The sequence below is a fragment of the Condylostylus longicornis genome, unplaced genomic scaffold, assembly GCF_029603195.1.
Source record: "Condylostylus longicornis isolate FDR11 unplaced genomic scaffold, ASM2960319v2 ptg000044l, whole genome shotgun sequence".
NCBI lineage: Eukaryota > Metazoa > Arthropoda > Insecta > Diptera > Dolichopodidae > Condylostylus > Condylostylus longicornis.
Genome location: NW_026578013.1, coordinates 1,593,491 through 1,737,669, shown reverse-complemented (window position 1 = coordinate 1,737,669; position 144,179 = coordinate 1,593,491). Strand labels below are relative to the sequence as shown.

General features: G+C 25.4%; 1 protein-coding gene across 1 annotated transcript; it reads left to right on the top strand.

The window, feature by feature from the left end:
• Positions 1-56,761: 56,761 nt before the first annotated feature.
• On the top strand, positions 56,762-128,327 carry LOC129610380 (uncharacterized). Its single transcript, XM_055522947.1, has 5 exons — positions 56,762-56,807; positions 60,873-61,002; positions 61,162-62,960; positions 126,459-126,665; positions 128,072-128,327. The coding sequence occupies exons 1-5, from the start codon at positions 56,762-56,764 to the stop codon at positions 128,188-128,190; spliced, it is 2,301 nt and encodes a 766-aa protein (XP_055378922.1). The 3' UTR covers positions 128,191-128,327.
• The last annotated feature ends 15,852 nt before the right edge of the window (positions 128,328-144,179 follow it).

The window sequence follows — 144,179 nt, the reverse complement described above, 5'->3', positions numbered from 1 at the left end:
TTTTAATTTTATAATAATAATAATATGTTAAGTAGCGTTGTATATTAAATGTAGGTATATGTTATACAATTCAATTGAGATTTTGTGCATAGCATAATGAACTATGAATACGAGTTGTATTGTGTATAGTACGAGAAAAAAATATAAAGAAGAGTGTGCCATAAGTGAATAATGAATTTTTTTTTTTTAAATGATAAATTTCTATCTCGTATGATGTCAAAATAAGAACAAAAAAAAAATTGATATTTTGTAGTAAAGAAATTGATTTATTTGAAATAATTTTCAGAATATTGAAATTTGAAAAAAAAATTTCTGAAGATATTTTTCAAAAATAATTTACCGTAATTTTTTATGCTTTTTCAATAAATTCTAATGTAATATTTTTCAAATAATTTAAAATTTAAGAGTCATCGGAATTTTATGGGATCTACTAGTATTAGCAAAATATTAGCAATTTAAGAACAAAAACTTAAAATGCAGTTCTTAAGTCAAACCTTCGATAAATAGAATATCTTTCAAAATTTTATTGTATTTTTCGAATTCCAATTTTCTCAATTTCGAACTATTGTGACTAACATTCTCAATTAGTTTCTTCATTTTTGAAAGTTATCATGGTTCTTTAATTTAAAGTTGTTACATATTACTTGCTTTTGTCTACTACTTTATTAACAGTTCGAAATACCCTGTAAGGTACAAAATAGGTTCGGATCAAATTATTGTTTTGTACATTCCTCTTAAATAAGTCAATTTTCTTAAAAAGCAATGTATTTTAATTACATAATTCTCTTAATAAATGACTATACTAATTTTTAAAATTTTTTTTCGTATTACTTCCTCTCAATATGTTAATTTATTGCAGAATATCAGGAGGAAGAACGAAATTTGAAGAACACGCTCATATTAATAATGACATTGAATTTTGTTTAAAATATAATTTAATTAAAATTTTTGTTATGAAAGCAAATACCGTTACTTCTTTCCTCTCAGAGAATGTTCTAATAGAAAAACACCAAATTTTGCATAATTTTAGGCAAACAATTTATTTTCTCGTCCAACAATTTATTATTAGACATCTTGTATTTTTGTTTATATAATAAGCTTTTTAGAATCAAGAATAAAACCTTAATTTATTGATGGTCAAATACAGATAAGAGAAAAGGAGAAAAAAAAACAAAATGATCTACTGACCAATATATTCAATATGATATTGATTTGACACAACACATATACACTCGCATAGCATATTATGCAGATTTAAAATAAACTGAAAAACCATGCTTGCATCATCACAGTTCATTTCTTTCAATTTTTAATATTATAATTGAAATGAGAAAAAAAAGTTCTACTTTCTCCTTAACATTTTTATTATAATAATAACAGCTAATATGGATAAAGGTCTTAATTTAAAATTAAGTGGTTAGAGATTTTTATCAAATCAAAAATTATTTATTTAGATGAATAGAGAATGAAGGAAAAATGTTGATGTTGTGAATTTAGTTCATATGTGGTTTGTATCGTATATAAAATTATTGTACACTAGAAATATTATTAGAAATTGATTCAAGTATTGAGTGATGGAATGATGCTGAAAATAGTATATGTAGTTTTTCAAAACAGATTCTTTTAATGTGTACATACAGGAGAATTATAGACGCTTGATCGGACAATGGTATTGCAATTTATATCTCACTTTTTTTTTTAAATTGTGTTTTCATGTGTTTTATAATTAAATGTGAATGAAGAATAAAAATTTTTATAGGCAAATAAGGAATAGCTATAATATTTTTTTTTTTTGAAATTTATAATATTCTACTGATTTCAATTTAATTTAGGTTAGATTTTTTGTTATATAGGCATTATAATGACAGAATATTGTTTTTTAATTGAAGAATTTTATAATAAACTTATAAATAAAAAATTATCCATATATCACAAACAATAATTTTAAGAAATTTTGAATTTATCATTTAAGAAAAATCGAAGACTTTGTTATGACGAGCACAACACCTTTGCATATAGTTTTCAAGAATAGAAGTCGATTGCAGTGTTTGAAATTATTTTGAATCTATATTGCAATCATATCGAAAAACAAAATTAATATTTGTTCTTGTAATTAGAATTGTACATACTTCTTTTATCATTCGAGAATGTCAGAACTTGTTAAAAGCAACTTAAATTTTTTGTAGACAGTAAATTAAAAAATATTTATACAACACGATTCGATTGGATACTTGGCTGAATTTCACTCTTTGCACAGAATAGCATTGTAGATGAAAAAAAATTTGATATGGTCAGCACATAATCTGCTGCGAGGCAATGAAAACGGCCATTAAATATTTGTTTCAAATTTTAAGGACGCCAATCTAGAAAAACATAAATTTGGCTCTTAGTAGCGATTCATTTTAGGCCATCCTTATTCAATGAAAGTTACGGCAATTAGTATTTAGCAATTAGTATTAGCACTCATATAATAAATAAGAAGAAATTCCGTTCGGTTAAAAAATGTTAAATCGGCCCCCTTATCAAAGTCATCCACCTATAGTTAAAAATTCCAATGACGCAAGAAACTGGTGCATGGTTTATCTACGATGTCAGCCATTAGTCCTATTTTCCTCTCAGGGGTAAAGTAGGAGAAAAAAAATTTCTTTAGAAATGATAAAAAAAGTAAAATCGGCAGATAAAAAAGCATTAGTTCTTGAAACCTTTCATATCTCAAAAGTCATAGACAACCTCTGACATAGTTAAAGTAAAATCATATATAAAGTTTCATTCATCGTAATCGGTTCAGCCGAACTTAAGATTCGCGACGAAATCTCGCTTGAAACTGTTTATTTATGGTCCCTATCATGGAAAAGACCATTTCTACTGAAAATTGATATTGATGAAATTTGGTGCTATCACATAACTCCCTTATTATATGCGTAGTCGAAAAAAAAAAATTAAATATTATAATAAACAACACACATTGTCTTCCTAATTAAATTCAATTTGATATTAAATAAGAAAAGAATAAAATCGTATAACACTAAATGTACATAAAACCTTAACATTTAAACATGTTATGCATAAATGTTGAATATTGCAATATCAGTGCTGACGACAAAAATGTCATGTTATTTTTTTCATTCTTAAAATAAACTGTTAATTAGATTTTTAATTAATTCTAATTACATCTCAAATGTAATCACAAATAATGACAATATTTTTTTTTTTATATTTGAAAAATTCGCGGTGTAATTAAGTTTGTTATTACTTTTTTATTCAAATAAAATGTTCACAATAAAGTTTTCTTTAATATGAGCATATTGCTTTTTAAAAACATGTTTTATAATTAACAGAAAAAAAAAAATGCAGAAAATATTATGAGAATATCTTTAAATTTTAAAATATTAAAAAGCAGGAAAAAAAGCCGAAGATAATAAAAACAATGTCTACTTGTAAAATTTGAAAGTTTATCAAATTTCCATAATAATTGCTAACTACTTGAATACACACAAACGAAATGTATATTGTTATGTACCTATATTATGGAGTCGAGAACAAATGACCCCAGAATGCTATATACTTAGTGTAACATAGCGTAGATAATTTTATTCACAATTATGCAAAACATATTGTACGAATAAAGGATTTCATTTTCATATGTACACATAAAAGTTATTATTTTTTATTATTTGTAGTGCAGTGCAAGTTAAAATTGTGTACTATATTGGTTAAAAATGTATGCAAATTTACTTTAGTTTAGTTTGTTTTTTGTTTGTTTTCAGTACGGACATGTACGTTTCAATGTTCTGTACGTGAAAATATACTACCAAATGTATATAGGAGCACAGCAGCAACAATTGATAATAACAACCTTTATACAATAACCAAAAATGGAAATATTATTACGCAAATAAATGATTCTTCCTTTATGTTATTCTTTGATCGTTGTTTGGGGTTTTTTTTTTCGCTGAAATTCCAGTTTGTAATCAGTAAAGTATATGAAAAAAAAAAATGCAAACCAAATTATACAAATGTATTTAGATAAATATCTTTGATCATTTTGTTTGTTTATTTCTTCTTTTCTTTATTCATCTTCAATTTAAAATATTTTTTTTTTTGTTAAGAAAAAAAAAATATGCGCACTCTTTAAGAAAAAAACGCACATATAAAATGTTAAAATTTGTTTTATCCGCACATTTTTTTGGATAGGGGAAATAGCAAATGTTCGGGTACATGAAATAAATTTGCGTAAATGAAATATCGTAACGAGATTTTGGCCATTGGTTTTAATTAGGACGACTTTTTATTTTCATCGAAGTTTCGCTGAAATAAGTGGGCATATTTAAATTATAAATAAAATCAAAGTTTTTCCAACAACTAAACTCAAAACTTATTCGTCATCTGCGAAACTGCTCAGAAACTAATAATTTCATCTTCTTTTTCAAAACGATTTTTCATGTTTATGAATATATACATTTCGAGAAGTTTTCCAAACAACCTCCATACCAGGATCAATGTTGGTTTTGTATATACTAAATTTTCAATATTTTTCATCACCAAATACATTAACTTATTGTGTCTTTTAAAATTTTTCAAAGATGCCGGTTTAAAATTAATTACTTCCTTTGATATATTGTTATGGGTTGTTTCCAGTCAGATAAAATCATTTGTAATATTTAAACAACAAAATTCTTTAAAATTTTCCAAGTTTTCCTGGAGCTCGGTTTCGATAACTTTTCTTTCACCAGATTTCTATAGCATTCGTATTTCTTGAAAATTACCGATAAATACGTTCAGGGATCCAACTTTTAGGTTCTCTCACAGAGACGTCACTATATCTGAAGCTAAATACATAAGCTTATCTAATAAAATTTGAGTTTCACATAACTTATCTTGCCCAACTTGCAACATATAATTCAGAAGAATTCACACGCGTTCAGAAAAACCCGCTTGAAATTTATATACAAACAGTTTGTTGTAACTTTTCCATCCATAGATATGCCAGTAATTTTCAATAATCTTCAATGAATATTTTTTATAGAAGGAGCGCAACACTTACCCTACAATAATGCGTATATTTTGTTTTGTTTTTAAACAGAGTATCTTGATAATAATGTATTCATGAATAAAATATTAGTTATGTAAGTTGAATATTTTATATACTCAATATAGGTACTCATAGTTTTACGTAAATTGTAAAAGCAGACAATGTCAATGTCATTTCCTGTTTTTTGTTTTCGATATTGTTCCTAATATATTTTTTTTCTTCTGTAAACAGCACAGAACAGAAGCCCCAATACGATTATCTTTAAATTTGATTAAGAAAAAATGAAAAAACAAAAACAAACAAACAGAATATGCCATAATGTTAATTCAAGTGGTTAACCTGTACCGTATACGATATCACAAAAAATAATAGTAATGTTAATAATAATAATAATGGTAATAAACAGTGAATGCACTCGTATTTTTAATGAATAAATTTTGTTTATGTTCATTTTTATATTTTTGAGTATAACCGCTTTGCAAAAAAAAATATTAAATTTGTTATAACGAATGCTTATATAAGGCTTTTGGTAATATGCATATCAAGTTGTAATGATAAGACTGAATTTAATAATAACAAAAAAAAACAAGAAAAAAAACAAATACCAAATTAAGATTCTGTACATTTTTTTTTTTATTGAAAATGTGAACGCATAAAAATGGTTGTCATTTTTTTTTATAATTAAATTTGTAGGCACACATATACCTACACCAATATAATATAATTTGTATTTAAGATTAAAAAATGATGTATGAACGTGATACCAAATAATATCGTATATAATATAAATGCATAACGTAGCATCGTTAACGGTTAATACGGTGCTTTAAAATTTTTGATATTTCTGAAAGATTTTTTATTTTTTTTGAAAAATTTCTTCCTGTATTTTTAACTAAATTTTATTAAATGGATAAAAGTAATAATTGGAATTTACAAAACAGTGATGCTATGATACAAAATAAAAATTATAAAAGACTCAGATTCTTCGTTTAAAGAAATCGTATTCTTTTTCTTGATATTAATTATTTCGTTACTTTGATAATGTAACACGTAAAATGTGTTGTCGTTTCAAGAAAAAAATTTTAATATTAGGCATATCTATTAGATTGGTAGATTGCTAGATTCCAAGAGAACCGAACATATTCATAGAGGACACATTCCACAGATCCCCGCAGTCATTCGCGACTTGCTGCAGCCTCCCTATCCTTCCGCCTACAATATTTCCGTTCCAAGTATAAAATTGAAGATAACCCCAAAAGGAATTGGACAGCAATTCCCGAATGCAAAGGAAACCAAGACAATTGTGAAGCCGGACAGCCAGCACCGCGCCGTTACCAGTCGCAAAGAATGTGCATTCTGTTTTCGTTACCGCTCACGTAAAATCTGTAAAAAGGCAAGCTCGATTTTCCCAGCTTATGAAGGCGGTATTTTACCGAGCAGTATCCAGTATAGTAATTCGCAATAGCACGCACCTGGTTCTTATTCATTTCCAACAACTCTGCGATTAACTTTGCCAACGCAATGGAAGAAAACCTGCATATCGGTACCCGTTCGTGTCTCGCCAGTGAAGGTGTATTCCGCCCAGAGGAAGAAGGCAAAGCTAGTCCCCACGGCAAAAAAAGACCGTCCACAAAAAGGCAGCGTCTGTACAAAATCAGCCCCAGATTCCTTACCTCCTTGCCAGCATGACCACTGAGGACAGGCACCGATGCCAATTTTACGAGTCCAGCAAAATAAATATCTATTAATCTAAAGGGTCTGCCTTGCTAATTTTAGATATTTTTTTTTGCTAATTACTCTTGGCCGGAATATTCCACATATTACTCGTACACAACTATTGACGAAGATCTGTTTGACATTACCCATGTAGTTCTTTTTTATCAGCCTTGTTTCACCGTCATGTAGAAGTACGAATTTGACAATCTTAACATCCATTTGCAGAATAATTGGATCATTGAAGATCTCATAATAAAACATTGTCCGTTCTGTATTTTCAAAAATGCTGTAGTTAATTCCGTTCAGTATTCATCAATATAATCTAATAAAATAAAATAGTGTGAATGAATTCGGTAGTAATAATAATTTGAAGAGTTTTTTTTTAATAAATTTCGATAATTTCATAAACTTTAATTTTATAGTAAATATTTCTGTCGAAAATATTTGAAATGAATGTGTGCTTAAAAAAATTACATTTATACTTTTAATGACACAGAGAAAATATGACAGGTAAAGCAGGTATGTGTCATCAATTTTGTTATTTTTGTATTATTTATTGGCTAATGTTTCATTTAAGTTCATTGCTATAGTGAATAAAAGAAGAAAATTTTTAAGATGAAATAAAATAAAATAAATAAAAGTACCGACAAGTAAAATTTTGAGAACGTTAATGAGAAGGTGAGTAATATTGTTAAATAAAAATGTTACGTGTCTCTCTTTATTGATTTTACTTTGGACGTTCGCTACATGAAGGTAAAAATTTTTATTCAAACACAAAACTGTATACTCAAATAACACGTAAGTGGTATAATGTTAAACTTTATTGGTGTACGTATAGAATAAGATTTTGACATAGATTTTTCTTAAAATGCAATGGGTGATTTTTTAAGCGTTTGATTTTTAAAATTAAGGAAAGAAAATTTGCATGTTTGTTGGTGAATTCCATTTACCATTTTGATGTTGAACAACTATAATTTTCTGTGTTTCTTTTGAAAGTTGTAATTTTTAAGCTACTTTTTCGTAATTTTCTCTCGGATATATATAGTTTTGTTGAAAAGCAATCGAAAAATATGTAGTGTAGGGACATCCATTTGATATACATAGGTAACAAAGTGTAAAATTACTGCTAGTAGGTACTAGTGGAACGCATTAGCAACAACTAATTGCTTATGAATCAGATTTTCAATCAAGTTAGAATAGCAACATAAAACTGGGTGAATTTTATATTGACAGCAGTAAAGAATCAAAAAGCAGTAAAAATTATTAAGGAGTAAATAATAACCCGTTATTATCAAGTAATGTTGTTAAATTTTACTGTCGAAAAATGATGCATAAAATTTCAATCCGAAAATATTTTATTATTATTGGAAGGAAATTAACGTAAATGGATGATTAATAGCTGTTGACGGACACAATTTAGTGATCACCTATATAAGAACAAAATTAATTACAATTTTATTTGTTTTCCTTTTTTTTTGTTTTGCTTTTTCAAAAAAAAACATTTTAAAATTTATGCTAAGTGCATTTTAAATACAAATGACAACGCATAAATCTATCCATTAGATAAACTTACTTTTATGGCATATTCTTCTTCTTTTGTAAAATTTTTTTGTTGTTGCTTTTTTTATTTAACTTAGCCTTAGTGTATACTATACACATAGATATTGCTTATGTCTCTTAAATCATACTTACAATTCCTTAAAATGGGAGATATGGCGCCAATAGCACATTTTGTTTTTTAATAGTTTTTTATATTCTTTTTTAGAATATTTAGAATTTATGCGGTTGTTGTTCTTGTAATTTTTAGTTTTTATTGAAAATTTCAATATAGGAAGTGAAGGTAAAATTTTGTATGGTAAAAATTTGAAATTTGAAAGCGAAATGCAAATGTTTCTGAAAAATTTTTATTTTTTGTGTTTGTTTTTTTTTCTGTTGAATTCTTGATATCCCTTTTTTGGGTAGGTGTATTTGTTTTATGCAAATTTGATTTTATTTATAATATTTATAAAAAAAAATTTTTTTTTTAGAATTTATTTGAATAAAAAAAAAAATTCTATTTGTATTTTACAAAATATTTTAGAATATTTTATTAAATTCTTTTCAAATTGTTAAAATTGAGATATTACTCAATAATAAATTTAAATTTGTTATTTATTAGGCTGGTACTCATATGTAATGAAATGTATACACCGTATAGAACAGCGTTTCTTAAAATCCATGACAACACGACCACAATCATTAATGGTCAATGATTTCGTGAGATTCTATTAACCAGTTTATCTACTCTTCCTTCAATTAAATTAGTCAAACTAAAAATTTATTAAATTTTAGTTTTTTATTATGCTGCCCCCGATAATACTTGTGGTCGCGACCCTTTCTTTGAGAATCGTTGGACAACACAAATACATATATAAATTTGTTTATCAATTGAATTTATTTTACAACACTTACAACGTATACTGAAAATTTACAATTTAATTATTTAATAAAATTTATAGCTTATTTTCCCGAGTAATGAAAACTATTAATACTTTTAATAAGTCTAAATACTATTGTGAATAATTTTAGTGCGTTCAATGAAATTTTTCTTGAAAAAGTGATTTTAATAAGAAAAGTGATTTAGTGATTTAGAAGTGATTTTTTATTTATATAGAAATTTTTATTGCTAGAATACGATTTTTTTGTGATAATTTCATACCGTAATTACAAAAAATAATTATTAAAGAAATTGTACATGATAAAGTGCTTATCAAATTACTTTTTCATTAATAATTTACAGTTATCATTTAGTATTCATTATAATTGATTGAAATCACGTAATTCAAATTACTCTCATTAAAATAAATCATACATTTTTCGCCATTTATATCACATTGAATCTGCACAGTTCTAAGTCCTTTCAACTGTATGTGTGTAAATATTTAAAGAATTGTGTTAGTTGTTCGAAAGATAATGTATTTTATGTTATAAAATTAATAATGCATTTAAAATATTATTGATACTGTTTGTTTATTTCTGTTGAAAATTCAATATTGAATGTAATGTAATAAAATTCACAAATTTCGAATATAGTGGTAATTTTTGTTTTATATATGAATATAGTATTCTTATATTCTAGTGTTAATATTAGGGCAAAATAATGCTGATCAAAATTTGAGCTAGAAGTGATATAGCACCGATTGGCATTATTATGTAAGATTTTTCAAAAATCTCCAAGCTCTATGAAAAACGGCGTTGTTTTCTTTGTAGGAAGAACATTCAATGAACTCAAAATTTCAATATTTATTTCGAATATTTTATGAGCGTAATAGTTAAGTTTTAATTGTTATTTTGAGTTTTTATAGAAAAAAAATTTATAAATTTCTTCAACTCATGGAATAAAAATGGATTTAGATTTATTATTAAATATTAATTTAGAAAAAAGAAATATAAATAAAGTTAAACTAGATTTTTTTAATCAGTTTAATATTCTTTGGAATTTAATTTTATATTTTTTTTAGTACTCTAGGTGCGCAATATGAATATTTGGCGAGAACATTGACTTTTCTATTTTAACAAAGCAATTTTTAATGGAAAATATTTTTATTACACTTTCATAATTTTTTATTTATAGTTGAAATTCATAATAACTAATTCTTTTATTTTGTTTTTTTTTAATAAAATTTATTAAAGTTCTTAAAAAATAACAAAATATAAAAGTAAATTTAATTTCTAGGGAAAACAAAAAAATTTAAAAGAAATTTCTTTTATCCTTTCTGACATCAAAAGAAAATTGATTAAAAAATTTTATGATTTGGAATAAGAACGCGCGCTTTCGGCAATAAACGTGACTTTAGTTAATTTTTTTTTTTCATTTAAATTTTTTTTTTTTTTTTTCGAATAATATTAAATTTTAAAAATTTCTATAATGAATTTTTATGTATTTTGTATTTATACAGGAATTTAAATTTATTTGAATTAGAAAAAATCGATTTTCTAAATTTCAATTTTGTTTAAGAAAACTCTTAGTTCTCGAATTATGTGAATCTATAAATAATATTAATTATTTATTAAAATGAAATTTTATATGCGTGCAATATAGTCAAATATCAGAAAAATTTTCATTTTAAAATTATTTAATTGAAATTTTCTTTTATATTGAAGACAGATAAGAGGAATTAATAAGAAATAAGAGCGAATAGAGTGTAAAGGCGGCAACATATTGATATTTTCAGCCACTTTCTCATAAAAATGTAAACTAAGAAAGGAATTGTCATATTACAGGAAATGACATAGATTACACTGATTATTTCAAATTTTTATTTTGAATCATTTAGCTTACCTAAAAGAGAATTCGATTTAAATTTATGGATCTACTTATGGATAAATTTATTATCTACTGATCGCAATCATATAATTTTTCAATATAATAATAGGTTTTCGCTAATCGTATCTTAAAAAATTCTAATTAATATTTTCTAAACAGCAAAACTTTTTACAAATTTTTGATTTTCCGCTTATAGATTATTTGTACATAAAAATGTTTGCATAATTTCGATGAACTTCAGGCATTTAGGTATAATTTTTGCAATATATTTTTTATTTATAATTGTAAAGCCTCGTTCTTTTTAATTAAGAAGCATTGAGAGCATAATAATAAAGACCATATAATTTATAATAATAATATTGTTCTATGAACCATTACGAACTTTACTAAATTAACATTTATGTTCAAAATTTCAATACACTTGAATTTTATTAAAAAAAAAAAAAATTTACTTTTATTTTCATGTTAAAATTTCAATCAAATTCTTGTGACAGCTAGAATCGTATATCTTAAGATTTTTTCTTAAATTCTCATTGTATTATGAATGTATACCAATAAGAAAATCAATAAAACTGTTATATGAAATGTAAATCATTCCATAGTACACTATAAAAAGTATATTCTAATGAATTATTTTGAACATTATTGTGATTTAATACTTAACTGTCTGCTGAGTAAAAAAATTTCAAATTTTATAAATTCATTTTTTATTCTTTTATACTAGATAATATTGCACCCATGTTAGATATATGATGAATTTATATTATAGTACTAGAGTACAGATTTAAATAGTATATAATTTATTACATAAAAGATAAGATTAGATGAGATCTTTCAATATCTTTTCACTTTGAAAAAAATTCTATTTTGTGCAAAAAAGAAAAGAAAACAATCTCAATTTCAATACTTACATCAATTTATTGCCTTCAGGATCATATAAACATCAACGTCATTATCATCATTATCATCGTGTCTTAATCATCATCAATATCATATTCATATAAGATATAGTTAGAAGATCGCGTCATCTTACAAACAACTACAATTTTACCATTGATTTTAACATTAATTTTTGTATACTCCTGTTCTTTAGATCTTAGGACTACATAGATCTAAAGAACAGGAGTATACATTTTCATATAAAGTTAACAAAATAATAAAAAGGTTATGTCATAAAAAAAGCGAAATATTTTCTTTTTAAATCATGGGGATTTCAATACTATATACAAATATCGCTGTAGTAATGCAATAATCCAATATTGATTTCTTCTTGAGTGTGCCTTTATCCTTAACATATGAACCCTTTGATGATGTGGCATGTAAATTTTATTTTAGTAGCACATTTCCCAAAATATGGAAAAATTTGTTTAATTCTTGTTATTCGTTTCTTCATTTACAAAAATTTTTGCACTATTTAAGATAAAAACCCGAAATTTTATTGACAAGTTGATGGAAATTAACAAATTATTCCTTTGCATTTTAGTTTTTAAAAACCCAAATTTCAATTTAAATAACCAGAAATAAGACGGCTTGGTTGCAGATAAAATACTAGTTTATGTTCTAGATAAAATACTAGGTTATTTAAATTTTAACAAATTGCAAAAATTTTTCTCGTTTACTAGGCTACTCGTTTTAGTTCCGTCACAGTGAAGTTCTCAGTATATAAAACGTCAGTTAGTAAGGGTTCGCAAACATCATGTCCGCAATACGTCAACTTCTTCAATCCTTTTTCTTAGAATTTTTCAAAAAATTACCTTTTTTAAATTACGCCTAAAAATATGCAATGTAATTGATAATAAGATAAGATACTATTTCAAAGGAATAAAGCGCTTACAAAGCACTTCACTTCCTACAAAAACAAATCTCTAACTTTAATTATTAAACGGAAATGTGCTATTTTTTAACCTTTCTTAACGTAAAAGTAAAAATATTTGAGTACATTTATTTAATTTTAGATTCAATAACTCATAAGTTATGTAAAATTGCATACATAGGGTAAGATATTTGATAGTATTTTTAATAGTAAAGTAGTTTTAATAATGCTCTTTTATAATATTGTATAGGTATAGACAATAGAGGGTTCTCTGATATCGTAATAGATAAATATTATAATATGAAATGTTAAAATTAGCCTTAAGGTAATTCAATTTTTATTACTAAAGTAATATGAATGCCTTCAAAACCAATTACAGAAATGTCGATTCTTTTCTATATTCTTTATTTACATACATATAATTTGTGTATGTATACGTAACGTAATTTGTGTTATTTGCATTATAAATACATATACGACATAATCAGCAAATTTTTGAAGGTACGATATAATAAGCAAGAAAAATATTAATTAAAATATTATTATGGTACAAATTTTGTTTAAGATAATCTGCAAAAATGGGAAAGAAATTTCAGCGATGACGTATTGTCAGTTTCAGAATTTAATTAATGTTCTTACTTAAATTCTAAACGAATTAATTTTTGCCTGCATACGTTTCCGTCTTGATTCCTTGTAGTTTTCAGATAATTTTGAAATTTTGTTAGAACTTCACAAGCAACATCAATATATACTTTTAAACTGGTGCTAAAATTGAGCAATCACTTTCAGGCATTCAGAAAACTCATGTAAGAATTTTTAAGCAGCGATTAAATTGTTTTAAATTGAAACATAAATTAAAATTTATTGAAAAATGAAAATGAAATTTCTGATTATCACGACCTTCTTCTAATATGACCGTATTGTGTTTAATAAGAAAAATGCAACTTTAATTGTTCAATGTATATTTGCTCGGTAATATTGACCACTTCAAATTTTTCTAATATTTGGAGGGAAATTTCTAAAAAATAAACTTTAAATTATCTATAAAAATTAAAAAAAAATTACAATAATCACCATTCAATAAGAAAATTTTTATTTTGAAACAGCATGCATATGGAAAGTAAATTTTCACAAATTAAGGTTAATATTTTAAAGCCCACATAGTTAAGACTATCTATGCATGTATTCGCATTATTTGATGACCTAAATTCTTCTCCATATGAGACAATCCTTACATTATTTATTGTAGTTATTTTACATTCCGCATATGAAATCATTTTGATTAGGTCCGTAAAAAAAATTAAAATGTCTTTGGTGAAATTGATGTGGAAAACTCATATGAGTTTTTTTTTATTATTTTGGTTTTTTTTAATCAAATAATATTGAGTGTAAAAGAAATAATAATAGACTGTAAAAATTAAATTGCAAATTAAAAATTATGCACTAGAATAAAAAAGATGAAAATAATTTCATTCATTATTTTTCTAATTAACTAAGTACGTAATAATATTTTTGCTTATTTATTTTACATGATTTTATTACCGTCTTCAATGCATACAATAGGGAGGATTATGGAATGACAAAATATTTCAGATGTCGAGTTTTCAGTGAGTGGGAACGCACTTAGTAGGGAAGCGTAAATAAACTAGTTATAGAAAGATGTCGATCTGTCTGTTATACGTGAGTGTATTCCGACTATGTCTCGGATTGGTCAACTTTTGGAGTTTGTCAGGAATCGGGAACTGAACGTTTTTCCAGGTCGATTTTAAATTTGTGCGCATATAAAGAGTCAACCCATTTTCCTTGAAATTTAATATTTAAATTCGAAGTTTTAAAACAATAAACCTATGACTCAATGAGACTATAGGGCATGACTGTCTATGATATCGTGCACTACTTTTATACTCCTCCAAGGAGTGGAAAAAAAAATAAACCTATAACATTTTAGAAAAGCTCTGATCATTATTAGTGTCTTTAAAATTGGAAAGAAGTATTTAACAGGCATTTTCATAATCTTCTCTAACACTTTTAATAATCTAGACAATAACCATTGCGGTGGGTTATGTGCTTACCACATCAGATTTTTTTAACAAACGTATGTACGTAAAGTTTGACTAATTATAGCATAAAGTGACTGGCGCCCCTTTTAATAATCTTAAAATATTAATATTTAATAAATAGCAAAAAAGAATGCGCTCCATTTTACATTCTCAAATCAAATTTATTGCGCTAATTTTCATATAATTTTAATAGTGTGAATTACGTAAGAGACAGAATGGACAAAATAATTTGAAAATTTTTATTTTTGATTTAAGCCTAATACAGTTAAACAATAATGTTTTTGAAATCTTGACTTTTTCCATTATTAGAAGAGCAAATGCTAATTTTTACCAGACAAAAACGTTCAAATTAATTTTAGAACTTTTGGTTACTTGATAAAATTTAAGTTTGATTAAAAAATTGCTATTAATACAACACAAGGTATTGATTATAATATATAGTGTAATTATCAAAATTCACAATCACATTCACAGTTCATAAAAATTGTTTGGACCAAGTACTAATGTACAATTCTGTAGCGCGTGAGTTCATTTCATTCTTACAGACTAAGTACCAATTCTAATATTAAAAATCTAATCATTGTGAATGAATGTAAAATAAAAAAAATATTTATATGAGCGAGTGGAAGAAAATTCTTTTTCCGTTTTCCAACAACACCATTCATATAGACCTGCACGAATTTTTTCTATAATACTTTGAATCGTTAAAAATCAATTTTCCACCCTCGTCTCATATATACTTTTATACCACATATTTGATTCTTTTAAATCGTCGTACAATATACTTACATAAAATGTTTAGAAAACAAAATTACTATGTGGCATCTATAAGAACTAAAGTCTAAGATTAAAAAATGAAGGGATTTTTTATTTTTTATAAATTTGAATCAAATTGAAATCAAAACTGACAATAATCACCGTGCCAAAAGCGATTTAACTACAGCGAATTTTCTATTTTTTTTTTTATATAAAATTTTTCTTTTTCTTGTTTTTTTTTTTGTTATTACATTTGATGATGATATTTATTATTTAAATTAATTATTACTTGTTGTATATTTATACATATATACAAACAAAAACAAAAGCAGAACGCAAGCATAAACATTGTGTTCTCTTTCTGTGTGTATAGTGATGGTCAGCGTTGCCAAATTCTGATTAAGAATCAAACTTTTATAATTCATTTATTGTTATGTATTTTATTGTATTATAATTTTTCCAAATATTTAAAATTAACTTTTGAAGTTGTATCGTAGCTACACGAACCTGTCAAGTTATTTAACCAAAACATCAGAAATATATCTGACCTGAAATTGTACACACAACTGCCGAGTTTCATGAATCTAGCTTTATAATTTTTCCAAATATTCAAAATTGACTTTCGGAGTTGTATGGTAACTACCCGAACCAGTGTAGTCATTCTATTAAAATTTTCAGAACATATGTGAAGGGTAATTGGACACACCTTTGTAAATGATATTATTTGATATTAATATCTCTATTACTTTTTGAAATATTTAAAAAAACCTCTTTGAGTTGTATGGCAGCTACCCGAACCCGTTGTCCGAATTGGTCCAATTACAATAGCAGCCGTCGTTGGCACAAAAGAAAAACTTATGAAAGTTTGGTGTTGATTGCATTATTCATTTTTGAGTTATCATGCGCTCGGACGGACATGTTTAAATCGACGCAGAATTTTACGCTGAGCCAGAATATATACATACATATGTCCATACCGGAGCCGACTCCTTCAAGTGGTTACAAACTCCATATTACAAATAAATTTTCAAAAAAGACCTTATTTAGTTAACTTTTAGTTATACAATCTTAAATTGAATTTATTAAACAAATTTTAATTAATTATGAAATTATAACAGATATACTGGTTTTTTGTTTTGAATCATTACATAATAAAATTGTATTTAATGTTCCTGCTGACAGTTTATTTCTAGTTTTGGTTTTATTGCTATTTGTGACAGAAAAAATTCGTTCTAGATTTGCTAACCACACTGGCAACTAACACTGGCTATTTTAGTAAAGCATAAGCATAATTTTGATGCCAGGTGAATCGAAAAATCTGGAAAGCTTCAAAAATCTTTTGTTTTGGGTAAGAAATCTAGTCATATGACAGATCTTCTAGAAATTTGAAAAATTAGATAAATCTGGCAATATGGGAACGCTGGTGATGGCAAAATATAAGAGTAAATCGTGAACTTTTTTCTTATTTTCATTCTATATTACATGAACCTGAAAGGTTCGGTTAGATAGACTTAATAATAATGAAAAAATAAGAATAAAATTTTCGGAAAAAAGAATATAGTGATTTTTTGTTTTATTCTCCTGTCAAAAAACACAAAAAAACAATAAAGATAAAAAAAAAATTTTTCTTTTCATGTTGACCAGCGTCAGAGTTCACTGAATTCTTTCCTTTTCTTCTTCTTCATCTTCATATTATAGTTATACTCTCTAATCTTGTGACTTTTGCAAATGTTTGTTAGACATAGCCTTCAGGTATATTGTATAAAATCAAAAAACAAGAAAAAAATTGATTAACTGAGGCAATAAAGTTTATATTTTGTATATCATTTTTCTTATACATAAACACAATAATTTGTAAGAAACGTGCCATATAGTTTAAAGAAAATGCAACCAAAATTAAGGGAAAAAATATGCAAAAAAAATAAAATAATAAAGTAAAAAGGGAGCAAATTTACATACTTAAAAAATAGTTTGTCAATCAAACTTTAGGATACTATCGCAATAATAAGTGGCATATGAGTCGCTTTTAAATTTTCAATTCAAATTGGGAAGTAATGTTTCGGACTTTAAATTTGGAATATGAAATAAATATTCATATTCCAAATATTCATATTAAAAATATTCATATTTGGAATATTTCTTCTCGGACAATCGCAGCCACTCGCAGCTTATTGTAGCCTCCTACGCTCTTCCCTATAGAATCTCTGTTCAAACTATAAAACTGGAAATATTCCCAATAGAATTAGAGAGCTTTTCCCAATTATTTACGAAACCCCGTTCAAAAGTGATTGCGAAGCCGGATAGCTAATACCGAGCAGTCGTAAAGTATGTGTAAGGTATTGTCGTGACCGTCATTCACTTACTAAAGTCCACTTAAATTTCTTCACTATTATTACTTTACTATTCTTCTCTTCACAATAAAATCAATAGGCATGGATAATTTTTAGTCATGTTATCGTAAATTTACGTTTTAGTGCAACAGCAAAATTTTTTTTCATTGACCGAAATTTTTCAGACTTCAACTTCCCATTTCATTTCGAAGAAGATATTAAGCGTTGCTGCACGATCATCTATAATGTGGAACTGTTAAGAAATATTAAATATTTGGACTACAATCGTTTACTGTAAATTAAATAATATTATGTCATTGTGAATTATTAAACTGAATAGAAGTAAAAATCAGAAAAATTTTGACATAATTTCATGTTATCCTCCTACTTCTATGATATTTTCTATATAATTTATGTTTATAGATTAAAAATTCACTATGATTCACCATGGAAAAAATATTCTGTTCAAAGAAGAAATGTCTATCATCTTTAATTTGGTATAATAAGGAAATGTTATTTCTTAAAAGTGCATGTAATACAGGGTATTACAATTTATCAGGATAATGATTTTTTATTAAATTCATAATAATTAATATGTTGTAAATATCAAAGAATACAACATTGTTCTATCAATTATTGTCTTACAGTTCTAAGAATATTATTTTCTTAAAGAATTTATTTAAGGGAACCACCGTTTAAAAGATGATAGCAATAATCTCGTTGGATTACCATGATCGCGTGCAAAAAAATCATAAATAAATTCATATGGTACGACAATGTTATACTATAAAAATTATGCAGATGACAATTGTTAAACTTAATGAAATCGTTTTATATTTTAAGGTTTCTTGCTTTCATTTTTCAACAATATATGACGGGGTGCGCCATCAGATTAAATTTCATTTACATTGAAAATATTATATAAGATTAAAGAAAAATTATTACCAAAATATTTTATAATAATCTGCTACTTTATAATAATTTGTACTTTATACAAAAATTTTATGAAAAATATTAATAAATGTTGAAATTATAAAAAAAAATTTGTTGAAGATTTAAAAAATTGAATTAATACATTTAATACATAAACTCTAAGAATCTATTGTGTTTGTTCTAATTTTGAATAAATTTTTATAATTTGACAAAAAAAAAATTATTTTGCCCCAAGTTACTTAAGAAATTGGGAATATTCGAATGCTAGGAACAAGTCAATATTTTTTTTAATTTTTTTAAAACACTAATAATCAACAAGTATTGCAAAATTTCAATAAATTTTTTTAAGATAATTAAAATCTTTTGAATATGAGCGAAAAGTTTTCCAAACTGATAAAAATTTGTTAAAGAAAATTTAATATTTAACAGTTTTGGAAATAATTGAAAAAACGAAGGTTATTGTACAATAAATAATAAGCGAGATTATTGAGAATATTATCGAGAGAGATTAGTTACTGATTCAACAAGTGATTAATTGCTGTACTAAATATTTAGATTTATAGGTTAATAATAAACAACTGGTGTATTGTCCAGTGAAATATCACCTGTAAAAGCTGGGAAAATCGAACTCCTTCTTGTGCAGATTTTGTGGTGGCGGTGACGAAAACGTTGTGCACATTCTCTGTAACTGCTCGTTACTGGCGGTCTGGGGTCGCAATTGTGTTGAACAGGATTTCCTAAGCGTTTGAAAACTACTGTCCAACTCCCTTGGGGATATCTCAAGTGTTATACTCAGAACGGGGATATTATAGGTGGGAGCGTGGGGAGGTTGCAATAAGTCACGAATAGTTGCGGTGGCTCGGGGGGATCCTCCTGCCCCAATCGGTTCTCTTAAAATCTAAAATTTAATAATAACCCACAACCTGAAATTTTTTCAAGACCAGAGGGCCAAAACAACTCTTTTAAGTAACCTCGATCCGACAGAGTTGTTTTTGCTTAAATATCCGAAAACTGTCTTTGATATTATAGCAAAAGTTTAATTTTCAAGAATATATTCTTAACTACATCCAAGCTTACATTGTATAAATATTCAGAAATGTTTAGTGCCTTATTGCTTTAATAATTTAATTTCAGCCCTCAGCTCAATACAAAACGTAATTTTTAAATCAATTTCCTTTAATTACTTGATAATTAAATTTCGATCTCATTTTAAATAAATAAGTAATTAATTTCCATTATTCTTTTTTAAGTGTTAGAAAAAATGAACAAATAAATAAAATGGAAAAAAAAACAATTATGATTAGAATTTAATTTACCATGTCCGACACAAAAAAAAATTTTTTAATTATTTTTATTCTTCTTTATTTTTCTTTTTCCACCCAATTTCTAATTTATAGTAAAAAATCATGATCGCAAAAATAAATTTTCTATTTATAAATGAATAAAATACAAACACTATTTCTGATATTTAACGAAAACTTGGAAAAAAATCAATACCGCCCTCACCTCCTATATACCATACTGAGAGAAATAGATCTATCTATATATTGTTTATATGAAAACTAAAGTATACGCCGACGAGAAAATCATTACAAGGAACCCGAATTCAATAATTTTGTTTTTTTTTGCACCGCAATTCATCGAAGAAAAAAGTTTCACGCTCTGTGTAGACCAAACGAAAAAAACCAATAATAAAAAATAAAAATGACAAAAAAAAAAAGAATTATTTTCAGTTTCTTCTAAAACTATTTTAAGTATAATAATTGAAGAACTTCACAGCAGGAGTTCCCAAAGAAACTTTTATATTCTATAAGTATGCCATTCGCTTCATTTATCATTTTTTCCTTGTTATTTTGGTATATTCAGTCTTACTTTCATGATAATATGCCTACATAACAGCAATATTTCTCAAACTGTAAAATATTTTAATTAGTTTAATTCAGTTGTAAAATTAAGGCTTCTCACCGAAAACTGAAAAACGGGATGCAAAAGCTTTCTCTCTTATTTTTAACCACTTTTAATGTATCATATACCTTTGGGAAGGGTGTACTTAATTTTGCTTGGAGTTTGTGATCGCTTGATGAAATCGTCTACTTAAAACTTTACGCTGATTAATCAGATTTTCAGAAATTATTTCTTTTCTACTATAGGGACAGTCGAAAGAAACTGCTAAAAATTTCACTTATCAAAATATTTCAAAAACCTAATAAACCTAAAAATACATAAAGCTGCATCGAATTTTGCTGTTATGTGTCTAATTAAAATTCAATATGTCCCAGAATTTTTAGTGAAATGGCTTCATAGTTCATAGCTGCCATACAACCCTAAAAACTAAATTTAAATATTTCAAAAACTAATTTTGGTAATAGCGTAAATGTGCCTCAAAAATTTTAGGCTGACGTTTTTGTTTTTATAATAAAATTATGATGGTGTTGAGTTTAATTTGTTGAAAATTTCTCAAACACTACTGGAATAATCTCTTTTTATGTAGTAATACGAGATATTTGGATAAGAGAGGGTTATACGCATTTTATTGATTAGCGCTACGACTCACTCATTATTTTCTCATTCAAATATTGTTGACACCTTCAATTAAATTAATTGATTTGAAAAACTTGAAACTTTGAAAACTCATGATTTATAAAATTATTTGCTTTCTCAATTATTTCCTATTATTCTCTTTTAATATTATCATTTTGCTTCTAGCTTGTAAAAATTTAGGTCCGGTTCTTGATTTGATCGATTTTTGAGTAAAAAACAAAATTAATTTTTTAATTCTATTCAGTTCAAAAGAATTTTTTTTTTCGAATATTTAAAAGAATTAATAAAGCACGAAGTAGTCAAAGTTTATTTTGGAAAGTAACCATCTTTTTCAATAGTTTGGTAGATCTAGATAAGTGTAGTGGAGTATTGAATTAAAATTAAATAATCGACATGAAAATCAATCAAAAATCCAAAGAATATTGAAATCAAGTAAATAAATTGATTTTCCATCAAAAATAAAACAAATATTTTTATTTTATTTTTATAACTGGTTTGATAGCATTTTTTTTTCATTGATCTAATTCTGATTAAAAATCATTTAAATTCAATTGTTGTATTATGATTTGTGAATGTTGAATAAAGTAACGTATTGTGATTGCAACGTATTAATCATAAATTATAACAGAATTAGGAAAAAAATTATTATTCATTAACATCTTGATAAAGAACACTTTGTTTAAAGGTATGTGAGAGTATTGTGCCTGCAGGAAATAATCATTCGTTTACATAATTTACGTGCTTACTTCCTGATATACGATTGAAATTTATTTAAATAAATTTTTATTAACTTTGAGAATTTAAACGCTAGGAAATAAAATTATGGTTTTTAAACAACTAGATTGGTAGATTCCAAGGGAATCGAGTGGAGCAACAAGACTTATGCTCCGGGCCACCGAAGCTATTAGCGACTTATTGCAGCTTTTCCATGCTCTCTTTTGTAATATCCCTATTTCCAGTAAAAAACTGGAGATATCCCCAAGAGAATTGGATAGCAATTTCTGAATTTTCAAGCAATCTTACCTAAGACAATCATTAATGTAATGCCAAACTTCAAACCATACTATATTTTTTTAAGTAAATTACTAAAGTTGTTAGAAATTTTCATATTTTTGGTGTTGTTTTGCAAAATTGTAAAAACACCCTGACGACACACCTTGATCCATGATGAGTTGATTCTATTGTGACTCCCTCTTCCAACTAAGTACAGACATTGTGCCTGATACCGTCGTTCCCAAAGAATATGTTAACTTTTCAATAAATCCAAGTATCTATCAAGAATCGACCCTCATGATTCTTCGAATTCCTCGCAGCTGTTAAAAGATTTTTGCCCGAATATTGGATCGAAATATACAAAAAAAAACTTAAAAATTTTTAATTTGCTATAGCTATAGTAATATAAAATTGAGATAAACAGTCCTTAACAATTCTTAACAAAATCTAATGGAACATGTTCTTGAAATATTCAATTTGATCTCAATGATTTTCATACAAAAATTATCCTTGAGAATGCTTCAAATGTTCTCATATATGTGTATACCCATAGACATACATATGTATATCCCACTTAATATAAAATGGCAACTAAATAAAAAATACATGTCTCACCTTCATCATATAATGTCTTAATTAATTTTTCAAGAAAAGTGAAAGTATCTATATTATTTTAAAATATGCTTAGCAAATGACTGAGAATAATAAAATTTATTTTCGATTGAGATATACGGAAGCAAAATAATTTCGTATAGAGCGTGATTTCAATTAAGGAGGCAAACAATAAAATCAAATATTTTTTTTCTATTTCCAGTTTTGAAATGATTTAATCACAGTTTTGTATGTATACTGAATTATACAAGAGCTATACGATTTAAAATCCAATCCATTAATTTTGTATAGACAAAGCTATTGTACATCATAATAGGTATACAGGTAAGGTGCTTCTTATTCCCATTTATTCTGATTAAATTTTAAATGACTAAAATGTAGAAATTTTTTTTACCACCTACTCTCATTTGTTATTTTCATACATACATACATACATGTTTTAAACTTAACCTTCTCGTTAATTTTATTTATTTATTTTTACTTTATACTTTTTTATTTAAAAGGTATGAGTATCTTAAACCCTTGACTTCTCAAAAGGTTAATAAAATAAAAAATGTCTCTCAACTTGAAAAAAGAAGAAACTAGTCAAAACATAACATGAAACAACAACAACAGCAATAAAAGGAACAATAAAGACAAAACTAATAACAATCTATGCTTTATAATTTTTATTTGTACACAAATACGACAAAACATTAAAATAGGATCAACGACAAAAGTATAATTTTTATGCAGATAAATTCAAAAATTTAAAGAAATTGAATAGCATCTCACCTCTTATATAAAATATTATAAAAAGCAAGAAAAAACCTAGTTGATCTTATATAAATAAAACATTTATTTAATTTCATGAATCTATAGGGTTTAAGAAAAATAGTACAGAATTAAATGCCGCCAGAGTAGCATGCGACTAGGCTTGGGCTTCCCTATAATCATATCAGGATATGCACAATTGGGAGACATTTTTTCACTTTCTCTGGGAGCGGCTTCCGAATTAAGGTTGGACCACACCGGTCACGTGAGGCAGTAAAACCACATGTCGACGATATGTGGAGTATCGACGATTGCGATCGGTGACCTAGGTAAATTCTTCGAAAGAACTGGATGGATGTAATAAATTATCGGGAATTGATCGGGGTAGTAATAGTAGTAATAGTAATCTGCCAACAATGAACCAATAATTCAGTGCTAAATATTTAATAGTTCATTAGTGAAAGGATAATAATATGAAATTATTCAGTTGTGTAGAATCAGTTGGTTTTGGTTATTATTTAACTTTTATTTTGATTTTTTCAGATGACCACTTATGTTCTTTTAAAGTCTATTAAAATTATAACTGAATCCGAACCGGAGCGGTATTCTTGAATTCTTTTGATTTCAATAAGAATTTTATAAATAAGAATGTGAGAAATGCAATTCGAATATTATTTAAAAAGCCTCTGGAAGATATTTCAAGCGGCTCGTATGTAAATTTTCGTACAATACAAATGATTTTGCATTGCATAAATTGTGATTGTCAAATATGATTCAATAATGAGCTGAGGCTCAAAATTCATTTATTGTACTTAAAATACTCGTATGTTGATTGTAATGGATTATGAAGGATTTTAATATTCCTAAAATTAGAATTCTTACTTTATAATGAAAGTTAATAGCAAAAATGGTAAACAACATTTTCTCTTAATGTCAAATACAAACGTAACGTCAATAATTGAGTAATGTACAAAATAATTGCTAAAAAATGACAACTAAATAATTTTACAAAGTAGGAGAGAAAATTCATGCAAATATAATTCCAACAATAGGTATGCAAATTAGATTTAATTTTGTTTAAAAGCTCCGGTATATATAGGTACTTTTGATTTGCTTTATAGAACGGTTGAAATAAAAAGAAAGAGATAAAAACTATTCAAAGCCGTTCAACATAAAAGTAATGATGAAGACAATAATGACAACAAAATAATAGTGTTAGAGGTATAAAAAATATTTAATGGCATTTTTTTAATCTCTATAAATAATAAAATATTCTAAAATCAAATAGATCATATAAGACCTTGAAAAATGGCTAGACAGAAGAATATTAAAATCTGATTTTTCTATGGCAAAGACTCAACTATTAATACAGAATAAATTTCATTTTTTTAATATTATTAAATAGAGGATTTCAGTTTTTTTTAGAAAGAGTTTTCCAACGATTTGTTCAGAACAAAAACAAAAAATTTGAATCTATGGGTTTACACATATTATGGTGCAAATAGTGCTGCCAAATAGATTGGCCCAAATTTTTTTCTCATTTTTTCAAAATAAAATCCTCATTTCGAAGATTTGTTAAAAAAAATCTTCATGAAACCTTCGATATCTTAAATTGAAACTCAATTGAGAGTGGGGAAGCAAAAATATCGCGATTTCAATTCGAACCAAAAAGACAAACCAATGACAAGCATAATAAAATTACGTACGATGTCATAAGCTGTCTAGGCATTTAATTAATGCGCCAAGTCGGTTAATATATAAAATTAATGCAGCGGAAAATATCAAAAATTTTCTATCATGGAAGTAGTGTTACCATGCGTTTGTAGTGTTACCTACTAAATTGACTTTTTTTGTAAATTTTGGAAAAAATGGAAAAAAGTGTAAAAATTTTTTTTCTAAAAAGTTTTGCACAAAAAATATGATCGGAATATCTTCGTTTTGAAGATAAATCTTCAGTTTTGGTATCGCTGCATACGATTACAAACTTTATGTCAAAAGATGGTTATGTTAGTTTGTAAATTGATTGCTTAATTTAAGACTTTTATCCGAATTTTAAAATTCTAGCGGTATTTAACAGATAATTCTCAGACAGGAGCTCCATTGCCACCAATTTTTGAAATTAAACCAACACAGTGTCATAGTAGTAATTTTTTTAATTTTTTAGCATAATATTTTACAAGATACTCAAAATAATGTTTTTAATGCCCGCACTTTTTTGTTGTAACAGACACTCAAGTAAATTTTACTAATAAATTCTTAAAATTTTATCGAAAACTATGTTCAAACTCTATTTAAGGATTTTCGATGTATAAGATTTCGATAAAATCAATTTTGTTTTTTTGAAATTAAAACATTTAATTAAAAAATTTAAAGCATAAATCAAAAACTAACTTAAAGCTGTGTCGAACCAATCTCATTTTACACTTTTGATGCTTAAATTTGAAATAATGTGGAAGCTAAATAATTACTGCATAATTCTGTTTTTCTTTAATATATCTGAGGTAAAACACTCAGTTTAGTACACATATTTAGAACAAAACTAGCGTATTGAAGTAATCCTTACAAAATTTGCCTTAAGGATTCAAAATTTTATGTACCATTTTATTTGATTTTAATATGAAAGAAAAAACATCATTTAAGTAGCTACTTAAGTATTTAATTTTTCTTTAAATACTTTATTCTTACATGCTTTGATTGGGATGCGGTTGATTAAATTTCTAAACGAATTCTCATTAAACATTTTTAAACCAAAATGTTTTAGTTCTTGTTTTTTGTATTTTTTGGTTTTGTGTATTATTTTGTGTATACACTGTAAGAAATTTTTAGTTGAAATATGATTAAATTTTAGAGATATATTAATAGTTTATTGTTTCCTCTAATAAAATGATAATATGTAATTTGTTCCGTTGACATGAGTAATATAAAAAGAATATTTGATTTTAATCCTTTTCACAATTACATAAAAAGTGCACTGAAATTGCTGAGAGCTGTCAACAATTAAAAGTTCTAACCTCATTTCATAATATGACAATGGTATTATTGTTATACATAGTATCAAATTCGCATTATTACAAAGCTCTAAATGGAAATATTTTTCATCTGCTCTCAGGAACTAAAATTATTTAATTTGTCATATATAGAAAATTTTTTTCTGTGTATTCATTTTAACTCAAGCACAATATGCGTACATGCATGTGTTCATATATTTTCCTACATGTACCAATATAATATGTAGGTATTTTTGTTTTATTCTTATTGTCCCTAAAAATTCATCCCTGCATATGTATGTATGTATATATTCTCAATACATACATATGTACGTATATGCGCGCATTGGTCGTCTTCGATTCTAAAACAATAAAATAGTTTGCTTGAAGCCAATAATTTTTTTTTCAAGATTTTTAATTTGAAGAATGACTGACAGCCTAGAAAGAAGGATTTATTTTTATATTTTTCCCATTTTAATTCCTTTCCTTTTTTTATTTCTTGTATTTCATGTGTGTGTGCTTCGAAAATCCTTTTTTTTTTTAAATTATACTTGTGTGCATTTTACTAATTTCATGTCTGTAATTTAAACTCTTTAGTGCCACAAATTTTATTTGTGAATTTTTATTCTTATTGGAAGTTGAAAAAAAAAAATTAAAGAATTTAAAAATTGACCTGCAAACTTTAAATCAAGCATAAAATTGTAAGAATTTTAATTTTTTTCCTCTATGTCTTTTTCATTTTTTTTTTTTTGTAATTTAACAATGATATACCGAGGATAAGATTGATGGCTCACCACGACGAATTCATTTTTTTTTCTGATTGAAAATTAAAACTATTTTCATTTTATAAATTGTGACTATTTTTATATTAAATCAGGAATTATACTTAACATTTTAATGTCTTTTGAGACAAAAAAAATTATACTAGCGAAATAAGAAAAGACAGAGTAACAAGACAGTAAGAATAATTGAATCCTTGAGGTAATATACCTGCAAATATTGCAAACAATTTAACTTTTGATTGAATTCTTTAAAAAAAAAGGCAAACCAATGAAAAATTGTTTTGTTTATTATTTTTTTTTTTTTAATTTTTCTGCCATTATTATGCAGTTTGAATGATGCTCGAAAATAATTTGAAATCGAATTGTGGAACAAGAAGACACTATTAAACATACATAAAATACTCATTTAACCAATTATTACCAAATGAATACTAAAGTGATTTGATGGGTTGTAAAAGTGAGTCGAAAATTTTACTTTGTTTTCCACATAAAAGTTCTCTTTTGTACTTTATTCGTCAGTCCGTCTATGTTCATGTTTACAATACTTCTACATTTTTTGAGAAAAATACCTGAAATTATATAATAGATCCTCCCATCTTATATTATATAAATAGATCTTTACTAGAAACATATTTCCATAAATTCCCGTCCCCTCTCACAAGTGTTTACGCCATAAAGTTCTACGAGTACAAATACACACCATTTTTGACTATTTGCCGCGGCATAGCATAGATGAACAACTTTTTCATGCAGTTAAGCTTTGTAAAAGTATTTTAAATAATGGAATAGATTGTTTTTAATATACTGGTGTATTTTCACATATTGACAGAAAAAATGTGCTACTTTATAAACTTTTGGTTTAACTCAACTTTATTTATTTTAAATGCTGTATATGAAGTATAAAATTTGCTTATACAAAATATTAGTGAAAATGAGCCCATATTTATTTTTTTTTTTTGCGTATTGATCAATTGTTTAAAATATTGCGTGTGTTTGAAGGTATTTTGAATGTTTGGAACATTTTTCATATAAAAAAATGTTTTCCCCTCTCGATTCTTATTATTAGTCTTTCGCTCATTCTTTAATCTCTCTGTTACATTTTATAGGAATCGTGACGAGAAACAAAGAAAACAGCGCTGATTAAGAAGAGAAGGTCTAAGTAGCAACTTAAATTTCAATGATTAACTTCTGTGATGTCTTATAGTAACGACTTTGTTATCCTTAATATTGCTTGGAGTTCATGAACGTCGGTTATGAGCATTCTTGATCAAAGTAGCCTCAGATAAGATGTAACCCTTATTTTAGTAAGGCTACCCTTCCGTCGGAGATATATAACGGCTATATTACACAAAACTTTTATACTTTTACTTTTTAATTTTTTAAAAAGCAGACTTTTGTTAATATAGGTCATTAAAGTTTCTACTGTTTGTAAATTTTTTGATTAACTAATTAAAAAAAGCAATAGTTATATAGTTAATTGTTGTATTCCTTTCTTTTTCCATGTTGGACTTCCAGTTCAGCTTCATAGCTTCAACAAAAAAATCAGACCTAGAAATCTAGCCTCCTTGTTGAGTTTCGGCGTTGTAATGGTAGGCATCTTGTGTCTCCCGCTAAAAATAACTCGTTCTGTTTTCGCTAGGTTAATATTTAGTGAGGTTATGAACCATATCTGCATTAATCAATTCCGAAAACTGGGAAGCTATCTACAGAATATGCGATCTTCTACAGAATACTGACCAAGCAGAAATCAAATTGCAGTTGCACATAAATAATGCACATGCATTTTTATTACATTTCACTTGTAGATATTAAAATTGTTCAATAAATTTTTTTTTACTAAACTTTTACCATTGTTACAAGGAAATTCACTTTCGAAGTTGTCATTTTCATTTTTTCTTTTTCGACTTTTTAATAAACTTCATTTCTTTTGTATTATGCTAACAAACACCAACATCTAAAGGAAAGTATTTTTAAAAATTTATTTTTTGGTTTCTACTTTTAATTTTATAAAATTGCAGACTATACTCACAAAATTGATTCCAGAATTCATACACAGAAACATACGTATGTGTACGAACATAGTAAAGGTGCTCAAGTTAATAATTTTAGAAAAATTCTTCACTTTATAACCGCATAACATCTCTGAGCATAAACAATACGCATTTTATTAAAGAACTTCCTCAAGTAATAATTTATTTTTTGTGTTTCAAATGAATTTTTAATAAAAAGTCAAAAAAGCGCAACATGAGAACTTGGAGAAAAAATTCTAAAACTTAAAATGAAAAATATTGCACTAACAGCAGCAGCAGCAGTAAAAATAACAATAACAATATTAAGTAAAGGGTAGATCAACCCATTGATTACATTTTCTTTCCTCAGATAATTAATCATATGCTGAAAGTGAATTCTTTTTCTACAAGAAAAAATTAAGAAAATCAAAAAAGAAAAAAATTTTTTAAAGTTCTTTGGCAAAACAGGAAAAAAACAAAAAGGAAAATGAAATTTAATGCCATATTATCAACGACCAAAACCAAAAATTATTACAACAACAATAATAACACTGAATTAAAAGTTTAAATTTGATCCGTCCAACTCAAAGTTCAATTCAATATTCGTATTTACCAATAACATTGAACACACTAACATTTATGAAATGAAATATATGATTTAATATATGACAGAAAGGGCGGATTATTTTTCTAAGGCTGAGGCGGATGGTATTGCTGAGCTGGTGGATGGGTCTGTGCGTCTGCTACCGAGGGCATTCCTTGGCATAATAGACAGAGAGACTAAAAGGAGGGACGGAGGCTCACACGTGCAGGTTGAGCAGAATAATGTCGCCTAGTAGAAAGAGAAGAGGACCAGGACGATCTTGCGATATAGTAGGACTGATCTCAGCATACTGTTGGAGGTGCTGATTAAGTGCTTCTCAGGGAAAATGGTCAAGAGTTTTGGGGTTGCCATGACGGATATATGCCGTGGATGTCGCGATATTGCTAAAATGGAGGATTTTTCCTATAATATTATAAACTAATCTTGAATTGCCATATTATAATCACATAAACCATACCAAATAACATATGAATACGTTGAATATTTCTTCAATGTGAAAATAAAAACAAGAAAAGACAAAGAACAAAAGTGCATTGCATAATGCGCAACTAAAACCTCAAAAAATTCATATAAAACGAACGTGACAAGATTTAAATCGGAAAAGAATTACATTTTTCGGTTCTTTTCTTCTTGAGATTGCTATAAAAGAACCAAAAAAAAAAACCAAAAAAAAAATTAAAAAAATACCAGTTAAAAAACTGAAAGGAAAAAAACGAAAAGGAAATTTAATTTTTAGGGCTTTTGGAAACATGGAAACATGTTCGTTACATCATTTATTATCGCACTATGGTAAGAATTAAAAAAAAAAAATAAAATAAAAGAAATATGAAAAATATTTTTTGATAAAAATTTAACCCTAACATTTTCAGGAAATCGCCGCAAACAATATTCGCCGGACTCATTAATCGTTTTATAACGTAGTGATTTTTTGGATTCAAAAATTTTTTGAAATCATATGAATTGTGTACGAAATGGATTCAGCGAACAGGTAGCTCGGATCAAGTTTCAGGAAATTTTTTTTTTAATTTTTCTGCGATAAGTAAACAAATTTTTTCGCGCACTTTATCATCTATTTTTCCCTTTTACTAGTATATGCAAAATTTTTCTAACTTTATTCGTTTCTACTACTTAGTAGAATATGTAGGAAATACTACAAAATAGAAACACGATTTTCGACGTGTATATACTGCGTAACACGACTTTCCTTTCAGTAGCACATAACAATTTGGTTATAGATTACGAGAACTTACATACGTATTAGAAAATAAAAGAGAATAAAATGGTATAATTGGCGTCAGCAAATAGCAGAAAATTGTTTTAATAAAATTAAAATGAATGCTATTGGCTGAATAGGGTTAAATAATTTAGAATATTGTGCAAATTTTTAAGCTTGTTTTGCATTGAAATTTATCATAATTTTCAATTTCATTTTGAAAATTAAAGAATGGGACAACTATAGGATAATACAGCAATGGGGTATTAAGAAAATCACGTATATGCCGCTCAAATATACAAAATTCTAAAGAATTTTGTATATATGAGGTAAGCAGTTTTACGTTTTTTAACATACTATAACATTTTGGCTTATTCTGGTAAATTGAATCGAGTGAATTTCATTAATTGGAAAAAACTATGTGTATTCATTCCAGGTACTTAAAATATAATTTGCATTTTTGGTTAATACTAGTGTCGCTTATTGCAACTTTTAATAAAAATACTTTAAAAAGCTTTGTGTCTGCTTTTTAGTTTTTAAGTTTAACACAATGAAATTGAGAAATGTTCTTTTAAAACATAGCTCTCAATCGATTCTCTTTTAAAATTTGCAGTGGAAATATTTTAAATAGTTCACAATTCTCTCAATATTTTTAATTTAAAAAATTTTCTCTCAACCTAAATTTTATAATATTCTAAACGAAAAGACTTTTTTACCATACAAAAAAAAATTTTCTTTACAAACAATGCATTTTCCCTTTTTTAGAATTTCATTTGAATGTTGGAAATTAATTATTTTTTTTTGGAGGTTTATTGACCCGAGAAAATGTAATTACATTGCGAATTAAATTTTCAATCCAAATTTTGTTTTTTTTACGTAAATATTTTTAATAACATTATTAAAGAAAAAACATTATTAAAGTTTTTGGGCGTGAGAGGAAATATTATACGAGTACGAGTACATGTACCTTTTCCCATTGTAAAACAAAAATATCTTATAGCCATCATAATTGATTCGGTTTGAAATGCGTGTTCATAAATAAATTTCAGTTCTAGAGGAGCACAAAAATAAATTACGAAATTTTGTAGCGAAATTTTCATATTATTTTTTAATATCACCTGCAATGCAATTCTTTATAATATTGCAAATTTAAAAAAAAAAAAATGGTTCTTATGGAAAAAATTAATTTTTCATTTTTTACGCGTATATTTGCATCGCTATTGTTATTGTACAAGTATTATGAAAAAAAAAAAAATATTTAATGCGTGCCAGCGATTATGAATAAAATTTAATGCTTATGGAGGCGTTTTCCACCAAAAAAATGTATTGTATATATTTTGTAAATGGCTGAAAAATGCATATTTATGTAAATTAGACTATTAGTGTTTTATTAAAGAAATCCTTCAAAATGGAAATTTATAAGGAAAATTAATTAATAAAATAATTTTTATGCAAAATAACCCGGAATAATTTTAATGACATTTTATTTTTTTTTTTTTTGTTTTTTATGAATTTTATGAATTATTACCAATGTCCAATCTATGAATTTGTAATGTGATATGTACGGCATGTTCCATTCTTTACTGGGTTTTCCATTGGATTACAGCATTTTACATTAGCATATTTTGTTAACCTCGTAACTGAATAACAGTGTAGTTAGTACACGTAGTCAACTGAAATTAATTTAAAATTTAATTATGGTAATAAATTCTTACTTTTAAGTAACGGTTTTAAGGAACAATTTTTAAAATAGTTAAAAATAAACACGACGGACACAAACTGATTAAAATGTTCAAGAAATAAAAGTTTTTGATTCAGTAAAAACATCAAATTTCAAGCTTTTCTTTAATAATTTAATTTTAAGGCCTGATCGCCTACCTCGCTATTTTACTCGGAAAGTGAGAAGGAAGTGAGTAACTATCATATATTTGTATAAAGTAATTTTCGAGTGAGAAGAATTATTCGGTACTGCGTATCTCGTTATACCTGTACGAAAGTATGTTCGAAGGGTATACTAAATTTGTCTTACCGTTTGTAACGCTAAGAAATAATTCTCTAAGATATAGACTCATGTGGATGTTTTTAATCAGCGTCGAATTCTGAGCTGATTTAGCTTTATTTGCCCGTCCGTCCCAACGATAACTGAAAAATTAATTGAGCTAAGTTCACGAAATTTTCACAGATGATTTATTATATCAAATGCCAGAACCCTATTAAAATTCAATATAGTCGGGGAACTGGTTCTGGTAGTTGCCATACAAGTACACAAGTTATTTGGCTATATTTCAGAAACTATAAAAGCTATGGTATTGAAATTTCACACAAACGAATATTTTAGTAGGGCTACTGTGTCCGATAAAAATCGTTGAAATTTCTTGGCTCCTTCTGGTAGGTGCCATACAACTTCAAAAGTTATTTGGCACTATTTTAGAAAATATTGAAAACACAGTACTAAAATTTTGCATAACACGGTGATATGGCATCTTAAAGTCATAGTCTGTCCCATAGTCAGCTATGGCATATTTATTTTCACATAGGATAACAAATTCGTACGGGTATTAGAGTGCTGATACGATCAACTCTATGTTTTCTCATTTTTTTCTAAAATATATAAAAGATTTATTCACATTGATTTCAGCCTATAATTTGAGCAAAAATGCGAAAAAAGTTATATGATGATTTATTAAAAAACTGGTAAACCATCCACATAAAGGTCCGTTCCAGTAACTGCCATGTCAAGTGATAAGACAGACGGAATAAAAAACAGATAATTTGTTGAATTTAGGCGAACAAGTCAAAATGTGACATCAAATTTTAAAGATAATTAGCATTATGAATTTTCCATTTTGGAAAATGAATCTAAAACTGAAAACAAAAAACAATATTAGGGTGTAACATCCGGACCTATGGGGTCTGCCAGGTCCTCCCGTATATATATTTTAACTTAATAGTTGAAATTTAAAGGTTTTACTTACAATATTCTGATGATATCATAATAATATAAATAACTTTCGCTTAATGTCGTTCAAATTCGGTTTTGTTCGGGTGTCTGCTATAATTCACAGCGTATACGTAACAATTATTATGATTTAGTTATATCGTACCTTCAATACATAAATACGATGAACTTTTTTAATTAATACGACTTTAGAATTTTAGAGTAATAATGACCTCTCGTTTTCATCATAATAAAACAGAATAGCTAGCAAAATTTTTTTCAAAATAATTACGGTGTACAATAACATTGTGTTGCAATGGATGACTGAACAAGATTTTTTTTTTTCTTAATTAGTAATAATGTTATAGTCTAAGTATAATTAAAAGAGAGAAGTATGTGCTCATAGCTTACGTATAATTTTTTTTTTTCAAAAATTATTAAAACAAATAAGTTTCACTTTTTATCTTTATTTTAATAAAAGCCGTAATCATCGTAACGCTTTTGTAATCACAATTATTTAACAATCTTATATGATAAAATTCAATTAATATTAATTAATTATTGAAAAATAAAGTGTGCACTATTAAAATGTAGAAATGATAAAATTTTTATTTTTAATTATTGACTTTGAAAAAAATTAAAACTTACAAATTACAGCACAATAATTGGTTTTTGTTTCATAATAAGTGATATACACACATAAAATATGTAGAAAAGAAATTCACTTTTCACCCAATTCACTGGAACGAAAACCCCATCACTATTAACCTAAACATTATTCAATTTTTAAAGTTATAAATTATGTGGATAACCGTAAACAAAATGCTTAATTGCATACTTAATTAATATTATAGTATATAATATAATTATTACTTATCACAGAGTTATTCAATAGGAATTTTGCATTTTAACTGTAAAATACTTAATTTTGGAAATTTGTCGAGCGGCTGATTATTTAATAGGTTCAAAAAATAATTTCACTTCTTTTTATAATTCAGTATGTAATTATTTCAATGACTTCGAAATCAAATTAAATTTCATATGAGTTCAAATAAAACCACCCGCCATTTTTCGACTTTGCGATTTTAGGGGGAATAATGTGTTGTGAAGGTTGGTCGATAGGTTTCATAGTCTTCTAGTGTTGGGCGTTCGTGAGCCGGCTTTCTCATACTCTTAGAACTAACGACTGCACTGAAATTTTCAATTTTGAATTTGTTGATTTAGATCGAATTCTAGTTCTATAAAGTGGTATCGTTTACTTTTTTTACTGGTGATATTTAAAACAAAATAGAAACTACAAAGTCAAAAAATTTTTGGCTAGAAATTCATATTATGCAAAACCTATTCTAATTTGACTTATAAAATATAATTTTTCAAATTTCCTTAATAATTCAGTTCAAAATTATTTGAACAATTGGAGAAAATTTGATGAAAAATATCTTTCGTGCAGAAAATAAATTCGCGCAAACATTTTACACTTTTAATGAAAAACTTAGTACCGTGTAAATACAATGCGTATATCTATTAATTTTTGTATCTTATTACAATTTAGATTTGAAACATTTTGATCTATTTTTCTGCTTAAAACAATTATAAATTAGAGAGTGAAAACTTTTTGCTCTAAAATATTTCTGATAACACGAAACTTTGCTAAAAGATGCATGAAATTTTAAAATGCAATTAATTTTTTCTATTAAAAAAATTTCTTCTACCTAACCATTTCGGAAAAAGGCAAATGACCTCTGCAATTATGATGAAAAACTTGAAAACATTGACTAGAAATTTTTTCAAAAATATTTTTAAATCTAAAAATGTTTTCCCAAATTTTATTTGATTTAATAGAAGTTTGAGGTGTTGGAAGGTTTGGCTTTTTCTAGAAGCCAGATAATTCTTATTTTTTGATTCAAAATGCTTGGAACACATCTCTCGTAATGCTGTTCTTGGTAATGTAATTTGAGTGTCTTTTATTTTTCCATTTTGACATTCACATACTATTTTCGTCAGTTGTTGGTGACAAATATCTGACAGCAAGTTTTACTTACTCACAAAGGCACTCGAAGGAGCACGATGAGAATAACACATTCAAGTCAGTTTCTCGCAAAATTGAAGTTCGATAATTGATAAATGTGGTTGTATATTTAAAAAAATCTCTGGAAAATGTACAAATTTTGTTTATACAAATTTTTATATCCAATTACCTGAATGCTCGCAAGCTTACGCTACTAATTAAATACTAGTTCAGAACTTTCATTAGCAGCGGAAGTCAATAGCAATTCAATTCGTGGTTAGGAACGCAATTGATTATATTCGTAATTTTTTTTAATTCAAAAATATTTTACATACATGTGCACCTTCTATATAAGTATATAAGACCAAAGAACTATATTGTGACCATTTATCGAATATATTATAAAATATTTCTTATACGTCATATATGTCATAAAAATAGCTAATACCATGTGCCTGTGTATAAAATATGCTCATCGGTAAAAGGAAGAACTGAAAAATTAACAACCTAAAGTAAAAAAAAAAAAAAATTATCCCATAAAGGGGTTTATAGTGTAAAATAGATACCATTACATTTTTGTTGTCGTTTTTGTTGGTATTCCTGCATTTTATTATGTGGTTTTTATATTTTGGGTTTAATCCTCCAACAAAATCTAACTTGTCCACCTCAATTCAGGAACATTTATCACTATTTTATTCATTTATTATATTACTTTTTTTTTTTATTGTTCATTCGATTGCTTATTTCTTTCTTTTTACCGATCGCATTGCATACAATAAGGGAGGTTATGTGATTGCAACAAATTTCGAATGTTGAATTTTCGGTGGGAGCGCACTTCTCCATGATAGGGAGGTGCGTAAATAAACTAACTGCCTGTCTATCGGCCTATCCATTCGTGTGCACGCGCTTGTATCTCAACTTCGGCTGAATGGATTTTGACGAGTTTCTTTTGGCTATGTCACGAACTGATTACTTTTAGGGGTAATATCAGGTCTCAAGAACTGGACCTTTTTACAGGCCGATTTTTCGTTTTTCCGCATAGAAAGAGAACTATATATGAACATTAAATTCGGGATATTAAAAACAATGAACTTTATAAATTTTCGCAAAGACCTGGGTCCGAAAACCAAATTATACTAAACTAAACGACAGAATTTGAGTTCTGGTTATTACCGAAACTAACAAGTATTTCAGGGAATTCAGAAGGCAGAAGGTATGAAATGTTTAAAAGATATTTTCATACTCTTTTGTAACGCTTTTGCTCAACTAGACAATACACTTTGCGATTGGTTATGTTCTGACCACATCAGCTTTTTTTTTGTTTCGTATTTTTTTCAATAGTAAAGAACTATTCGATTTAATAGAATATCGCGATTTGCAAAAAATCTTCTTTTTATTCTTCTTCTACTTCTTCTGTACATTTAAAACAATAATCCTCCTTCTTAGTAAATGTTTATCTGGTCTCAACATCCGACATGAAAATCAATCAAAGACTAATATAACAATCAGCAGATATTTATTCTTTCCCTTTTACAATGGGGTCTCTTTGTTTTATTATTTGGTATTTCTTTTTTCGAATTTATTTTGGTGCTAACAGAATCTTAAGTATACAATAGCACTGTTATACAAATGCACACTCTATATATGTATATATATATATATTATGTCCTAATGGGATAATGCAAGTGCTTTTTAACAATCCAACTTAAAAAATATTTTAAAATTATTATCATCGAAATAAATGGTATAAAAGAAAAAAAATAGAATGTAACTAGCATAGAATATTCAAACACCAACGAAAAAAAAAAGGAATAAGAAGTCTTTTTACAAAGGAGAACATTATCCGCCCTAAAATTGCATCACCTAAAGATGCAATAATATTATCAAAAATCTCAATAACACTATTTTTCTCTATATTTTCTTATATATTTTCATATATATACTCGTATATGTGGGTATGTCAGTATAATAGTTTATAAGAATTTAAAAAGAATTTTTATGATTTTCTTTTTTGTTGGTTTTTTGTTTTTTTAACTACTAACCACCACCCGTAACCGATACGAGAATATTAGGTACAAGTGCTTTTCAATTTTTTTTGTTTTTAGAATGTTCTTTTCTAGATATTTTTATCTATACTTATTATACGTGGTTTGCCCCATAAGTACTAACGCATCAAATGATGTTTTTCTGAATTCTGGATTTTACATAGGAAATTAAATAAGAATACCTTATTTAGGATGGAGAACAACCAGAGCGGTGAGCTAACTCATATTGGCAGTTTTTTTAATGCATTTGGAAGACACAATTACGATATTACTAAAATATGTTATCCGGATTCCGCATGGTGCGAGATTCGACTACATGCAAAAAATGAATGAATATATGCATTTCTTCAAAGAATCTGAGAAGAGATGCTAGAGAACTATTCGGAAAATTACTATTCAATTTAATTTTAAGAAGTTTGTCCATTGATCAATTTGTAACTTAGTTGGAATTACTATTTAATTCATAATGTGATATGTGTCGAGAAATAAGTAAAAAGAGAAAGGCTATAATTTATAAAGGTTATTTGGAATCAAGTCAGACGAACATAACGGAACTCTGTAAAGGATGGGTTTTAATAAAATTTCATACCTTTAGATAATTTTTTGAAATTATGAAAAGTGTAGCTAAGTTAACCGAATAAATACTTAACACATAGCTATAATCTGGTTGTCCCAATTATTTCAAATTTGGTAGGTTATCGTTCAAAAATTGCAGTTTATAAAACCGAACTTTGATGAAAATTCGTTAATTATACTTAAGATATTAAAAAGCCGGAATAGTTTCACATTTTGTTAACTAATTTCGCTAGAATTGAAGTCTCTCTTCCGAAATCTAAAATCTAAGTACTTTTTGAACAAATTTTGCAGTAGAAAATTTTTATAACAAATAGAGAGTATATCAATATTTTTTTTTTTCATAGTTCTTTATCTTTTCAATGGGCTTCATCGGTCATTTATTAAAAATAAGAATCACAAAAATTTCAAAGAAAAAAGAAGAAGAAAAATAGAAGAAGAAAAAATTAAATAACTAGCTACACAAAAATTTTTCAATTCCCTTTTTATAACTGCATAAGTCGAATTAATATTTTAAGGGGCTATGTTTGAATTGTAAGCCCATTAGTAACATTAATTATAAAAAAAATATTGGAGAAGAAATGGAAATTAATAGGTGCAGTTGATTAATAAAATCAACTTGATCGATATTGTGGTTGATATTAAGAAACCATTTACCTACCATTTTTATATTGGAAGTTTTACGCAAAAAAACTTGGGCACGTAGAAATTTGGTGAAAATTTTTTAAAATACCTGTGTAACTCGGAAACCATTGTGATTTGACAACTATTTTAAAAATTGTACGCATTTTTGGTGCCCTACATGATGGTATATGTTAGATCGCGGATTACTGAATTACCCTGTATAAACGATACGCTCTGAACTTGGTTTTAATTTTACTTGTGGGTGAATGCTGGTTTGTTACCATCAAATATTCCTAAAATAAATCACATCTCTTGGTTGAATCTTTCTGATTAAATTTTATTTAAAATTTTACTTGAATAAAAGAACTGTGTACTCGTAATTTCAAAAATATTTAATTTTAATATCCTAATGTTGAACAGGACAATTTTGTAATAATATAAAATACATTCGTTTATATTATTGTTACCCTGAAGGTGGTGTTATAAAGTTTGTTTGCTTGTGCAATGAATTAAGATTACCAACACCACCTTCAAACAAAAAATTAATCTTATAACAATAAAAGTTGTCCTTAAAGATTTAAAATAAAAAAGAAAACAGAAACAAAAAAAAATAAAATAATTTACACGGTTTACAAGAGAATGCTGGTAACAGAATAAAACAATTGACGAGTTTTTGCCCATTTTTTTTTTTGTTTCTTTTTTATTTTAGAAGCTAAATGCAATAAGAATTTTCATTGTACAAAATGCTATGTGAAAATTATAAGTGTATAAACAAAAATGATCTAGGTAATTTTTCCTTAAAAAGAAAACGTAGGTACATTTAACATTTATTAATTGATTCTGAGAAAAATTGTCGCACAAGACGAGATAGCGTTAAGTGGAATGCTTTTCAATTTTGAATTTTGTTAAATTCTTTTGAAATACAAGAGATTTTTTGTTCATCTCTGTTTTTACTTATTGTTTTTATTTTTTTGTATAACGGAAATTATGATTAATAAGATAGTTTTTCTAATTTTTGATTAAAAAAATAGTTTCGTTGTTCAAAATACGAGAATTTTTGAAAAACTTTTAAGCAATATTTTTTTGTTTTAAAAAGCAAAACTCGCATAGAATACAAGAGTGTATCAGAATTTTCAAAAATTAATTGTGTTCTAAAATATTCAAAATATTGGAAATGTTCGATTTTTCATTTGAATATTGGTCACAGAAACGTATAGTTATTTCTTTAATTTAAAAATAATATCAGAAACTATAAGTCATCTGAGCTACGAGTATTCAATGTTCGTCCCCAATTAGACTGAATGCTTCGTTTTGTTAGTACGAAATATTCGCTTTTCCTTTCTACTGTTAGGGAAAGAGATTTTTGACATGTTATAATCAATTGATAAATGTTTTGATATATATATTAATCAGATAAAGAGCCTCAAAATGGGTCCTTTTCAAAACAAATTCCATCGTCTACAAAATTTTGAGAATTTTTTATAAAATTTGTTCTCCAACTATGTGTTGCCAATTGGCATTGTAGACTTAAGGGTCACCTTAGGAGACAGAGACTAGAAAGTGAAGGTGTTTGTAGATTTTGCGGGCAGGAGGAGGAGGAAGCCTCGGTAAACCTTCTGGAACAATGCAGAGGCCTCGCCCGCGGGAGAAGCGAATACTACGGTCTGCCTTCAAAATTACTCAAATTCATAGGGTGGGTCTCGAGAGGGTGTTGTAGGACCTTATCCCACATCTAGTTGGGGGCACAATATATCATTTAAGCTGGTCGCGGTGAACTGTTACCCCTTCTTTGCAATCTACGATCTGCAATGTGTTCTCAATACAAAAATTTAGTAAAGTTCTTGGCCATAATTTTATATGTAATGGATGTTAAAAAAATAAAGAAATTTATTCGTATCTGTATAAATTGGCTTTCAATCTCTTCGATCATATTTTATAATGGTGTTAATAAACTGCTATATTTTACGTGCCAAATAATTACAGCACGTAAAATATAGCAGCAGTATTTCTTTTATTGTAGTTGTAAAGAACTCATATAATATTTCTACTCAACATTATATGAGTAGTTTGCAGTCAAACCAAATTTTAAAATGCAAAATATTATCGAATAAAATCTTTAATTTATACGAGAAAATTTTTAATTTTTACATTAACAAAAAAAAAATGCTGTACAACCATGATTTTCTCATCTCATATTTTCAGTTCTTAACAAGAATAAAATTTTGTAAATATTTTTTCTTGTAGTGTAATTAAAATCAACAAATTAATTATTTTGAAAGATCCTTGAAAACTAATATTAAGAAAGTATACCAGGAAAAATCACGTAGCTTTGTAAGATGAAGATGCTTAAAATAAAATTAATTTTTACTCATTAAATTTGTGTACTTGAGAAAATTTTCTTTTCTTACAATACGTGCGCATATTATACTCAATAGTATACACTTTGGGTATCAGGAGGTGTTAGGACATACACAGATGCTTGTATTTTTGTTATCATTTTAAAAATCGAAATTTATCATTTTGTTGATTAATAACATAAAAATGCTTGGCCAAGGGCACCGTCCTTTATCTTTTCTTATAATAGTTTCTTTTTGTTCTTGTTTGAAAATTTTCATTTTGCTTTAAATAACGCACTTGCTTAAATCAAAATAGCCAATATTCTGAAGTCATCACTGGTTTTTTCTCAAACTATATGTTGTGATTTTTGTATTCAAAATTCTTATAATTTAATTTTTTTTTTCACTTTTCTATTATTGTTTTTAGCACTTTTCCAAAAATGTTTTTGAAAAAAGTGCTTATTAGTTTCACTCTGTCCGTCCGTCCGTGAACACTTTTTTTGTTTACAAAACTTCTACACCCTTGATGATAGAAAGCTGAAATTTCATACGTACATAGATCTTCACTAGAAACTTATTTCCGTAGAACAAAATTTTTACCTATCTCCCCCCCGCTAGAAGTTATTCCCCCTCAAAACCCTAAAAATGGCCTTTTTTAAATATTTGTTGCAATGAAACCATAAGCATTTTTGAAATTTTGCAAACGCAGAAAGGCAGTGGCTTGCTTCCCCTAGCGTGATATACTATAGTTAAACTTTAGAAAAACAAAATGGCCATTCAAATTTACCGTTATCTAAAGCCCCTTTTTTCCAAATTTTTGATGTCGTTTTTCTTCTAGACCCCATAATCTAGAACTTTGAAATTTTAGGGGCTTTTAGATATTAACAAATAGTTCATTTTGTTAGAAGAAAATTTTTTCCCATCTCCACCCCCTCTCAAGTTATCACCTCTTGAAATTCGTAAAATTTGAATTTTTGACACCTTATATTTCCGAAACCGCAAGCTTTTCCAAATTTTTATAAACGCAAAAAGCTAACGGTAAATTCCATGAAATTAAAAAATATAATTATTTTTCTTAACTCACACAATTGACCTTTAACATCATTATGTTAACCCCTTTTTATATTAATTTTTGCTTTATTTCAAAGACTGCATATATGCGTCATCCTAAATATATGCAATCCTAGAAATAGTTTTGTGCATGAATGAAAATAATTTTTATAGTGTGATAGGTATACATAGAGTGTTTTTAAAAGCAGAATTTTCACTTGTTGAAGGGAAAAGTGCTACAATACAAACCATTGGTTTGACCCAACTTTATTTTTTTTTTATGAAAAATTTAATTTAATTACGCCAACCCATTTCATAAAAATAAGAAAAGAAAAACTGAAAGTATGTATGTGTACAAAAATATGAAAAATTTAAGAAATTTGCAAGTGCAATCTGTCTAAAGCAAAAATAAAAAATCCGCAGACTGAAATGTTAAAAATGAGAGAGTTTTGTGAACCGACTCCCTTTGGGTGTAAAATCAATTAAAATGCCACATTTAGTAATCTTCAACTCTTATTCACACGTTCTCCTTGAAAACGGCATTTAACATGATGACTTGCATCAAATAAAAATAGAAAATTTTCTATATATATAAAATTTTTATTACAAAAAAAAATAAATTTTATATTTTTTTTTTAAGTTAAAAATATTGTGTATTTTATTTTCTTGTTGTAAGGCAAAATAATATTCAATTTGACTGACTGACATGGTCTTGACTAAATATAACTGAATCATCATCATAGGTTATGATTATAGGTACTCGTATATGCGATCATTGTGCATATCATGAAAAATATTAAGAATATGAAATTGTGCAATGCTCTTGTTTCAGATGTGGTAAATCTATATCTGTAAAGAATAAATGAATTTTGAGTGTAAATTAATCAAGTAAATAATTCAAAATTTGAATAGAGCGAATAACATATCTGTTTTCGGCCCGGAAATCTTCTGCAGAATTAGAAAACATACTGTTGGGTAAAAAACAGTGTAGGATTTGGCAGGCCGAGAAACTTCTAAAAGATTACGGCCATAAGCGGCTTAAAAAAGTAATACAGTTGGGCAAGAATTTGGTAAAAATTCTTAATGCGGTTTTGTTGCGCTACTGCAGTTTAGTAAGGTGAGTTTCGAAAGTCAAGAAACTTGTATAGATTTTGTTGATAGATAGAGTGTGATGCTCTCGTTCGTGGGAGAAATACTGGGGAATTTTGCTCTCACTGCGAGCGTACACATATGCATATGAGAAAAGCTCATAAAATAATATTTCTCAATTGTTGTGATGGTTGATCCGATTTTTTAATGAGATTTTTTTATAAAACACTTCCAAATTTTCCCTTCATTTATAACTCGAATTACTTCCCTCCCTAAACGGCCCGAAAATCGTACAAGATTTAGCAAAAACTATTATTCAAAATATTTTAAATAAATTTCTTTTTTAAAAGCAATAATTATTTTTATTGTACAGAATCCTAGTTGAAAATTGTTACAGTTTTCTTTTTGTTTATTGTTTCTCTCATTTTACTACAGGCAAACTATATACTTACATACTAGTGATCAGAGAGCACTTAGAATTTTATTTTATTATATAGAAATTCCTTATATAAGTACATATATTTTTATATAATATATGAAATACTTATTATAAATTATGAAAAAAATTACCATATAAAAGAAAGAGTAAAAAAAAAATGTGTACTCGATGTGTCTACGACAATGAAGATGAGTTCAAACCTACCCAGTTGTATATGATATGATTGATTAGGCTAAATGGCAAAATAGATTAGGAGATAAAAACAATTAGCACGCAAATTATAATTAAGATTTGCAATTTGCCCAGAAGACATTTCATTGCGTTTTCATTTCATTTTCCTTGATCCTCTATATGTATGTATGTTTGTGATTGTATATACTGTCTATATTATGTATCTGTACATTTTTATAAAATTATTTTAGAACAAAAGCAAAGTATTAAATATAGAAGTGAAAAATGTTATTTCATGTTCATCGTTTTGAAATAGGGGAGGAAAATTGAATAAAAAATGACATTGAAAGCAGAACAATGAAAATTATTTGAAAAATGTAGGAAAAGGTTGAATAAAAATTATTAATAGATAGTTTCTCGCTAGACGTCTGGAAAAAATACGCGTAAGATTAAAAATTTAATGAGGAAAACTGACTTTCGAACCATAAGTAAAATTATTAAGTTATAGGTTTTGTACTATAGTTTGCAAAATTTCGGATTACTTAATCCAAGAAGAATACCCGGGACTCAAAAAAGAAATTCCATTCAAAAATGCGCCATCCTAATACTCGTATGCTGTAGGACAAAATGATTACTACGAGTAGCTGTGAAGATTTTAAAAAAATTTTTATTTTACAAGTCACTGTGCAGTTTTTCATATAATGACCTGGTGTTCTTAATCTCTATCTCTTAAAATCATTAAGGTAAATTTAATTTTTTTGGGATTCATTTTCAAAAAAAAAACAAAGAAGAGAAATAAAGGCAACGTTATAAAAGAAACGTCGTCTTCATAAGATGAATTACTTTGGCATTAAAAAGTTTATACGAATTCAAGAGAATATTTGAGGAAATGCCATTCTAATCTCGTTTTAATAAAGCTCTGGAGAATTTCAAAATTTTCTACTTTATTTCCTTTAAACTTCAAAATCAATGAAATGTATTTTTTTCCCGATCGCTTTGCATACGAAAAGCTAGGTTATGTGATGGCAAAAAAATTTCGGATATTAAATTTGAATTTTTGGTAGTAACGCAATTCATTATGGCAGGGAAGCATAAATAAATTATTTTTAGCAAGATCTCTTTCTGTCAGAACAGTATGAGTTCTGTTTCCAAACGGAAGAAACTTTTCAGGGAATTTAGTTGGAATAAAGTGATTATCATATAAACGCCATAATTACATTTTTCTACATAGGAAAGCTTAAGATTTTAAAGAATTTTTAAAAAAAAAATTACCATAATCTTGTGCAACACTTTTGTTAAGGTACACAATTCACCCAACGGTTGGTTATGTGCAGAACAGATCAGATTTTTTTTATAAAATTGTGAGTTTTAGGTCAAAACAGGTAATAAAAACCAATAATTAAAAATTAAGTTTCAAAACATTTTTAATTTTTAAAGGCTTTTTTTTTTCTAAATCTTGTGTAACAATATTATTAAAGTAAAATAAACCTTTTTCTTTTGGAGACTAGTTCGTAAATCAAATTCATATAAAAATTTTTAATTCAATATCATATCTAAAGATCAAAATATTTAAAATTTTTTTCGGAAATATTGGAACACGCTAAAAATAATATCGAATTTCAAAAAATACCAAAATAAATTCTAAAATTATTTTTTATTTTTTTTTTGGCAATTTTAAAATATTAAATTTCATTTAAAAGAGAGAGAGAAAATATTTGGTTTTTAAACATGGCACAGTGAACCTAATTTTATGTTCTACAACCCAAAAAATTTTGTGTACAAAATATACAAAGTAATTTATGGTTATTCAATGTTTTCAGATTAGACAGCCATCGTCATCACAGAAGAAAAGGAAGGAAATATTTTTGAAAAAAAAAAATACGAATAAATTATATTAAACCTTTTGTTATATTCATTTATATATATATATATGTATATATATGTAAGATTTTGTACAAATAATAGGATGGAATATATGCGAATTGAAATTTTCAAGTGGTTTTAAAGAAATTATAAAGTGTTTAATAGTTCTGTGGGTCTGTGAATAGTATATACATATAAAAATATTCCATGTATTTCGAATGAAAAACTAAGGTTTTCCAAAATATTTACAAAAATTTTAAAGTACCTATTATAAAAGTGCTTATTTTATAAATCAAATTGACAAACGGATTTCCAATGTAACTTGAAACTTTATAATAATTCGACAGTGTTCCTATAACAATTAATTAATATAATTAACATAACGTTAAATTATGCCTGTTTCATGTAGGTGCTTCTTACAGTTCCTGTTTTATTTTTTATAAAAGAGAAGACTAAAAATCATGTTACACAAAATGTACTCGAAGAATGTGGATATTGTATAACAATTACGAATTTTTCACTGAATTGTTATAGAAATTGGTTTTCTTTTATCGATATAATTTTTATAATAAATAAGAGCAAATGATAGCAAGCATAACGGTAGCCGTTTATTTTACAGTACAGAGAAATTTAATAATGGCAAATTCTTGATCATTTGTCAAAAAAAAAATTAACCGGAAGGTAATAACAATTTTAATGTATTTAAAATTTAAACATTTTTTTAACAAAAATGTTCGTGTATTAATCTGAATTTTTTAAAATTTTAAATGAGCAACTAAATATAGAGTAGAGAGGCAAATATAAATCTGACACTAATTTTCTCTTGATTTTGACAATGACAACTTGTTTACTCATGCTATTTATTTGTTCATTCATTTACTCATAATTCGAATTTTCAACTTACAGAAGAATAATTATAATTAAATTTTAGAATTTTTTTCAGGGGAAAGTCTTTATCTCACATTTCCAAATTTTAAAGGGAATAGCCAATGATTTCTGAGTTTGATTTTTTATAATATTATTATGTGAAAAAAATTCTTTGAACTATAGACTTCCTGCCATTATATTAAAAAAAAATTAATATACTATTAGTCAACATAATTTCATTCAACCCATGCTTAAATTCAAAACCATTTTACCAAAATTCCTAAAAGGATAACTTTTGACCTCTCAGAAGCTCTTCAAATATAGAGAGACACGCTGCTCCCTATTTATAGACTAAATGTGAATAAAATTGATTTCAAATAGTGCAAAAAAATAGATTCACTTTTGTAAGATAGCGCCAATAGTGAATATCAATAACATCTTACAACTTGATATGACATCTTACAACTATTGAAAAGGGGAGCTAAACAATTTGTAAAAGTTCTGAAAGTGCTCCAATTTCAAAAAAAAGGGTTAAAAAGAGCAAAATCGGGCTAAAAATTCCAACTATTTATTATCTATAATTTTAAAAATATTATTTAATTATATAAAAAAAATAAATTCCCTAACACATTACGGCATTTTACTTACATTTTATAGATTCCAAAAATTGATAATAGCAATAATATAAATATATAAGTATGTTTCTATGTAAACATAGTGATCCAAATAAGGAAACAATGATTCTACTTTACTTTTACTTATTAACGCACTCGTAAGTCGTAATAACAATAATAAAAAAAAACAAAAAACATTAACTCCTATCATAATAGTAACTGATATGAAAAATATTGTATTTTTTTTATTTCTCAAATTTTTAATTGACCGCACCTTGATAAAGTGAAATTGTCATGCCGGTAATCTTTGTTTTTCTTTTTATTACAAACATGAATGTGTTTTTATAAGTAAATTTTGTTTATTTTTTTTTTTTAATTTACTTTACCTTTTCAAATTTAAATTAACTCTCATGTTATGTATATAAGCCACCTAAATAGATAACATTATAAAAATAGTACCTTTTCTTTTTGTTAAAATTCCTTATTACATTCGAAATCATAATGATTTTGTTATAATAAAAATATGCATGTACCTATATTATATGAGAACAAAATGTAGATGGAGAAATTAATAATATATTCAAATGTTATACAAATAATTGTCATTTTTGTTAATATTGTTATACAAACTATCTATAGGCTTAAAGAAAAACTTTTAACCGGAACTGAGATTAAAAATTACTTAAATGAAAACAATAATAAAAAACCGTGGCAAAATAATGTAAATATAGAGAGAGGTAAGAAGATAGAAAAGCATCGCTTAAGGGCTACAAATAAGTATTTTTAGATAGATAAGAGAAAAAATTTCTGAAAACAAAAAAATCTCAGAAGAAATTAATTTAAAAGTAAAGAAAATCAAACCAAAAAATATCAGAAATAAAATGTCCCAAATTTATGTCATAACAGTCATGAAATAATTTATTATTCAAAGTTTTAGATAAAAGGTACCTAAACTTATACAAATACAACGAGCACAAGAAAATCAAAGTTATATTTCTACAAACATACAAACATATTGTAAACGAGTACATTTTAATTGTATAATTACCAAATATTTTGTACCTATTCAATGTACAAGAAAATCCTGAACGTTGTGTGGAATTCTGCTTCGACAATATTAAAAAATTACAAGCTCTAAGAATTAATTTGAATAAATTTCATTTCAATCGAAATTTTTAATTAGTTCATCTTATATGGGGTAAATGCAATAAAAGAATTCAAAAATGACAACATTAAAGATAATCTAAATTTTTTGTTGCATATATGTAGTTATGTTGATGTTTGCTGTTATGTTGGTGCTACTTCAATATTTTGAAATTAGAAAAAATACATAATTGAAATTACTTTGAACATTTCATCTTATAAGTTATTGTTGTTTATAGTTATAGATGTAGTCATCACAGAGGAATTATAAGTACTTTTTAGTGAGACTTCAATGACAAGAGTGTATTAACTCAAATAAGTCGATTTCGAGAGAAATTAGAAAAATCGTTAATAATATTTTTATCTGCAAAGGAGTTTAGAATATGAATCAAAATGCTACCGCGACATATCATACTGGAACTTATGCCGTTAAAACTATAGTATAGTTAACGGTATACCATACTAAGCTAAGTTATCTAAAATCCATTTTTTCCAAATTTTTGATATAGTTTTTCTTCTAAACTTAAATAGTAGGATTTTAAAATTTTAGGAGCTGTTAGACACTAAAAAATAGTTCATTCTATTGAAAGAACATTTTTTCCACCTCCACACCTTCTCAAGTTATCGCCTGTCGAAATTTATAAAATTCGTATTTTTGACAACTTATTTTTCAGAAACTATAAGCTTTTCCAGATTTCTATAACTACAGAAAGGTAACGGTAAATGTTATTAAAAATTATAACAATTTTTCTTACCCCACGCAATTAACCTTTAAATTCGAGCATTCAAGTAACACCTCTTTCATTTTTTTTTGGTTCATTTCAAAGAATACATTGCCCATCCTAAACATATGCAATTTTTGAAATATATTCGTGTGAATGAAAGTAAATTTAATAATGTTGCACATTGCTATAGATTGTTTGTAAAAAGCAGTGTTTTGACTTGTTGAAGGGAAAAGTGCTACAATAAAAGCCATTGGTTTCACCCAATTTTATTTGAAAATTCGTTCTAATTACAAAAATAAGGAATTTAATGATATTCAGGTATACAAATAATGGAAGTGGTTTTTTTTCCAACCGTAATATTGTTATATATAATAATGATATATTTTTTTTTAATAATTAATTAATAATTAATATTTACTTAAGTGTAAATTAGTAATTTATGAAAGTTTCATATAATCACTAAAAAATAAAATATTCATATAGTCGCGTAAAATTGTAGGTACAGGATTAAAATAAAAGCATTAATATAATAAAACAAATATTAATGTATAACAATATTTTGAGAAATTAAATAAAAACAATTTACGATTATTTGAAATATAGCTGCCAGCTAAATTTTTTATTTTTTTTCCCTATACCTTTGAAACCTGTGAAAGATATTTTATTTTTCTATTTTTTTCGAACTTTCAAATTTATTTATAACTTTCATATAAAAAGGTATTTCCATACATATACCATCATAACTATATTGTGTAGATGATTGATAAAATGCATATATACACTTATAGATCTGTTGGTACACAAAAAATTTCCCTGATGAAATAAGATGAAAAACAAAAAAAAAATTACTATAAAAAGACAAAAATACAATTTAATTTTTTTTTAAACAAACTTTTTATTATTACCATTTTTATAGATTGTTTTATAGAATTATTTAATTTTCCAATGCTTATGTCGAAACCGTGCCTGATAAAACACTCACGTTGCTTTCTATTGAAAATAAAATAGTTAAAATACAAAGAAAATTGGTGTATAAAAACCTTAGTCTCTTATCATAGGGATTTTATCATACAAAAAAAAAAAAAACTCGCGCGCGGGACTTAAACCTAATCTAACTTATACCTACTATATATTTGTATATGTATATACATAATAAATATATATCAGACGAGTTTATGTGTGTACTTAAGTATATTGAAGGAGACAATATACAAAACATTGAACTCGTGGGAAATAAGGTTTCAATTTTGTCTTACCATATCAGGTTTTTTTTTTCATTACAGCTGCTTTTTATTTTCAAAAATTTTGAACCAATTCAATATTATTATTTTTTTTTTTTTTTCCAAAATTTCATGATTTGTTGTACATCTTATATTTATAATAATTGTTATATTTATAATAGTTGTGCACAATGTCGTCGTCGCTTTTTACACTCTATTCAATTTAATTTTGGTATTATTTTCAATATAATTGAAAATAAAAATGTGCTTATTATTTTTATATACACTGTTCTTCTTGGCATATAATCTAATATAATAAAGTTTGAATCAACTCTTACATAAAATTAATTTTAAATTTTGCAAAGACTAAAAAAATGAGTGTTTTTGAAAATGCAGTTCTTAAGGTTCGAACGGCAAAGCTTTTAAAGCTTCATGTACAAATTAAATGCAGAGTTTTTAAGGATTTTCATAGTTCTTACCTTAAGAACTGAATTTTCAAAAATACCCAATTATAGGCCAACTGCTTCTTTAGACTAATCTTAGTTAAATAAAATGAATTTTGTAATTAACGGTTGTTATAGAATAGTTTTCTTTTTATTCAAAATTTTTTACATTTATTTCATAAACGAAAGTTTTAGAAGTCTGGAAATTTTACAGTTTAATTTAAATAAAGAAGTAAATTTTATTTTATATTCCGACCCAAGTTGAATTTTTAAATTCAGGATTTTTAGTTTAAAATGGTAACACCATTTACGATTATTCATTAATAGTTCATTCAAGAAAGAAAATATGAGGTGCCGTTTATGTTTACGACAAAATAAATTCAACTTACAAAACAATCATCAAAATAATGCGACAAGGCTTCCTCCTGGATATATGCAACAATTATACAGAATATGAAGTCAACTTCAGCAAGTATTTAATTTTAAAAATTAGAAAAAATATAACTTTCGGCAATTGAAATGGTGTTGGAAATGTGCTATTTTTAAAACCATTGTTGTTTTTGCCCGAATTCTACGTTTATTGCAATTTTTTCCATTTCAATGTTTTTGAGGATATTCAACATTTTTTTTTTGTGACTTGCAATTCTATTATAGCAACAATGGATATAAACTGTATATACTTTTCATATTTTGTTTTGTGACCAGAATTTAGGGCACCAATGCAATTGTGATGCAATTGCTCAATTAAAATGTAGGTAAAGGAAAAAAAAATAATAAGAAAAATACAAATTGTTTTTTTTTTTTTCCTTTTTCCTTTAAAATAGTGCAATTTCGTTTAATTCAATTGAATTTTGTTTTTGTTGAGTGCAAGGAAAATTTTTTTCATTTTTTTTTAATTTCTAATTTTTTCATCGTCTCTAAATCATGGAAATCGTGAACTTGAATATAAAATTGATCTTATGGGTACATTGGAAAATTAAATAAAACGAATAATAAAAATAAAATTTCATTTAGTTCAATATTTGATTGTTGGTATTAATTAAAATGGTAGTTGTTTTTCTTATTTTGTACATTTTTGTTTTATTGTGGGATTGAAGATTCATCTGAGAATTTTATTTTGAACTTTGAAACTATTATATAAAACGATTTTATTATAACACTTATATTTTGTCAGAGTTGTATACAATTGGATTTTTTGTCTTTATATAGAAATGTTAACAAAATTAACTAACAACTTTCTTTCTAACAAATATAAATTTAATTTTATTTTTTTTTTAATTAATGTTTGTAGATTTTGAAAGATTTTTAAATTAAAAAAAAAAAAATAGAAATAAAACAGAATGAAAATTAAATGAAAATTCAATTAAAAGACAATTCAATTTATTGTGGATAAAAAGAGATGAGAAAATAACAATAAAATTTTTCAAAATTAAATTGAAATGCAGTTATTTGATGTGAATTTTTAGAATGATATTGCAATTAAATCCTTAAAAATGTAGACAATCAAAAGTCATAATTTGTAAAATAGTAAATTTCCGCTTAAGAAAAATGATGTCTAGAGTTTGTTCTTCCTCTTATATACAGCCTTATTTCTGAGACGCGTCATATTTATTTTATCACATTGCATTTATTTTTGGCATAATTCTGAACAGGAACAGAAGAATTGATCTGACACAAGAAGCGAGACTCGTTAGAAAATTTAAATAAACTGGTGACAGAAAAAAGTATAAATAAGAAATAGTTAGTTAGAGAGGGAATGACGTCTTCGAACTCTTTTGGTTTTTGGGTAAAAGCAGAGATAAAAGTGATGAAAAAAATTAAGAAAATGAATTTTATATTAACGATTGAATACTTTTACACTTTAATTAATAAAATTACTCACTACTGCTTATAAAATGTCTAATTATATTTACATTTTCTCTATTTTATTTAAATTTTCATTGATTTTCGGCATATTTTTTATCTCTGTCGACAACAAATTATACGCGACTGAGTGTGACTTAAAAATGTAACAGTTTACAAAAATTGTGTCTAGCAGAATAACATTATGGACGCTTTCTTTGACAAATATTCAGAGGCGCGTCTAATAGAATAGCGAATCATAACATTTTTATGAGTCGTCTACTAGAATAAGGCTGACAGTCTGTGATTTCAAAATCTTTGTAATATGGTTTTTGTACATAATTTAGCTAATAATTTACTTATAATTTCTGCGCAATAATTTCTGACAAATACAGTATGACTGGAATTTTAAAGTCATGGAACTTTAGATATAAAATTATTTTCTATTGAATATAATATTATTTATTATACCACATATTATGGTCTATTGAAATAATATTCTTTTATTACTATTACCATAAACTTGGCATAAATTTAGAAGAAAACTAATAGCGATTACATACTTACAAAAGATTTTGTATAAATTCTAAAATTGAATTGATATATTCCAACAATCATACGTTGTTGTGGTGTAAGCTATTCTAAAACAAATCTACGAAAATAAAGGATCAATTTACAAATTACTTTTGAAGTGGCAAAACAAGAACTTTAAACTTTTGATGGGTTATAATTTGAGTGGGAGTTTATTTTATAGAGAAAATAATGTTTTGTCTACAAAATTTCAATTTCCTATCCAAAATTTTCAAATTTTGTAGCTAGATGCGTAAAGTTAAAGCCACAGTTTATAGTTATTTCTAACTCAATTGATTATTTTCGTACAAATCCCCAAAGAATAAAGGTCTAACACGATAGTTAAATAATTTAACTTTCGCTGTGCTTTCAATTGATTCAATTCAGCATTATTTATATTATATTCTTTTCAGAATTTTTTAAATTATGCGTGTCAAATTGAAATACATCGTATACAATTTATCTTAGCTGACTTAATTGACCGTTCAATCTGACCATTATGTTAACGCTTCTTACTAAATTTCAATATATGAATGAAAGTAATTTAAATAAAGTAGTACATCGTTTTTAAAAGCAGTATTTTCACCTGATTAAAGGAAAAGTGCTACCTTACAAACGTTCATGTATTAATATGTTCCATTAAATAATTAAAATTTTAAAAATGTTAAACATTTTTATAATTGGCTTTGTTTTGCTTGTCATAAGTATAATTTTTGTACATTAAAAATCTAAAATCCTGAATATAAAATTAAATATTCTTGAACAATAAATTGACACTTGTCGAACAAATTTTTTTTACTGACTTCATTAATTTTTATTCTTATAATTATCAAAGGATCTATTGAATTTTAATTTTTTTCTGTTTTTTGCATTTAACTTAAAAAAAAATTATAAATTCAATGTAAATTTAAAAACTAGTGGTAGCATTTTGTAATTTTAAACAGATGCAAATTTTTCGCCTCCCTTTTTTTTGTGATTTTTTTTTTATGGTCATATTGTAATATTTTAAGAGTAGTGATGTAAGGAAGGAAACCAAAAAAAAAAAAAAAAACAGCAGAAAAGTATTGCCGCGCTTACTATAATTATTTCTTACCTTCAAGTAATAAAATTTGCAATTATTACAATCATTAAATTAATAACTTGGAATATTAAATTGTTATTTTCATCGTTCCGACACTTTAGATCTCTATATAGATTCAATTTCCATATAAAATAAAACATAATATTCGTAAGGTACAAAATATATTCGTTTGTATATATATATACAATACTCGTATATACATAGCACATGTATATATACACAATAATTATTAAATAGAAGTCATTGGAACAAAAACAACAAAGATACCATAATAAGGCAAAAAAAGAAAAAACGAAAGTTTTTTTTTTTTTAATTTTTATTAGGTTTTGTCCCTTTTTAAATGTAATCGCGAATGATGCGTTGCAAACGGACTCATATAAATCCTACACTACGTATATGTACTCATTTCAAATTTAAAAATGTGCATTCATCTTAAATATAGGCACAACAGTGCTATTGAAAATCTAAATGATATGTACAGAGTGCATAAGTGAAACAAAATTTTCCCATATTAAATTTTTTATGTTAAAAATTTTTAGTTTTCTTTGCAAAATTATTTCAAATGAATATCATTACTGATGAATTACTGATGATTAACTGATGATGAGCAGCTTAGGGGAATGCTAAATTTAAACTGTACTTTCATATGAAATTATTAAAAAAATTACGATCATATAAAAAATGTTATTTTAAATTCTTTCAAAAAAAGAAGAGCCAAAAAAAATGTTAACACATACTCGAGAGAGTATAGAAAAGTTCAAATCTACAATTCTATGTTAGAACTGCAATCGCAACCGGTTTATTTTATTGTACTGCACGTAACAGTCTGTTTAAATTTGAACTTCTGCCATACACAGCAAAAATATTCATTCCTACTTTAATGCAGCTTTTGTACATAACATAAAATAGTCTCAGTTTTGACAGTTTTAATATTATTGATGCAAATAATCGTTTCTATTAGTAATATTATTTTTTTTGTTCTATCGCAGTATAATTCTTAATATATTAGCTATGCGTTGGTAAGGTCTACAAATAAGAACTGAACCCTTTACAATATATATTCCCTTTTAAGTTTCTGTTCTATTTATGAGCTTGTTTGGCCAGCAATATTTAATGGTTTACTAGGAATTTGTATGAAATAACAATTAAACCTGCAAATAATTAATAGAGCGTGTATTATCTTAAAAACACCAATATGAAACACATACATATCATACGGGACACCTTATATACATAGAAGATTTTACAAGATCTGTATAGAAATTTGTATATATGTATATGATATGTATAATGTATATTTGTCAATATATTACCTTGAAATCATAAATGACAGCATAGCGCGCAAAAAACCAAAAAAAAAAAAAAGGAAAATAACAACAAAAACACACACAAAATGGCATACAACAACAACAATAATAGCAACAAAAAAAGTAATAATCATATAACAATATGTTATCTTTTTGTTATATTAAAAAAAAAAACGAGTCGTCCTTGAATGTTTAAGTCAATGGCAAGTTTTGTATAATACCAATGAATGACACATCCATTCAGTTTTTCATCAAAGGGGAACACAATTAAAAACTTATAATTCAAAATGAGAAGAAAAAAAAATTAAACAAAAAAAAAAATAATAAAAATTACACCATACTATGAGAAAGAGAGAGAGAGGAAGATGCGAAAATGGTTTATGAGCATAGAAGTTTAAGTTTACCTTTACCTTTAACAGGTAAAATCTGCTGGACCTTTTATGGAGGCTTACAAATAAAAAAAAAATTTTTCTTTTTTTTTGTTCGAATTTCTTAATATTTTTACTTTTTTTTTTGTTTTTTTTTGTTAACCAACTAATTTGATGGAGTGTGTTGTCTTTTAAAAAAATGACAACGCATATTGTGTATTTGTTGCTTAAATTTTCCTTTTTTTTTGTGTTTTTTTTTTTTTGTTTTGTGATGCAAGGAGGAAAAAGAGCACAAATTACAATAACAAAAGAAAAAAAAAGGTTGCAGCAATTTAGCAATAGCAACAAATAATAGTAAAGTGATAAAGTCTTCTTCTTCTTCATCTCTTCTCATTTATACCTCAACTCTTTATATCTATATAGAAGATCGTCAGAAGCTGTTGTTAATGATAAAATAAAAACAAGAAAAATAAAATCTTGAAAATGTAAAAATTGTACAGATAAAAAAAAAAAATTGGAAAAAAATTACAAATATTAAAAATGACGGCAAAAAAAAAAAAAATAAGAATAAAAATTACAAAATCTTCTTGTAAAACTCGTATATTATTATTATAAGTTCTAATGACATACAATGAACGACATTACAACATTTACACACATATACATATATATATACAATTATTTAATATGATATATTGATATTATGAGCAAGTAATCCTTGAATTCTGACATTAATATTGGTATACATTATGACATTTTTCTGATAAGATATTTTAAGGATAATTATTACAAAAAAAAAATCAAGGAGCTTCTCAATTACATTATTTAAATATTATTATATACGATATTATTTATGTGTTGTTAGTTTATCGAATTTAAAAATAAAATTATGTAGGATTAAGATAAAACAACAAGGAAAAACGATAGTATTACAAAGTATTAAAGTAAATAGCAAGAAAAATTATTGTAATTTTAACAAAAAATTTTTATAATTTCATTGTTCATATTAAAAGTATATTAATTTGTTATGTGTTCTGCTATCATATTTATTATAATTTATAGCGTTGCCAATCCATATAAAATTTTAGTCAATATCATTATAATCGCAAGTTCTTATTATGACACACGTCCTATTGTAAATGATCCTTTTACAATTAATTAAATTTTGCTCTTAATAAAATTGGATATTGCTGAGAATGAATGCAATTACAGCACAAAATGCAAAAGTATAATGTGAAGGATATGCAATATATTTCATATGACAATTCTATAAAAATAAAACATATGATTTAATTGCTGTATATAACTGCACAACTTATAGAAATTTCACTTTCTTAATAAAACAAATCGGATTAAGAATATGCAATATTGTTTACGAACATAAATGTAGTGAAATTTTAACTAGATACATCGCAGATATCTTGCATAATTGTGGAATGGCCTTATATTTTTAAATGCAATTTAAATTCTTAAGTCGTAATTCTTAATTTTTATCCATCGCTTTGCGTACAATAAGAGTTTGACGCCAAATTTCGCATATCGAGTTTTCACTGGGAATTAATGCACTTCTCCATAGTAGAGAAAAGTAAATAAACTATTTTTTGAGAGATGTCGATCTGTCGGTCGTTTTGTGTATCTCATGTTCGGTTTAGACCTTTTCGCGGGTCGTTTTTACATTCTTGAGCATATGAAGGCAAAGAGTCAACCACTTTCTTTGAAATTTAATATTTTATTTGGAGGTGATAACACAATGACTTGAATAAGATTAAGACTGTAATTATTATTATAATAGCTTTATGGTTTTTGATAAATTTTAATGTGTAGAAGAATTTTTACCTGTCGTTTTTACTTTACCTTAAAAATTTGCTTAAAAATTTGGTAAAAGAGAACTGGATCATGACTACTGTACTCAGATTACAGGTAAACTACATTTGTTTTTGTTATACATAATATTGCTAATACTCGTTCAAAACATTGCATTACCTAGTATAATTTAAAAGAGTTTTATTTGTTAAAAAATTTTTTTTAATTTTAAGTTTACTCAACTTAAAAATTGCCAGTTTCCCTTCTTAATTACTCATCTAATAAGAAATTATTATTTTAAATATTTAAATCAAAATTTTATATTTTATGATATTTAGCAATTCTACCATATAATTCAGCTTAAATTCCAATCATTTTAGGCTGAATTTTCAATTAAATACCAAACTTTAAAAAATTAATAAATATTGAACAACGTATTTTTAGACTATATTGGATGTTCTTGAATTGAAACACATACACACATCCATATGCATCAATTTATAATCCTAAATAATTATTTTCCATCTTAATATGCAGATTTTTCAATTGAATACTAAAAGTGTTAAAAAAGTCGTAGGTACTTCTTTAACTATTGTTTATATGCACTTATTTCCCAAGAAACTTTCCAAGATAATAAGTATTTCTATTTTAAATTAAAAGCCTTAAGAAAAAAATTCATAATAAATAAAGTAAAAAAACCAGAACTGAAATGATTTCATGGTACATGCGAGTATTCAATTGAAAATTCCGAAAACTGAATGTTACGATATCTTTGATTCTACTTTTCTATTGTTTTTATTTTTCTTGCATTTTTAACTTAAAAAACGCTTACTAAATATCTTATTCCTTATATACTTATGCATTTTCTCTAATCAAAAGCAATAAATGTTAACCACTCAATTATCTAATACAATCTAATTGTTATTCTTTAAACAAACTTTCTTTCCAATTATTATTGAATATTAGAAGAGTATCGGTTATTAAAATAAAAAAAAAAACAAAAACAATAAACTACAAAATGTTCAACAATATGAAAAAATTATATTACATTAGAACACTACACCACTTGCCAGTACCAGTTCTCTTCTTTTTTATATGAAAATATTGAAAGATTGAATGAGAATTGAAAAAGGGGAAAAAATAGTTGAATGCAAATTGAATGAACAGAAAAACTCTATTTACATAGCAAGAGAAGCAACCCGAATCTTATGTTATTATGGTATAAGCGAAACAATACGTACTAAAAAGTCTACGTACACGAAAGTTTACCTAAAAATGTCTTCAATGTTTTCTCACACTTTCAATATTTTCAACATTTTCAATTTCAATTTTTTTGTTCCATTGTATCACCTCTCATTTCTTATTTTCTCTTAAACTCATAGCAGTACTCATAGCAGTACCACAGCAACGTTTTTATTTAATTTTTTCATTTTTATTATTTTTTCATTGCAACTCTTGCAATTTTCTTGTTTTTAATAATGTTAAAGCATGGTAAATTAGATTTTAAAAGTTTTTACGTGTATTATTTCACAGCATGACTATAAAGATGACAATGCATATGTAGCTCGTGCACAAGTTTTTGATTTAAAAATAACACAAAAAGAAAATAATTTTTTTTTCTTATCCGTTTCTCTTTGGTCGCTCATTCGTTTTTGTTTTTATTTTCATTTTCTATTGTACAAATAAATTTTTTTCTGGTTTTTTAACAGTATATTGCTCACATCACAGTAAAACACTCCGAAATAGCAGAAAATGTGAGAAACAATAAAACGAATAAGTGCTGGCTGAATAAATTGATTTTACTTTTACAGTTTTTTTTATATTTTACTGGCATACGAGTAGCAATATTGTATTAAGAGTTCGTTCTTGTTATCTTTTGCTTTATTTACTTCTTTACTTTTATTAAGAAGTTTTTTTTTGGTTTTTCTTATCTTGTTGTTTCTTTTTCTTCTTTTTCATTAATTTTTTGGGTTCTGCTTTATTAAAATTTATAGTTTAATAGCATACAGTGCGGCGCGCATTATTATAATGAAATTTAAAAATAATTTTTATATAAAATTCAGTTAGGTATGGCCCGTCAGCCAAGACGGTCGGCATTTGAGCTGACGACGGAAAATTGTAAAATTCATTTTATAAATAAAATTTATAAAAAGGAAAATAACAGTTATTCAGAGTTGAATTTTTTTCAAAAAATTAATTCAATTTTTATTGAAAATAATAATTTTCGAAAAAAATTAAAAAATAATTTTAATATATTAAAAATATTATTATTTATAATATTATTTAATTGTAATCGTTGTAACGGTGATACAGTATTAAACATAAATAATAACAATATAACTATAAATCATAATCAACAGCAATTAAGATTCGGTGATCGTTTATTACCGTTAAAATCAAAACAACAAAATTCAATATTATCTAGTTCTAGTATTTACAATCAGTCTACATTGATTAGTTTTAATAATAATAATAATAATAATATTAATAGTGTAAATAATAATAATCAATTTTTAGAAAATAATCATATTAAATTAAATTACAGTGATTTATTAAATAATAATGATTATAGTGAATTGCAATTTAATAATTTCATAAATAGTACAACATCTGATACAAATCATAATAATAATAATAATCAATATATAAAAAATCAAAATTTTAAAAATAATTATATGCTATCGGCAACAAAAGATAATATAGATACTAAAAATTATATTATTGAATCTTTAATATACAATGGTAGTGATAATGTTGATATACCGGTTAATCAACGACAACATTCTCAGAAGCAAGGTATATTGCAATTACATGAGCCGCGTCAGTTAAATAATAATAATAATAATAATCAACAAGAACATCACCAATATAATAATTATTATCAAAATCAACAGAAACAAAAAGATCTATACACTGATGAATATATACAACAACAGGAGCATTTATTAATTCAAGAATTTAATAGTGGAATTGCTAATTACAATAATAATAAAAATGATAATAACAATAATAAGGAAAAATTTTCACAATATCATAAAATTGATAATGAATTAAATCAATCGAATGTTTCAAAAGCAGATCGTTTAATTGAAATGTCAACAGAATTTTTTATTATACCAACATCGAATCCATCATCTTTATCTGGATCATCATCATCTGGTACATTAGATCGTAATCATAGATCAAAATTACATTCACCATCTAGGACAGGACAACCAATAACTGCACGACCAGTATTAATTTTAGCATCTAGAACACCACCACCAAATAATTCATTTTCTGGTGGTAATTTAGCAACACCACCTACAATATATAGTACAGTTAATTTAACTGGTTTACGTAAAGAAGCATGGGTAATACCAGTTTTAGTTATGGCATCATTATCAATGACTATGATGGCTGCATTCGAAATTTTTGTATTATTTAAAGCATGGAGAACTTCACCATCAAGAAGACATTTGTTTTTAGGACAAATGCTCTTATTAGGATTATTTGCGTGCTCCGGTTTAGGTGCTATATTAACAGCAACACCATCAGTTATTTCTTGTGCAACAATTAGATTTGGTGTTGGTGTTGCATATGCATTAGTATTTGCAGCATTATTAGTTAAATGTGTATTTCTAATTAGTTTAAATGGTGGTGTTTATTTACCAGCACCATATCAAGGATTATTATTATTATTTGCTGTTCTAATACAAGTTGCAATTGGTGCACAATGGTTAGTAACACAACCACCAGAAATTCACAGTTTAAATGTACCATATGGTGCTCAATTAGGTGGAACAAATAAATTTTCAATGTTAATAGGTGCAACAGATATACAACATCGTTTACATGGTACATTAGTACCACTATGTAAAACACAATTTTCCGAATTATTATTATCATTAATTTATATATTTTTTTTAATTGTATTTGTTGCCGTACTTGCAATTAAATCACGTGGTATACGTGATAATTATCGTGAAGCAACATATATTGGTTTAGCAATCGGTGGCTCAATACCAATATGGTTAGGTTGGACATTATGCGGTTTAGCTGTAGCTGATCGTCATAAAGATGCATGTACTGCATTCGGTTTAATAGCAACATCAGCTACAGTATTTTTAGTTATGTTTATGCCAAAAGGAAGACAATTAGCAGCAATGGGAAAAGAAGGATTATATGTTGAAGATCGTGAAGAACAATTTAGTTCATTATCAAGAGCAGGTTCGGGATATTCACCATCATTTTTTCATTTTAAACCAATCAAATATGGTGTTATGGGTCCAATGCCAAATTCAACAACGAATACTGGCAATGGACATAATAGCAATAACAGTAATAATATTAATACAAATATAAATAACAATAACAGTAGTAGCTCAAAGCATTTACCAGGTGCTACACTAGCTGGTGGAGGTCAGTATTTATTATATACAGTAAAAAAAAAAAAACAAAAATCGAATACAATTAAATTATATAATTTCCTTTTCTATACTTAAGTAATATTAGTTACGCTTCTTATATTTTTAAATTTTAATTAAATTTTCCTTTTACTTTCCATTTTAAAATATTGATTCTCAATGTTAGTGAAAGAACATTCATTATATACTTAGACAATATACGAAAATATGTGTCTTGTAGCTTTCATTGAAAAAAAAAACTAAACAAATAATTTTAATTTTTTAAAACATAATTGATACATGCAATATTCAAAGCATTTTTTAATAATTTTCTTACCTTAACGTGTTACGATTTCTTTTTACTTTCTCTGCAATATTATAAAAGAAAAGAAAAATTAAAAATTTTAACATACATGGAACGTATAATAGAAAAAATTCAATAAACAGAAAAAACAAAAAAACTTACGAAATTTAATATTCTCGTAATTAATTTTTGCCAATTTTGATTTACAAATAAAAGCATTAAATTTAGCGAATGAATGAACACAACACTCAACAGCTTTATCCAAAAGAAACACAAAGAAAAAATTATAAAAAAAAAAATTAGTTCACTTTATTGTTATTTATGAAGATCGTAAAACGATAAACGAAATTGAATTTGTGCTTAATCGATCTTTATAATTGTATTAAATTCATTTTAATAAATATGGGTGCCATGAACTAATTCCAAATTAACATTTTTTTCTCTTAATTATTCAAAAAAATCGATTACATATTTATACACATTTGTCCTTGTAAACGAATAGAACTTTTGTATTGTAATTTGAGATTAATCACGTCAAAAATTTAAATTAAATTGACTCATAAAATTCTCTTTAAATCTCTTATAATAAATATCGTTTTTAAGTATGAAATTACAAGAAAACCTATACATGCAACAAATTCCTAATTAAACTGTGCAAATTATTCACAATTTCTTTGTCAATGAAAGTTTATAAAATATTAATAAATTTTTTTGTATGCACAATGCACTTCTTGTTTTGACAAAATATTTTAATTGACAATTTGATAAATGATAGACATAGGTTAACTTTAGCTTGTTTAATTAGTGGAGACCTTAAAGTACTATTATGCGTTTACTTTTTAACTTAGTATGTATCTAGATTTGCCATTAATTCAACCCCTTCTCTCATTTTTTCTTAATAATTAAAAAATACTTCTTAATTTACTCTAATTTTTAATTTGATCACCAAAAATATATATTTGATTTGAAATTAAAATTTTTTATTTGTAATATTTTGGCTCAAAATTTTGATTTATAACTTTTTTTTTTGAATTAAAATCTGTTATATTATACAAGAATTTAATAAGTAACCAAATTATTTAACACATTTACAGCGAAATTTAAACATTTTGAATTAGAATGTAAAGATTTTGTTTAACGAAAAAATGGGGCTATAATTTTTCAACTTAAAAAAATTCTAGGACATTAACACATCAAAATCTTATCAAATTTGTATGAAATCAGAAAAAGTCATGAGCCTGACTAAAACAGAATACTCATGATCCTCATTTATTTTTACTCATCATAATTTTGAGAAAAGAGAAGCACGATTTTTCATACTTCAAAATTACATCGTATTCAGCAATTTTCTTATTTTATTCGATGAGTAAAAAATTACATACAAAATAAGACTCTTACATTTCCTTAAATTTTCCATGGCCCGTCCTTTTTACGTAATGTCAAGCTTATAAATATTTATAATTAAAAATTTTTATTATTCCTCTATAACGTAATACGACATTTTTTCAAGGCACATCACAAAAACAAAAATTAATATCTATCTTTTATTTATATTTCGGTCTATCGTGATTATTATTGTGTATGTGTATATATATCTTTTATATGTGTATAACGTATATTATTAGTCTATATTATATTTGTTTAAAATTAATTTGATTTTTCAATTTGATTTCGATTTCAAATTCGGTCGGAACAATTAAATAAATTATTTACTTTACCTCTACTCATTCACTCTTGTCGTCCTTCCTTCTTCTTATTTGATTTTTATCCGGATACATACATTTTGTATATCTACAAGTTTTCATTTTTTTTTACAAAAATTTCTTAGATTTCAATAACTTTTATTTTCTTTATTATTATTTTTTTTATATATACGTACATTGTTTGTTGCTAGCTTTGCTTTTTTTTTTGGGTTACTGTCTTGCCGTATTTTTTCGACTGCCTTTGTTAATATTACGTAAGATATGAAAACCAATTAATTGTTTGTATCTGAAATGAAAAACAAAAAGAATAAAAATAATTTATTTAAGTAATATACTCGTATTTAATTCAGGTGCGCAGTTCCAAAACTATTATTGGAACCGTCGTATGCTTTTGTGTGTATTACAAAAACTGAAACAAACAAAAAATATGCTAAAAATAAAATGTGTAAATATATATTTTATAAAACTACATACATACACATAACATGTATATGATCCAATATTGTTCATTTCAGGTGCGTGATTGCTTTTAAAAGTTACGTTCAGTTTTAGTTTCCTAGTAAGAGCAAAAAACAATAAAATTTACAATCAACTCGATAGTGTAAAAATTATTCAACCAGAATTAAAAAAAAAATTAGACCCAATATTGAATTTTTTAAGCAATTTTTCTTTGTTCCTTGTTTTTGTTTTTTAACAAAAATATTATTTGGTCCAAGATTGTATATAAGTACGTTCTAATAGAAATTGCTTCAATTTAAGACAAAAATATCTTGGTAAACCAAATAAAAAAACTCACTTTCTTGTTTTTTTTTTTTTTTTGATAATTTTCTTTTTCTTTACTAAGAATCTAATATTCAAGTTTAACAAGATTTTTTTTCTGTTTTGCTTTATATTTATTGTTATAATGGAAAAATAAGAAGAAAAATTTTTTCATATGGATATTAAATTGCCTCAAGACTGGTAGTTCCAGTTAGTTAGCGCAAAAAGGATTTTAAAATTTTACTAATCATGTAACATGTTTAACATATATGGGCATTATGATAATTGTTGTGTGATACGAATTTGTTATAATTTTTGCTTTCTTCTTTTTCTTTTTATTTCCTAAGAATATTTTTATATATGCATAAATATTGTACGAACAATAATAGATAAATAATTTATACATGTTATACATACATATATAAAGAGTATATGAAAAATTCTATTGACCTATTGCCTTTAGATATTGTTATACACACTTAAGGCTACTTTGTATACGTATCTCATATAAAATATTTTAAGAAAATATTGGAGCATAGTATGTAGTTAAAAACATTGTTATTAAGAGTTTTGATTACTCATACACACATACATATTTGAATTTAAAAAAAAAAAAATTTAAAAATGGTAATTTAATACTGAATTTGATTCTTTGCTTTTCAAGTTATTATGTTTAACCACAATTTGTTGGTGATACAAATTTAGAATATTTTAAAGTATAGCAAAATTCTTGCATTATTTTTTGTTAACACTAATTTATTGTTATTATTATTTGACTTAATTGTTTTGTTCATCAAAATCAGACATACAAGTATATAAAATGGCACTTCAGGTTTATAAGCATGATAACTTGAAATTTTATATTTAACAAAAATTTGGTTGGAAAATTCGAAAATGATACTAGATGCTTATCCTTTTTAAATAAAATTCTTATAATAAGTAATTGTTTTAAATTCGTACTAACTTAAATTTAACGCTGAACACAGACATTTTTCATTTTATTCCCTTGAAAAATGTCTGTAAGGTTTTATCTGAAAATATTTATTTTTAATCGAAATATACCGAAAATGAGATCAGATAATACAACCCCTTTATTCTATAATAAAATTGGATAATACAATTCCTTAATATTATGCGTCAAAGGGTTAATTAAATATTTCTTTAAAAATTGAGTTTTACAAGTATTGTCGTATTCTATAATTAAATTGAAAGTACGAATTTATTTGAAGGTTTGATTAAGAATTTATTTACGAATAGAGTTTTACAAATATCGTTAGCTCTAGAGCAAATATATATTATGTATAATGAGGTTATTACTCTTTTATATGCTTTATTTCAGGCAAAAATATAGATTTAGAAAAATAATTTATATGGGACTTGAAAATTTTAACTGCAATTCGTTTTAATGCACTATAATGCACTATTTTTATTAATTTTGAATAAATATTCTCTCTCGCTGTAAAATTTTTTACTATAACTTTTAACAGACAGTTCTATTAAATTAAATTTTATAATTTATTTGAACTAAAATTTCGATGGTTTGTATTTGTGTACAAACAATTAAGTATTTCATTTGCAACCGTTCCTATAAATCATATTTTACTATAATATTTATAGGTAACCTAATTTCTGTTAATAATGCAGCTGTTATATAAAAGGATTAACGGTAATTGTGCTAAAAAGTTCCAATAAAAATTCCTTTGTTACAATAAAATGTAATTGCCATAGATAAACCCTTAGCATAAGTGTATAGATTTGACCCCTTTTCATATTAAATAATTAATTAATTATATGGTAATTAAGTTTTCTAATTATGAGATTAAATTCTTAACCTTTAAAATTTATTATTTCCCTTGTGTATTATTTAAATTTTATATTTTGAAGTCAAGAACATTTTGTTCTTAATTGTCAATTAAAAATTTTTTTTATTATCACAAAATTATTCATATAATTTTTATGAGCTTTTCATGTGATTTCTTTTAATAAAATTTAAAAATTAAAATAATTATTTTAAAAGCAGTTTAAAACCAAGTTTTATACAGTTCTTAGAGAACAAGTTCAATTTCATTTTCACAATTTCTTAATAAAAATAATAACAAAAGATACTTTTTTTCTTCCAGCCGAAACCTCCAATTGAATAGTAATTGGCTATTTTGATTCTTGAACAGGAATTCTATGCATTCATTATAAATTTTAATTTAATTAAACAAACATCCATATAATTTTTTTTATTTTATGAGAAAAAAAAAGAGTGAATTTCTATGTCTAAGCTAAGAATGGGCTTCCGTTTCTAATGGTCACATTTTTTGTTTTAAATTCCATTGCGAATAATTATGATGCGTTCCGTTTTCATGTGAAATCAACATTACATTTATAATTTAAATATGTGAAAAATAAGAAACAAAAATTAATAAAAATTAAAAGAATAAAATGATTTAATTAAAAGTAAAAGATTTAAAATATAATGTGGTACAGCGTGTGCGTATGTGTTAATACGCAATTATTCTACTAGTGTAGGAGTTGTTTTATAATATCTAGATTCGGTACATTTATAGTCTAACGAATATATTTGAGAGTTATTGATTTCGAATTTGTATTAGTATTATGTAATTGTTACCAGTACATTATGTATAGTTACTCCTTGAAGTATGCAATTTTCAAAAATTTTTAATTCAGCTCAGCTATTTTTAATTTTAGCTCGGCTTTCATAAAATGCTTTATTTTGCACATGAAATATGTATATATTAGCAAAAATAAAATTATTTTTTTAAATTAAAAAGTCATGTTTTCCGAAAATATCCGGAAATTTTCAATTTGATTTTAGTTTTTCGAAATAATTCTCATTAAATTCAATTTGATTTGGAATAATTTCTTATACACCTAGTACTAATGAATAATACTTTGATAAGTATTAATAATAATACCCACAACTATGTATATATAAGTACATAAATCTATATACATTTTATTATATAAGGAAGAGTAAAATATAACTAATTTAAAAATCATATTATTCATTGATTTAAAAAAATTCTAGACCAATTCTATTACACCAACTGTACTTGTATGTAGTATACCTGCATAACACATGAGTCAGTATGTGGAAATTATTTTTCACCACAAAATTGTTTCCTTTATAAGAATATTATTATAAGAAGTTCGCAGCATTAGAAATACTGCATAAGAAAAATATAGTAAAAAAAAAATATTATTTATACAGTGCGAAGTTTTCATTGTTTTTGATTTTTCTGTTTCAATTTAATTGTATGCTAAAAGTTTAAACAAAGAAAAATTAAAGTGTCTCTTGACCACTCACAGACTTTCTTAAGCATATTTTTAAAGTTCTTAAAAATGGGAACAAATTAAACTTGAATATTATTTGTAGTTTTTCGTTTCAGACGTTGTTAAACTTTGTAATGCTTAGTAGTGATTTAAAAACAGGAAAGCCTGTAAGAGGCGGAATCACAGATTTTGGGCTTTAACAGTTTATGGTTTTATGACTTCAAAAATTTCTATAAGAATAGAATATAAAATTCTATTTTATTAAAATATCTAAGGAAAATATTTTTATTATATTGAGTGCACACATGTTCCACTTTTGTTCAGCAATATTTTAAAAATGAGATCGTTTGTATATTATCTAATTAGCTTACTTTCAACTTTCAAGGGCGAATGCAAAAAATTTGAGAATATAAGAAACTGTAAGTGTTTTTATTACATAGAGATATGAAAAATAAAAAATTTAAGTTTTTTTTTTACAAATTTAAGAACAAGAGACAAAAGTGGTACATGTGTGCACTCAACGTCCGTAAAAAATAAGTGTGCACTTATAAAGTTAATTCTATATTCTGAGGTAATGTGCGATATCGTAACTAATTTTCGACACCTTTTTTTGAACATTTTAATTTAACACCATGAAAAGGTTTTGGATTATCAGAATTTTCACCAGTTAAGGGGCTGCGTTTTTCATTAACCAAATTTTAGTTTGAATTTAGTTATTGGAAAAACAAAGCGTGTTGTTGTTATAAACGTAAAATGAAATCGTTATTATTAAACTTCACGTACATATAAAAATAAATCTTGTGTGCACTTTTTTTTTGCCGTCTTCTAATAAAGAAAATTTTAAAATCGTAAATAACTTGACTCATTTTTTTATTTTTCTAATTTCAAAGTGATTTATTTTTATGGATCTAATTTAGAATTTTTATATTATCGTTATTTTATTTCAATTCAACATACTTAACTCACAATTATGTATAGAAATTAAAAAACAAGAATTTCAATTCTAAATTGAAATGAAGCGGTCATTGAATACATAGAGAAAGAAAAAAAAAATTGAAGATTAGTTTTTGGAATGAGTTCCATTTGAATGAGAATGTGTTTTAAGTGATCATCCTTACTTATATGATTATGTTTATGCAATTTTTATTATAATTTGCCATAATTGATTTTAAAACTTTTGTATGTATTGGTAAATAAGACGGTTGTTTTTCTAATATTTTTATTAATTGATTTGAAATAATTATTATAGGTAGTTGAATATAATAATAACTGTAATGTAGTAGGATATAGGCAATTTAGATTTATAACTTAATTAATTTGAATACGATCACTTGAATTGGTAAACTGTAAAAAAAATTTGATTAAATTATTTTCGCATTTTTATCTGACCAATGGCATAGGGACTATGGCAGCCGTTCCTTAATAGAAGGGCCTTGGGTTCAAACTCTGGTCAGGCTGCTATAATAATTATACTTAATATTATATAGCTCAATATCACAATATTATAAAAATAAAATTTTAAATTGCTCATATATCTACAATATTCGATATTTCACACCAATAAGGAAAATGGACAATAAATATTAAAAACCTTCAATATTTAGTACAAAAAACTACGGCAGTCTGGACCACCGCCTAGTTATCGATTTAGTCTTTCCGTCCGTCCGTCAAAACGATAACTCAAAAACTAATTGAGCGGAATAATTCACCAAATTTTCACAAATGCTTTTTTATAGTAAGTGCCAGAACTCTATTTAAATTCGACATGATCGGGTTGCTGGTTCGGGTAGCTGCCATACAACTTTAAATTTATTTAGTATTAAAATTTCACACATGCGAATATGTTAGAAGGGTCAATGTGTTTGATAAAATTCGTTGAATTTGCTTGACTCTTTCTGCCATACAACTTCAATAGTGGTAACACCCAGTAGTTTGGTAATATGGCAACTTAAAGTTATGGTCTGTCCCATATTCAGCTATGGCATATTAATTTGCACATAATATAACATTAATTTGCACACAATATAATTCGCACAGGTATCACAGGGTTGACACGGTCACCTCTATTTTTTCTCGTTTAAATTGAAATTAATTTAGAATAAGCGGGGTAATGTTAGAAATTTTGATAAGATCGGCACAAGATTAACAAGACCGAACTTTTTATTTGTCAGTGAATAGTGACAGTGGCCACAAGTCAGTGAATATTTCGCTTTTCTATTTTGTATTTTTTAATATCTTATTTTGCAAGTGAAAGCAAAATTTTATAATCGAAAGGTTTATCCAAAAAACAAACTTTCTTTCCTTAAAAATTTTTCGAATTTCATAAATAATGCATAATTATTTTTTTAATATTAAAAATATTTTTTTAACAGTTAATTTTTTATGAATAAATTTTTTCATACATTTTTAAAAATAGAAAATTTTTTTTTTGCATAAATATGCATTTTATGATTTTTTCCTTGACCAATTCTTTAATCGAATAAAAAAAATCGTGAAATAAAAAATAAAGTTGGGTCAAACCAATGGTTTGTATTGTAGCACTTTTCCCTTCGACAAGTGAAAATTCTGTTTTTAAATACAGTCTATGTATACCTATCACACTATTAAAATTTTTTTCATTCATATACAAAACTATTTCTGGGATTGCATATATTTAGGATGAACGATTTACGAGTATGCAGTATTTGAAATAGTGCAAAAATAATATAAAGAGGGGTTAACATAATGCTCGATTTTAAGGTTTAAATGTGTGAGTTAAGAAAAATAATTATATTTTTTAATGTCATGGAATTTACCGTTAACTTTTAGCGTTTATAGACATTTGAAAAAGCTTGCGGTTTCGGAAATATAGGGTGTCAAAAATTCAAATTTTACAAATTTCAAGGGGCGATAACTTGAAAGGGGGCGGAGATGGAAAAAAATTTTCTTCTAACGAAATGAACTATTTGGTAATGTCTAAAAGGCCATAAAATTTCAAGCTTCTACAGGCTGGGGTCTAGAAGAAAAACGAAATCAAAAATTTGGAAAAAAAAGACTTTAGATAACGGTAAATTTGAACGGCCATTTTGTTTTTCTAAAGTTTAGCTATAGTATACCGTGCTAGAGGAAGCAAGCCACTGTCTTTCTGCGTTTGCAAAATTTCAAAAATGCTTATGGTTTCATTGCAACAAATAGTTAAAAAAGGCCGTTTTTAGGGTTTTGGGGGGGTATAACTTCTAGAGGGGGGGAGATAGGTAAAAATTTTGTTCTATGGAAATAAGTTTCTAGTAAAGATCTGTGTACGTACAAAATTTCAGCTTTCTATCTTCAACGGTGTAGAAGTTTTGTAAACAGACACACGGACAGACGGACGGACGGACGGACGGACGGACGGACGGACGGACGGACGGACGGACGGACGGACAGAGTGAAACTAATAAGCACTTTTTTTCAAAAATTTTTTGGAAAAGTGCTAAAAATACAAAAAAAAAAAAATAATAAAAATATATCACACTTCTTGATTACTTTGGCGGTTGTGTGTCTGCCTCTTCCCCCTTTTACTTTTGTACATACAAGTATAAATAATTTTTTATTATTTCTTGTTTTCGATTATATGATCATTGACCGTTCATCGGTGTTCGTTCTCTGTCGTTAAACTTATAGGTTATTCCAAATAAAATGCATAATGTACGTAAGCATTAGCGTTGTTATATTTTGTGTTTTATGTTTAACTATCATTATTGACACACATTTGGTTTTTTTTTTTGCATTATGAAGAATAAAAATGTGTTTTTTTTTTTTATTTTACCAAATCGTTTTAATTATTCTACTTTTATATTAAAGCATATATTAAATTTTATTGTTATTAATCTTCTTCTTCTTCTGTTTCTATATACCCACTGTTTAAGTCGGTTATACCTATTGCTTCTTTATAAAATGCAATTCCTAATATATTGCAAGATTTCCGTATTTTATTGCATATTTTTAACATACGGTTTATGTAGGTATACGTACAAATTATTATTGTAATAAATATAAATTCAAGTTTTGTTTTCGAATATAACATTTTTATAATATTTTTATTATATTTTTCTGTATAACAGTTTTCTATTTCATATATTATTATAATGTATGTATGTATGTACATATAAAAATATTTTCCATTAGAGTGAATTGTGATACTCGTAATTACTACCTTTAATTATACATGAGTTTATTTTTGTTATAAAAAAAAAAATTGTGAGTATAAAAGGAATCAATTACATTTTCAATAGTTGTTATACATAATATGTCGTATATTACATACATATAGGTTTATATTTACGTAAATATTATATTCTACTTGCAATATAATTTATTGTGGTCGGAGCGGAGGTTTTTATATATAATTTTTTTTTTCATTACAATTTCAAAACATACTTTCTGTATATATATCTACCTATACTCATATAATGCACATAAGTACATTATATTATTTACATGTAAATATATGTATATGATACATAAAAATTCAATGATCAGTTATTCGGTTGGTTGAACCAGTTATGTTGGTTTCTTCGAATTGTATATATATAAGTATATTATTAATTATATTAATGTAGAGTAAAAATATTTTAAATACTTGATATATGTATACAAGTTACATAAGTTTTTATTACATAATAGGTACTTTAATCGTATATGCATATACGTTCGTATACGAACACAATTAATATGCAAATGATTTTGAAATATGATTTATACAGTAATAATATGTGCGTTTAAATTGCATGCATACATACATAATATGGAGAAGAGTGCCAATCTTTTATAATTTTCCAATATATGATTATATAATATAAATAAAAAATATTGTTAACAAAATTGTTAAGGCCTTGTTTATAAAAAAAAAAAAATTTTTTTTATTAATAATTTTTGTGGTATATGATCCATAAATTCATAATTTATAACAAATTTCCTATATTATAAAAAAAAAAAAAACAAATGCCCACTTTTAACTTTTAAATTTTCGCTTTTTTCACAAATATTCAATTAGATTTTTTTTTTTTGTTAGTAAACATCGCACTATGAGACTAAGTGTAACCTGCTGTGTGAAATCTAGTTTAATTTTTAGTATGGGGTCTTCCTTTTCTTTTTTTTGCTTAATGCTATACAATGCAATAATTGAAAGCACTATAATATTATTATAGCTAATGTTATACATACTGTTATACAAAATATAAATTGCAATAATCGCATTATAATATAAGCATTTAATATGCGGGTATAAATAAATTATTAATGTTTGTTTTCACTTCATTTAAAATTAGTGCGAATAGATATTTGAAAATGAACACCAAAAAAAAAAAAAAAAAACAAAAATGAAGGAATTTTTAAAATTAATGAGAAATTAAAAATTTTCTAACACCTTGAGTTTATAATTAATAGTCAAAAAATTTATTGAAATTTTTTATAATTTTTCATTTTTTATTTAGCAATGTATTTGAAACAGTAATTATTTTCTTTGATTTGCTAAAATAATGTAAATGAAATTATATGCTTTATTACATTTTGGTTTCAGAGAGGTATAAATAGCATGACTTCAGTACATTTAGCATTACTTTTTCCAAATAAAATTTGTTATTCAAAACATAAGTCTATAGGGATATTGAAATTGTAATTTTTGTTCGAAAACATTTTTTTTTACACGATTTATAAATTTTGGATATTATTAACGAAATTCTTAGAGTATCATTGAAAATAACGACATGAGTATGCTCAATTGACACTGATTCTCAATTGACCATATAGGTTGTAAATTCGCTGAACTATAATATTCAAGATGTACCTAACTAATTTTCTTTTAGAGTTTTTTGATAATCTTGTTGGAAAATGTATTTGTTTCCAAAAGCCCAAAGCAATTCTTATTCAAAATTTTCAACATTTCATTTGGAATTCCTTCCCAATAGGAATTCATTCCAAATGAAATGAACAATAAATTCCAATCCAAACATATCAATTCTTTTCTAACACTTGATAATGAATTCCAATAAAAAATTATAAGAATTTTATCATAGTTAAATTTTGTTCCAACGTTGTGTCTAAAGAAAATTTCAGGATGGTATATTTTGACAATGAATTGTTCTACTTTAATATAAAAAAACCTTGGTACGCGTTACATGTTTTCTGTCGCAGGTATTAAGAAATATTTAAATTAACACTTAATGCACATTTCGCAAATATTTCAATATAACATATAGAAACAAAATATTATTAAGGGTAACATCAAAAATTTAAATTTAGAGATTGCAAAATTAATATTTAATTTCTTTATATTAAAGGCTTGCTGCACAAAACTATACTAAGTTTAAAACCTAATTAAATTCGTTCCAGCGTATTACAGCTTAAATATTGGCTACCGTACCAAAAAAAAACAAGCATTTTTCACTATTCAAATTTCTCTCATTTCTTCTTATTTTAAAAATAAACTAACTGTTAAACTTTAATATTAAATTTTTGTTCTAATAACAAATTGTATTCATTTCAAACTAATTCGAACTCGTTTAATTGTTGAAAATCTAAAATAATTTTCTTGTTCATAAATTAATTTTTATAGCATGTCATTTCAGATTATTTTGATAATTTTTTTGTATTTAATACAATAATCTACATATAACTTTCCTTATTATTAAAACTGTCATTCTTAAATAAATTATTTTTTAAATATCAATAAGTAAAATATTAAAATTAACATTTAATACACATTATTAAGATCAAACAGATATTCTTGTTAAAGTATACATACATACATATTTCATTTATAATCGAACACATATCCAATTAATAAATTTATTAATTTATAAATTTCACTTTAAAATTCAAGTTATCAAATAATGTGCGTACAATTTCTATAACAGTATAATTTAATTTTACACACTAACACATATACAACACTCATATAGACTACTTGAAATTCCAAATGAAATTGTTTTTGTGTAAATATCAAAAAAAAAAAAGAAAACTATTTTCATATGAATAAGGTTAAGTGTTCACAATTATTAAGATTAACAAATAAATGAGAGAGAGAAAAAAAAAGTAATTTTTAATTTTCACTCTACTCAAACATGCTTTAAGAATAGATCAAACAATTATACTTAGAAACTTGTATAATCATGTACATACTATATTATGTGTATTTCAAATCGAACTCTTATTTATTCCGAAAAAGAAAACAAGTCTATTTTTTCAAATGATCTTATTTATAATTAATAAATTATAAATAAGTAATTATACTAATTTTTTCAAAATAAAAATGTCCACTTTATTATTATTATTTTTTCATTTTATTTTTTTTTATTCTTGAATAGAATATTATAATAAATTTCATCAATAAAATTGGGAACCAGTTTCTATATTTATAAGCATGTTATGCATAATAATGAAGTTTACATAAAAATCTTAGTAATATTTAAACAATTTTTTTAAAATACGACCCTGTTGTTTCAAATATTATCAATTGAGTTCTATAAAATATCAGAGATATCTTTTAAATAATATACTGATATACTCATAATATACACTTATATATACTCATATTATACATGAATTTAAATTATTATTATTATTCAATTGGACTCAACGAGATTTGTATCAAATTTTTATACTAGTAATAATTATAATTTTCATATATACATGAGATGTATACTTGCATTATGATATACAAAAATAGGTACAGAATTTCATTTTAATTTTATTAAGAAGTGTTCTTTTTTGTTGCAGCTGCAAATCAACCATTTATTCTAAACACACCCATGTATATTATATGGGCAAATATGCCTATATACGCCTATTTAACTTTGTCTCCTAAATAATCGTACCTATATATATTATGTATGTACGTATGTAAGAATATTTTCATTATAAAAATTATAAAAGAAAAAAATTCTTCACTTTGTTAATAAAGTATCCTTTATTATATAACTAGGTACCATATAAAACTTAAATAGGAATTTCCTCGCATATTTATAAATAAATAAGCACCTAAATATATGTTATATGTATATCACATAATATTTACAATTATATTACATAATATACCATAATTGTAATACAGTATAATAATTACTATTATCGTTTTCTTTTTAATAATAAAAATGTTCTAACTAACTGTATTATTCGTATTGTATAAATAAGTATAGTAGTAAAAGATTCTTAGAATTAATTCAAGTGTAAAAGCGTATAACCTAACTAACTGTTTTCAATATGTATTAGAAGTTGATCTATTTATATACCCATGTATAATATATATGTATATTTGCGTTCTATATCTACTCTATGATGTAGCAAACTCAAAATTGTAAAATCAAACAAGATATACATATGTTATATATTTGTATATAAATGTATATAGAGACAAACATGTTATAGTACATATAAAAATTTCATAAATGAGTTATAATAATCTTATATAAATGTAATAATATTCTATTTCTACCGTTTCATTTTTATATTTTTTTTTCTTTGCTCATTTTTTACAAAATAAGAATTATAAGAGTAAAATAATAAGCATAACAATAATATCAAATGAATAAAGTCATATTATGTACCTACATAGTATGTGCATGTAGATTGTAGCAGAGTAGTATTTTGCAGTGTTGTTATACTTGTACAACAGTATTTAACTGCACTCGCAGTACTTATTTCTTCTCTTCTTAATATTATATTTTTTAATACTCTTTTGCTCGCCTGAATATTCTATTGATTGTAAAAATATAAAGAGAAAAATAAAAGGAAAAAAAAATATAGTAGAAAATAACATAAGAAATTACAGGATTGATGGCTATATATTAAGTATTTATGTTATGTTATGTAGGTTTAGGTATACGACGAGTATTTAAACAGCAAACAACTAAAATAACATATAAAACTACTAACTATTTTTGCTACTCGTTGCACATGTTTTGTAAAATTTTATTTCACTTTTTTTTTTTTTTTTGGTTTGTTTTCATTTTTTTAATATTTTTAAAAAAAATTTTAGGTTAGTTAGTGTGTGCCAACATTAAAATTTAATTAAAACGTTTGTAATACGATCAAATTTGTTACGGAGAACATTTTGGAAAATTTGCAAATTTTGAATAATTTTACTTACGATTTTTTTTAGTATTAAAATTTTTAAAATGGATTTACTGGTAAAACACTAAAACCTCTCTTGCGTCTAAAACCTTAATTCTAATTCTACTTTATAAGTACTCTTACTAAACCATTGTGGCAATTCAAAATCAGTTTCTTAAAAATTTACAAACTGTTTGATTGCCTATTTGCATGCGATCATACAGTTGAATGTGTGCATGGTTGAATATAAACCAAGGAAATTAAACAGTTGCAAAACTAATTGCATGTCTGACAGAGCTTTAAGTACAAATTTTCCTTACAACAGATTATAATTACAAAATAAGAAATAAGTATTTTAACTTTGTTGTGATAAAAATGTGTTGGCAAAGAGATTGCAAGAAAAGTGTTTACATGACACTATCATGTTTTAATCCTAAACATATTTAAACATATTTATCAGTTAAGTGCTTGTAGGTCCAATATCGATTGAGAGATGGATTTTAATTTTTAAAGAGTCCATTGAAGTCAAAATGTATAATTTTTATAGCAGACTTTATTAATGATACGTGAAGATCCAAATTGAAATTCCAAATTTGTTGTCTATATAATTAAGAAATTTGATGCATTCCTAAACAATATTCTAAGAGAAGCAAATTCGATCTAAAATTTTAAAATTAATTACTCATCAAATTAATACTTATTCTATAATATAAACGCCTAACAATTATGATACGTGAAGAGCAAAAAACTTAACCTACAATAAATTGAAACCCTGTAATTTGGTTTTCCTTTCTTTCTGTTTTTGAATCCATTTTTTTTTCCAATAATTCTTGAGAAGGTTTTTTTTAAATTAACTTTTTTGATCCAAGTTGTTAAAATATGTCAAAATTTTTTTTTTACAAATAAATGTTAAAAATATTGAATTAGAATTTCTTCAAAAATTTGCTAAGCGTCCAAAAAAAAAAAACCGGCGAAAAATTTTAACACCTATCACCTATTGTACAATAGACGAAAAAAGAGAGTTCTTTTGGGAGAGCAATATGTCTAAATTTTATTATGGGCTAAGAAAAATAAATCGAAAAAACTAGTTTTTTTTTTTATATAAAGTTACGCCTAATGGGGTCATATACATGACGGGTCATGTCTTATTAATTAATATTAATAATTGTAAAATATTAATTTGAAAGTATTGTTCAGGTGTAATCTGAGTCAGTTGAGCTTTGAAATGAAATATGAAAAATATAACAGTCAAAAAATGCATTTGTGGAGTTATTGCAATTTTAATCTAATCTTGAAGACCAATTGTTTCCTAGATCAACTACTTTTTTGCACATATAAAATAATTCTTAATATTTTTATTATTTATTATCTTGATTTTATTTCATTTTCTTATAAAAACATTCATGTTATATGAATTTCGTTGTATACGTGTAAATAAAGTTAGTTTTGTATTTTTAATAGAAAAAAAAAAAATGTTGGAATAATATTTTATGGTTTATGATTTCTGGTAGGTGGATTGGCGCGACTTAATGATTGCACAAAATAGCAGAAAAATTATTTAAAAGAAATAACAAAATACAAAAGAAAAAACGAAAAAATTAAAAAAGAAAAAGCGAAACAATAATAACATGAAGTCGGAAAAACCAAAACAAAAATAAAAAATAAAAGTATCAAAAGTAGACTTCTGAGTTTTAAACAAGCGAGCGAATTGAAATCAAACGCATCAGTTTGCTTTATTGCTGATGTTGTCTCGTCTTATTTTCCTACTTATTTTTTTTCCATGATTTTCTTATTACACTGCTTCTGCCGTTTGATATTTTGCCAGAATAAGGAAGAAATTTTCTTTCTCTTTTTCTTTTTCGTATCTGTGCTTTTGTCTTGAAGGTTTTGCTACTTTCATTTGTTTTTTTTTGTTGTTTTATTTTTAATCTGCGTAAGTAAAGTTCATTAACGTTCTTTTGATGATCTTTTCGTCTTTTATAGAAGAAGAGTGATCAAAGTAATTGCCTTTCTTTTTCATAAAATACGGCAAATTCAAATAATTTTAATAGAGGCTCTTCATATATAGCGAGCCGTCGTGAATGTTATCTAACATTGAAAAGTTCAAATATGGGAAAAAAAATATTTTTTTTTTTTTCGAGATTTTCTTGTTTTCCATGTCTCATATTGTAAGTAAGCAGTGTGGATTAGATAATACCAATATACAATTTATGATATTGTAGGAATAGAAGGTTATTTTGCACATTTTAGTATGTAACTGGGTATCGGTAAAATATACTTATCAGTAAATTTTAAACGTTATATTAAATTATTATTTTTGAATCTTTTGTATGATTCTCCTTTTTTTTTTATTTAAAAACTGTTAGACAAGCTGGAATTCTAAATTAGGAAGGAAAAATATTGTACATATTGAAAATGGATATTTTTACTCCTCAACACCTTATTAGATAAAATATGAAGATGTGAATGAGTGTAAGTGATCTTCGTTATTTTCATGCATTCATGTGTACACTACGTACATACGTGCGTATAATTATATAGGTACATTGCGAATGTACATAAATTTTTATCTCAAATTTTTATTTTAAACTTGTCGTCGGAAACTAGGTTAAATTTATGTAAATTTATTTGAATTGCTTGTTAACACAAGCAGTTGACATGTTTTAAATTTTATAGAAGTCAGGTTTTTCTTAAAAACGTTATTCAAAATTGTCCGATAAAATAGAAGAATTTACGAGGAATATTCAATATTGATTATCAGGATGAAATTCATTAATGTTGTTTTTTTGAAGAACAGAAAAATCGGAAAAAATTATGTTATTACAGATATTTTGCCTATCTGTGTACAAATGTATATTTCTAAATCAAACATAATTTTTTCTGTTTTCCTATTAAATTGACAAACAAAAAGTGTTAAGGTATTAAGATTTTACATTTCAGTTGGTATTTTTAAGAAAGTGAAGAGTACGGGGCGAAAAATCTTCGAATGTGTGCAGACTTTGCCAAGTGTGTTTAAGACTGAGATCCAAACCATTTGAGATATGAGTGCGACTCAACTAGACTGCCAATGAATTAAAAAGGAGCAATTTGGCAACTCTATGCTGGTTGTCAAGCCATGTGGTTGTAGAAGAAAACGAGACAGGTGAAACGCTCTTTGTCACACTTCTTCTTGATTCCCTATTGTGGAATCCGTCCATAAACTGTTTGTAGAGAACTCAGAAAAAAATCAGAGAACAGCCGGTCGAAGTGCTGCAAAAATCATAAGAGGGTGCGACAGGCCAAAAATTTTCTGTGATGTTATGACAAAAAACGCTTTAAGGAGATCATAGGGTTGGACAAGAATTAGGTGAAAATTCTCATCGGGGATTTGTCGAGGTATCGCAAACTCAGAAGATACTTCAATGAATTGGACCTAGAAGATGGAGGAAAGCTCTCGCAGATTTTTTAGGTATAGTAATAATATCTTCTAAAAGGGTGGGAGGCTTTCGTAAATACTGGGGAACTATACGCAGTGCTCTGCTACCCCGGTTGCAATGGCAAAATTTTAATTTCTGAACTTTGCCCTTGTTATTCTGTAGTATGGTCCGATTGTCTGATTCGTGCAAAAAAAAAATCGTCTTATGCTATTCTCAACAGTAAGAGGAAAACATCAAAAAGTAGATATATAAAATTTTTAATGGTAAACACAATAATATAATTCAGTTAAAAAAAGCTTACTGCCTCAACTTCCCTTTACAATATAAATTTATCTTAATGTTTCCTACTTTTTTTCAATGTTGGTGTTGGATTACTGATTATGTTTCCTATTTCAGTTAAATATTTTGCCCATTTCCCTTAATTTTTTTTTGCTGTCAATATGCTAATGTGCTGTTAAGTATTTGAACACTTTTTCTTAATTATTTGCTATCAATAACTTGAAAAAAAATAACAAAGAGTGTCAATTTTTTTTTTCAATTAATTGATGTCGAAAATTTACCTTTTTTTTATTTTCGAAATAATTCGTAATTGCTATGACTGAGATGAACAAACAACGAATAAATATGAAATTATAATCAGGAAGAAGAATTTATAAAATTTAAGAAAAAGTACGGTGTGTGTATACGCGTGTCACAATATTTGACTTATATGATGTGCCGCATGTAGCTTTTATAATTTACCAAATTTGTTACAAAACATAAAATATTTTCATTATGTTCATTGAAAACTGTAAAGTTCTTTGATATTTTAGTTATCTAATGTTATTGTTGATATTGTAGATGTTCGTTGCTGTTGTCAATTTCGACTGATTATCATTATTATATATAGTTTTTCTTCTTATATAAAATCAGGAAATCACAAATTCTAATTACAATTTGTTCACTATAAAAAAAATATTAATAATATGTTATTTATAGTTTAAACACAATATAGGTAGGTAATCGTTATAATTCATGATTTGTTCATTCGGAACATTTGTATAATTGTTAAGTCTTAATGTATTTTTGATGATCTGTTAAAAGGTAAAAAAAGAAATATTAATTTTTATAATAATAAATTTTTTTCTCTTCGGAAACACTAAACAGTTTACGAAGAAATAATAATTGAGTATTTAAATTGCTCAGATAACTTTAGCAAATAAAAATGTTGTTGAAAATTAATGTTGCATCAAACACGGTAATGTTCTTTAAATTATAATAATTTTGTTAAAGTTTTGTAAAAGTAAATTACGTATACCCATAAAACTGTTATATATTGTGCAAAATACTAAAAAATTATAACAGTTGACATCAAAATTTTATTATTCAATTATATAAGAAGTGCTCAAAAAATTATAACATAAAATATATACACTTAAAACTCTTGAGAGAGAGAGACGTAACAGAAAGCTGTAACATAGTAACAGAATGAACTACAAAATAGTGGAGAGAAAAATTATTTCTTATTTTAAATGGTATGAAAATTTCAGTTTTTTTTTTAAAAATTATGAATTACGAATTACGGTAATTAAAAATTATTACAATTATTAAAAATTATAAAATACTGACGTTGAATTATGTAAGGCAACAGCTTTGTTGGTGTAATTCGGAAACTTAATGTAAACAACATAAAATATTCTCTTAATTTTGTTTTTTAAATACTCAACGATTTAAGAAAATAATGTTTGAGTGAAGAAATGTTGTGATCACTTCCATATTATGCACACAATTGTTCAACTAGTGATATTGTATACCATTTCTATGTTCATTAGTCGATTCGAATATAAATTTAGGTATATTTTTTAATAATTTAAAAAATTTCGAAAAAAATTTCAATGATTGGCTAAATTAAAAATATATTATGTTACAATTTTATGTCTTAATGAAGTTGAATCAAACTAATTATTTATAATGTAGAACTTTTCTCTACAACTAATGAAAATACTGCTGATAGAAACAATCGACTGCATTATTTAAATAACATTCAGTCTTATACCAAAAATATTTCAAAAATTGCATACATTTAGGATCAAAAGAGACAAAAAATTGAAAGAGGCTCTAACATAATGGTCGAATTTCAGAGTTACTTGCGTGAATTAAGAAAAATATTTATATTTTGTCATGTCATGACGTTTACCGCTAGCTTTCTACATTTTTATAGAAATTTGAAAAAGCTTGCAGTGTCAGAAATATATCGAGAGGCGATAACTTAAGAAGTGATAGAAGTGAAAAAAAATTTTTTTGCTAACGGAACAAACTTTTCGTTTAGAAGAAAGAAAAAAAAAACGGCTTTAAGGTAATCGTTAATATCAATGGGCATTTCGTTATTGCAATCTGGTAGTTACTTTTCTTCGGTTTCAGAATTAAAAACATATTTTTAGTTTCGATACAAAAAAGGCATTTTTAGAACTTTTTAGGAGCTATAACTTTTAACTTGATAAAGGGGGGAGGAGATTGGTAAAAGTTTTCTTCTATGAAAAGTAACGATCTATTATACATGGAATTTCATCTTTCGATCCTCAAGATTGTGGAAGTTTCGTAAACAAATCTACGGGCGAACGGACGAATCGGACAAAGTGGAACTACTAAGCTCTTTTTTTTTAATTTTTTTTTGAAAAATTGTTAAAAAGATGTTATTACTAACTTAAAAGATGACTTTTTATTACAGAGAAAAATAAATATAATTTCTTCCGTAAACAGTATAACAAAATCTTAAAGTTTTTATAGAATTGTATACTCATATAAGATTCTATTTTCTTAATATACAATACGTTATTATTTATGTATGCATGTGTGTATATAACAGTAATATTTAGAAAATACGATCATTTAATCGATGACCTTATACTGATCTTTTAACACCTGTCCTACAACATTAACTTCATTAATAACTGGAAAATAATATAACAGTATATAATATAAAAGAAGAAGAAGAAAAAGTAAAAAAAAAAGACAAAATTGAACTTTTATTTACTTTTGTTTTTTCTTCTTTTTTTGTTTTCTCAATTATTATTTTGATTTTCTTTTTCATAATAGTGTTAAAGGTAAAATGATGAATTACCTTTAAATGATCTTGAATAAGGTCATCGATTTTCACTTTAAAATAAAAAAAAATTTTTTGTTTTGTTTTAATTTGAGATGCGTTTGTTGTTTTGTTATTCTTTCTTTTTTCGGATTTCGAATATAAAGTACTGTAAATATGCAGTGGTGTAAAGAAAATTTCTTTTTGATACCATAAGGGAATTTCCCTTGTCATTGAAGCTCCCAAAATATTATTCGTCCAATTGGGCTAGGATCAATTAATTTGTTTTAGTTGTAGTACTATACTTGTACATTACGTACAATCGAACATTGTATAAAACATCGAAAATTGTATAAGACTTGCGCATAATGTCGAATTTAGTAAGGTTAGATAGTTTATTTTGAGTTAAATCTCTTAATAACAAGACATATTCAAATTTCAGTTGAGAATCACTCTATTATCATACTAACAACTAAGTTCATAAGTATCTGATTGTTCAAATTAAACACTACATCCTACCGTCCTACCTTAATTATTTAAGTTTCTACAAAATTACCATTTATTACCACAAATAAAAGAACCTTATATTTTTATATAAACAAAATCCTAAAATGTCTTACATATTACGGTTTAAAATATTATTCACCACTGGCGGTAATAATATTGTCGTAATATAATTTTAATATAAAACGCGCTCTATTAATTAAAGATTTTCATTTTCATTCATTTACACATACATGTATACATTCATAATACAAATATACATATACGTTTATTACACAAGCATTCTACAACATTCCGGGTATATTGTAAAATATTATTATTTATAATGACAATTCATAAAACATATATATACGTATACATATATTTAAATATACATATTATATATATACAAACATAAATATAAGATGAAAAATAATGAAATGCAAGCGCACACATGTCTATACCATCATTTTAATGTCATTTTTCATTATTTGCTTGATAAAGACTTTATTACTTTTATGAATATGAATTTAAAAGATCAGTGATTCTTAAACTTCAAATCAAAATGTTGAAAGAGTAACAGCTTAATGGGAGCTTGCTATTTATTAGATTAACGGGAGCTTAGTATTAGTTTTGAATGGAAATTCTCTTGAATAGAGCAAAAAGAAAAAAAAAATGCGAAAAAGAAAGAAATCTTTAACTTAATGGAAATTTCTTCATGCAACTGCAGAACAAATGGATGACGTAATCAAAGGAACGAGTTAAAGAAATCTTTCTTCACAAACTAAGGTATCAGAGTTTACGGGTACCGTACCGGGATTTTTAGTCACATTTCGTGGAATTTTGTTATTACATTCATGCAACTGTCAACAGTTGAAATTTATTGTTTCGATAGAGATATTTAATTGTATACAATGAGTAAAAACAGTAATGAAAATTGAGGACTTCTGTCAAAAGAAGGGTAAAACCCAACACAAATTCTGCCTTTTAGAGAATTTCAAAATTCATTAAGATTCAAAATATAATAACCATATTTAGTCAGAATTATTTCCTGAGTGAAATGACATGGAAGTATAAAAGGTATAGTTATAAAGAATATAGTGCAAATAAAAAAAATTTAAGTTACAAAATTTGACCCAAAGAGACAAACAGGAAAGCAGAATAAGAAAAACCTGGTTAAAAGTTTAACTATCGTTGGTATATGAGTACATTCATAAGTACACTTCAAGGTATAAAGGTTTTCATGCATGTTTACCGAAAATATTTTTTTATTTCTTCGTTTTATTTTACTTCATAATTTTCACTCTCGAATAACTTTTTGTTTTTATTAATCGTACAATTATTTGTACTTATACTTTTTCGCTTTTTGTATTCTTTGTTTTTTTTTTTTGTATTTTAGTTTTAAATATGATTACTTACTGATTCGCTTATCTAAAAGCGCGAAATTTAACTTTCCATTCAATAATAAAAGCGACTGAAGATGAACGAAGTGAAGTTGAGGAAGTATAGCGCACGGTACGCGGCAGCAATAAAAAAAACAAAGTGATCATAAAACAATACGAACAACTTTGTATACCTTAAAGTTTGTTTTACATTTTATTCATTTTTGTCTTTTCTTGTTTTCTGATTATTTTCGAATGGCATAGAAGAAGCTTTTGGTAAAAAAAAAAAGGGAAAACTATGTTGTTTTTTTTTTTTTTACTAGAGAGAAGAAAGAAAACATTCCATAACAAAATGATTAAGAGAAGAAAAAAATGCAAAGAACCAAACTAGTTAAAAGAAGAAAAAAAAAGACGCAAGTAAATAATGGAAAAGAGCAAAAACCAAAAACAAAAAAACCAATTCCATTAAATTTACTACTTTGCTTTGTACAAGTTTGCATTTCCGCGTGAAATAAATCAAAACCGTTTTGAAGGCTAAACACAAAACTATTAATAGTCTATTAAATACATAAATAAATATACATAAACACACACACACACACATATACAAATGAATTTTTATATTTTTAATATTATACGACAAAAAAGTCATTGGAAAAATTACAGTTTTTACAAGTAAATGGAATAAAAATTCGCGTTCAATGACTTTAACTTCGACTCATCATCAAAAAAAAAATTAAACTAAGAAAAATTTAAAAAAAAAAAAAATATGTTACCAGTCTATAAAATAGCAAAAACAAGAAAAAAAAAACCAAAAATGATTTTTAACCCTCATCAATGCAATTTTCGATATTTGGGTAGTTAGAGAATTTTTTTTTGTTTTTTTTTTAATTTTGAGATCAATCAAAATGTAAGCCCTTAATGTTTGACATTTTTAAAAATTATGAATGGCATAAGTAAATTTCAAAAATTTCTTATTGCAATATTTCGATTTGGAGGACTCAAGAGTTTAAATCTGCATTTCATACGTACATATATGGTGAGCATTATATCTCTCTATTGTATCGCACCCTGTTGTAGGCAATTTTTTTAATTTTTCTTCTCATATTCCCTATCCGTTCTGTTCTATTGAGGTATTTCATGCTCCTCCTGCAGTATGTATTCGAATTTAGAGCTTGTCTGGCTTTAGACCATCTTAATGACTAATAGAATTTAAAATTTTAAATGATTTTTCAAAAATAATGCCATAATTATTAATTAGGAATTAAAGATTGTCTTAGGTATTAAAGATTAGGAATTAAAGACAAAAATTCTACAGGTTTCATAGGGGTTAAGTGAATGTTAAATTTCAAAAAAAAAACTATGTACAAAAATTCTATTAGTTGATTTTTCTTAATTAAATCTAAAAATAGTTTTTTAATGTTAAAAAAGAAAAGAAAATAAAATTCGAAATATTTCAATTAATCATTTCTGATGTATACTAGGTTTTTCATTCGGGTTTTTCCTCTTTTCTCGTATTTTTTTTTGACAAGAGATTTTTTTTTTTTTTGTTATTAATTCATTTTCAATTTTAGATGACATTTAGCATCAGCCGTGAATAAAATATTGCCATAATAGGATGCGACAGTTCTATAAATGCCAGTTATTTTTTTGTATTAACTAGTTTTATATAAATAAGTAGATATATAAAAAAAAAATTGAAAAAAAAATTTGGTATAACGGATGATTATAACAGTTACCTAATATGAAAATTTTATTTCTTTAAATTATTTTTATGTGTACATAGCATAATTTTTGAGACAACTAAAACATATGGAATAGTTTTGTATGCGAGTCCCATTTTACATGATTAAAAACTAATCCATAATAATTTGAATTTTAAGGTATTGACGTTTATTTTTCACATAAAAATAATAAGCCATCTGTTGGAGTTCGGAATAAATGTGCGTTACTAGTGCTATTAACTACGTTTTTGTATGTTGTTGAGAGTGTTATACTAGTTGAGTATTACTAATGCTCTTAACTACGTGTTTATATTGTTCTGTGTTTTTGGGAGTGTTATACCACTTGAGTATTCACATCAAAAATATGCTGTATAATGAACAGTTTAAATAATGTCCACACAAAAAAGAGTTCTATTTACAAACTTACCACAACTACTCCACCTACTTAACTACTAAAAGAGTAGTTAAGAGAAAAGCTACGCATATTCCGGTAAGAGTTAAATTTTTTCCGTAAAAATGTGAAACGACAGTTGTCAAAATTTGTAAACACCATCAGTATATGAATAATTATTCGAAAGGTGAATGTTTACACTTACACTTTATTGTTTCTTTAAACATCACTTACTAGTCCTGACACTTTCCGGACTTCATTTTTGCTAAATTTAGAATTTATAAATATACATCATACACTTATACAATCAATTGCATTAAAATTCTATCCAAAAAAGTATCCATTATAACTCTTATTTGTACATGAATTATAACCATCAAATATAACTACTGGGGTTAACTTTTTTAATACAAAACACTATACATTCCTTATTTAACTCTAAAAAAAAAAATTAAAATATTTCTGTTAATAGAAAAAACAAAACCAAGTAAAAAAATTTTCCTATACAAGGAACTATTTAACTTAAGAATTTCTTAAAATTAACTGATATTTTGAATGTCACGCGAATTGAAACTACTAACATTCATTCGGTTTGATTGCATACGTCTTAAATTTAACAACAAAATAATAATAGTAAATTATCTGCTGAAAATTGAATTAAAATTAGTCTGTGTATAAATAAAATAAATAGAAAATTAAAATGAACAAGAATGAAGTTTAATAAAATGAAAGAACATGAAGGAAAATAGTTAGTTAACAAATTTAAATAGTTAACAAAAATAAATGGCAAAAAAAAAAGGAGAAAAAAATCCAGAAGGTACAAAAATGAACGTAAGGTACAAAAAGGGAAATTCTTTCTGATCTAAATTCTAAACTAACATTGAAAAATGAGGAAATTGATCACGAATTCGTTTTGACATAAATTTTTTGCCTTGCTGTTTTTTTTTTTTTTGCTACTTACCTACCAATTCCAATTTAGGAATTTAATGGATTTACTTATGCAATGAAAAGAATAATATGAATGTTAAGAAAAATTATTTGCTACTCAGATCGCAACTCTAGGATATTTGATCAAGAAAATAAAGAAAAAGTATTTCAGAACTTACACGTTTAAAAACTCATAAGAATCTTGCATAAGTTTTCTCGCGAATATCTGGCTAGGTTCTTAACATTTCAAATGTTAATCGTCTTCTCAATGAATTTTAAATTAAATGAGATCTTCTAAAAATTAAGCTACATTCTTGAAAGTTATTTGGAAATTGAAACTCCCTTATAGATCTAAGGAATTCTGAAAAACATTTTACTAAGCGGTAGTGCTGTTTATCGTAAAATGGACAGGTTAAGATTGTAATTGTAAGCTAAGATTATTCCTACAAATAATTTGTGTCTATAATGAAATTTCCACAATTTTTACGATGCAAACCATTTACAATTTATCGATTTGTTTTTAAAAATATGCTAGAATCTCAATAAGCATAATATTTCACTAACATTCAAACTGCTTTTGTATTAGATACCACAGAAATACATAAATTTCGATTAATGAAAATTGATGGTCGGAAAATTGATCGCCTGGTTAATTATTTAACGCCTAGTAAATTAATCAATTAAATAATAAATTCTATATAAAAAGTTTTTTATACATATTGATATTATTTTAAGCAGTAGCTTTACTTATACCAGTCGATCAATTGTCCGTAAGCCAAACCATGTTAGTACATCTACATTTTGAAAGTCAAGGTTTATTTATACTCATATCTCTATCGAATGAAACCACAAATTTATTATGTTAAAGGATTTTTAATTTCTATTATGAACGGAAACTCAACAATATGATATAAAGCGAATTACAATCACAAATAGCATTTGAAATTCCTATTTTATAGATAGAAAGACCTAAGGTTTTTTTTTTCTTATTTTAGGTAAAATTGCAAAATTAAGTATAGAGAAAAAAAAAGTATAGGAAATAAACCACGATAACAACGTGCAGCTAAGAATTTTTTTAAAAATTTCAAATTTTTTCATTAGCATACCATAAAAGGATTTGATTTGAAAATCTTAATTCTAGGTTATATAACACCTTTGAACCAGGATTTTACTTCCAATATTCTAATAAGTGTATAATGTATGTTTAAATTGACAATCTCAGATATTTTAAGTTTAAGTAGTTTTGAAAGTAAATATATATATAGAAAAGGAAATATCATGAAATATGTAGGTATAGCACTTGCCAAAATTAAAGTCAAACTCATTTGGTTACCATTTTTGTTCGTTTCTCCTTTACACATAAAAGGACTGAATTTTCCCTTTATTTTTAATTAATTTAGTTAAGTTTTTTTAATTAAATATTTTATATTTTTATAACAATTTTTTTCCTATTCCATATTATTAATATTAATCTGTTGTTCTTTCTATATTCTTCCGGAAGCCTCATATCATTTCTTCAAAACTTTTGAATTTTCTATATAAGCAAATCATAATTTTGTGAATTTCATTCTATTTTATTAATATCTAATTGCCACTACTTATATTCCACAAATAATTCTAAAGGGTTTGTATATAGGGTGAATTTCCGTACCTATGGACAGCTTTGTATGCGGACACTATTAATATCTCAAAAAATTTATGAATTATCTTTAAATGCTATGCAGTTCCAGAATGTAAATTTCATTTTTTAAAACACCATTCTGATCTTACGCAAGCGGCTCTAAAAAAGTACATTTATTTAGCAGTTTTTGAAGTTTTTATTGAATCTACAAATACTTATCAATTCGGAACTATATCGAGTGTATTGTATTCCATTAGTTAGAAAGCTTTTCCATTTTACTCAAAGATATTTTTCTCGACAAGATTATGTTAAATTATAATTGAATTGTACTCCAAAAACTAAACTAAATAGGCAGGATGTGTCTGTTACTTGTATTTTTACTTTTAGCATTTTGTGTCTCGAGCCAATGTACAGAGTTAAACTATCTGACAGAGTATACTAGCAAATTTCGAATCTGACACGAGTATTATTAAACAATGAAGACGCATTTTTTTTTATTGTCCGCAACTAGAGCAATACACCCTGCATCCATATATATGTATACATAAGAAATTCCATAAATTTCATTTAATATTGCAAAGACTCTGCTTTTAATATAACATTGCAATTATTTTTAACCAGTATTTGTAATCCTGTTAAAAATTAATTAATGAAATAAAAAAACAATCAAAAAAGAAAAAAATTAAAACAAGTTTAACTTTACTATAACTTCATCTTAGCAACAGATTCGAAAAAAAAAAATCTGTTTTTTAAGTTCTTAACCTTGATTTCATCTGCTACATATTCATGCATTCATAATAGTATTGCATATAATTACTATTATAAGAGCAACGTCTTCTACGTATACCTATATGTAAATAATGTCAAATGATTGTTTCTCTCTTCTATTCTCTGTAAGATAAAACGTACTGCTCTCTTTTCTTGTGTACTCATACAAATTACAATTTTATTAATAAATTTTATTACTCGTATTAGCTATTTCAATTATTATTATAAAAGTTTTTTTTTTATGAGAGCAAAACTCTAATGGGGGTTATAGGGGAAATCATATTTCTTTAATTTTATGTCATTTCCGAGTATTTTTTTAAATATTTTGTTGCATGATATTGAAGTATGCAAGTTTCTCTGTATTAAACTCATAAAGATGTTACAAAATTTTATAATAAAATTTCCATTTAAATGACTTAATCTTTATGAGGTCTTCTTTTATATTATTTACGTTGGTATTTATATATAGAATATATTTAAAGTAAAAAAAAAAAATATTATAACTTTCATTTTTAAGTAATAAAGTTCTCGATTTAATTAAGTTTTAGTATACTTATAATTTTTATTACAAAATATGATCTAGTTAAAACGTTGTGAATTTATAAAGTAAGAAATGTACATTAAATGTGTTTATATACGATTATTTGTATGTCTATATTATTTAGTTAGGTCTATACATATTAGTATGTAGACTATGTGATTTAGATGATTTGATTGTATGCATGTATTTTAAAAAACCCCAGTCATTTTCTTTTCTCTTTTATTATTCATAGTTTAATTCAAATATTAAAGTCATAAAAGTTAAAACAAAAAAATAATTTGATGATACTTTTATCTTTTACCTTATATAAATAGTGTACATAACACATAATATGTTATAAATAGGTCTAATGATAAAGTTATTTTAAGTAGTAAAACTTTGAATCATAATTTGATTGAAATTCCTAAATATAATTGAGTTCAATTTAGGCCAAATTGTTATTATTGTTGAGTTCTACTTAGATTTCTGAAAAAAGAATAGAACAATAAAAATTAACTAAAATCTAGCACTTGGTATTCTTAAGAAAATTTATATAATTGTGCGAATTTTCAATGTTATCCTTTTCAACTTTTAGAAACTGCTTTCATAATTTGTGATTCCTAACATAACTAAAGAAATTTAATATTTGTATAGCACAACAAATTGAGTAAATAACTAATTTTACGAACGGTATGAAAACCAAAAATTAATTAATTCAGTTAACCACCAATTTACAAATTGTGTAGAATACAATCTAAGTTGGAAACCTAAAACTTTATAAACAATTAGATCTTGGATGGAAAATTATTTTTTTTTCTTTAAAATTATCAAAATTCGCAATCTCAAAATTGGAAATTTCAGAATTTTTGAATTTGAAAAAATAATTTCTTCATACAATTCAAAAACAGATTGGACAGGTTGTGGACAAAGGGACGAGTTAAGGCGGAAAATTTAATTAAAAAATTTTTGTTAAACTGTAGTCGAACCAGTGACCTACCGTTTTCTAGGCAGACACTCTATTTACTAAGGTTCTACTCAGTTTCAGAAGAAAAATTTTTTAACTATATTTTTCTGCCTTAATTTATTCCTTTAGTTACGTTATCCAATTTGTTTAGCACTTGTATGAAAAAACTGCTTTTGCTCCATGTATTTAAGAAATTTATAAAAATAAAAATTAACAACTATTTCAAAATTTGCCAATATTAAATTTTTCGGAAAATTTTAATGGCTTAGAAAACAAAAAATTCATCGATGACTTATAGAAGTAAGAGCTTAATTGTATAATGTTCTCCTGGAAAATTAAACCTTGTAATTCCAAAATTGATCTGCACAAAGTCTGAGTATAACTTCTGTACTAATTATATGTAAAACAATTAATACTATTATTAATTTAAGAAATAAATTACATAAAATTTGAAATTTAACCTTTCAGGGGAACGCATGTAGAGATAGATCTACAGATACACTAAAAACAAAACATCATTATGCCATCGATTTTATACGTCATACTTGTTGTATAGTTGGTGGTTTAATTTTCTATATAATTAATGAGAACATTAATTTACTATATACAATAATATTTAATAGTTATAATTCATTTATATTTAAGTTGAATGAAATATAATTTTATATAAAATATTAGTTATAATAAATTATTAATTCTTTAACATTAATAACCTTTCAAAATGAACATTTCTTTTTGATTTATTGTCGCTTTTTTAATATTAAAGTTTATTCACTAATAATAACGAGTACATAAAATACAAGAATAAGTATATAGAGTATACACATTAATTTTTATTTTTAACACTAATGTCTGTAACACTAGCATAAACGACGTATACATATTGTATTATACCATCTAATGATTACTTACTTTCAGATGTAAATTGTACTGTAGGTACTTTAAAATGTTTAAAATTAAAAAATTCCAATGATTGCTTTTTTATGTACTTATTTTGATTTTGTTCATAAAATTTTATTAATTTCTTTGTTTTTTTTTTGTTTTCTCCGTATAACATTATTGGTTAAAAAGTGTAATAAACAACTGACCTAAGTTCATTAAAATGATCATTTTTTGGTTTTGTTTTTTTTTTTCAAATTTTTAATATAAAATAAATTATAAAATTTTTTAATTCTTGTAATGTAACTAGATAAATTTTAAATGAGTATTGTACTCAAGAAATAAGATATGAAATTTTATTGAGTATAATTGTGTACCAATTACAAATAGAAATAAATAATGAAATTTTTAGAAAGAGAAATAAAATATTTTCAAATTAATACGAGTATCATAACCAACAACTTAAATATGGTTATGAACTTGAATTGTTCTAAGTAAATTACAAAATCTTTAAAAATTACGATCTTGCAACTCATTTTGTATAAAAGAGCGAAAAGTAATGATTATGTTCTTATTATTAATATTACACTTGTTGCAACAACTATTAACTTTCCTGACTTTACTGACACTATTTTCTCTTCTATTATGAATACTCGAATTTATGGTCTTTAATTTGCGTGACACTAATTTATTCAATCACCCACACCATAGAGTAGTAATCAATATATAGTAGAAAGCATTTAAAAGAAGATATGAGGATATTTTTTGCTCATTTAAAAAATTTTGTTTTTGCTCAATTTTTGTTTTAAAAGTTTTAATGTTTATATTTTCTCTGTTGCAATCTGTATGTAGGTATAATATTTGTGCAATGTAATAAATATTATTAGTTTGTAAAAATTTGGGAGAAAAATATCCCAAAGCAATGTGAGAACACTATTAATAACAATAAATATTTTTGAGATTTAATTACCAAAATATTTTCATATTTGTCTTCTCAATTTTCTTGTATTCTAATTACTGACACGAATGTATCACAAAATGTTGCTTGTATTACGTTATTTGTACATGTAAATGCTGATTTTTCAGTAGCAGTATAATACGATATGGCTGTTATTTTAAAGTCATGAGTTTCTAAGACTTTCTATTTTTAATCCAAAAATTAATTACTTTGCTAATAAATTGCAATTTTTTAAAATCACAATTCCGCATACTATTATCACAATAATTACTTATTTGGAAAATATTGTAAAAGAATTGCAATATTAAAATAACAGTAAATTTTTTTTTTAATTTATTGCGCTAATTTTTTTTTTTCAGAATTCGTTTTTTAACACAATTTTTTTTTTTCAATAATTTTTCTACAGAATTTTCATTCTTGTACGAGTATTTGTTCTTTTCTATTTTATTTTTATTATTTTTTTTTGTTTAACAAATTAACTATAATTTTTTATAGTAGTTAATAGTGTTTTATACAAGTATAGAGTTATGCAACTTTAGAATTGTTATTATTTTGTAAAGTAAAAGAGGTCCTCTGCTTTTTTTTTAACAAATTCTCTTTTCTTACTACTTTATTACTATGTGCGCTAATACTTAATATTTATTACTATTATTATTATTTTTTTTATTATTAAAATGAAAAATTACTATATTTTAACTAATTTAATTTATGATGGAAGAGTAATTCGGTAGTTCTTCTCATTTTTCAGTATATATGTAGGTACTTAAGTATAGTTATTAAAGGTTATTAACAAAAAAAAAAAAATTGCAATATTCTTTTTTTTATTCTGTTTTTCTTTCGGTTCTTCTGCAATATGACTATGGAAAATATTGTAGGTAACTACATACATACATATAAAATATTTTGCGGTTTTGACCATTACCAATATTATAATAATGGTTACTAATTTAATTTATTACATAATATATAAAGTGATTATAGAAATGTACGATTTTATAAAATTAAAATTAAAAAAAAATGGGAGGAATGGGGACCATATACGATTTTGGCAACTAAGTTATTGCGGGATAATAATTAAAAAATATTAATTACTATCCATATAGCTTTTGATTATATTTATTAGATAAAATAGGTTTTTGTAGAAAATTGATCTTCTTTATCGTAATATTTGTGGCAATCTTTCATTTAATTTTAAGATCACGCTAAAACCTGCAATAGTTTAAGAAATATATAATGCAATAATTTATTTACAGAAAAATTACAGCAAAAATTTATTTAATAAAGTATGAATTTTTTCACTATCACCACAATTTTGTTACAATGTCTGTTGTATATAAGCTCTCGATTCCCCATTTAATCATTAAAGAACAAATACCAAAATCTAATAATTTGAGTTTTCAAAAAACAATTGAAAATTTAGAGAAAATAGACGAATTGCGATATTGAAGAAAAATTTTGTCAAATTATCTCTCATAAACACAAATCTCAGACATGGATGTGTAAAAATGTTGTGAATACATTCAGCATAACAAAAATATCTATAATATTGTTACACGAGCTGCAATTAAATCAGAATGCAAAACAGAATGTTTCGTTACTGAAAATTGTTAGTAAAAAATATTTCATGACCTTAAAATTTATGAATTCGGCAATAACCACTTACAAGCTGAATATAGCTCTTATTTTCTGTATAATCATATTCGCAATTGCCGGTTCTACTAATTATTCTGTAGATTAAAAAAAAATCTGCATTTTTTTAGTTGCCAATATTCTGCTTATAAGAATTATTTATCACATTTAAGTTCATAGGTGAGTTCACTTATTATAAGTAATCACTTTTTTTTTTATTTTTTTTTTCTTAAAAAATTATAGGTCATTAGTCAAATTTTTAACGGAACAAAAAATTCTTAAAAAGAAAAATAGTCAAGAACTTACAAAGAATTTGTTCATTAGAGAATTTTTACAAAATTCTTCTTGAATAGAATAGGAAAAATGTTTGAAAACTGCCCACATAAAATTAAACATTAAAAAACCAAGTCAGAGAAGACAAAAATTATAGATTTTTGAAAAAAAAAGCAATAAACACACACCAAGCCTTTGTTCCAATAAAGAAAACAAAGATTTGTCATTATCACTGGCACTATTATTACCTTTAAATGTACATTGGACATAAGTTATAATTTTATTATTATAATTATAAATTGTTAGAGGTCTTCATAGTTTATGACTTTTTCAATTTGTTTGCTTTTTCTCAGTATTTTTATTATATTTTTTTCTTTAGAACTAATTTTTAACTTATTCTTTCATTTTTATATTTTTTGTGGTTTCGAAAGCCATTTGTAAAAAACAGTCTCATTGTTGCTTTCCTTATAAAGAAAATACAGCACTATGGAATTTTTTATTTTTTGGTTTTCTGCTTTAAAATTCCATAACTAATTTTTAAAAATAATATTTTTAATATTTATGGTTAATTTAGAAAATTACAATTTTATTAAAAAATTAGATTTTTTTAGAATTTCTTAAATAATTATGAAAATTTTTAATAATATTTTTCGATTCCATACTAATTTAATACAAGGCAGAAGACAGAAAGCTGAAATACTATGTAAATAGATCTTTACTAGATTCTATTATCTTTTTTTTCCTATCTCTGCCCCACTACAACATTTTTACCTATCTCTCCTTCAACCACTTACATATCCCGTTTTTTAACTATTTATTTTAAAGAAAACATAAACATTTTTCGAATGTTGAAAACGCATAAGAGTAGCAGCTGGTTTCTCTCACCACGGCACTGCATAATTACATATTAGAAAGGCAACCGTTATCTGAAACTTGTTCTTTTCAAATCTTTGATATCGTTTTTCTTATTGTGAATAAGTTATAAGAATCTGAAATTTCCAGCTTTAAAATATTAGTAAATATTTGATTTCGTTGAAAGAAAATTTTTTTCCCACCTCTATCTTTTAAGATACCACCTCGCGAAATTTGTTAGCTCTTCCAAATTTCTATAAATGCAGAAAACTAATGGTAAATGTCATGCCATTAAAAATTACAATTATTTTTCTTAATTAACAGAATCAACCCTTAAATTCGAGCATTGTGTTAATGGTTCTTTTAATTTTTTTCCACTCATCCCAAATGTATGCAATTTTTTAAATACTTTGGTATATGAATGAAATTTATTTAATGTAGATTATTTTTAAAAGCGCCATTTTCATTCGCTGAAAGGAAAAGTATTACTTTACGATTCATTAGTTTAACTCAACTTTATTTCTATTTAAAGCGAATAGCAATAAAATTTGTTGATAACTGATCAATGTATGCCCAGTTGGACAATCTTCATTGACAGTGGAATTGTATAACATTAACAAGTCGTGAAAATTTAATTCAAAATCGTTAATTAATTAATTTAAAAACTCATGATTTACTTACATATATAGGGTATGTTGGAAGCTCAGATTATTTACAACGAAAAAAAAGAAGTTTTCTCACATTTTGCTCTCTTTGTGAAACAAGTAAATCTTCGTCTAAATATTGCATATATTTCCCAACAGAATATTCGTACTAAAAATTCTCAATATTTTTACTCAAAAAATGTTATTTTTCAAATAGAGAGCAATGATGTATAGTTTAATGAGTAGTGGTATTTTATATTTTTAAATATTTCGAAATGAATTTATTTTGCTCTTAAAATTTCCCAAATTTTTGGGTGATTTTCTCCATAAATTAAGATTTACTCTGATTATAATTATTCCGATGTTTACTTGTAAAGCATGGCCAAGTTGTCATGGTTTATTTAAATAAACATATCAGACGATTTTTTGTTTTTTTGGAGAAAACACTGTTCGAAATTTTCTTCTCTCACCGTATTATTTTCAAGTAAATTCGTACTACTTTTCAACTTTTTACTATACCAACAATATTTATACATAACTTTCCCTTTTTTCTTATCTTGTCAGTTTTGATTATAACCCAAAGCAAAGTGTACAAAGAAAATTTCAAAATCACTTTATTAAAAATTATAATTACTTACTGTGTATTTCTTAATTATGTCACTAAGTTTTGAATATAATTAAGTAGATATTTTAAGGTTCAAATCTCACAATATGATTATGATTGTGATCTATGTATGTAATTTATTGTTAGGAAGCAAAACATTAAAATTGCTACCCAAAATGAAAATATTATAAAAATTTTTAGTTTTTCATTTTCAAGTTTTTTTTTGTCTCGCAATTTATTCAAGTAATTTTACAAGAATGTGAGTGTGTTGAACTTGTTTACATTTTAATTATAATTGCATTATGCATTTTAAAACAATAACGTGCTGCTCTCAAAAAAAGCACAAACAAAATTTAAAATTAAGGTTTTGGAAGCGATCACATTGCATAAAATTGCCATTGCTGATTGTATTTTGAACAAACGAAATTAGGTATTGTATGGTACTTGGATGATGGATTAAGAAATAATAATAAGTTTGGTAAGAAAAATCTTTGCTCTACAGCAATTTGAATTTCAAAAGTTGCTGGAAAAAAATCAAAATAATTTTGTTAGAATATACTATTTTTTAACTTGTGAAATCCATGGAAATCAAGTAATGAGGAATTGCTAAAATAATGAAGCAAATTACATACCATAAATCGTAAAAACAATTGATGAAATTTTTAAAAAGTCCACGAAAATTAGAAGAGAATTGTTAGGGTAAAATTAGCAGAGAATATAGATTTCTTATGTCACAAGCACGTATAAGATTTGCTACTCTTCGCATACTCTTCATCTACAGGATATTGTTAGATTACAGGTACCCATAATAATAAGAGCCTTAGATGAGAATCCCTGAATATTGAAGAATATATGTTTCCAATCTTTTAGCCGCTTGAAAACCACTACTAATCACAAATAATAAATATCATAATGTATATGGACTTTCATTGCCGTCCTAACAGAGTTTGAATGAGAATTAGAAAATCAGTAGAGAGTAGAGATGCCTACTTTACTTGTGCAATTGACATTGTTATGACAAAAATTGAGCTGTTAATTTGTGAAGCTGAAGAGATTCACTGAACATTACCCAAAGAAGAATAATGGGAGCTCGGATTTTGTATATGTTAAGAATATATTAGAGTAAATTTTGAAATGAATCGATTTTATTTAATCAAAAGTGGTTTTCTGTATCGAAGATCTTACAACAAAAATTATTTCTATTAAAATTATTTCTAATCAAGTTAACATTGAACTTTATTAGAAAGCATAAGAATATGGTAACATAGTGCCACGTATCGCAGTTCTACTTGTATTCTAGTTCACTGCCTAATACCACAAATAATTTAACAAAATGTATTCATATTCTATTCTGTGAGACTGCAGTATACCCCATGTAGTAATTAATCCAATTTTATAAGCCAGTCAAATTTATAACCCAGTTTACGCGCTTTATCATCTTAGATGATGTTGATTCAAGTATATTTTATTAAAATAAATTGGACGAGCTCTAAACAAAAGAGAAATAATTGCTATTCTAAGAAATTAATTATAAAAGGCGACACACTTTTTGTTTTTTGTTCTTGTTCTTCTACATTTGTGATTAAACTGATTAATTCGAGACATTTAATACATTAATTATATCACAACTTTTCTTTTATAATGATTTATTGGCCAGATAATGTTTGTGTTAAACAGAATTTTATTATAATACAAAATTAGTTTTTTATTTTTTTGTTTTTTTTTTTACTTAATTAAATTTTAAAGAAAAATCTTTGCTACCTTTATTACACCTTTTGCATATTTAACATTATTGTACAAGAATTCATTATTGTATAATAAATACAGACATGATCGTTATATAACAAAACTATATAATTATTGTTATATACGATGACCATCAATTTAATTGTGACTGGCTATCAGTTTTAATATTCGATGAGTGATGACAAGTTTTAATTTATGTGTGTATGTGATTACCTAAAAATTATTAATGTATGTATAAATTCATGTACCAATTGCTTGATATCAAATTTATTTTGCCGGCATTTACGGAGTTGGTAATATAAATTTAAAATTTTTTATTTATTATACGTATAAGATGACATGAAATTATATTTTGTAAAGTTCTTATTAAGAAAACGATTTACGAAACCAAGAGTAATACAATTTACTTATGGATCTGAAATTAATCCATTAATTGGCCCATGAATGGAGTGACGTTGGCATACAATGGATGATTAGTACGATTTGCAATGTCTAAATTAATAATTGGTTTGTTCTTAAAACGGTTCATTCATGAAAATCTTTATTATTTTTACATATCAAATTTTAATATAATTTTAATTTTTAAATTCCCGTACGCTGAATTAGTCTATACAAGTATATATGTACAACACTTTCAGTATATCAGTCAGTTCTGTTAATTTCAATGTTTGTAGCGTATTAGTCATTAATTTAGTCTTAATTAGGAACAATCACTGTTGAAATAATAGTGAAATAATTGAGTGATTTTAAGGAAAATCTTGCAATGACCATGAAATAAGTAAATTAAGTTTAAGTTTAAATTGAGCTCTTTTAAGTTTATACAGAGTTAACGAGAACTATAATTCAAATAACAAGTTATTACTAAGTTCAGGTAATTGATTTTCAAACTGACAAAATTCAAAAACTTGAGAAAAATTTCGTGCTCTCGCTCTTAGTTTCAAACTTTTGACAAATAAAATATTTTGAAATATTTTATAACAGTGTTGTGTTCCGAATTTTTCAAATCTCTTTACTATCTTTCACAATGATAATAATTATTCATTGCTCTGCAGAGCTCTTGCTCTACATAAAAATTTTTCGAAATTGATAGATTTTGTTCTCTCTTATTTTTGTTCTATAGAAGTATTTTTGTTCTCTGACTCAATTTTTTTATTTTTTAATTAATTTTTACTTTGTTCGAATTAGATTAACTGATCCACTAACACATTGTTAATAATTAATTTCTTTCATATTCAACTGAAATTATGGTATAAAAATATAATTAATTATGTTTCATTTTCTCTCTCTTTCTCTCTCTCTCTTTTTCTTATTTATTATATTATTATAAAGATCATTGTGATAAAAGGCAACAAGACAAGAAGAAAAAAAAATTAAACTTATTACCATTTTATAATGAAGTTTTTTTAAACCCTTAACATTTTAATAATGAAATTTCCACTGAAAAAAAATTAAAAAAAAAAAATTGTAATAATTTATAACTTAAAATTTTCAAGGACCTCTTGTTATTTTTTTTTTATCATAAAAGCAATAAAAATAATGAATAATTAGCCAAAGATCAGTTTTTTACATTAAAAAATCATTTGTTGTTGTTCTTTATTCTATTTATGCAGATAATTAGTATGTTAATATTGTAGATACAATGTATATAGGTACATGAACAGGGGTAATAACATAATTTGTATTGTGTCGAATGTAGAATAATAATTTGTTTAAATTATAGCAAAAATTTGTTATCTTATTGCTTAGTTTCTGTATTAATTGAGTGATTCAGATTTTGCCGAGCTATATTTTGAATTTCATTTACAATTTTCAAAATTTTAATTAATTATTTCACGTGATCCCAGTTTGTTATAGGGTATAATTCAAGCGAAGGGTTGAAAACAACATGAGATTAAATTATAAATATGAGAAATATAGAGACGCCAATATGTTTATCTCATTTTTTTTCAGTTATTGAATGAGAAGAAATACGGAATAAAAATTCTCAGTTTCTCAATTTAATTTGAGATTTTCTCAATTTTATTAATTGTCACTTTTATATGCATTACACAATTAAATTTCTCAATTTCAAAAATTAAACTTCAGTTCAGAGAAACAAATTATTTAATTTCTTTGGCACTGATTCAATTTATTTTGCATTTCTTGGAAAAGAGAAAAATTTTACTCAATTAAAAATTCGAACTTATTGTATATGGATAGGTGAAATTAAATACTTGTACTGCTTTCCAATTTCAGCTTTCTCTAGTGAGTAAAATTTTCACAATTTTTTTTTTTATAATTAAGTTTAAGTTCTCAGTTAATAGAACACAAAAATAAACCTAATTACAATTTTTTTTTACATAGCAAAATTACAATGAAATAAATTTGTCTATATTTAGAGAAACTTTCAATCACCAACCCTGTCTATGATAACAATTACGTCTAAATGCTATCGTAATACTAGACAATATTATAACAAATGAGTAATATGTATAAAATTTAACATAATTTTCAAATTAACATTATAATGAAATCCCACTCATTTTAGTGAAATAGATTATTATTATTATTATTTCGATAAATCTAGCTGTTGTATAAAAATAATTTTTGCAACAAAAAGGTCAAAATAATAAAATATTTTTTATTGATTATTATTCTATGCAATAACGAGATAGAAATGGTTTACGCGTGTATACATTCAATAATGAGTTAAAAATAATGTTATACAGCTAACTTTTCTAGAATATATTTGTACGCAATTGCATTATTTTGCAGATAAAAATTTTAAATTATCTTTTTTAAATGCAGTATAGAATGCATTGATAATAATTACATTCGTTCAATTCAAAATCAAAATTTATTTTATATTGTAAAATTCTAAATAGTAATGACCTCAATTAGAGTATAAAAGAATATGAGATTGAAATTTTGAAAGCAAAACCTGATAGTTGAGGTAGAACTAAGACGTGAAGCAAAGGAGCAGTTAAAAAAAAAAACCATTGCAAAGAAATAAGTAAAAATTCCAAATAATAATATTTTTACGATAAAAATTATATTCGCAGAATGATGCTGTTTTAGTGCCAATTATATTCGCATATTGAGTTAGACCAATTAGGCATTGGTAGAAAGTATTTAAACGAATTATTTTCCAAATATTTAGCCTACTTTTTAAGGTAGGCTAAATATAGTTTACATATAGTTACTGACAGATTTATTTCAAAAAAATTAGTTTTTTTAGACTTGTTGTTCTGATTTTATTTGAGTTTATTTGAGTTTGCTAAATATTTGGCAAAGTTAAAAATTTTTCAATTAATTTAAATAGTTAAATTCAGTTAAAACACACATCCATATCACTTTTAAGGTTTTAAGAGGAAATGTCTCTAACAATATTTCAAAAATTTATTACGGAATAGCGACATATGAAGGTAATTTGTGTCAGAACAGTTTTTATTACTCTTCAATACTCAATTTTTTAAAGATTTTCATATTGTTAATAAATTAAGTGTAATTGTGGCACATTGCGGTAGTTTAAACTACTCAATGTGCTGAAAGACTTACACACTTCATTTCTACAAGTTTAATAACAGAAAACCCCAAAAGTTATGCAATCTTTTCAATAAATCAAAAAGAGCAAAAAAAGAAAAGAAAATCTTATTTTTAAAGTATAATTTTAAAAAATTTAATAAATCGTACAAAAATTTAATGTCAGTGTAATAATTAACAGTGTGAAACAGAATTACAAACAAAATTTTCTTTTGGTTTGCAGCAATGTGTTTACGTGCAATATACAAAATTTATATAGAAAAAAGTGCAAAAACATTGAGTACAATATTGAGAATTGGATCAATTTCATTTTTGTTTACTTTATATTTTATTTTACATTGTTAAAGAGAACGAGTTTAAATCTAATGCAGCTAGATTTTTAGCAATTTTCATTTTTTATAGCTAATTGAACCAATTGAATAGAAAAATTTTTTTCTCTTTCTAATTGGTCTGATTTTTTAAATTAACACTAAACATGAATATGAAAATTATGATAGATAAATTGACCTTGATAATTTCTCCGATAGCTTCTGAACATATTCTATGCGCAGTTTATATAGTTTTTAAGGTTCACATTTTTAATTCAATGATTGATTTTCATTTTATATTTTATTTTATATTTAATTTAAAAAACAAATGAATTTGGAAAATGTGCTGTAAAATATAAAGAGTTAAAGCAGTATGGTTTTGGTCAGAAAACTTTTGAATGCAAAATTACTGCAATTTTGTACATTATTGATTTGGTAAAGTAAGTTTGAAAAAAATGCCCGAAATAATGCATGACACTTCATTAAATTGTCAACAATTTTTATGTACGAATGAAGAACTTAATAGGATTTTGATACTGTGGTGAATAAATAGCCTTACTATTAAATAATTTAATTCCACCATATATTTCTCTTCCGTACATATTTCATAACTGTTACCCAATGTGTTCTAATTTCAGATGAAAAACCACTTTCTTACCCTTATCGCTTACTGCAATTCTTCTTTGATTCGTCACTCTTTTAAAAGTGCAACTACTTGACTTCCTCACATTAATAATAACTCTATTTTTATGCAGCTAATAAATTTCATAGCAAAAAATTTTGTTCATGTAGATTAAAACTACCTACAATATAAATATACATACCTACCTAATATGGTTTGCATAACGTGAGTAATCAACATTCCATTATTGAAATGCTCCTGAAATTATTGTTTTCCTTTTTTATTTTACGAAAAAAAAAATTAAAATTTTATTTAAGCATATAGACACGAGAATACTTTTATTTTTCACCTTCATTAATTTTTTAACATCATACTATCAACATTTACACACCATATTACACAATGTACACGTAATAATACAGACAATATTTATGGTTTACATTACAGTACAGCTTTATTAAAATATTTTTGAGAGAATAGAAAAAAAAGAGAAATTTTCCTTGCATGTAAAAAAAAAAAATTACTCTAGTTTTTCAACAGTAATGAACGAGTGAAGTGAATAATAAATTTTTTAATTGTAAGAATGCAAAGAGAAATACCAATGGGTTCATTGCATACAATTATTGTTGCAAATGTAAAACGAGAGGGAAAATGTCATGGAGTGAAATTTGATAAAATGTTATGAGTATACTTTTAATAAATTAATTAATATCAATTTTTTTTTTTTCTGTATTTCATTCAAAAATAATTCATTAGCCCTAGGGAATTAAAAAACATAAATTTCACATTAATTATTATTGTGTAATTAAAAATCGTTCATTTTTTATTGTGTTTTATAAATAAGAAAATCCAAATTATAAATTTTCCGTCAAAAACAATATCAAAGTAGAAAATGAATGATTTGAAATTTTAATAAAGCGGGTGAAATTCAGTCATTTACGAAAAAAATAAAAACAAATGGAAATAATGAAATGAATGATGAAATTGGGATAGAAAAATTTAAATTTTTTTTTTTAAATGGAAAAATAGACCAATTAGATTATGTAAATTTGTGTTTTTTTATTAATATTGCAAGAAATTATTCATAACAATGATTAATTAATTTTCATATTTTTAAAAAGACAGAAATAAATTTTTAATTGTGATTGCTATTGCGTCTACAGTTTATAGGTTTGACAAGCGAATAATTATTGTACTTTAACATTTAAAGACGCAAATAAAAATATTTCGGTTACTTTTTTTCTCATATAACAGACAATAAAATTTCATACATAAATTAAAATATGAATTCCTTATATAATTTTAATTGTAAACTGGATCTTAACAATATGATGTAAATTTGACAAGTTTTTAAATTATAATAATATGAAAAAGCTTTTTGTATCAGGATTTCATCCTTTGTGACTGCCCGGTACTGGCTGTCTGGCGTTGTAATTGTTTTTGACAGGGTTTCTTAAACGTTCGGGAACTGCTGTCCCATTCCCTTGGGGATATCAGCGTCCTCATACTTGAAGCGTGGACATGATAGGTAGGGGCGTGGAGAGCCTACAATAAGTCGCAAATGGCTGCGGTGGTCTAGCGGACACTCCTGCCCCACTTGGTTCCCCTTATAAATTTACAAAAATCTACAATTTACAATCAGTATTGAACGATGGAGAAAGAAATTTCTCTTTAATTGTTGTAACTTTTGTATTTTAATTGCTTTATTTTGTTTAATAGATAATATTTTAATACAAAAATAATTTATTAAGTAACATCTCCGATTAAATTCCAATATTTTGTAAATTAGACTTTTGCAAATTTGTACGTAATATCGTAAATTGAATATTAGGCTAAATGTAGTTATCATGTTATATAACAGAACCGTAGAGAGTTAATCAGATGTTGTCAACTGCATAATAGAAAAATATTATTTGATTGGAATAGCTCACTTAATAAATTTGTTAGTTATTAGTCTAAAATTTAGGTCTGATTTTAATTTTTTGTATCTTCTAGAAAAAAACTAAAAGCTCTTGCAAAAGAAGATATATTTAAGAAATTCCCGTTTATTTGTTATTATAGTCAATTATAACCATCTTAAATCTACCAAAGAAAATTGAGCAATTCATAAAATTTCTCTGGATGCAGTGGAATTAATTGATGCAAAAGTAGAACTATTGCAAAAACAAAATACTTCTTTAAGCTAGAAGGTTCTCAACAAAAATTTAATAAAAACGTTTTTACAAAATAAATTGACATCTTTCTCTTCGGGTTTTTCGTAAAAACATTGAAAAAAAAGCAAAAAATTTTCTGTAATTTGAAAAAGATGCTTTACTTTGTGCTTCAGAAAAGTGAGTGTGTTGTGCGCGAAATAAATTTTAGCACAAATGTCTTCTTTGAATAAAAGGAAATTTTCTCTTTATTTTAAATATTTTTTTTTAAAAGATTTGATTGTCTACAGTCAATGTTCATTGTACACCAAAAACGGTCACAAATGAGATTAGGGGTTTTTAATAAATTTTAAGAGCATGTAAACATTTGGGAGTAGTAAATTTTAGGAGTACACTTTAAACTATGGCAATAGCATTAAAAGTAAATATCGTAAATACCAAATTTTCGGAACATTTGTTGCTTGTTGTTCAGCATCGGCCAAAACACTTTGTTATATACACGTGTTCAGGAATTCGTTACGTTACGATTATTCGCCATTGGTGGTCATTCTGTTTATGATATTTACACTAATCTGTCAAGAAATCAATTGACGCATAATTTTAAAAGCTCATTCATATATTGGTAAAGCAAATATTGTTTTTTTTTATAATAAAATTGAGGAAATCAACTTGTTATCCAAATGATCAGATATTGAAAACTTTTTGTGTTTTTTTTACAAAATCATGGTTTTTTGTGGGTTTTTTTGTAAATTCCAAAAATTTAATGTGTAAATAATCACATATACAAATTTATTTCAGTTCCCTTTTTTCTTGTTATCATCAAAACTGTTATCTACATCTATCAATCTGCTTAAAAACAGAAACACACAAAATTTTACCGACTACAAATTCAATTAATTCAAGAACACTCAAAAGTATATTTCCCTTTTTTTTTATTTAATTACTAAAAATCATTAAGTACAAATTAAAATAGGCAGAGAAGACACAAGAAAAGCTCAAATCATTTTAATTTAATTTTTTTCTTTGACAGATAACACATTTTAAAGATCATTTAATTTAAGAGAATTTGAAAATATAAAAACAAAAAATTCTTCGAATACTTTAAATTTTAATTAATTAAAAAGTCAAAGTTTTAAACTTCAAACCGAACACAAAACATAAAATTCACCAAAAAAAAAGTATGAACCCAAAAATTCTTAAAATCAACACTGAACTTCATAATAATAAGCATTAGAGGCTCTTTGGAGCGCAAAGTATAAAAGACCTACACCACCAACAAAAAACTATTTCATCATTAAGATCATCATTATCAATGAAAATCAACAAAAGGTCAGGGTCAGAACTAATTTTTTCTTTTTCTTTTATTGCTGCTTGACCAAAAATAATTTTAATAGGTTGATGACTATGACAAGCTAATTGAATTTTCTACCTTAGAAATAGCAAGAAATAAAAAAAAAATGTGTGTACCAATGTTGGAAAAAAAAGCAGAAAACCAACTTGCGAGATTCGATTTGGTTTTGAAATTTCTTTTTTTCTTAAATTGACTAAAAAAAAATTTTTTTTTTCTACCTTTGGTGTTTTTTGTTAATTTTTTTGATTTTCGATTTGATTTCCTAGTTTTTCAATTTTGCGTTTTATGTTATTTTAATTGTAAATATCGTATTCAATACCAAAATTAGAACAACAAAAACGAGAATAGGTATTGTTGACCGTATCAACTCTGCGATACCCGTACCAATAAACGAACCGTGACAATACCCGTACCAATAATTCTATGATTAATGATAATTAATTAATGTTTATTGATTATTAATATGTTTGTATGTATATGTGATATCACATATCCTCAATAGTTTTCAAGATATAGGCTACCTTAAGGACTCTTGTAATCTATAGTACTTTTCACCAAAAAATAATGTTGTATTCATATGTGCAAAATTTTAATTTGATAGCCTAAACACATTCCAAAAAGTGTTTAGGCTATCAAATTAAAATTTTGAATTAGCGAAACAATTTTTTGGTCCGACTCCATCAACATTAAATGATGTTCTGGATTTTATCGTTAAAGACCATATGTAAAAATTTAGTGAATTTGGAATAATTATTTAAATTTCTATTAATTCAGACGTCTATTTCTGAGCGTAACAAACTGAAAACAAAATTTATAATACCTTTCAAACTTACGATCTTATGAATAATATAATGATCGTTTTTTCTTTTATAATTTTATAAGTTTAATAATATTGTGGCTGCTAAACATATTGTTTTCAAATGTAATTTACGATAAAACCAATTTTGAATCGATAATATCAATTTAATTTTGATCGTATTTCAAATCCCATAAACTTTAGAGTTCATTTAAATTTTTAATTCATTAAATTAGATTTTTTTATTCCTTTTTATTCAAATGTAGATAATGATTAGAATTTTTGAAAGTGTTGCTGTAGTTTTCAAAATTAATTAAACTCTTGTCAATTTCAATGATCATATAACTCATATTTAAGTTGAATTCTTTGTTGCGTTAAAGTTCAACTATTAACTTTTTTAGAGAGAGATTATTTACTGAGAGGTTTGTACATGTTGTATGCATATTCTGTGTCTGTCTGCAAATGTATTATTGTACATGTGTATATTTATGTGAAATATGCATTTTTGATAATTTATTAGTACATTGCTTAAATATCATCAGCATAGCAAAATTAATACAACAAAATTCTATTATGCCGTACATAGACCCTATTTAAATAAAAATATTTATAATGCAAAATTTACAACAATTGTTATATTGATACAATTATGTTTATAACTATTATACAAAAGCATACAATGAATCAATTCAAAATTGTACTAATATTGTGAACCGTACATTAGCGCGAACGCATATATTTAATGTTAAGCAGTAACAGGCATCTCTTAAACATTATTTTTGAATAGCTGCAAACCTATGATAACTTTTACTAAAATACTTCATTATTAAATAACTTCAAAATTTGAATTTTATTAAAATTGAGCAAAAGTAGACCTACATAGTTTCTAAAATTTTTTATATGAATAAATTTAAGCTTGTAAAATTTATTTAGACAAGCCTTTATTTTAAAACTGAGCAAAATCTCTTTGTACATCTTACATTTCTATGCTCATAAATGCTTATTTTTAAGTGTCTACATAACCATCCATTTAGTTAAATGCACAAGACAGCCAAACACAGGTAGATGTAAACTCAGTTATTGTGCGCTCATATTAAAATGCTAAATTGTGATTAATGGACAAAAATTGTAATTTTTATTGAATAAAAACAAATTTATGTGATAAGGGCTATTACGTAAATTATTTTTACTTTGAAAGCTTTTTAAATTATTTGATATTATATGGAGGTTCGTCGTCACATACACGCCAATACTTAGTTATGCATAAATACTTTCAATTTTTTAATACATTAACAAATTATGAACCGCATGTATACGAGTAGATGTGTAATGAAAGAGAAATAAAAATCACTATATTAATTGCTGATATAAAGACTATTACAGATCATTTACTTTAGAAATTAAGAAATTAATGAGATTTAAATAAAAAAACAAATTATTAAAAGAAAAAACTTTCACTAATTTTTGGACAAAGCCATTCAGTAATAAATGATTTTCTGGAGGGTTTTTGAAATAATCGATTATTTCATTATTTTGCCGGTAATTAATTCATTTGGATCATAAATTTTTTGGCTCGTAATATGTTAGTAGAGAAACAGAAACCGTGGTTGTTGAAGAAAACAATTTTGGAGATTTTTTAAGATACTTTTACTTTTTTTCATGTGTTTGTTGATTTAAACTCAAATGTAAACGGGTTGAGTTAGGAAAGGCTTTGCAATAAATTGAACTTTTCGAAATATTAAGATTTTTGGATGGTTTGTGTGAATGGTGATTAAATTTTCTATAATTTTGGAAAAAGACAGAAGAGTACATAATGTGTTAGTTACACACTTTGTTCTAAATCAGTAAGTGAAAATGTAAGAGTGAGGGCTTTAGCTATGCAAAAAACATGTGCTTTCATATCTTTTCATTTATTTCATTAAAGGCTCCTTTCAAAGTTGTCACCATTCGAAATTTGTAAAATTTGTATATTTGGTACCTTACATTTATGAAATTGCAACAGTAAATGACGTGCCATCAAAAAATATAATAATTATTTATCTTAATTCACTTACTTAACTGGCGCTTTTCAACATTGTCATGTAGTTTCCCAACATTTTTTTTTTTCATCCTTAATGTATGCAATAATTTGAAACATTTTGGTCTTACTGAAATTAATTAAAGTATCATACAGAGACGCTCCTAAAATTACGGAGGTGGTAGTTTATGCAGTAGTTGATGAACAAATATTGTTAGTAAAAAGAATATGGCATGAAATGTTGGCATTTATAATGCTGGAATCGTTGCCTTGTACGAGGCACTTTTATATTGTAATGGGTTAATCACGAGTAAGTAAAACTATTTTGAGATAGTCTTTCTGTTCTTAATGCAATCACTCGGGCAATTCGTAAAATTATTTTATCTTATAGTAAAAGAATTAGATTAGTATGGATACCAGGTCATTGCAACATAAGTGGCAATGTTTTTGCGGAGAGGGTGGCCAGGTCTGCTATACGAAGTCCTAGTTTCGATAGCTTTGTTTATTTTCGATCAAAAAAAGAAATTAGAAACTACATAGATGCGGAGAGACAAGATAGATGGTGTACTTTTGAAAGCTTTTTTATAAATCACAGGTCATGCGCTCCTCCGCCTGTGTATAACATATAGGTAACAGGTTAACAGAAATAAAAATTTAAATAATAAAATAGAAAATTAAGTTTAGGTTATACGCTGTTCACAAAAAAGTATCTAATTGATAATATTATTGTGCCAACTTGTTCCTTTTCTACCAATATTTTGAATGTTAAACAAGTTTTTATGGAATGTTTTTTATGGAATTATGAATGTTTGGAATGAATGTGGCAATTTTATTAAGCTATAGGAAATTTAATTGAGTATTTAATTTAATGATTAAATGGAGGTAACGTCGTTAGATTTTTTTCAAAAATTAAAAATTTTAGTACTTTTAAACACAATTCCACTTTTTAAACAGTAAATTTTTAAATAAAATTTTTTTTTATATATTAAGAGATAATTTGATAATTTTTGGGGTAAATCCAATTTAAAATCAAAAATATGGATCCATGGGAATAAAAATAATTTATAAAATTAAAATTTTTCAATTGAGAAGAACACAACACAAATAAAATGTTTTTAGCACTTTTCCAAAAATTTTTTGAAAAAAAGTGCTTATTAGTTTCACTCTGTCCGTCCGTCCATCTGTCCGTGTGTCTGTTTACAAAACTTCTACATTCTTAAAGATAGAAAGCTGAAATTTAATACGTGCATAGATCTTTACTAGAAACTTATTTTCGTAGAACAAAATTTTTACCTATCTCCCCCCCTCTAGAAGTTATACCCCCCCAAAGCCACAAAAATGGCCCATTTTAACTATTTGTTGCAATGAAACCATAAGCATTTTTGAAATTTTGCAAACGCAGAAAGGCAGCGGCTGGCTTTCCGTAGCGCGGTATACTATAGTTAAACCTTAGAAAAACAAAATGGCTGCTCAAATTTACCGTTATCTAAAGTCCTTTTTTTCCAAATTTTTGATGTCGTTTTTCTCCTATACCCTAGCCTGCAGAAGCTTGAAATTTTAGGAGCTTTTAGACATTAACAAATAGTTTATTTCGTTAGAAGAAAATTTTTTTCCATCTCTACCCCCTCTCAAGGTATCGCCTCTTGAAATTCGTAAAATTTGAATTTCAATTCTGATAAAATCATAAATTTAAGCATCTTGCGCCTTTACTGTCTTTATACTTGAAAAAGAGATTACGAGATTAGATTTAAGTTCGTCCTGCGCCAATACCTTACTCTTATCAAAAATTATTTTCATTTCGGCAATTTTAATTTAACTGAAGCGTGAAATGTGGCTATTTTTTTTGGTTATAGGCTTGAAGTACAAATTCAAATAAAAATGGCATACAATTCAATCATTTGTATATTGAAAGTATATTAAGATTTAAAGAGGACTAGTCTAGCACGCTTTTCATTTTAAATTTGTAAATTTATTAGGTAAAGCACAAAATTTTCTGATTAAGTAAAAAATTTGAAATCCTCCTTATTTATGATTCACTATTAATAATGATTCACCGTCAAGTCATTGTTACAATGTAAATGGAAACGATGTTGTTTGCTGATTTCTTTTCTAAAAATTTTTGTTTAAAAAATAATAAAGCCGCCTGATCATCAAAAGATTTGATAAGATTTCCATTTTATTGTCATTCCAATAGATATGCCAATTTCGAATTCCCTTCCTTTTAACTTCTTTGCTTCTTCTTCTTTTCCTTTTTCTTTCTCATATTTCGTTCATTAAAATTTCATTTTTCATTTCTATTTAGTCTTAAATGATTCAGTTAGTTCCTGGATTTTTGAAACCTTATACTCTTTTAAGCTATTAATCGTAACAACTATTTATAGTTATAATTTCATTAAAAATATAACAAACTCAAACACACACACAAACAGACACGCAAAGCAAGTATTGGCACATTAGATTAATTTAAGCGAAAGCAAAACTTAAATACTATAAACTTACAAATTTGAGAGTTAAAAAAGAAAATAAGTACCTAGTTGCAATAACAATAATAAAAAAATTTAAAAAGAATTACTGAGTATAAAATGGTAATAAAAGTAAGCAGCCCAGAATAAGGAATTTAAAAAATATCATAAGAAAACAAAAGTTTTTTTTTTGCGGAAAAATTTGCGAAATAATCTGCTTCAAGGGATCAAAAGATCAATTTTTATTGGCAGATATCATGTAACAAACTAACATGATGTTCTCATGTTGCTCTTCTCCATCTTCGAAACTACATAGAATTACAAAAAAAAAGAGAAGAAGAAAAAAACCCACGAACGATAGACAAAAAAAAATCAATTTTTTTTTTGTTTTTTTCACCGGCTTCATTTTACTGATGCATTAGCAAAGATTTTGAATACATACTAGCATCTTCTTTCAATTATATACTTACATACACACAAGACAACATACATATTAGAATTCATTTAAAGATCACTTTACATATATGCAAGTTTTATGTGCAAATGTATGTAAGAAAAAAAAAATATTAAATTAGTTTAAAACTCACGACAATAAAGAACGACGACGTCGACGACAACAACGACACGGCCAATTTCAACTTTTATATAATAAAAATCAAAATAATAAAAAATAAAAAACAACAAAAAAAAGGGGAAAAAAAACCACAAAAATTGATCTTGGATGGACGATTTGGACTTTTGACTTTGACTTTCTGGAAAATTTTCAAACGCCGAACATATATCATACATTGAAATCAACAAAAAATTCTTCTTCAGACAACATGGTTGAATATAAAAATTTATAATTGGTCAGGACAATTTTAAGATATTTAAACTAAGAGTAGCATTAAAATTTATTGATATACAGGGTTATTTAAATAACGTATACCATTGGTTGGAGGATGAAGAAACTGCAAAGCTCATGTTGCGAATTGTGTGCAAAATTTTTATAGTTTGTGAGGTTTTCTAGTAAAATTCGGTCGAGTTTGTTTTTGCTTTCACTTATAACACACAGATATAATCTAGATGGAGACTGCGAACAATTTCTTTTCTGAGCGAACAGGGTATAGTAACAAAATATTTATCATAACTCTAATTTTTATATTGTAGATCTTTAGAAAAATTGCTTACGCACACTTTAGCAAAATAGCTCTCACATATTTCATTCGCAAAGAGTGTATTTTTACTTTACCAGCACTCCATGAATTAATTTTAAAAATAAAAATGTTAAAAGTTATTGATGCCATAACCAGATAAGCTCAACTAATCAATTTTACGAAGTTGCCGAGACCCGATATTTACCTTCTTCCCAAACAAAATTTTCATCTGCATTGTATGTAATACATTGGAACAAATTGCTTTATGTCTTTATAAAAAAAATTTTCTTTACCTGAAACAATAAAGTATGTATTAGCATACTCCAGCACATGCTGCGAACAAACTAGAAATTTGAACATGACCGGCATTCTGATGGCAGCTATGCAGAAGAAAAGCTTTCGCTGTTCTAAAATACTATAAATTTCCTGGTATCGGGTTTTGGGTAATTGTTTAGTTTTTGTGTTAGCATTGTAATCGGAATATCAATTTTTTAATACCCTACGAAAAAAATACCATAAAAAAATAAAAAAATCTCAAAATTGATAGAAATCAGAACAAAAACAAAAAAAAATTGGAATATATTGTAATAAAGAATAGTCAGGTTGCGAATTTTGCGATACTGATATGGTATTGAACTTAAAATTAGGAGGAAAAAAAAAGAGCGAATTTAACAATTTTGAAGATTTGCATGAAAAAAAGAAATGAAAATTTTTATTATTAGCTTTTTGTACAACCAAGAGCCCGCTTAAATTTGTTTTGATCTGTCACTTTTTTTCCATTTTTGTTTTTCTGCTTTTTTTTCGAGAAAAAATAAAATCTAAAGGAAACTGAAATGGTACATTCATGTGAAAATGATTCTAAAAATGAGATAAACAATTAAACTTCTTGTTAATTCTAATCTATATGTAAAATTTACAGTATATATTTTGCATACACAGCATATATTGTATACATAAGCAATTATATGTATGTCCATGTAAAAAAAAAATCTATAGATTTGTATTGGGACTCTATGGAGTCAAATCCCATATTCTTGATTTGATTTTTTTTATTGAAATTGCTTTGTAAGATATTTGAACTTACGATGATTTTAGGTTATTGTTGAAAAAAAAACATGATACAATTGGTACACATACTTATACTCGTATATAATCTATCAATCAATCATTTATTGGTCATGTAAATTAATATGACCTTTTGCATTTATGTGGATACATGCTATTCCTATAAAAAAATGCTATCTCTTTGTGTTTTAATTCTATTTGAGCAGAAATTGATTTGAAAAAAATTACGTAAAATAAAATGTTTGAATTGAGATAATTATAAATAAATAGTTTGCATATTTTTAGGCGAATTTACGTTTTTAATGTGTAAATGGAATTATTGCCATAAATTATGAAAATATTTTTTATGAATTTTATGAAATTTTTGACAATTTCAATGAATTTTTATGGTAATTAATAATTAATTACTATAAAAATTTTTATAGTAATTAATCTAAAAATATTTATAGTAATTTTTATAGCAATATTAATAGTCTTATTTGTATGTAAGTATTCTCATAAATATATAGGGTGTACGAATGTTTTTACATCACACGTTCATTAAAACGACATGGAAGTAATATTCTCACATTTTATAGGGGCATATTTTAATTTTAGCATGATAAAATAAAATTTATATTATCGATTTAGTTTCGTTATAATTTATTGCGACGGCTGAGTTCTATTTTGCTTCGCAAGTAGTATAGAGATTGCCATGCTCATAGACCAAAACTGCTATATTAACTTTGAAATTCCATTAGGACCTTAACGTTATTTCGAACAACGTTAATCTGTAAAAATACTTCAATATAAAAATCTATGACCTGTTACCTAATTTATTGAGATCACCACAATTTAAAAAAAAATTCAATGATTCTACATTTTCTTTGGCATTTGTCTATTTTTTCATAAATCAAATCAAAATAATGTCATTTCTAATTAAAAAATAACATTTTTTCTCTTAAATTTTAACATATTCAAGATATTTATATATATTTCACATTTAAAACATTAAGGTCATTGCCACTTTTCTCTGTACTCAATAAATACGATATAAACAAAGTCAGTTTTAAAAACAAATAAATAAATAAAAACCCTGTTATTTTTTACTCATTTATACTATAAAGTAATAATTATAATAATGTTAATAATAATTTTAAGGTCAGTTAAAATGCATTTATGCACAAAATGAGTAACTTCTTCAATATTGGTTCATATTATGACAGCTCTCTTTATTAATAATATGAGAAAAGAAAAATAAAAATTTAAGCGAATTGAAAATAAGAAAAAATAGAAAAAAAAAACTCTCAATTCTGACATCACGATTTTGCTTTTACTTTACTTAGCATACTCCGATAAAGATAAAATGCAAAAAAAATAAAAATAAAACTAAATTACTTGAACTAACTGCACATATTTATCTACATATGTTCGCTTGTGCATGTATGAGTATTTGTTTATTATACAGTGTTTAAAACTGCAAAAGTCACTCGATACTTTTTATATGAACTCTTTTTCTCCGGGCGCATTGTATACAATAAGAGAAATTATGGTAATGGCACCAAATTTCGCATGTCGAATTTTCATCGAAGATATATGTATTTCTCCGTGGTAAGGCAGCGTAAATAATTTATGTTTTAAAGTTATTTCTGTCTGTCTTTTGGTCTCTCAGTCTAATGAGTCAATTGGTTTGTGACTCGATTTCGATTAAATTGAATTTTCATGAAAACTTATAACCGAGTTTTCCTTTTCTATGTCCAGGATTGATCATATTTTGGATTATATTAGACCTCTGGATCTGGTAGTTTACCACAATTATACGTTTTTTACCATATCTAATGAACTAGTTGACGAAATTTCTTGAACTTTGATATTTGAATTCTGTTTACTACCGAAACTAACTAACAAAAGTTCCATAAATTCAGGTGGCATAAATTGAACCTCTACGAAGGTCCAAAATTACATTTTTCTGGGTATGTCAACTAAAAACTAGTTGGCATTCTTAAATTTTGAAAGAAGTGTTTAAATATTTTTATAATCTTGTATAACATTTTCTCTATAATACACAATCCACCTTGCGAACGGTCATGTGCTGACCACATCAATTTTTTTCTATGTTGTTTTATTTTTTTTTATAGGTTAACTGCTTTATATTTTATGCAAAATTTATCTCTCTTATATGCGCATAATTACGCTTTTACATATACGCTTTTTAGTAAATTAAGATTGTGTTCCGCTATACATTAAGATAAAAAAAAAGTAAGAAACTGTAGAATATTATGCTTTCGATAAAATTAAACAAAAAAAGTATAAAAACTTGAAAGAAATGAAAAAAAAAAATAGTGTGAAAGTTTAAAAAAAAAAAATTTTTTTCGTAAATTTTTAAAAGACGTCTTCAATGCGATTCGCATACACCAAAATATTAATGTGCACTAAAAAAAAAACAAAACAAACAAAAAAATAAAATTTTTTTTCTCTCAGTTTTTTTTTATTCATTTTTAATTATAATTTCGTTTTAACATTTTTAATATGAAATGTCATTAAAGTTAATTATATTAAATAAAAATTTTGTGAGAATAAAAACTTTTAAATATAGAAAATGAGAAAAAAATATTGTACGAACGTAATTATCGCTAATTTACATATAAAAAGATGAGCAATTTATTCAAAAATGAAAAAACAAGAAAATTTAAAAAACACCAAAACAATTTTTTTAGGTAATTTTTTTTTATAATTTTTTTTAGTAGAAATTTTTCTCTGCGTTCACTTAATAATTATTAATTTAAGAAATTATGTGATAATTGCTACCAATGCGAAAGACACGCCACACTTCGGAGAAATTTTGGATTACACTGATTAAATTTCGATATAAAATATTTTAAGATTTCAAGATCAACTCTTTTCGTTAAAAGCAATGAATTTTTTTTATTCATTAGAATTAAGGATAATTTATTATCAAATTGTTAAAATTAATTTAAATATATAATTAAAATTTACAAAAATATGAAATGTTAATAAGGGCAATACAGAAGAATTCGTCGCGAAATGGGTTTCTATGCGCTACCCCTAAATATATGCAAAATTTTTAATTAAATATCAAAAATATTTATAAACAATCTTTTTCAAGTAATAGCTATGTCAAAATTTGCTATGTCAAAATTATTGTTTTGAAATTCAGAATCATGTGATTTTAAGTCATGTTCAAGTGAATTTGAAGGTTTGAATACAAATTCGTAGAATATAAAATATTAATTTTGTTTATCAAGCTTATCTAACTTATTATTCGGAATGATTCAGAATATCTGTTAACAAGATTTATTAATCACATTATCGAAATTGTAATATCCATGCTTTTAAAAAATAATAAATTTGATCGAATTTTTGTAGAGCACTTCTCTCATTTCAATTTATGTAAGCGTTAAAAAAAATCAGAGTTCAAACAAATTTTACTCGATTTTAGAATTCTAATGTTGACAAAATCGAGTACTTATAGAAATAAATCGATTTCTTATTAAGGCTTGTTGGGAAGAGTTTTACCTCATTGCCATAGATTTTAATTTTATTTAATTTTTTATAAAAATTTTACTAATAAAATAACAGAAACAAAAATTATTTATAAAAAATTCTTTGTATTAAAAATTCGAGCTTAAGGAATAACCAACTTTTCTTTAAATACATAATTTAAAGAAAAGTTGGTTATTCCTTAAGCTCGACTAGATTTACGTTGAAACATGCAACAATATCATCCAATACAAAATAACCTAGATTCTAATTCTTTATTTACACTTAACATTAAAAGTTCTAGATTCTAGCAATATTGAACTTTTTCGAATTTAAATGAATTTTTTGTTCTTTGAATTCCTACTAGTTTTTTGATTTTAATGAAATTCCTTTTTTAATTTCAAAAATCTTTCGAGTTGTTATACGTTTTATTTTTATTGAATGAAGTTTTTGTTTAAATTAGAGAAGTAGTTATGTTAAGTTTTTATGTTAATATTAATAATTCAGTTAATTTTTTATAAATTTTAAAATAAATTTAGAACTGGAACATATCTTTAATATAAAAGTGCAATTCCATACAAAAAGTTTTCTCAAATTGCGACGCATTTTTTGGGAACCAATTATCGTCGCAAAGCGAGGAGTTAGTGTACTTTAAAATCTATACGTTTTATATTAAAATATAATCTTAACATCTAAAGTCTATTCAAAAGTCTAAGAATCTAATAATCATACAGTCAGTGCCCTCGCCTTGTTACCACGATCATTTAAATTTAAAACTCAATAAGATAATAATTTTTAATCAGTTGATCATTTCCAATCAACTTATTAATAAGTTTAGAACTTCTATAATTTTATGAATCAAAAAATAAATAAAATCTACGCACACCAAAAACCAATTTAGAAAAACACTTTCGCAATTTTATTGCAATATTCTTAGATCAATCAATCAAATTCCTATGCACATAATCTAAACATTTCAAAGTCACCATATAATTTAAATCAATTTAGAAAATAAAAAAAAAATTAACAAAAATATGGAATATATTTGATAACTATAATTATCTGGGAACTTGAAATTTTAACCAAAGAAAACAGAAATGTCCAGAACCAACAAACATACACACACAAAAAACCGAAAATTCAATAAATAATAATCACGCCACAAAATTCAAATGAATAAGGGATCGAAAAACATAAATTATAGGATTAAAACAAAAAAAAGCAAAAGAGAAAAAAAAAAATTTTAATTAACAAAATGAAATTTGATATCGGAAAACAAAATTTTAAAATCAATGCCAAAATAATATCCTTTATCACCGCTTGATGTTGTGTAGCTAAAAAGGATGAAGATTTATCAAAATATTGCAAATGACAAAGACACAAAAACCAAAAACACATAATCGAAATGAATGAAATTTGCAGTTTTATTTGTCCAGGTACAATGACTTTTGTACGTGTCGATTTTAAAATTTTTTAGGTATCGATTTCATGATATAAGTCTGCATTAGTTGAGGACGAAAATATTTCTGATATTGAGCTTTTAGCTTTGATTTGCACACTTATAATGAGTAGAATCGCATTCATATGAAATTTTTATTGTTATGTTTTCTTTGATATACAAGCAAACAGCATTAACATAGTATTTTTGGTAAGCTTAGAAACACCATATTTCAAATTTACGGATTTGAAGAATTAAAATATTACTTAAAGCTAAAATTCCTTAACATTTCCAAAAAAAAATGTTAACCAACTTTATTTACCAAATTTTTCGAATTTTTAATTTCGTATCGGTTCGAGTATATGCAGAGTGTCCGGTACTCAATGGTATTCTCATATTATTTAGAGTATTATTAAGAATATGAAGTAAAAAAGTTTGTATAAATAGGATTTTAATTAATTTTGAATAGTTTTGCTATAATTACTTTGATTTTGCTCTATTAATAAAAAAAACGCTCTTGTAAGTAATAACAAAATTAAAATTTTCTTGTGTTATATCGAAATAAAGGTCAGAATACAGTGTTCTTCTTCATACAAGAAGAATAATGAATACCATAAAGATTTGACTTTGTACTTCAATATTTGTATATTAATATGCAGTTAGAAGAGGTGTTTCATTAACTTTAAACTTGAGTTTTTTGTTCGTCTGAAGTCATTCTATCAATCTGCTTTTGGAATACCATTCAGTCTCGGACACTCTGTGTATATAAGTAATTTTATTTTAAGTTACGAATACTCCATTTAATCGAATCAAGAATAAGCACACCAATTATTTATGAACAGCAAATTCTCACTCAGATCAAAATAATAATGATTCCCCATATTGAAATGAAATCGAACCTTCCATTAAAATTTTTAACATTTCAATTCTTTGAAACTATTAATTAAATTTATTACCTTTTTTTGGCACAAACAAAAATATGGTTTTAAAATCGCCATTAGTATGTAAATTTTATACATAATATTTAAAGTGAAAATATTATCCGCCTTCCCATACTCATATTTAAAAGGTTTTAGAACCTTTTATAATTATATATAATGACAATTAAATGTTTTGTTATAAATTCTAAATATGACAGGTTCGTTTATTTAATCTGCTAAATTTTTCGATCTTTTAATTTTACGATCAAGATTTAGGAATTTTAAAATTTAAAAAAATGTCAAGAATGAAATGAAACAAATTTTTGAAATTCGTTTAGAAGTGTTTGGGAAATCTGGAAGAATTGTGAAACAAAATTAAATAATTATTATGTGCGCTACCATAAACGTGGTATACATACACTAATTTTTAAGAACTTGAATAATACAAGGAAGCAATATTTGTGACCTCATAAAATATTGCTCAGAATCAAAATTTTAACGACGTTTTTCAACGGTCCATCCATCCGTTTATTACTGAGCTGCTGATTTGAGTACGAAAGGAGTCATATGAGTTTTATGATTATAAAAAAATCAACTTACTGAATAAGCGCTATTAGCCATAAAAGGTCCATAAGGGCTTTAAAAACGTCAAAAAATATAATCATACCGCGAAAAATATCTTGAAAATTTTTTATATTTTATTTACAGATTTTTTTATTTGGAATCAATTTTTTGAAAACTGTTTTACAATGTCCCGAAAAAGGTGCCAATTTGAGGCTCTGAAAACTTTTACATAATATGGTTCTGCGCCATATTACTGAAAAGTTCTCGAGATGCTCTGGAATTTTTATAAAGCGTCACGGCATCTGCTTTTAAAACAAAACCCTTTATAGTATTTTTGAAATATTTACTATATTATATTGATGTCATACACTATTATACCAAGCTATTAGACTATCCAACAACTGTCAAATTAGCTCACTCAAAAATCCACACAGATGCGATTTACAGATTGACCAAAATATTAAGCGCACGTAGACAACAGAACTAACCTCACATCAGTGTTGATTAAATCTACCCAAATCAAAATATTTTTATTTATTTAATTATTGGTTAAAATTTTAGCATCTTTAACAAAAATTTAAATCTTGAAAAATTTTTATTAGCCTTTGGTTATTTCAAGCACAAAAGAAACTCTAATTTAATCATTTATGTTTTCTCATTCAATTTTATTGCTACGGTTTTTATAGTGTGATTTATTATTCTATTTTTGTTTTTTAAAGAATTTTACACCATAGCCATGTTAGATTGTCTTATAATTTATTAAGAATGGGAAATTTTTAAATAAACCATAAAAATTGACACACTAAAAATTAACAATAATTATAAAACATAAGCAAAATAAAAAAAAATCAGAGGAAAACAAAGAAAAACAAAGGAAAACAATGTAATAAAAATGCAAGAAGAACAAAAACAAAATAAATTTACCTTTGTCTTAGCCATTTGGGGTTAATCATTCGTTGAATTTCAGGTAAAGTGACAAAAAACAAGAAAAAAAAATTAAGAAAAAAAAGACACGAAAACCTCACGCTATTGAAAGTAAAATTAAAAAAAATTAATGAAGGTGAAATAACTTTAGTGTCAATTGTTATGTTTTTTTGCACTCTTTTATTAAAATTTAAAACTGGGCTTAAAAATTAAGTATGGTTAAAAAGTTCAGATAAATAACATTTGTATACATTAGGATCCTTCTTTAATTTATTTTGCTATAGTAAGAAACACAAGAAATAATGTATAGGGTTACACATATTTATAATTTCAAATACTTTGCATTGGAATGAATGGGAAATTTTAAACAATTTTTGAATGAATCTACTGAAAATAGTGATAATATTATATTTTAATGTTCAAAGACTTATATATTACGGGTGGTGCACTAAGATGAATTGAACGATTTGAAATAACTCACTAAATTGAATTCACCCAATACCGAATAATTTCTACGACATATGAACAACTTACTTCGATTTCATGTCAATCGCTCCAACCACATTCTTTTCTCTCACAAAGTAATTCACTATTATGAACCTATTACGAAAACGTGGTGAGCTTTATTTTTCTTTATACAGGAATGAAAATTTAAGTTATGCATATGAGATCTTATTGAATAACCCATTTAATAATTTTTAATTACATATATTTCCGAATTAAATTTTTATGTAGTCGTTAAGAATTATATAATAAAATTTAAAATGAAATCTATGTAATTAAAATTTTTGCAATAAAAATTTCTGATGACTTAATATTTCATACATTTATTTTGTAATTAATCATTTTTAGTATTTCAGTTTAGATTTAATATGTGTATGGGGCGAGTAATTACGTCAAATAAATTATATACAGAAAAATATGATTTTAAAAATATTAAGTAATGGTCATTTATTATATTTATTTAAGTAGTTAGGTCAGAGGCTATTATAAATTATGTGAGGGTCTATATATTCATTTGTATTGTATTTTATTGTACTCATGAATAATGTGTTGAAGTTAGTGTTATAATATTATTTGAACAAATTAGAATTTTAGTGCACAACACTCTGTTTTAATTTTCAATTTACCACCTAATTTTTCATCTTGGTATAAGATATTATAATTAAATAATAATATTAAGAGTTCGATAATATTGATTAAAGTTAATAAATACTCATTTTGATTGACGTTTAAGAAATTTTACTTAAAACGAGAATTTATGTCAGAGAAAAAAATTAGTTTCATGTCAACTCTGTAACACCCGTACGAATTTGTTAACCTATGTGCAAGTAAATATGCTATAGTTGATTATGATTTTATATTGCCGTACTATGATTTTAAATTGTACATACTATGATTTTAAATTGCCGTACACCATATTAATTTAAGCAAAATTTCAGTACTGTGATTTCAATAATTGCTAAGATATTGCAATTGTATGCCAGCTGCCACAAAGAGTCAAAAAATTTTAATGATTTGTATCACACCTAACAGCCATAATACATTTGTTTCTAAGATATACAAACGAAATTTCAATAATATAGCTTTTATAATTTTTTGAGATATAGTCAAATAAATTTTAAAATTGTATAACAGCTATCTGAACCAGTACCATGATTATATCCAATTTAAATAAGGTTTTATAATAAATCCAATTTAAATAGGGTATTATAGTTAGAGTTATTGTTGACACGCACGAACAGACAGACGGACAGACAAAGCTAAATCGACTCAGAATTCGACACTGATCAAAAACATATACTTGTGTCTATATCTCAGGCCATTATTTCTTAGCGTTACGGAAAGGCAAATTTAGTATACCCTTCGAACATATTATGTTCGTACGAGTATAAAAATTATTGAGTCGGGAAAGAAAATTATTATCGAAACTATAGAGAATCAAATATTTATAATTCAAAGTCGATTCTTTTTCTAACTAAATAATATCTATTTCTACTAGAATTTATAAAAATCTTCATTTTTGATACGCGATTCTATTTTTACACATAATTTCTTATAATTTTTACCTTACCATTTAAATTATGGTTCCTTAGACCTTTATTTCTTTTGACTTTTTCTATTTATTAAGTGAACATTTTAATTTAATTTTGCTATTTATTATTTTAATTTTTATACTTTTATTTTTTATTCATATATTTTGTATTATTTCATAAAAATTAATTAATATTTATTATTTTTAAATTTTTTTCAATTCATTTTTAATTTTCGGCTCATTTTAATTCATAATATGGGATAAAATAATGTAAATATAATATTCACAATCATCATTCACAATCATTCTTTTAACGCACCATTAATGCACCATTGAAATAAATTATAAAAATTAAATAATAATTGTCTATAAATTTTATATTTTAATTTATTTTTTTTTGCTGGAATCCTGTCTATAATCTATGAATAAAATTAAAAAACATTTGTATAAAATGTACAAAAAATAATATTATTAAAAAATTCATTCGTTCACAAAAAATAAAAAATTCACAAATCAAAAATTTTTTCATTTTTTTTTTGTCATTCACAATAATTAATTAATTTGTAACAATTTGCAAAACAAAAACTCAAAATCATTCACAATAATTTTATTTTTCTTATTTTATAAATTTTCTCTATTCTTCATTACTTTTCATAAAAATTTGTATATTTTTTTTTTGTATAAAATTATTTAAAATTATTTTTAAAATGCAAACATTTAAATATTAAACACAATCAAAAAAAAAAAAAAAAACAATATAAACAGATCGTGTGGCACTTGTTGCAGCAGCACCACCAAGTTATACCCGTATGTATCATTATTTCCCAGCACATGTGACACATCCATTTTGTTTTTATCCACAACCTCCACCACCACCCCCACCGTTATCGCCATTACCGCCGCCATTAAAAGCTATCGGAAGCTCATTAGCCTCAACACCAGCACAAATAGCACAAACACTGAGGTATCCAGGTAAGGTTTGTATTTTATGTATATTTGTGTGAAATCATTTGTACTCTAATATTGTAGATAATATTGGTTACATAATTATATAAATAATAAAAATTCATTTCGCATCAACCTAATAAATTTCCTTATTCCTAATAAAAACAAGAAAAAAAAAACACTGACTGCTTTTAAGTTTTCCTAATTAAATTTGGAAAATTTTTATTTTTTTAATTTTTAAGTATTTTTTTATAATTTTTTTTATTTTTAATTTTTTTCTTAATATTTTTAATTTTGTATTATACAATTATTTACAAAAACACTAAAAAAATACTCTGTAAATACTGAAAACAAAGACTGTACAAGAATTAGAAAAAAAAACATTACGAACACACATATGACACGGGGAAAACTTTATCATCAAAATTATTTTATTAAGTAACTAACATGAACTCACAATTGCACTGTACATAACATTATTAGATTTTATAATATATTGACTTTTACAGGTAATTTGTTAATTAATAGTGATTAAATTTTTAAGGAACTTAAAACCTCTATAATTCATGAATCATGAATAACCTATGACGTATATAGGAGACTTTTTTAAATAATAAGCTTACATTATTTGAAATTTTCTTCAAAATAATTAAATATTTAAAACCGGCCCGCAAATACTTCCAGCTTCCGAGCCCTGACATATCCCAAACATTATTCAATTCGTACCATAGCTAAAATAAACTCATATATTAAATTTCATGAAAATCTATTAAGCTGAATTTTGTGATACACGCGTCGACATACAGACCGACATCGCCTAAAAATAGTTTATTAACGGTTCTCTACCATGGGTGTTTCCACCAAAAACTTGATTCGTTAAATTTGTGGTAATCACATAAGCTCCCTTATTGTATGCAAAACAATCGAAAATAACTTAAATCCTCTAATTTTAAATAAAATTATACTCAGGGAAATTTGCCAATTAAATTGTACTTTTATAGATGGAAACTATAAAAACTAATACTCAAATTGTGTAACTAACTAACTAAAATGAAACCACATACATAAATATAAATTAATTATAATAAATTAAAAAAATAGAACTGAATTTGAAAAAAAAAATTCACAAATAAAATGACACTTACAGAAGTTTTTCAAACACGAACACAAACAATAATTACACATAAAATTTTTGCAGTACAATATTGAAAACTTTAATTAATAAAAAATGTACTAAAATTTCTATAACTTTTCACATTGCTACAAAACACAAGTTTTATTTTATTCTTTTGTTTTTTTTTTTTCTTTAAAATTTTTAATTTTTATGTCACAATTTATTTTTTAAATAAAATAATTTAATTAGACTGAATGAATTTCACTTTTCATACGTTTTTTTTTCTCTCTTTTTCTTTTTTTTTTAATGAAATTTACAGGTTTATTCATACGTCCCGATGAAGCTAACCTATATACCACATTGGAGCCGACATTAAGTAGTAATCCGAATGTATTCTTTCAACGTAGTGGTGCCGTACATCCAGGAATGATGTACTAATTATTTTAGTTTAAAATTAACTGTGTATAATTATAAAAAAAAAAAAATTTAAATTGTGCTGAGACGAAACGAAGAAGTTTTCAAGAATTATGTTAGAAACGAAAAAAATTTCAAAATATTCAAATGATTGATGAACCGTCCCCTAAAGTTATACTATTATAATATAATTACTTCGTTCCTCACATTTAATTTAGTAAAATTTAATAATTTCAGAAAAAATTTTGATATCACACCTAGCTATTTAATTTTTAAAGGAGTTAGTTTAAGTAACTGTTCTGGCTTTATTTTGCGTATACTTGTTAATGAGCGACATTTCAAATTCTTTATAATAAAATTAAAAACTCTTAATTTAACTCGCGTGCGCAAGCCACTATTTGCGTGCAAATGCCACTATTTTTAATAAAACGTTTTTAATGTATGTGCAGCTATTTTCGATTTAAAAATATTTTCTTACATTTTTATAAATTCACTGACAATTTTCATAATTATTGTCAATAATGTCGTTTTCGTGATATTATACAAAATAGCATACTTTTAGGGGACAATATTATTAATCAAAATATTGCAAAATTTTTGTATGCAGCTCTAAAAGCTGAAATTTGTGAAGATTTTATTTTGTGTATAAAAAAATTTTTTATTTTTTTAAATTTTTGAAAAATAAAAGAAAATTTTAATGAAAATATCAAAATGGCACAATTACTGCGTTGTCGCGATTCTCAACTATTTATATGGTTAAATTGATTTTTCACAATTGAATGGAAAGAAATCAATGGCACCAATTTTAACTTAATTGAATTTGAATTTTTATATTAAATTTTCAATTAATTTTCGTACAATATTTGAGAATCGCTGCAACTCAATCTCATTTCAAAATTTAATGATAATTATTTCCTGTATTTTACATTATTCCTTTGTGATTTTATACAATAATTTTAAAATTAATTTTTTTTTCTATTTTCTTATAATTATTATAATTAAATTTAAATTAATTAATATGTTTTAACAAAACCAGTAATTCATTAAAATAATAAAGGAAAAAATTAAACTCTCAATACAAAAAAAAAAAAGAACAAAAGAAATAAACCGAATTCTTATAGAAATAAGTAAATTTTGTACAAGATTTTTTGTTGCTACAAAAAACTGCTCCCAGAGCAACCAGAAGCAATTAATAAATGAAAAATAATAAATAACAAAATCTATTGTACAATTTATAAAATTAATTTTTAAAACTAAATAATTACCTATAAATAATATTTTTTTGAAAATATTTACTAGATGCTCCTAGGGAGTAAATAAGAATCGAATAATATAAAAATAACGAATAAAGAAAATTAAGAAAATCTTTTCTAGCGTAATTTATTATTAATAATTATTAAAACTTATTTTTTTTTAAATATTAAAGATACTATAGATTTAACGAGATTCCCGTTTTCAAGCAATATAATTAAAATTATTAATTATTATTTTTAATAAGAGAAAAAACGAATTGATTTTTTTTCAACCGATTTCTTTGTATTATTAGTGATGAAATTTAAAATGTTTAAATTAAAATTAATGAAAAAAATGTACTATATAAAATTAAACAAAGAAGATAAAGACAAAATTAATAAAACAATTTTGTACATAATTAAAATTAAAAGTTGGAATTTTGATTAAATTTCGAATTATTTTTCAATTAATTAATAATAATAATAATATTGTGTATACTTTCTAATAATTAATTAATTTACTCTTCATAATTCGAAGTGATTTTTTACTTAAGTTCATTTATTATATAATTTTATAAATTCTAATTAATCCTTAATTAGGCTAATAGTCATAGTTTTAAACATCAAGACTCATTTATATTCTGTAGTTTTTAAGTTTTAAACTGCAGAATAATAATGAATAAACCGAAATTAATAATTTAAAGAATGAATTAATGTGTCCAATGCTCAATCAATTAATTTAAAAATGAAATTGAATTAGAATGAACGCGCATTAATCTTTGAAAGCGCATACCATATGAAAATTTTAGTAAATTTTTAGTGAAAGGATTTTGTTTATACAAATATTCGATGTAGTGTATAGAATATCTATATTCTAATATGAGAAATTAACAGTCTAAGTCTTTCCTAAACGAGGCCATTTACCCATATAGAGTGCTAGGCCCGTATGACGTTAATGATTATTAGAAGATATTTCTAAAGAGTCGTATTGCTTGATAGTGGAGCACTAAGTGGGTGGTAAACTCCATCTAAAACTAAATATAACCATATCCGATAGAAAAGAATTCTGAATAGAGAGTTAAATAGTACGTGGAACTGTTTAGAAGTTAAGCCCAATGAACATAAACTAATTTTAGTGAAAAAAAACTGGAATCGATGAAAAAAATATTTATTAAATTTGATAATGGCATTAATGTCATAATATAATTCTAAAAATTTGCTTTAGCAAAAAATTTTAAATATAAATTTTATTGTGCATACTAAACATGAATTTACTAATTAATTTTATATATGAAATATCAATTTATTGTTGCAATAAAGTTTTTAATTGAATTACAAAATTTTTTCAAATATTTTTTTACTTGCTTAACGCTTACGTCATTATACGAGTAGCTCGAATATTTGACATTTCGAATTCGATTCAAGTAAATGACAATTAATTTGATACAAACTTTCTTACCTGCAATATTTTGCCTATTTAAATGCTTAGTAATACAATAGTTGTTGAATTATGAAGAGTTTACTACATTAACATAACGTGTAAATGTGAATTTTACATTGTAATAGAAAAATTTTCCAAGACATCATGTTCTTAACTAGGTACAAATTATTTACAACAAAAAAAAAATAAAAATAATAAAAATATGTAAAATGAAAATTAAGCAACAAAACTTTTGAACACAATCAATTAAAAAACAATATTCAATTCGTAATAGAAAATGTTTACAGTGATTGATGAAAACTATTTGATGTATTTGTAGGGTTTTTCTTAAAGGTATGCGAAACAATATTACACCATCATTGTATTACAATAAATTTTTTTTTAAATCTCGAAAAATTTCATATGAAATTGTCGAGGCAAAAAAAATGTATTACCGAAAGTATGTAAACAACCAAATAATATTTTGTCCTCTTTTTTGCCCTCTATCAGCTCTTTAAGAAACTATTTACTTCAAGCTTAATGAATAGAAATTTTAAGCTAGAAAAATTAGGCTTTTGTTAAAATTTTGTAAAAATTTCAGAAAATTTTAGAAACCGTTGAAATTTTGTTCTAACTCCGACACAAAATTTTTACTAGTTTTTCAACCTATAACTGATGTTGTTATTATTATTGTTACATTACTTTTTCAATTACCCTTTAGAAAAATATTGACAAATACACAAATTTTGAACACATATACAGTTATGTAATTTTAAGAAAAAGGGAGTAGAAGGAACCACGTATGCAAACATTAAGTTTTCTCAAAATTTTATCAACATACTTTAAAGCTAGAAATCCAATTAATTTTAATATGACGAAAAAAAGTAATAAAGTCAAAATTTCAACTTAATAAATAAAAAAATTTATTTTTTAGAAAATTCTTGATAATTATTATTAATTAATTAAAATTTAATATAGATAAGAGAAAATGCAATATTTTGTATGTACACATTTCGTAATAAAAATGTAAATATTAAAATAAAATTTCAGAAAGAGTAAAAAGTCTTTGTATTTTTTTTTTGTAGATTTTAAAAAAAATTATTTTTATAAGCTACAAATAAGTTGGAAAAATAAAGAAAAAAGTTAAAAATTTCTATTGTTTTTTTTTTCTTATTTTTGGTGCCTTTTTAAAAGTAGGAATGCTTTAATATAGAAACGAAATAAAAGTGAGATTTGAAATATACAGGGTGATTCAGAATGCTATACAACAACATATACCATTGGTTAGAAGATCGAAAATGAGTAAAACTTTTGTTCCGGACTGGGTGCCAGATCTCAAGAGTTTCCGAGTTCCACGAATTTTAACAAATTTTCAAGACATTTTTACCGTTGAAATCTGGCACAGATTCGAACAAATTTTCGATCCTCTAACTAATGGTATATGTTGTTGTATAGCTTTCTGAATCACCCTGTATATGAAGTGATTTCAGAATTAATACGTAAAATCTTTACATCTGTAAGAAAAACACTAAAATTTTGTGTGTTTTTATTTTTTTTTTTTCAATTATCTCAAATTGTACCCGAATTCCATAAAAACTCAATACACTTTAAAATTAACAAACGGACAATTGTCTTTTACTTGCTTAACACTCATGATATGGAATTTTGCTTTTATTTCATTAATCCAGATGGTCTGCCAATAAACATATTTTCTAATTACATAAATTACGATATTTAAAAACATATAAAAATAATGAAGAGGAATTTATTTATTTTACATAGCAATGTGTTTTATAAGAACTCGACACAAATTCGCGAATTTAAATGAACATTTAATATTGTTAGTCTCATTCAAAATTTTTCTAATATATTCTAATTTTATTATAATCTGTAAAATCTGACCAGTTGAAAGGACAAAACAACATTTTTGTTGTAAGAATACAACCGCTTCCTATTAAAAGTATATCGTAAAAACAGTACATTATAATAATTAAATTCATTTGGAGAAAATGGTAAATTCTAAAATATTCTGATGCAAATATTCTATTACAACCCACCTACATTATTTTCAAATAAATACCCGTATCATAAATAACTGTAACTAGCTGTTATCATTATACATTTCTATAATCTAACTAGCATTTAAAATTGGAACAAAATTTACAAAATAATTGCTAATATATCGCATAACAGTAGTAAAAATTTTTATACACGCATTTTTTATCTTATAACCATCGAAAAAAAAAATGTATGTACTAAAAATATTTAATAATAAGTATAGGATGCTGCGTTTACACACGTACGCTAATCGGATGTCAAATAAAAATTTAAGGAATACATTTCCTTGTCCCTCTTTTGTTTTGTTTTGTTTTCTTTTCTAGTCTATTCTTAAGTCAATTGGAGAGTGATTATCTAAATTTCTATCTCTTCCCACCTAAGTATTTACATAATATGTTTAAAAAACCTACAAGAAGAAAAAAACAATAATAAACTGCTGTTAAAACAAATTTTTTCGAGCGTTTATATTAATTTTTTTTTTCTTCTCCTTTTCTTTATTTTTCCTTTTTTGTTTTTTTTTTAATTTATCTAAAAGACAAATACCAATTTTCCAATAAATTTCAATAAAAGCAACAACAGAAAAGTAGTGAGAAAATAAAATAAATAAAATCTTAAAAGTAAAAAACAAAAATTGCTACCACTGCAAAAATTTATTCCTCCTGCATACTTACACTCATACATACATACATACATACAATAGCTATACATATTTATATTTTATATAAGGAGCACAAAAATACAAAGTTATCTTAATCAAAAAATGCATTTTTGTAACCAAATAACATGACATAGACATTCAATTCAGACCTCAGCCGACAAAAAAAAAATATAAAAACGAAAAATAACAAACAGAAAAAAAAAATTATAATAAATTCTAACAACAATAACAAAAAGAAAGACAACAACAATCAAAAAAGGTTAAATAACATGTGCTATCCTACTTTAACATTACATTATTCTATTGCCAATGGTTAAAAAAAAAAATAACAGTAATAAAAATAAGACAATAACAAAATATACAAAAATATTCCAATCATCTGAAACCGCGAAAACTTATACCTAAAAAAAACAAAACAACAACAAAAACAAATAAAAATTGGTAATAAATAGTTAAAAAATAAAAACAATAAGAATAACAAAGCTAAAAAAAAACAAAAACAAAAATGAATTACAAATGCAAACAAAATTATGCAAAAAATGCAATAAAAAACAATACCATCAATTGCATCATGAAGAAAAACAACAACAACAACAATAATAACAAAATAAAAAAAAATTTTCAAACAAATTAAGATTTTCTCCTATTTGTTTACTTTTAACGACTGCTAATGCCAGTGATCACATCCATTCAATTCACCTTTAAGCCATCCACTAGATTAAAAATAAAACCAAAAGCAGAAAAGAATGTAAAAAAAAAAACTTAAAAAAAAAATTAAAAATTGGCATAGAAAATAAAAAGAAAACGAAAAAAAAAAAAAACGAAAACCAACATAACAACTACACAATACAAACACAATAAGTAAATAAACGGTAAAAAGTTGCCAGGAAATTACACTTCGTGGTTAGAACAACAAAATTGAATCGCGTATAAAAGCGTAAGAATATGCTATCTTATAGTAAAAATAAATAAAGTAAAAAAAATAGAAAATAGAAAAAAAGAAAAATGAAAATCAAAATATGAAAATCGAAACGACTAATATCTGACGTAAACAGCAGCAGCAGCAGCAGCAGCCAACATATAGAAGAAGAAAAAAAAACACAACAGCAGCAGCAACACTCAAAATAGCCGCAATACTTTTAATTTTTTTTGTCTTTTTTCTTTATATATAAAGATTTTCCCTGTTTTCTTTTATGTTTTTCTTTGCGATTTTCAAAAAAAAATTGTCAGAGGCGAAGCTTATTAAGCAATTTTGTAAGTATTTAAAAAATATTTTGAAAATTCAAAAAAATTTTGGTAAGTAAAATGGCAATTGACCCTTAAATATTGAACGAAAAATATTTTTTTTGTGGCAATGAAAAATTTTAACTGCGTGTACAATAACAACTAATTTTATGACAACACCGTACAATTTTTCAGTTAATCTGTTCTAATTAAAAACTAATCATGCATAGTCTAATGGCTTGGCCATGAGTTGAAGTTTTCAAAAAATAGATATACCATTAATTTGATACAAAGAAAGTAATTAATATTTATTTTTATTTAATTACGAACAGGTGCAATTCGATGAATTCGACTGTTCAAATACATTGATATTATGATTAAGATTAGACTACGTCAATATTCATAAATTTAATTCAAAATTTTACAAAAAGTAGAAGAATTAAAATTCATGTGATTAGTGTAGAAAGTAGATACAGAAAATATTTGTAAAAAAATCGTGAATTAAAGCAAAAGAATCTACCTAATTTTTTAATAACTTTAAAGTAATATACATAGTTACTGTAGAAGCAGCCGAGAATTCATAATATGTAACGTAAGTTTGACGATGATTTAAAGGAAATTTTTTTATAATTCATAGTATGTTTCGCTATTGACGAGTATTATATCTCATCACAACGCAATGCGTGTTATGGAAACTGTAAATTTTTAGGAATAATCTACTATCAATATGGAATCTTGTCATCATAATTAATGATGCACATTCATTTGGAACTCAGAAAGGAATAGCAGGAAAATTTATTAATAATAATAATGTGAATTAATACTATAGCAGTTAAAATATTATTTTCCCACTCTCACAACTCTAATCTTTCAAAAATCGAAATTGCGGACGAAAATTTATTTATTGTCTATAAACACTTGTGTACAATAATTATTAAATGTCTGTTTCGCCTCTGGATAATTTCCAAAACAACAATTCGCTTTTCTTTTTTATTTGTGAATATTTTTTTTTGTATACTTTTTTATGTTATCTACTCTCCTTTTACTGTTAACATAGTAAAATGAGAGTGTGGCTTTTAACAAAAAATATTCTATTCTATTCTGTTGATCCTGTTATTGCTGCTGTTGAAATTTACCTGAAGCATTTTTTATGTACTCGTACTTATAAAGATAAGTTCAAAAAAGTGATACCTTTTGTTTTTAAAATGCACCTCACCCCTTTTTACTATCTAAATTGACCTAAGAACTTCATTTTTTACTTTTTAATATTTGTTTTTATTTTTTATGTATTCATTTATTTATTTTTGTTTTTTATATGCAAAATTTTTACAATGCCAATGCTTATTTTTCAATTTCTTTGCTATAGTTTTATTTTTTGTGATTATTAGATATGGAGAATCGGAGTGTTGCGGTTTCTATTTTTATTAGAGTTTTTTTTCTATTTTGTTTGGTTTGAAATTTAATAGTGACAGAGTGTCTCATTAAATATTTTTTGTAGTTACTTAAAGAAATAGTCTTTTGCTCTTACTTATGTGAGCGACGAAGATGTTAACTTTGGCAACAATAAAGAAAATGAAACTAATATTTGACATTTTAACAAGAATTTGACATTTAAACCAGAATTTGACATTTTAGTCCCTTTTGGTTATCGCACAATTACAAACTGATGTGACCAACAAAAAATCTTTAGCATTTTACGAAAACCGTCAATAACTATAGCTCTTTTATTCTTTGGTTTTTGCGTAAAACGTCTAAAATAATCTGAAGGTATTGTCAATTAAATTAAAATTCAGAGGAGATAAAAAAAAGTTAATGTAAGTTTTAATTTTTTTGAAACACTCGTTTTAAACTAAAATTTATACAAAATGTAAACAGAGTAACCAGAGCAACAGTCAAAAAGAACAAGAGAAAACCATACTGTAATACAAGGAAAAGAAGATCGAAAGAATAGAGAACGGTTCAAAAAGTCAAATAAAATAGCAACAGTTATTTTTAAAATTACAAAAACGACCTTCTTTATACCTAAAACTGATCTTGGCAATTCATTTCATCATTTTTATAGTTTTCTTATCGGAAAATATTTATATAGCATAATAGAAGAGTAAAAAATTAAAAATAAAGAAAAGAAAAAATAAAAATTTGCAACATTTTTATGACTTTTGTCTAGTCAAAGTTTACAATAAATTTTTCGCAGTGCAACTTCTGTTTCATTGTTCATACAAAATTTATTTTTTCTTTGTTTTCGCGTATTTTTTGTTTTCAATTTTTGCGATACATTTTTGTTTTCTTATTATTTTTTTTTTAGCCTTTAAACATTTTATAATAAAATGTTCTTTCGGTTATTTGAATATTTTACGGTACTTTAAAACCTACCTAATCTATACTGAAAACAACTACCGTATATTTTAAGAATTCCCTGTTGTAAATGTATATACATAGCTACGAGTATCTACATGTCCACTTTCCTACACACATTTAATTATATTTAAATAATAATATTAACATAAAACAAAGCCCCCGTATTATTTTCTGATATTAGGTTATAATACTGAGCAAAGTGATTTAAATTAACAACCAAATTGGATAATATCATTTAATTAAAGAAGCACTGAAGAGAGAGTGCTGCAATCTAAAAGTTGTACTATACTCGTGTGTAATAGGATGTGCTCCTTTTTTTTGTCTTTTTTTTCGAAAGTGTTATATTAATAGTAATTACGAAAAATTAGTCAACGATTTCAATAATTTTAATTGGATAATTTGACAAGAATTTTTAAGCTTAAATCATAAAGGTCAGAACACGAGGGTAGTATGATATATCGTTGGGCAGTTCACCTTTTCGTAAGTCGTTTAAAAACAAAATTATCTGAACGAATTGCTTTCTTTAAAATTGTAAAGTTCATTGTCGAATTTAAAAGTAAAAAAATCTGATGTGATCAGCATATAACCTTTTGAAAATGCCTTTTGAACACTTCCTTGCAATTTTAAAAAAAATAGTAAGCCTTTTAGGTTGCATACCTAGAAAATTGTAAATTTGGTTCTTGCAAAATTTCACTTTGTGTCTCGTAATTTTTTGAAAAGTTATTTCAAGAAATTCCATCAATCCGTTCCGTAGACATGGTAAAAAATTTAAAATCGTCCCCCAGTTCGATTTCCGAGCGCTCGTCTTTCCAAAAAATTTAAAGGTTCATTATTTAAGACCTCGAATTTTCGAGTTTATATATTAAATTTCAAGGAAATCCATTGAGTATTTCTCTTCATATACCGAAAAATATAAAATTTGCATACAAAAAGGTGCAATTCCCGAGGTTTGATATATCATAAAAGTCGATCAATACGTCCCATAGCCAAAATAAACTCACATATCATCAAAATCGGATAGCCGAACTTGAGATACACGTGTGCTTACACAGACCAACAGACAGACCGAAAAACCCACAAACCGACGGACAGGCCGACATCTCTCCAAGATAGGTCGACATCTCTCTAAAAATCGAATTGTAATGATATTTTTTTGCAAAATTGATAATTTTTTGCATAGGTGGTCCAAAAATACAGTACTAATAATAAGACAATTTCTTTTCAAATTGGTGTAATTATAAAATATCCGATAAACGACCAATTAAGCTTTTGATCTACTGGCGTATATACGTATATACTTATTCATTTCTTTCCTGGAATACCATATTATTGTATTTTTTGTTCTTTAAAGTAAAAATGTAAATATTAGTACTGTTGATGGTGAGATGTTGATTAACAGAACTCCTATATTTAGGTATTGTATAGAATACAAATACCTAATATACAGATATTTAGATATGTGGTGAGTATAGGCATATTTCAAATTGTTTTCCTCCTTATTTTCAAAAGAAAATATTTGCTTTCCATTGCAAATTTTATTTATATATTCATTTTTTTTGTATTTTATTATTTATTTAGATGCCAAAGGCATGCAAATTATGTGAATCAACATTTTATAAATGATGTATTAATATGTTGCTGTTGTCTTGATAAATCTATCACCATCAGGCGGAGAAATTAAAAGATTCCCGAACAAATAATGCAAAAGTAACAAGAAAAAAAAACAGAGAAAGCGAAAATATAGTAGAAAAAGAAAAGGAAATTATAATTATAAGTATTCGAAGTATATACAATTGTACGCGTATAAGATAAATTGAAGCGTAAATGAATTGAATGATATGAGAGCTATTGTGTCAGCCATCTATCTGTCTATAACTAAAACTAATATATTATACTAGAATGAACTGCCAACTAAATCAATATAATGAGAATACACTGGAATTTCCTTTTCTATTATTGTAAGATGTATTCAGCTTCTTTGCACATACTAAAAAAAAAAAGTTGAACTTGGAACTATTTTAGAATTTTTAATACAGAAGTAGTCATTCTTTCGTAAAACAATTAAATAATTACAACACTAATAAACGTGGAACACGTATGAATAGAATAAGTGTGATAATATTAGGTTACAACTATAATGCAATATTTGCAAATAATTTTATTTTAAAATAAATTATTTTGATTACATGTTTTAGAATTAGAAAAGTAATGCTAGAATTTCTCACGTCATAACAATTAGTAATTATTTTGAAATGACAGCTTATTAAATTTTTTTTTGCAATGTTGTGAAATAGAAACAACACAAATTGTTTTTACAAATTGTTTAAAAATAAATTACATTTTCTTTTGTACAAAATACCGTTACAATAACAACCATTGGTAATTTTTAAAATCTTTTGATTGTATTTTATAGTTTCAATTTAACTTTTGCATTAGAGTCCTCTGCATAACAATAGAGTCACTAAAATCTATATCCACTCTTTTAAATCAAAATAACACAGTTTTGAATAAATTTAATATTTTTATAAAAATGTTACGAACGGTAACATGCGGTGCCGGATCTCTAGCTTATATGCAAAGTAAGAATTTAAGATGGACCCTGGAAAACCGGGGTTAAAGTGAAATCAACTTGATAAATTACATATTATTTAACTTTTTGTCTTACAAACATTAAAAACAAATAGATAATAAAAGCGTCAAACGTTTTTGAAAACCACATAGGACGCCGAACAAGCCAGAACCAGACCTGGTTAGGTGTAATTTTAAATTTTTTGTTTCAGTCCTTAGGACTCAGGCAGACATGTAATCTTTAATTTTGTAACTGCTTGTTTGCTTATTTGTATTCCACATGTTTAATTAGCACATCCGATTTGAATTGATTAGTTCGATAGCATAATCGACTAGTTCACTTAGTTATGTATAGATGTGCCCGCAACGATTTTACAATCAGGCAGTAATTGCAAAATTAAAAATTGCATCTCAGCCCTTATTTATGTTGTTTTTAAAATGTCAAGTTTTCTATCTCCATTTATGACATGTATGAAGCTACATATACATATACACAATATTATAATCATATACCTATAAACATCATAAATAATTCCAAATGGGAATACATTCAAAATAAAAATGTGGTAATAACCAACTGTGTCGTCTTTGAATAACTGTTTTTCTAATAATTATATTTACATAAATTTTATACCTATGTAGCTACGCATACATTCATACAACAAGAATATTAAAATAATAGAAGAATAAAGACAAAAATAGAGAAAGATAGAGAAACATTTATCAAAAATTTTATGATCCTTCCCCTCCTACATGAAATTCGAAATTTAAATTTTTTTTTTTTTGCGTTTCATGTCATAATAATTCAATATTGTGTCAATTTTTTTTTTTCTCTTTTTCTTTTAATTTCATTTCAAAAAATTGAATTTCAATCAAAACTATTGATTTATACAAATTTAAAACGGACATTTTTTACGATATAGTTTCGGTTTTCTGCACTTTGGTAAAAGAGAAGAAAGAGAGTAGGTGAACACTGAGCATTTTAAAAACTTAACCGTTCTATAACTTTTTCTTTTTAATTTCTTTTTGTAAAAATTTGAGATTTTGTTGACTTTTCTTTCATTATTAACGTAGTTATTGTTTTTCTTGCTTTTTTGTTTTTGTTTTTATAATTATTATTCTCTCTCGATTTTATTATTATTATGTCTTGCTTATTCTTTTGATTTATGACATTCAGTACCGTTAAGAATATGAAATTGTTTTATATTTTTGTAAAACAAAAAAAATTTTAGCATGAATAAATTTGCAATATAGTTAAAAATTTACAATAATAATAAAAATTATAAGAAAAACTAATAAAAAGGTACTATAAAAAAAAATTTAATATTGTATTAAGCAGCTGAGCTGTCAATTTATGGGCGTGGAATCAAAAGGTCTAAAAAGAAAGAAGGAAAGAAAGACAGAAATCTTATCAAGTTTTAAGAGTTTTGATATAAAAATAAATGTTTTACACAAAATCACCCAACCTTTATAACAAATGCTAAACATTAAGTATGCAAACATACACATACATACATATTTAATCATAATAGTGACATAGTGAAAAGAATTAAGGGAACGAAGGAAAGAGATGGTGTTACCTCTATACGATATATGTATGTATGTATATTATAAGTACTTTCGTATAAAATAATAATAATTAGGTGAAGAAGGTGCGGTGCGTCTAACCAATTTTTTTGCAAGCAAAAACGGATTTTTCAATTTTTATTTATGACGTTTTTTTTTTTACACTATTAAAATGAAACTAATAAAAAAACAGAAAGAAAAAAAAGGAAACTTAAATCAAAACAAAAAAATTTATTTCCGCGTGGTTTTTAGAAAATATTTAAATTTAGTTCAAACTAATTAAGTTTTTATTTTATGAATTGTTAAAAATTTTCTTCAAAATTAAAAATTTATGAAAGATTTCTATGTTTTAATATGGCAATGAGCTACACAGTACATACAGAATTATATTCGTAATATCTAGAAATCAAAGAGAATAAAAAATTAAAAATCTTAATGACGTAAAATAGAAATATTCGAGATACTTTTAAATAGAGTTGGGTCAAAGCAATGGATTGTACAGTAGCACTTCTCACTTAAACAAATAAAACTAATGGTTTCAAAAACAATTTATAGTCCAATATTAAAATTATTCTCATTCACATACAAAAAAAATTTAAAAGATTTCATACATTAAGGATGAGACAAAAAAAAAAATCGAGGGAAGCGTTAACATAATGCTTGAATTTGAAGATTAACTGCATGAGCTAAGAAAAATAATTATATTTTTCGATGGCATAGAATTTAGCTTTAACTTTACTTATTTATAGAATTTTTGAAATGCTTAGAATTGCGTAAATGTAAGGCGCCGAAATTTTACAAATTCCGAGAGGAAATAACTTGAGAGTAAGTGGAAGTAGAAAAAAATGTTTATATCGTTAATGTTTGTTAATGTTTATATCAAAAATTTGCAAAAAAACCGGCTTTAGATAATGATAAATTTTTGCAACCATTTTGTATATTTTACATTGAATTACCCTATGCCGAGACAGAAGAAGTCCAATACTACTCTTCCGCGTTTGCAGAATTTCAAAAATGCTACAATAAATATTAATAAAATGACATTTTTAGAGATTTGTGGGGCTAATAACCTTAAGGCGAGGGAGATAGGTAACAATTTTGTTCTATAGAAACCAGAGATCCATTTTTGTTAAATTAAAAAATTTCAATATTAACTACCATTCTTACTTACTATACAGACGAATTAAAAATTCAATTTTAAACAATCTGTAAATTTTGGGTTAAAATTTTTGGTGTCATAAAACTCGTTTACAGACTTAATATGACAGGTTTTTACAGATACACGATCAAAATTTTAATGTTGGGAATAAATTTTTTTTTATATTTAAATATGAAAATCTTTCGGTCATAAAAATCATACAATATGTCATAAAATTCATAAACACTGTAAAACAATTGTAAAAAATATATCAGATCCAGTTTCTTAACAACCGATTAAAATGCAATAATACACAATATTATATTAATTTTAAAGTTACATAATACCATCACAAGTAGCATTTCTTCGAGCATTAACCGGAAAAAGGAAATTTTGTTCTTATTTTCGCATTCTTAATTAGAATAAACTATTAATTTATATTAAAAATTCCGTTCTAAAATATCGCCTTCTTTTTTTTTTACAAACTATTTTTTTTGTTTATTATAATTTTTTTCTTCTTCAAAACTTGCTAAGAAAACTTCTTTTCAATTTTATACATAATTGCATTACCGCGCGATAAATATTAGTATAATACATAGTATATGTACATATGTATAAAAAGAGTAAGTACTCTTATATATGCGTTTAGTAACCACGTACATATATGTGAGCCCATAATGTAATAGACACAATATGCTTAAGTAAATAGTATAACAATATTTTTATTTTATTTTGTTGTAACGCTTTTAACCCTATGCAACTATCCGTTAGGTATGTGAAAAATATTATCATGACCAAAAGCATTATTATATTAACTTATGCCTATATAATTTAGCTTCCTTAATGATAAATCTAATTTAATTTTCACATGAAATAATCAATTCAGAAACAAAATATAAAAATAAAATAGAAATACATACTTAATATGGTTGTTACAGCAAATTATAAAATATTGAAATTATTCTGAAGAACTTAGAGTTGTTAATGTTGGTCTTCTTCCTAGAACTTTTCTCTAATACTTAAAAGCCTTGCTGCCTCTCAGTATAACAATTAATTATTTTTACACACCTTATGTCGACCAGTTATTAGTTCTTCTTTTAATTCTTTATTTTCATCCTGAAAGTATGCAACAATAAAATATATTGTAAGAAAACAATTTTGATTAAAAATTTCTTTAGAAAAGAATATTAGATAAAATGCTACCGAATAATAATTCAAACAATTGTACTAACAAAGCTTGAAGACACTAAAATGTTTGGCATCAAACTAAAATAACAGAAGCTAAAATACTATACATATTGCGTTAAAAGAATATTTTTAAAACTAATTTTGGTAGAATTTATTACATTGGACTTAATTATTGAACGCACATCAGTCAAATAGCCAACAAGCAAAGCAGGCTTATGGCAAACATCGGAGGACCAAAACCAGAAAGGACGAAAATTATTTTGAGTTGAACACAGTCAATATTATTGTATGAAGCGGATATATGGCCAGATACTTTAAAGATGGAATATTGTATTAAGAAAGGAGTTTCTCATACTATAACTGAATAACTCACAAGTGTTGGTATTATTTACGACAACATCATAAATGAATTAAGAAATTTTTTAATACCCTATACAAATTTATAAGATCTATTTTAAATATGAACATATTGTAATACAAAAGAGAAGCAAATGGAAAACCCTGAAAAACGGAAAATATTTTCCACTCTTTAACAATCATGCAATTAGTTAACTTGAGGAAAATACATGTTTTTTATCTCATAAATTTATTTAAGTTTTTTTG

Bases quoted from the DNA above. Each gene is read 5' to 3' on its own strand.
- LOC129610380 (XM_055522947.1), top strand. From the start codon at position 56,762: ATGGTTTATGAGCATAGAAGTTTAAGTTTACCTTTACCTTTAACAG. The intron at 61,003-61,161 runs GTCTACATTGAT...TTTCATAAATAG, and splicing joins AGTTCTAGTATTTACAATCA to TACAACATCTGATACAAATC. The intron at 62,961-126,458 runs GTCAGTATTTAT...CAATATAAACAG, and splicing joins TGCTACACTAGCTGGTGGAG to ATCGTGTGGCACTTGTTGCA.